This window comes from Gadus morhua, chromosome 18, assembly GCF_902167405.1.
Source record: "Gadus morhua chromosome 18, gadMor3.0, whole genome shotgun sequence".
Lineage (NCBI taxonomy): Eukaryota > Metazoa > Chordata > Actinopteri > Gadiformes > Gadidae > Gadus > Gadus morhua.
In genome coordinates, this window is record NC_044065.1 from 3,229,382 (window position 1) to 3,373,560 (window position 144,179).

A 144,179-nucleotide genomic window follows, 5' to 3' on the forward strand; every position below is an offset into this window, starting at 1 on the left:
GATTTTGGTGAACGCCTAAATCTCTTCCCTCCTTTCCTTGCTTTTTTGCTTCTATATTTCCATTCTACACGGACAGCACACGATTCATCACGGAGAAGATAAGGTACCATTTTCTGAATTCATGTATTCTTCAGATGACTTGTGGTATTCTTACTGTATTAATGTATTCTTACTAAATTAATTTTCCAGTCCAAGTTCAGTGTTTCCAGGTTTGTGGTTTAAAAGAGGCGCTGATTTCAATGAAGGAGTATGGGTCAGAACAACAATAACTAGTTTTAACATGTTGAGCGCGTTTATATACGGATCCTTTGGTACGGGAACCGGACAGAACTGTTTGTTTGTATTGTGGACTTTTATTCTGAAGGGAGGTCACCTTGGTAGGTTGTGGACTTTTATTGTGGAGTTGTATTAGTAATATTGGTTAATGATGGTTTATAACTTTCGGATCTAAAGGGAAATCAATTATTGTCCATAATTAAATGAGCGTCTTAGAAGCCCTTCTTCCGTAATAAAAGTGTTCAGGAAACGCCCCTCAGAAGTTCGTTGGTTATGACATAAAACCGGAAAAACAGGTCGTTCGTGAGACTAGACTCCATAACAACAATTATGGATTTCCGCAGGGACCTTTTTGCGCTTCTTTGCTGAATCAGATGAATCGGTTATTAGAACTGCTTGCGATGGTTTAACATGAGTGAGAATATATGAGTTTATAATTGTAAGCTATAATGTATCATGCAAATGTTAGAATGGGTCTTAAGTTCGCCTCTTAATGCGTGCTGCACGTTCACTTTAGTCTAGCAATGAAATGGGCATTTTGAGGACATAATCTAGGAGGACTCTGGATGCTCGGATTTTCGCACGAAACTCCGATCGAAAACTCGGACCCAACAGTGTTCAAAGCACTTTCCTCCGAGCTAAGGTCCGAACATCATAAAATCACAAGTGGACTGAGACCTACATATTATATAATTTCCTGCAATATTACAACTTGCTCCTAGAAAGTCCATCCGATACTTTGTAGTACTCATAACATTGTGCAGTGTACTGTGCACACCTGTAGCTGTGGCTGAATCAGTTCTGTGGCTGCATAAATAAATAAATTCTGTTGCTAATCATTCTACCACCACTCAACATTTGTACTGATAAATCATACTGTAGCGGCGGCCAAGTAGTAACCTACAGAGTCAGGTTTAGTAACTGTAGCTCTGCGTCCCATACACCGCACGATGGCAGGCTACTTTTATTTAGCACTAACAACGTAGGCCTACTAGGAAACAAGACACCCAACGAACAGACATGTCAAAGTAAGGTTGCGGGAACGATAAACACACATGTTAACATTGAACATCACACAATTACACACAACCAAATAACACCCCGAACCCATTAACCCCACTTAACTTAATAACAAATAAAGGACGCTAAAAGCCCCTTTTGGTCAACATCAACACGAACTACCAGGAGCCACTGCGCGACCCAGTAGGGGTTGCCACAATGCTGATACTGATTCTTTTTCTGACTTTTTCTCAAATCTGCCAATTTTCATCTTCTTTCCCTACTCCCATTTATTTGTGAATATATCTGTTATTTTCGAAAAATTTCCTTCATCGTCCTCCAGTGCTTTTTAATTTTAATTTTTGCCTTCTCTGCATCACCTTCCTCTTTGTACTGTCCACCACTGTCAACACTATGTGTCTACCGTTCCCAGGATAATCTGCACTCTCTACGAGCATGCACCAGAGTTCAATGTTGTCAGACCTGTTACGTCTTTAGCTTTCTGACCAATTACACACCTTGGCTGTGCGACTTGGGGAGGGGCCGCTCATTAGGTGAGTGCTGCATGCAGCGCTCAACTATTGTTCTTCTTAGGTTTTATTCTTTCTTTCTTCCTTTTTCTTATTCTCTGCAAACTTTGGGACCTATCTCCTTCCACATTTTTTTAACTAGAGACCGTACAGATTACCTTGGAATCGCACACTTTTTAAAGGTCCCATGGCTTGCTACTTTATGGATGCTTTAATATAGATATTAGGGGGCCCCTATACAGTATTTGCAGTGGTGCAAAATTGCAGCCACTACGAGCCAGTCGTACATTGAGCTTTCCCCACACGTGCTGTTTCGTTGTCTGTAGCTTTAATGCAAATGAGGAGGAGAGAGGCGGGTCAAGGAGGAGGATGGGGGTGTGGCCCTGGGCAACTTGCTGACAGAGTACCATGTGCTCTGCTTACAGTGGATGTATCGCAATGGTGAGGTCATATTTGTTTATCAAGACGGCAGATGCGTGCGCAGAATGACCGCAAAAATAAAATTTGTTTGACCGGTTGCCATGGTTATCTCCGTGTGGTTAACTTGCAGTTGCGTTGTTAATTAGCGATGTTGTCAGCTTACTGTTACATTAAACTGTAATCAGAAAATATGGTTATATGCTAGACCCTATAGTATCTGTGGTATAAAGGCTGGGACGAATTTCGAATTATAAATATGTACAATTTGGGCCCTATCTTGCATCCGGCGCAATTGACTTTCTCACTGGCGCATGTGTCGTTGCTAGTTTGTAACTGGCGCAGAGCGTTCTTTTCCCTCCTGCGCCACATTCTAAATCAGCACTCCTGAGCTTCCATTTTTTCAAAGGCGAGCAGGATACCTAGTGCTTGTTTCACTGGGGGACAATAGGCAGGCTAGGGGAACTCATATTAATGTTAGAAAACCATAAAGTGATATTTTCATGCCATGGGACCTTCAAGAAATTCCAATTTAAAAATATTATTATTTACAATGAAATTCAATTGGAGGATGCCAAAGCCGTCAGCCCATTCTGACACTTCAACTACTTCAGTACATTTTTAACCGTTAACCTTCGTTCAATCATTTAACAAATCAACACACTTGTATCCTCAATAATATGAAAACAGAATTTCTATATCATTTGTAGATTTCAGAATGACAGTTTAACAGTTTCATTTCATACCAGCTTGCAGTGTTCTAGCGTGTTGCCAGATTAGGCAGTTTGTCTATTGGGACCCCGTTTATATGGCTAGAGGCTAGGTGCTTGCTGCATACTGTATGCGGTTTACTCCCTGCAAAAGCTAAACGCTAACAACAATGCTTTAACTCCCTTTTTCACGTCATATGTTTTGTGTGTTATAAATTCAGTGTTGCAAGATTGGGCAATTGGGCTACTTTTAATCACAGTAGGCTGGAAATGTTAGCATTGGGCGGGTACATACAATCTTAGGGATGCAACGAATTTTCGGCCACCGAAACTTTTCAGCCGAAAATAGCCCAAAAGTGCATTTTCGGTTTTCGGCCGAAATACTTTAATCACCGAAACAACACGGCCGAAACAGAAATTTGTGATGACGAAAACAAAAAGTACGGCCAGCACACGCTTGTCTGGATAAGCGCTAATATGTCTACGGTGTGGACGTTTTTCAATGTTTCTGAGAAAGACCCACGTATAGCGATTTGCAAAAATTGCAATGCCTTGATTTTAATGAAGTTAGTACACAGTCATAGCCATAAATGCAATGGTACTAGGGTTGCCGCGGTGTGGAAATTTTCACACCGAGTAATACACTCGTGTCAACACCGGTATTACAAAGTATAAACGGTATAAACTTTGAAACTAGGTCAACCGCCATCTTCTCCGTCAACTCTCCTCTCACATTCGGTGACAGCGTCTGGCAGCGCGCCAATTCTCGGTGACAGCGTCTTATAACGTTCTATATATAATAGTATGATATAATTTTATACATAATACCACGGCCAAAAGCTCTGTGCGCCTCCGGATGGCCGAAGCGCGGGGAGCTCTCGTAGGGATTGGGCTTCACGGGGTTTGTTTACCGGCGTTGCTATAGTAGTATCTATTAGGTTTTTATTAGGGGTGTAACTATTCATGCGATGCATCGATGAATAGATTGTCCGTCCTACCGATTCAACTAAATCGATCTGCTAAAATAAATAAATAGAATGAATCGCTTTGGCTTCACCAATAATCGATATAAATGCTTTAAATCGTATGAATCGATTATTGTGGTCGATAGGGTTTAAATGTGGTCGATAGGGTTTAAATGTGGTCGATAGGGTTTACATGTTTAAATGTGGTCGATAGGGTTTACATGTTTAAATGTGGTCGATAGTGTTTAAATATGGTCAATAGGGTTTACATGTGGTCGATAGGGTTTACATGTGGTCCATAGTAGTGTTAAATGTTCTTTTCCCTCTCTCTCCACCTCATCCCTCACTCTCCACCTCAAGCTGGTGTGTGGTGAGCGTTCTGGCGCCGATTGGCTGCCGTGCATCAACCAAATGGGTGCTACATACTGGTGGTGGTTAGTGAGGTCCCCCCCCCCCCCCCCTTCACTGTAGGCGTCTTTGAGTGTCTAGAAAAGCGCTAAATAAATTCAATGAATTATTATTATTATTATTATGATTAATGTTCTAAGACTTAGTTTACACGTTTATTTTGTGAAGTGCAGCTCGGTAATCCGTAACTCTGTCATCAGCTTGTCAGCTTGCAAGGAAGTCCCACGAGAGTTTATTTTCTCCCTCACCCTCTACTGGTGCATTTCAAACATGGCTGTTACGACCCCTACTCGATCAGGGGGGAAAAGGGAAGCAACACACACAACCCGGTGGATTGGATTGTAATTAAGGTATTTATTGTAACCCAACAAAGGAACAGAAAGTAACAATCATCAGAAATGGGCCGCTAGGTGCTGTCAAACCAAAGAAACAAATATAACCAAAAGAGAACTCCTTCAAATAAAACGGAGCTACCTGTCTAATTACTAAATGAGAACGGTCCTAAAACAAATCCTAACTGGCTACTCTAGCACAAGGAAAACGGAAATACAAATGATCAGCACCCCTAAACCTAGTGTGGCTAAACAGAGATAAACCTAAATGAGTGCAAATGAACAACGTCAGTACAGTATTCTTACCCTGGCCCAAATCTGGGAACACAAATGTAACCTCTCAACGAATGCGACTACGCGCCTAGAATCTCTACAGGTGTCTGCCGCCGCTTGCAAGACGCGATCACGCTTTTATACGCCTCCACGGCGCCGTCGCTCTCTCGTTGGTTCCGGGGACGGAAGGACCCGCCCACTTGAGCTGCTTTAGGGGAAAAACAGGAGGGGTATCGCATACAGAGGGAGGGGAGACAATGCGGTCGGCTGACGGCCGTAACATTCCCCCCCTTAAAATGGCGGCCACCGCCTATCAAAATACATTTTCTAAACTATAAATAATACCACGTTACTCCTTTTTCTTTATAACCTGGAAAGGGCATCAGCTACCACATTTTCACTCCCCTTTTTGTGTCGAATTTCCAGGCTATAATCCTGCATAGCCAGCGCCCAGCGCATGAGGCGCTGGTTCTGGTTGTACATGCGCATAAGGAACACCAGCGGATTATGGTCTGTATAAACCACTATTGGTAACGAGCTAGACCCGAGGTACACTTCAAAGTGTTGGAGAGCTAACAGCAAGGCAAGTGTTTCCTTCTCGATGGTGGAGTAGTTGACCTGATGGACGTCAAACTTTTTGGAGAAGTAACTCACTGGATGGTCAACCCCCCCTTCATCCTCCTGCAGAAGGACGGCTCCCGCACCCACCGCACTGGCATCCACCTCCAGTTTAAAGGGTGTTGTGAAGTCAGGGGCAGCCAGCACAGGGGCGTGAGTGAGAAGAGACTTTACACTCTCAAATGCGTGGTTACACTCTGCTGTCCAGACGTACTCAACTTTTGGGCTAAGGAGATTGGTTAGTGAATGCACCACTGATGAAAAGTTTCGGCAAAAGCTGCGGTAGTAACCAGCCATGCCGAGGAAACTGCGCAGGGCCTTCCTGTTAGTAGGAACGGGACACGCCGAGATGGCCGAGACCTTAGCCTCAACAGGCCGCACCTGACCTTGGCCCACCCGTCGACCCAGATAAGTGACAGTGGCCTCACCAAAGTCACATTTGGCCAGGTTGAGGGTGAGCTTGGCGCTCCTGAGCCGGGTGAACACTTGTTCCAGGACCTGTACATGCTCCTCCCAAGAGCGAGTGTACACAATAAGGTCATCCAGGTATGCATTGCAGTTTGGCACACCTGACAACACCACATTCACTAAACGCTGGAACGTAGCAGGCGCATTACACATGCCAAACGCCATGACCGTGTACTCGAGGAAGTGATCCGGGGTGACAAATGCGGATATTTTGGACGCTCTCTCTGTTAATGGAACTTGCCAGTATCCTTTTAACAGGTCCAGTTTACTGACAAATTTGGCGGTGCCTAAATTGTCAACACAATCCTCCATCCGCGGCAACGGATAGGAGTCGGGGACAGTGACACCGTTCACCTTGCGGAAGTCTGTGATAAAGCGCGGGGAACCATCTGGTTTAATGCCGACCAGACATGGGGAACTCCACGGACTAGAGCTGGGGCGGGCGAAACCGTGTCGTAGTAAATACTCTGCTTCTTGTTTCATTAGCGCGCGCTTGACAGAGTTGACCCGGTACGCATGCTGCTTAATAGGCCGTGCGTTCTTAACATCGACATCGTGGGACAAAACCGAGGTCTGGGACGGAACATCACCAAAAAGTTCCGGGAACCTACCCACCAATGAAAGTAGGTTCTGTTGTTGGACGGGGGAGAGATGATCTAAGCGAGACGGCAGCTCCTGCAGCATCTCGGAATTAGATAGGCGAGCAGTTTGGGGATCAGCCGAACGGGGAACAAAGCTATCCTCAGGGGCAGGTGCAGCTGCGGTCACCATTAGTGCTGTGCCTGGAGCAACGGGTTCACGGGTGAAATACGCTTTTAGCATATTCACATGACACATTTGCGTTTTCTTACGCCGTTCTGGGGTACTGATAACATAATCAGTATCACTGAGGCGATCTTGGATCTCGTACGGACCGGAGAATTTGGCAGACAACGACGAGCCGGGAACCGGTAACAACGCCAGAACTTTATCCCCGCTATGAAAATTTCGCTGCACGGCGCGCCGATCAAACCTCTTTTTCATGGCACCTTGTGAGGCCGCCAACATCTTCCGGGCAATGGCGTTAGCACCGTGCAGGCGCTCACGAAATTTACTAACGTACTCTAGCACGTTCGTCCCAGACGCGGTTTCTGTGGACAAGAACTTCTCTTGCAGAACTTGCAACGGGCCACGCGGTGTATGACCGAAGACAAGCTGGGCAGGACTGAATCCTAAAGACTCCTGAACGGCTTCACGGGCCGCAAATAATACGAACGGGACTCCCTCATCCCAGTTTTTCTCTTTTTCTATGCAATATTTACGCAGCATCGACTTTAAAGTTTGATGCCACCGTTCTAGTGCGCCCTGCGACTCCGGGTGGTACGCACTAGAAACAGCGTGCTGCACGTTTAATGTTTGGAGCACTTGGTTAAATAGTTTGGATTGAAAATTAGTCCCCTGGTCCGTTTGAACCGTGCGCGGGAGTCCAAATGTGGAGAAGAACTTTGTAAGACCCTTCGCCACCGAGCTAGCAGTAATCTTACGCATGGGGATGGCCTCGGGAAACCGGGTAGCAGCACACATTATCGTCAACAAATATTCGTTACCGCTTTTTGTCCTCGGCAACGGACCAACACAGTCCACTATCACTCGATCAAACGCCTCACCTACCACCGGGATTGGATGTAGGGGAGCCGGTGGTACAACCTGGTTTGGTTTACCAACGAGTTGGCACACGTGACAGCTGCGGCAATATTTCACAACATCACCTTTAATCCCGGGCCAAAAGAAATGTTTTAACAGTAGCTGGTACGTTTTGTTGACCCCCAAATGTCCGGACCAATCACTTTCGTGCGCCACCGATAACACGTGCGTTCTATACTCCGCAGGCACAACTACCTGGGATACCACGCCCCACTCGGCATCAGCGGCTACAGAGGGGGACCATTTGCGCATTAGGAGATCCTCCTCCATGTAATAGGCTATCCGCTCGTCTGCTGCGCTGCTGTTACCCACCACCTTCGAGAAACACTTTTTCAACGCCAGGTCAGCCTTCTGCGCCTCACTTAGGCGAGACCGACTCACTGGGAGAGACGGACGGTCACCGACCGGTGCGTCAGAACCCCCAGGCCCCGCAGCACTGTCATTACGGGTGTCAACCACAGTTTTTTTTTCATCACCATCTGTAAAGCTTGACATGAGCACCGTATCACATAAAGATATCTCATTTTCAAGCATCTTTTCCTTCTGTGTTCTCTTTCGGGCTCGTGCACGAGTAATCACACAGGCTGAATACCGACCGGCTTTTCCCTGATTTACCTTCTCAGACTCGATGCGCTGGGGCGCATTTAACACCTCCAGCGAAGGAGTCACCTTTCCTCCAGCTATGTCGTTACCCATCAGGAAACTAATACCCTCAATAGGCAACTCCGGACAGACAGACACGGGGAAATAGCCGGTGATTAGCTCAGATTGAACAAAAACACGGTGGACGGGTCGGAGCATATACCCCATTTCCACCCCCCGCAACACAGAACCATATCCACATGCCGACTGGTCTGAAAACGGCAGGACGGAGGAGAGGATTACTGACTGCGAACAAGCTGTGTCCCGCAGAATACGCACTGGACGCTTGTTGGCAGGATCACAAGCCAGGGACACCAAACCATCAAAAGTGAAAGGCTTAAAACACTCTTCGAGGGTGTCGCCGTCACTGAAAGTTTGAGGGGAATTTGGTTCTGCCTTTATTAACCCTATTCCTTTAGGAGGAGCAAACTGTGTGTTTCTCCCACTTTCCTTGCCTTTACGAGTTAAACAGTTTGCTATAACGTGTCCAGTTTTGTGACAATAATAACACTCTCTGTCATCCTTCTGGACGCTGTTACTTGTCTGTCCAGAGGCAGAACTCCTCCTCCCATCAGAAACGCCGCCAGTTTGGGGCCCAAACGCAGCTTTGTGCGTGAGCACGTACTCGTCAGCCAGCACGGCTGCACAGGAGAGAGAGGAAACCTTCTGTTCATTTAAATAGACCACAATACGATCGGGCAGACACCTCTTAAACTCCTCAACTAACACCATCTCTCGCAGAGATTTGTAGTCTGCCACCTTACACGACGAACACCACTTATCAAACAAAGTTCCCTTCTCCCTGGCGAACTCAACGTACGTCCGATCCGACGTCTTTCTACAGGCACGAAACTTTTGCCGATATGCTTCCGGTACTAGTTCGTACGCCCGGAGTATGGCTGATTTTACGTGCTCATAACTTAGGCTTTCCTCTACCGGGAGCGCAGCAACAGCATCCTGAGCTTTGCCCTGTATTTTGCACTGCAACATCAACGCCCAAACCTCGCTGGGCCATCGCAGAGCCGAGGCGATGCGTTCAAACGCCGAAAAATACGAGTCGACCTCCACCTCTCTAAATACCGGAACAAGTGCCATATTTTTATTAATATCAAACGTAGGAGCAGACCCCGTTGATAAGGAGGCGGAAGGCTCTGCATCGACCACCACGCCCCTTTTCGTCTGAGACGCCAGTTCCAGCTCGCGGATACGCACAGCTGTCTCTGCCTCTATCTCCAGCCGCTTAATGTCCAGCTTGAGCTGAACCTCTCGGTTCTGAGCTCTTTCCTCGGCCTCAAACCGGAGGCGGGCGAGGCGGACCTTCAGTCTGGCCTCGTGTATAGAGCTTGTGCTCGTTGACGAGAGAGGATCGTACCTGGGCATCGTGACGGGAGTTTTTGGTGGCTCCCCTGCCAGTACCCCTTGCACGCTCTCGCGGCTGTCCTCAGTCGGCCCTGCCGGCACCGGCAGCATGACAAGCTCCCGTTCCAGCAACTCGGCAAGTACCAACCCTTGAAGATCCCTCTTAAGGATCTGCCGGGAATGCCCCACGTTAAAATGGGCTGCGATTTGGAGGAGATCATCCTTCCTACAAATACTGAAGCTTTCATAAGACGGGTCGGCCAAAAACCCACGCAAATCAAACCCCGTCGCCATACACGCAACCAACAATCAAATAATCGTCCCAACTACGCCAAGGGAGATACAACAGATACACAATCCCGGGAACCCTTTAACGGGTAAAAGATCCCGGACGAGCCCCCACATATGTTACGACCCCTACTCGATCAGGGGGGAAAAGGGAAGCAACACACACAACCCGGTGGATTGGATTGTAATTAAGGTATTTATTGTAACCCAACAAAGGAACAGAAAGTAACAATCATCAGAAATGGGCCGCTAGGTGCTGTCAAACCAAAGAAACAAATATAACCAAAAGAGAACTCCTTCAAATAAAACGGAGCTACCTGTCTAATTACTAAATGAGAACGGTCCTAAAACAAATCCTAACTGGCTACTCTAGCACAAGGAAAACGGAAATACAAATGATCAGCACCCCTAAACCTAGTGTGGCTAAACAGAGATAAACCTAAATGAGTGCAAATGAACAACGTCAGTACAGTATTCTTACCCTGGCCCAAATCTGGGAACACAAATGTAACCTCTCAACGAATGCGACTACGCGCCTAGAATCTCTACAGGTGTCTGCCGCCGCTTGCAAGACGCGATCACGCTTTTATACGCCTCCACGGCGCCGTCGCTCTCTCGTTGGTTCCGGGGACGGAAGGACCCGCCCACTTGAGCTGCTTTAGGGGAAAAACAGGAGGGGTATCGCATACAGAGGGAGGGGAGACAATGCGGTCGGCTGACGGCCGTAACAATGGCAGAGAGCGGCAGCGAGATTGTTAATGCACCAGCAAACTTGAAATCCAAAGTGTGGAAGCATTTTGGCTTCGCAAAGAATAATGGTAAAATTGACAAGGGGTGTGTGACGGGGCGCATATCTTCCGTCAATGTTGCCTGTATGTGTTTGTCTTGTTTGACTATGTATTCCGTTACCTTCCTACTGTTTTAAAATCATTTATCAACCATGTCATTTATCATGCGCGCTACGGCAGTTTAATACAATCTTGCAAGTACCATCATTACAATGTTCTGTTTAATACCATTTACCATTAACGTCACCTGTTCTGTTGCAATAACCATTCAAACAAGTATGTTGTTGTCAAATTCCAGGTTTGTTTATTTAGTTTAAAAGTTACATGTTAACACAGCGTAAATGTTTGTCTTATCTGCGTCTCGTCTAGACTTTGTATTAGGGAATGTGTGCCGCGTCAACGGGGTTTAAATTAACGTCATAACTTCCGGGTAAACCGGAAGTGACCCCGAGTTTTTGTAATTATGTTTATTGCAGTTTTTGTATATTTTGGCTATGCCAAAATATAGCAATAATATAAAGGTCCAGTATGCTTAAGTTCGAATTGATGTTTTTGTGACTCTCAAGCCCATTCAGTTTGTTTAGTGAAAAGTATTTTTCTTTTTGTTGATTTTCGTTTTATTTTTATTGCCTTATGGGCCTTAAATTGGGAAAATAAAAGATCCCATCTTTTTCCAAACTTCTCGTCGGGTCCTGAGTGATTTTCCACCTAGTTCAAGACGCTCCAACACATCTACCCATGACAGGGTGTCACATTATTGCATTTTTATTTCACGGATATTGAATTTTGGTTCAAAGTTATCGAATCGTGGTTTACAGAATCGAATCGAATCGTATCGTTCCAAAAAAAAAAAATAGTCCTTGAATCGAATCGCCAACTACTGAAACGAATCGTCTGAAGCCAAAGATTCACACCCCTAGTTTGTATGCTTTTTTTTAATGAAAAAACACCTAAAAAATAAAACAGTGCAAAGACAAACTGCCAAATTCTTTTTTTAATCAAATAGGCCTAAAGATGACGGCGAAACTTTTTTATTACTGGAAAAAAATAATACAAAACTAGAACTGCAAGCAGTTATGCAGGGGTCCAAGCAATGTGCATTTCGCCGGCACAACGCGCCAAGAAATGTGCATTTCGCCGGCACAACGCGGAGCATGTGTTCAAAACGCTACCGTGAACCTGTTGATATGAAGGTTTTGACTGTGGGAGGTTCGGTGTGGGAGACATATCCCCAAACGCGTTTTCAGAACATTCCTTTGGCCAGTTAGGAGATGAACAATTCCCTCGTTTATGGCGGCTCCTAATGGCGAAATTTTGTAGAAGATATACAATTTTCTCGTTTATTGCGTCCCCTAATGGCGAAATTTTCCGAAATTTTTATCAAACGTCATCAAGGCTAGCACCAACCTGTGTGTTAAATTTGGACTCGACCCGATGTCTAATTTTGGATTTCTTTGGATTTTGGATTTTCCACGTCTAATTTTGCTCAAAAACCAATGTTCAAAACGCTACCGTTTCGTCGTCGAAGGTCAGATCAAAAAACTGTCTGACGATTTCTTTGCGTGTGCTGAAGATGTCGTGTGCAAAGTTTGGTGTCGATTGGTCAAGAAATGTGGGAGGAGTAGCGAAAAAACAGTTTAGCGGTTTTCGCGATTTTGCGAAAAAAAATTCGCAAATGGGCGTGGCCTATGCCAAAAGACGCAGCAGACTCCAGTGCATCTGTGGGTATAACGTTTTGGACTGTGGGAGGTTCGGTGTGGGAGTTATAGCCCCAAACAAGTTTTCCTAGGTATAGCGCCACCTAGTGACCGGCATGTCTGGATTTTGTCGTCTGCGTAGTCCGAACAGATCTGGATCTAGTCATGTAATTGGCGTGTGTGCACCATTTACGGTTTGGGCTGTGGTACCACTTTTAGGGGGTAAGTATAAGAAAAATCCCTACAAAAACAATAGGGTTCCAACCTGTTGGCTTGGACCCCTAATAACTCGGTGTTGGCCTCAACTCTGGTAACACCGGTAATACCGTATACCGCGGCAACCCTAAATGGTACTAATAATTGGCATAATAATTTCTTTCGGTGTTTTGGATTTCGGTTTTTGGCCTTGGTTTCCTCATTTTCGGTTTTCGGTTTCGACCAAGAATTTTCATTTCAGTGCATCCCTATACAATTTGCACTGGTTTTAAAGAAAAAACTGGTGGGATTATTCTAATTATTTTTACAAACATCAATTAATACCAATAGACGTGAGGTATTAAGGGGTCGGAGATTTGTACCTGTCCAATATTAATTGGGGGCGAGGGAGGGCCAGCAGACTTGTCACTTAAACCTCAGCGACAGTTGTGAGGAGATTTGATTCATGTATTAGTGGAGCTGGCACCGACTGTTAGGTTGTTGTAAGTTCTACATAAATGGAAGATCATTAAATGCATGACTATTTTAAGGGTTGTTTTATTTTAGCTAATGTGCCAAACATGCAATTTCTGTGGCTGTCTTCCTGCACACGGAGGAAGTGCACGTGTGTGTGTGTGTGTGTGTGTGTGTGTGTGTGTGTGTGTGTGTGTGTGTGTGTGTGTGTGTGTGTGTGTGTGTGTGTGTGTGTGTGTGTGTGTGTGTGTGTGTGTGTGTTATTGTGCTCACCATTGGTATTTTACATGCCTATTTTGTGTGTTGTGTATGAATGTAATCTCATTGTAGACCCATTCTGCTGTCAGTGTGTTTTTTACGCAGACCTTGTGAGGTTTGTGTGTGTGAGGGATAGATGAGATGTTCTTTGTATACCACATAACATCATAGTTAATAATTAGTTTGGCTTTAGATGTGTATTTGTGTATTTACCATTGCAGAAGTATATGATAATCGGTTTTCTGGCAATATACGTTTTTGCTGTTTTTTTTGGGCGATTGGCCGAATTTTGGTCTATAGTTGGTTTGGAAATTGCCAATCCGATCTGGTAACACATGCTATCTACACAAACAATATGCCATGGGAAACCTGAGACTCAAAGGAGTCCAACGCTATAAGACTCATCATTTTTTGAGCTTATTCCGATGAACTAGAAGTGAAGGAAAAGGTCAATAACATACCTTTCCAAGTTAGTACCGCACGCACGCACGCACACACGCACGCACGCACGCACACAGCTATTTTATATTTTATCTCAAATGTATTCAAACCTGATGAGCTATTTATTTAACTCTTGGTGAGGTGCATGTTCACGTTGTTTACTCCATTTAAAATTTCTTTAAGTCTTAAACTATGTGGCTTTACTGAAACATTTTCAACCTCACTTTACACTGCAGGACCCACTGCATGCTCTGCAGGAAACGCATTTTCTAGTTCACTCCCCTCTGCAAATAAAGACTTGGTTGTGATGTTAACAGGTTGTGAGTGCTTGCATGTGTTTGTATGTGGGAGTGAGTGAGAGGCTGCGGGCGCACAGCTCAGGCTGGCCGGATGGCGCATCAAGGAGCTTTTATAAACGCGATATTGTTAGACCGCAGTAATCAGCCCGGCGTCCCCGAAACGTTAACGACCCACCGGGAATTCTCCTGACTCTCCCGATTACCACTCCGCCACTGGAGTGTGATAGAGTGTGTAGCTCTAGACAGAGAGAGTGATAGAGTGTGTAGCTCTAGATAAGATAGAGGGATAGAGTGTGTAGCTCTAGACAGAGAGAGTGATAGAGTGTGTAGCTCTAGATAAGATAGAGTGATTGAGTGTGTAGCTCTAGACAGAGAGATAGAGTGTGCGTTTGTCGGACAGGAGGATAGGAAGTCTTCACTGCAGTTATTTCACGTTCAGTACTTATATGGAATCCACAGAAACAATATATAGTTGTGTTTGTGTCCAGGTCTCCAGTCTACTATGGATGAGGAGAAAGAGGAGGGGGGTCCTACCTCTAAAACCACTCTGTCTGGAGAACGTGGCCGCCAGAGCAAAACTATTTGGTTCGGGAAGAGAGACCAGTCTTTGAGCCCCCCAACTGACTTTGGAGATGCAAGCCCCTCCAGAGACGAAGGGTAAGGATTTGTCAAAGATTATAAAGATACAGCATCCATCAAACATCCATAAATCCTGATTCTTGTTTTTGTAGAAAAGTCCAGCAGGAGAGAGCAGACTGCCCTGGACTCAGCTGGATTCCCAAAACAGTGATAATTTGGTCTTCAAAGATGGAAAACAGTCTATTGGGAAGAGGTGAGAATTTATCAGAGATCATAAAAATAAAGCATCTTTCATAAATCCTGATTCTGGTTTTTCTAGAAGAGTCGAGCATGCGAGAATTGCCATTAGTGTAGACATGGTGATGAGCAGGGCTGTGATCTAAATATAATCATGAAGCTTTTAATTGTCCTTCATATGGAATGAATACTTTATTAACCTTTTCACTTTAGTATGAACTATTCTCATCAAGATAGAATAAAGTATGTGTTTGTGTTTGTGTGTGTGTGTGTGTGTGTGTGTGTGTGTGTGTGTGTGTGTGTGTGTGTGTGTGTGTGTGTGTGTGTGTGTGTGTGTGTCTGTCTCTGTGTGTTTGTGTGTGTGTGCGACCCCAGGTTTCCAGGGCTCAGTCTGTAAGGCAGAATCAAACAGAGCTGATCAAGGTGTGTAAATGAAACAAGACATTTGACTTCAGGTCTCTCAGCGGTGACCTAAGCGGGGGGGAAGTTAACTCGCGATTAATCGCAAAAAAAAATATATTCTAAATATCCCTTGATTTCGTGCTGCTAGCCCTTTAGTGAGATCAGAGAATGTTGAGAAGGACAGTAATAAAACATATTTGGTAAGATGGATATAACAAGAGAGACCCGCAGTGAATTCAACCCGGTCCACTTGACATCGGGTCCTGCATGACAGTGGTAGGCCTACCGTAAAACTTCAATAGCCCAGGCTTATATTTCTTTCAGTCACTGAACTTTCGAAAACTTTCAAAACTCTTTCTCAGCAAAGATGGGAAGTACTATAACATTTATTATTTAAACCAGTATGAATATTCCTACCGTACGTAGGCCTATACACATTACCAGGCTATCGAATAACGCCTACACACACACACACACACACACACACACACGCACACACACACACACACACAGTGGCGGAGTGGTAATCGGAAGAGTCGGTAGAATTCCCGTCGGGCCGTTAACGTGTCGGGGCTGTCGGGCTGATTACTGCGGGATAACAATATTGCGTTTATAAATGTTCCTTGCAGCGCCGTCCGGCAGCCTGAGCTGTGCGCCCGCAATCTCGGACTTAACTGTCAACGTCGCAACCAAGTCGATTTTGTCTAGAGAGGAGTAACTGAGCGGGCCCTCCTGAAGTGGTAAAGCCCAGGTGGGCCTTGAACTGTGATTGGGCAGAAAGACGTAACAGCTTATGACAACATTGAACTCTCGTGCTGGCTCGAACAAAGCGATGTAGATCTGTGAATACTGACCTCCAATGGTGAAAAGGTGCCTGACAAACTTTGGAAACATATTGACCAAAATGTAAAACACCACTGAATGTAAATGAATTTCTCAAGGGAAGCCTTTTTGCAAAAAACAACATTAATGAGAGATGTCATTCATGTACCTCTGACATTCATACATCAATGGTCAATGATAGCAGGCTAAGTATTGGGTATTTAGCACTAGACTAGAGATACCAGTCTATCAATCTATGGGTGGTCAAATGGGTTTTCCAGGCTGGTGGGATGGCTAGGTTGGAGGCCCATTATATTCTTTCATAGGGTCCACAATCTCTAGCGGTGCCCCCTGTGACGACCCTGGTGAGTCTTTGACTCCACCCTTGCCTAGTTCGTAGTCCGTAGGTTCTTGGTTCTTAGTTCGTAGTCCGTAGTCCGTAGGTTCTTAGTTCTTAGTTCTTAGTTCGTAGTCCGTAGTCCGTAGGTTCTTGGTTCTTAGTTCGTAGTCCGTAGTCCGTAGGTTCTTAGTTCTTAGTTCTTAGTTCGTAGTCCGTAGTTCGTAGTCCGTAGGTTCTTAGTTCTTAGTTTGTAGTCCGTAGTAAGTGATTATGTGCATACCTTCACTAATTTCTCTCCTCTCTTGTCTCTATGCCCCTGTCCCTCTTAGATTACTTTTCCAGGCCTGTGCGTGAGGAGTGGTGAGAGTGTGTGTATGGGGGGGTTTCTAGTTGATCCGGTAGGAGTGTTGATGTAACTGGTGTTGGTTGAGGGGATGGGTAGTGCTTATGTGTTTGGGTTTTGTTTTTTTTGAATACCATAAGTGCAGAATCCCACTTAGGTGGGCTTCTGTCTTAAGGGGGGGGATGTGACGACCCTGGTGAGTCTTTGACTCCACCCTTGCTTGGACTCCACCCTTGCTTGGACTCCACCCTTGCTTGGACTCCACCCTTGCTTGGACTCCACCCTTGCTTTGACTCCACCCTGGCTGTTTGGTTTGCCTGTTCTCTCTCTATCTCTCTTAATAGGTGATGCAGTTCAGGTGTGCCTGTGTTGGCAGCAGTTAAAAGCCTGCTTTCACAACAGTCATGGTCGCTCCCTCCTCCCGGCGTGTTGGTTTTCTTTGTCCTTTGTTTGGTTACACACAGACTGACTTTTGCATGACACTTTGGGTTACTTTACATTTAACTGATTTACACCACACTTCTTTATCTTTATTCTATTTAATTATATGTAAAATTATCTTGTTACTATAATAAATTCTTTTATTATTGTAAAACGGCGTGGTCTCCCCCATTTCATGTTGCATTCTAGAGCCAGCATGTGACACCCCGCTTTATGTGAGCATTGACAGCCTCTCTTGTGGTGCTAATAGTCTCCAGGCTTCCCTCTTTAGACAAGCGAAACGTTAATCTAGGACAGATGCTTCTTATGTCCTCAGTTAGTTCAAAGTAAAGTTCTCCTTGATGTTTGTTCTGTTCGAGAGGGCTGAGGAGAACGCACATACTTTTCTAGACAAGGAGCTGAAGAAGCTCTGGAGGGATCTCTTCTCAGATTACCCACAATGCTCAGAGAGTCGGAGGGAAGAGGAGGAGGAGGATGGTAAGAATGAGGAGCAGAGGAAGCGCGCAATAAAGGGAGTGGTAGACATCACAAAGCTCTGCCTGATGGAGATGAACCAGGAGGAACTGGCCGACAAGCTGTTGAGTGGTAAGATACTCATATAGGTTAAATGGTTTGATCCATATATGTAGGGTTATTGTGGGTCTATCAGGTGAATGGTTTGATCCAGATATTTAGGGTCATTGTGGGAGTATCAGGTTGTATGGTTTGATCCAGATATGTACGGTTATTGTGGGGGTATCTAATTAAGTGGTTTGATCCAGATATGTAGGGTGGGGGTATTAGGTTAAAGAATGTTAAACATTATACTGCAGATCAACGGCAGAATAACTCAGTGGGAGAGATGCACCACTATCTTGTTATATCAGGTTAGGAAGTCACTTTCTGCTTATGCTCAACAATGATAATACTAACAGAGTTATAAGATCCATATGAAGTAGGATTTAGAATACTTACTTTGTTACACCAGTCTTATTGCTTGGAAATATGTATAGCATGCGTCTTCTGGTTTGTGATTTAGGAGCTGTTGCTGCCCAGTACAAACATGAACTCAAGTCTCATCTCAAGAAGAAGTTCAAGTGTGTGCTTGAGGGAATCGCAAAAGCAGGAGAGCAAAGACCTCTGAATGAGATCTACACAGAGCTCTTGATCACAGAGAGAGGCAGTGGAGAGGTCAACAAGGAACATGAGGTCAGGCTGATTGAAAAGGCTTCCAGGAAGCCAGCCAATGAGGAAACACCAATTAGTTGTGAAGACATCTTTAAACCCTTACCTGGACAAGATAAACCAATCAGAACAATAATGACAACCGGAGTGGCCGGCATTGGTAAAACTCTCTTAACCCAAAAGTTCACTCTGGACTGGGCTGAAGGCAAAACCAACCAAGACATAGACTTCACATTTCTCCTCACTTTCAGAGAGCTGAATTTACTGAAAGGGAAAGAGCTTAGCTTAGTGGAACTTCTCCATACGTTTTCTGTTGAAACCAAAGAACCAGGAATCTACAGATACGACCATGACCAAGTAGTCTTCATCTTGGATGGTCTGGATGAGTGTCGACTTCCTCTGGACTTCCAGAACAACCCGATCTGGACTGATATCACAGAGCCGACCTCAGTAGACGTGCTGCTGACAAACATCATCAGGAGAGTCCTGCTTCCCTTTGCTCACATCTGGATAACCACACGCCCTGCGGCAGCCAATCAGATCCCTGCTGAGTGTGTTGACATGGTGACAGAGGTGAGAGGGTTCAATGATGCACAGAAGGAGGAGTACTTCAGGAAGAGATTCAGAGAGGGGACACTGGCCAGCACAATCATCTCTCACGTCAAGAAATCTCGAAACCTCCACATCATGTGTCACATCCCAGTCTTCTGTTGGATCACTGCTACAGTTCTGGAGGACTTCTTCAAAACATCCCATAGAGGAGAAGAGGTGCCCAAGACCGTGACTCAGATGTACAGCCACTTCCTGAGGGTTCAGTCCATACAGGCGGACAGGAAGTATCATGGGAAAGCTGAATCTGATAAACACTTGAGTTCGGAGAGCAGGGAGATCATTGTTTCTCTGGGGAAACTGGCTTTTAACCAGCTGGAGAAAGGTCAGCTGATCTTCTACGAGGCAGACTTGGTAGAGTGTGGCATCGATATCAGAGCAGCCTCAGTGTACTCAGGATTGTTCACCCAGATCTTTGAAGAGGAGTGTGGGCTGTCCCAGGATAAGGTGTTCTGCTTTGTCCATCTGAGCATCCAGGAGTTTCTGGTTGCCCTTTATGTCTTTCTGTCCTACATCAACACTGGTGTCAACCTGCTCTCAGAAGAACAGCCAACCTCCAGGGAAGATGAACTCCTCCTCTACCAGAGTGGTGTGGACAAGGCCTTACAGAGTGAGAACGGACACCTGGACTTGTTTCTCCGCTTTCTCCTGGGCCTCTCTCTAGAGATCAATCAGATGCTGCTACAAGGTATTCTGGGACCAAGAGGAAGTACATTACTGGGCAATCAAACTAAAAAAGTTCTGACGGGACAGACAGAAAGAAGGTCACGGAGCAAGACCCAAATCGTCCATTACATTAAGCAGAAGATAGGTGGAGGTCTCTCTCAAGAGAGAAGCATCAATCTGTTCCACTGTCTGAGTGAGCTGGACCAGAGTACCAATGATCTGCAGGATTCAGGAGTGAAGCTGCTCTCTGCTGGAGTAAGGAATTCACATTGTACTTTGGAAACTCTCAGGTCAGTTTTACTCAAAGTGCATCAGTTACACCACAAGGTACCGTTTCAGAAGACTTTGCCTAATGCCCCCTGGTTTGAGAATCACTCCTAAATGACGTCATGCTATGTCAGCTAATGACTCAGTATCTCTGATGACCACATGTATCGGAGTGGTACAATTGGACATATTAGGCAGAAAAAATACGGAGAAAAAAAATCATTTAAAATAGCAGTTTAGCCAAAGGCTTTTCTAAAAATATGGGTTTGTAAGCCTTGTAGAACCACAGTCTGCGGGGCCCTTAGATGGTCAGGGAGAGCATTCCACTGACTTGGTGCAGCTGAGCAGAAGGCGCGGTCGCCCATATTTCGGAGCCTTGTCCTTGGAAGCTGAAGGAGGTTGGCCTGTCCAGAGCGGAGATGGCGTGAGGAGGAATGGGGATTTATGAGTTCTTTGAGGTATAGGGGGGCAGTGCCATGCTGGCACTGGTGAGAAAGAAGGGAGATCTTGAATTCGATCCTGTACTGGACAGGAAGCCTGTGGAGGGTTTTGAGGATGCGTGTGATGTGGTGGTACTTCGGTGTGGAGTTGGGCAGAAGCTACCTTCTCCAACACCGTTGATAGGAAAGGGAGGTTGGAGATGGGGCGGTAGTTGGCAGGTGCTTCAGAGTCAAGGCTGGGCTTTTTGAGTAATGGCTTGATGACAGCAGTTTTCAGAGACGTGGGGACATGGCCGGACCGGAGAGACTGAGTGATTTTGGTGATCATGTGACTAATTGCAGAGGAGTGACTTTTTATCAGGGTTGAGGGAAATGGGTCCAGGTCACAGGTGGAGGGCTTCATCTTCCTTAGGATGTCTTCAACCTCATGCTGAGTGATGTCGGTGAAACAGCAGAGGAGCTGAGTAGTCCCGGACTGAGGATTGGCGGATGTGACTGGAGATGAAGGAGGGGCAGAGGGGCTGGGGAAAAGAGAGGGCGGGGGCGGGGGAGAAGAGAGAGCAGGGTGGCTGGAGAGAGGGGAGCGGATGTTGTCTACTTTCGATTTGAAGAAGTAGATGAAGCTGTTGCACCGCTCCTGCGTGTTGTCTGAGTGTAGGGGGATCTGAGGTTTGAGGAGATGATTTATGGTTGAGAAAAGCTGCTTGGAGTTACCAGGGCTATTAATGATTATGTGGGAGTAGAACCGGGACTGTGTGTCACTGAGGGACTTGTTGTAGGCCTTCTGATGAATCAATAGTCTTAAAGAAGGAAATCTGGAGATTGATAGAGATAGTTGAAGGCCCTACTTAGCTCCGCAGTTCTTCGCTTCGTTAGGTCTGACTCTGTTCACACATAGTTCAGGATCCCTACAAGGCCATCAGGCGACTGCTGAAGGAAGACTGAATGTTCAGTCATCTCCTGTAGCTCACTTCCCTGATCCCTGATAGCAGCGAGGAGAGCCGAGGCGCTAGCATCACTGGACGTACTCCCCTCCAGCGTTGGTCCCATGGCGGCCCTGTGCTGTTCTTTAGCTACACCATGTTTCTCCTGTGAACTAGTTGGATCTTTTAAGCACTTTTAATCTCAGTTCCTAACATGTTCTGTTTATTGCGTGAAGGCTGAATGGCTGTGATCTGTCAGAGAGATGCTGTGAAGCTCTGGCCTCAGTTCTCAGCTCCAACTCCTCTCGTCTGAGAGAGCTGGACCTGAGTAACAATGATCTGAAGGATTCAGGAGTGAAGCTGCTCTCTGCTGGACTGGGGAGTCCACACTGTACACTGGAAACTCTCAGGTCAGTTTTACTCAATGTGCAAACAGTTACATCACAAGATTCAATATCAGAAGACAACTTAAAACAACTACTGCCTCCTGGTTTGGCAATTTTTCCTAAATGACGTCAAACTACATCAGCTAATAACACAGTACCTTTGATGACCACATTTATTTGAGTGGTACCATTAGACATTGCACCTTGTTGTTTGTGTGGCATACGAAAATGAAAAAAAAGTTTAAAAGTAATCCCAAAACTCTCACGCCCCATTCACCTCACGATCCCGAGAGTTGCCTTTATCTTCACACCACACACGAAACATACACCATCTACAACACACCCACGACTCCCTTGGTGGTGGTGCTGCTTCCCCCGAGGCTCCCAGGATCCTTTGCGGCACCCGGACACGGCGACCACGGTCGTGATCACCACAATATAGTTTTCATAGAAACAACTCCACAATTTATTTAATTGTTGCCATGACTGTATAAGTTCTTGGTTATGTTATACTATTTTAAATATATTTTTAAAATTATTTTATCTGCCGAATTTCAATTTAAGACATGAAACAGACAGAACAAAATAAAACGATTGATATCGCAGTTATAATAACATAAAACATTTATCTGTAGGCACACTTATAGCATGTTTTACAATACACACAACACAATATACATACTACTATAAAAGTAATGTTATGATGCAGTATTCAGAAATACAGAACAGCTGTTATTAGTATTATTGTTAGTATCAACATTTTACAACTACATTTTGAAGATCTAATGTATAATAATCATTTCTAAAACTAGCAGAAAAGTTTAATAAAACTTTTGATCATGGTTCCTAACATTTTTTGTTCATTTTGTCTGAAGGCTGATACGCTGTCAGCTGTCAGACAGATGCTGTGAAGCTCTGGCCTCAGTTCTCAGCTCCAACTCCTCTAGTCTGAGAGAGCTGGACCTGAGTACCAATGATCTGAAGGATTCAGGAGTGAAGCTGCTCTCTGCTGGACTGGGGAGTCCACACTGTACACTGGAAACTCTCAGGTCAGGGTTAGGGTTTAATGTGTCTTTTGGGTTTGTTTAATATGTAGGGAGGATCCAGGACTAGGTGGGCTGTAATCTAAAAGAACAGACGACGCGTGTCTAAGATCCCCGACAGATTCAGCATCATTATTAATTTGTAGGCTGTGGTCACCTTGTCAGTGGACCACAGATTGGAGGATGAGAGGCCAGAGGAGGAACAGAACTTTAGCGGACAAGGATTTCAGGGAGATTAAAAAATTGTGTTAGTTTGAAGGGGATTCGTTTATTTTTGCTGTCTTGTTTATGTTTATTCTCGATGACAGAAAGCTGGCCAGCTGATGTGAGGGTGAGGGGTTGCTGTCTGTATGTTATCAATTATACATGTTATGTAACTCTGAGGAGTTGTCATCAGTGTAGACATGGTGATGAGGCTTTAGCCGTGCTGTGATCTGAATATAATGTACACCTCACTACTAGAATAGAAGATGGTTTGATTAATATTCACATCAAGATGAACATCTAAAGGGGTAGTTCGGAATTTTGGACATGGGGCCTGATTCCCAAGTTAGCCTTGGTGTTCTTTATCCTTGAAGACAGTTTTCAACTAATTTCATTCAGTCTTTCTAGTTGCAGAGTTTGCTCATGCTAGGCTAGCGCACGACAACGGGCAATACTAGCCCGCTGATAAAACAGCCTCACCCACTCCACAGTACACCCGAGGCAATTCAACTATAACGCCAGACGGTCGATGTAAATGTCTGTGTTGATAGAATAATGTTAGAAATAAAACCAACCCTGCATTGCATTGCATTTTGAGGGACTTCCTGTGTCTCAGCAGCAGTGTATATGGCTGGTAGTAGGCTACGGCAGCGGCGGACTGATACCTAGGTTAATTTCCGCTGCTGCTGAGAAAGTAGTCCCTCAAAATGCGAGGATTCTTGCAAAGCAAGGTTAGTTTTATGTCAAAAAATATTCTATCAACACAGACATTTACATCCATGGTCTGGCGTTATAATTGATTTGCCTCGGGTGTACTGTGGAGTGGGTAAGACTGTTTTATTAGCAGGCTAGTATTGCCCGTTGCCGTGCGCTAGCCTAGCACGAGCAAACTCTGCAACTAGAAGGACTGAATGAAATGTGTTAAACTGTCTCCAATGATAAAGAACACCAAGGCTAACTTGAGAATCAGGCCCTATGTCCAAAATTCTGAACTACCCCTTTAAAAATGTCATTAATTAATATCACATTAGTTTGGTGTGATTGGTGCTCGTGTGCATTTTGTTGGTCTTGTTTGAGTTATTATTGAGAACCCTGTTTAAGAACATCTTTCACTTCCAAGTGTAGTAAGTTCTGCTGTCTGTTATGCTGTTATCTCCCCACTTCCTCTCCCTGATCTCAGATGGGGCGATACTGCTTTGTTTCAACAAAGTATCAATAAAGTATCATTTAACTATTTTCATCCAGATAGAATAAATAAAGTGTGTGTGTGTGTGTGTGTGTGTGTGTGTGTGTGTGTGTGTGTGTGTGTGTGTGTGTGTGTGTGTGTGTGTGTGTGTGTGTGTGTGTGTGTGTGTGTGTGTGTAGCTTGTCTGGCTGCCTGGTCACACAGGAAGGCTGTGCTTCTCTGGCCTCCGCTCTGAGCTCCAACCCCTCCCATCTGAGAGAGCTGGACCTGAGCTACAATCACCCAGGAGACTCTGGAGCTGCGCTGCTCTCTGCTGGACTGGAGGATCCACGCTGGAGACTGGACACTCTCAGGTATGGAGAGGACTGCTCACCACTCAGGGACAAATCTCCTACAAGGATTCAACCCACTGTTAGAGGAAGGGGTTTAAAAAGGCCGCTGTAACTCATGTTGTGTAGAAAGTGATGAGACAGCAGATGATGAAGGGGAATGTTTCAACATGCTGCGCTCCCTTTGTTTCCCCCCCAGTGTGGAGCACGGTGGAGTGTGCAGGCTGAAAACAGCTCTAAAGAAGTGTAAGTGTCTGTTTGATTCATCACAACACACACTTAATATTGAGATTGTCCATTCACACAGCAGGAGGTGACGTCCGTTCATTCAAATCCTTCTGGGAATGAAGATGATGGTTAAAATCATGTATCTTACGTGTGTAAAAATGTACATATTTACTTTGATTATATCATGACTGATGATTGTTCAACATTAGACATAACACCATAATAATCAGGATACTATTAATCATAATTCCTCTCTACAGTCTATTTTATATTCAAAAAGTAAATTGAATATATTAAATATATTACTTTCAACTAGTAAATTATACTTTTATCTTGTCACTATTATAATAGTACTAATTATTATTTTGTTATAATTCAGGTTATTAAATTAGACATAACACATAATAATCGTAACATGTTTTGAATGATGCATGCATTTCGTCTGTTTATTGCGTTTTTTTGCCGATGCTGTTTATTAAAATATTGATGAAGAAGATGATGATGATAATTAATAACAATGTTTTAACAGCCTAATCATGTCTGTTTCCCCCGTCAGATGCCTGTGAACTCACCCTGGACCCCAACACGGCCAGCAGACGACTCTCTCTGTCTGAGGACAACAGAAAGGCGACGCTGGTTGAAGAGGACCAGTCGTGTCTGGATACCCCAGAGAGATTTGACTACTGGTCCCAGGTGTTGTGTAGAGAGGTTCTGACTGGCCGCTCTTATTGGGAGGTAGAGTGGGAAGGATATTTTTATATCGGAGTGACATACAGAGGAATCAGTAGGAGGGGAGGGGGTATAAACAGCGTGCTTGGACAGAACCAGAAGTCGTGGAGTCTTGGTTGTGTTGATGATGCTTACGGTGCCCGTCACGACGGTGTTCTCATGGTCATGAGCCCCCCCCCCCCTTGCTCTAAAAGAGTAGGAGTGTATCTGGACCGGCCTGCTGGCTCTCTGTCCTTCTACAGAGTGTCCCCAGGTGTAGGAGGGTCCTCAGACACCCTGACGCTTCTCCACACTTACCAGGCCACCTTCACCCAGGAGGACCTCCTCCCTGGGTTTAGGATAACTGAGCCTGGTAACTCAGTGTCTCTGTGTCCATGATAGCCACACACACACACACACACACACACACACACACACACACACACACACACACACACACACACACACACACACACACACACACACACACAGCCACACACACACACACACACACACACACACACACACACACACACACACACACACACACACACACACACAGAAACATAGAGAGAGAAATATATATAAACATACACACATCATTCATGAGTCTATAAACAGATACGCACACACACATACACACACGTATACAGACATAAACACACAGACACATAGACATAAACACACAAACACCTGCACACACACTTTGTTTATGAATCTATCTGCGCACACACATGTACACAAACATAAACGTACCCACACATCGTTCATTAATCTATAAACACACCAACACACACACACACATAAAACCACACACAATCAGACACATGCACACACACATGCACAGTCATATGTACACAGGCATACACATACACAAACAGCAGGTCTGTGTGCAGGTGGTAAGCAGCAGGTAGGTGGACGTTTGAATACATGTGGACCTATGGACGTACCTGTAGTGCAGGTGTCAGCAACCTTTTCAACATGCAGTGCCAGTTTGACATTTTCCCGTTAATGAGTGTGCCTTAAGCAACAATATATTTTAAAAAGGCTGAATTATGACACAGCAACCAAAAACCTTTCCAGAAGAACTGGAATTGTACTATTTCCATATAGTCCACAATCATGCATCAACATTTTAAATATTTTATTGGTTGTTATTAGAGCTGTCAAGCGATTAAAATATTTAATCGTGATTAATCGCATTAATGTCATAGTTAACTCTAATTAATCGCGATTAATCATAAATTATTTTTCTATGCTAAATATCCCTTGATTTTTTTGTCCCATAATTCTTCTCATTTTAATTCTCTTATCAACATGGTGAAGTGCATTGGCTTGCCTTGTGCTAATGATTTTTTATTGATAACAACATTGGCATATACACTGATCAAAACAGGACGATACAAAAAAAGAGCCTATAGTGCAATTAAACGACTGCTTTGAACAAATGTCATTTGAACATAGCAGTCAGGCTACTGCTTCTTTGTTTTGAGCCAAAGAAAAAAAAAAAAAAAAAGTTTTTTTTTTATTTTTTTATAAAATAATTGCGTTAATCGCGCGATAAAAAAATTAACGCCGTTAAATTAGGTTTGCGTTAACGCCGTTAATAACGCGTTTAACTGACAGCTCTAGTTGTTATATTTGCAACAAGGGTTTACAAATTATAACTACATATGTCCCATCTTAAAACACTATTTTCAGAAACTCATTCAAAAAGATATTTGCACTGTGAGAAATGTAAAAAACGAGAATATATGAGAATGCTGGAACCATCCAAATCAATATCTTTAAGACATGTAAAGCTTTGCAAAACCATGTGAAGGCGATGCATACAGGCCACTTGCAAAAATATTTAAATATTTTCTTCTCTATTACTCACAACATAGGTTTAAAAACGATTAATTTATCCCGTTTCAGAACACTACTTCTGTAACTAATTGAAACATATTTACACTGGGAGAAAATGCCCAAAATTGAATCAAGTGCAAAAAGAAATCGTTAGTAATGATTATGCTGCCGCATTGGGCTGTGATTTTTTTTTTAATAATAATAATAAAATAAAAATTAAAAACACACTTTTTTATAAGTGTGCCCATGATTATGCTACCCCGTGGCAGTGCACGTGTGCCTAGGGTTGCCGACCCCTGTAGTGCATCGGGTTGTTGAACAGCAGCTGTTGGTGCTCTGAGGGGTCAACCCGTTCAGTGGAAGTACAACACTTTGTGTTTGATTTAAATACTCCACTGTGCTCCAAATGCTGCGTTTTACTGGGCTTCTGAAAGGTTCTGCATGATAGACCACGAAAGGAGCAGGTTACACAAAAGATTTACTTTCTAATGTAAAATGTATTTTTTCTCTTTATAGCCCATATTAAACATTGCAGGCAATTGTAGCAGTAAATTACAAACACACAGATACAGACACTCTCTCAAAGAGAGGTTCAAGTAAAAAAAAAAAAAGTGTAAAATGTGTTGTAAATGTTGATTGACGGTTATTTTACTACAATATCTTATATATTTTCAACATCGTATTAAAGGGATCTAAAATCAGTTTATATTTTGCCATGCCTGACATGGAACGTGATTTAAAGCAGATTTAACAACATATTCATAAATGATGATAAGGGTTCTATGGGATAGGGTAACAATGTTGTAAATTACTTTAAACGGAAGATCAGTTATTTGTGTTCTGTTGGGAACAACAAGTCAACATGTTCAGTTATTAAAGATGCCTGTTTATGATTTGTAATTGTTCATCAAGCATAATGTTAATAAACAACTCAGTGGATCAACTGAACGTTCTCGTGTGTTCAGATGATTCTTCCCGTTAGTTCAGTTGAAATCCTCCAAGTCTTCCTCCAACAAAACAGTGGATTCTCCATTCACCCCTTCATCAGTGTGGAGGGAGGATATTAGCACACACACACACAACAGTGGAGCCTCCATTCACCCCTCCATAAGTGTAGAGGGAGGATATTACCACACACACAACAGTGGAGCCTCCATTCACCCCTTCATCAGTGTGGAGGGAGGATATTAGCACACACACAACAGTGGAGTCTCCATTCACCCCTTCATCAGTGTGGAGGGAGGACATTACCACACACACAACAGTGGAGCCTCCATTCACCCCTTCATCAGTGTGGAGGGAGGATATTACCAGACACACACAACAGTGGAGTCTCCATTCACCCCTTCATCAGTGTGGAGGGAGGACATTACCACACACAACAGTGGAGTCTCCATTCACCCCTTCATCAGTGTGGAGGGAGGACATTACCACACACACAACAGTGGAGTCTCCATTCACCCCTTCATCAGTGTGGAGGGAGGATATTAGCACACACACAACAGTGGAGTCTGACTTGTTTAATCACATGCATTAAACAAAAAGTAAATAATATGGTGAACTATACACACACGTTCACATGCACACATAAACATACGCACAGACATATTACAGAGTTACAATCATGTTTATTTATTTAATCTAGAGATCTCTGGGAAGTTTCTTCCTTCATGAAACATAGATAATATAACTGGCATCAGAGTTAGTGAGGAGCTTCTACTGCTAACCCTCCAACGTGTTTCAGGACATGGCTTTAACTTATCTAATCTCTTGTTGTTCAAGTTATGTGAGGGCGCACCATCAGTGAGGATGGATTCAACACCAGTGAGACACCAGTGGGACCCCAGTGAGTGACGTTCTGCCATTCTTCCAGAACATGGACTGAGGCCTCCTCAGTGCTGCCCCTGCTGGCCGGACCTCCACACTGCAGTCATGTCCAGTAGAGATGATAGCCCAGAGCAGCTGTTAATTCTGCTGTTGATTCTGCTTTTTTTTGGTTTGTTTGATTATTCTCAATAATTGGCTAAACTTGACAAAGTTCCGTTCTGTACCGTTAATGAACCAATCAATAAAAGGTTGTTTGTGCTATAACCAAGTACGACCACTAGAGGGCAGTGTTTGTCAGTGTGTGTCTTCATTTACACAGAATGAGGAGTTTTGATTGGGTGCAGTTGTGACACTGTTGGCATGGAAACTTAACACCTCTAATGTTGGGAATAATACATTGGATAAAGACGGCTGAAGGAATGAAGGAAACAATTATATGAATCAAACTTTGATACGTCTGTTAATAAACATTTAGAGGGAATCAGAGTATTGTTACTCCTCTCCAGCAAGGTGTGTGTTCACTAGGGGGCGCAGCGCCAAACTCAGGGCTCAGTGAACACCCCCGTTATTTTCCAAAACCCAGGTAGGCCTACCAGCCAGGGTCTTATCAAAATGTGAGTTGAATAGCATAGACAACATATGCCCTCTAGTGGGCATACGTTGACTTTGTATGGAAGTCGCGCCGCCCCGTCGCTTGTGGTGCGAACGCGCCATAACAATTTGTCTATATTTTTAATACGCACAAATTCATATTTTAAAATCGGAAGGGGCGGACTTACGAGCTCTATAAAAGCCCAGTCCCCCCCTTTATAGAGTGGCAAAGTCACGAGAAAATAAATGAGAATGTTAGGCTACATATGTCTCGTATGTGACGTCACGCTTCCTGCGACTGGCGTGGACAAGTCCGACAAATTAATCTCACTATCGGAATAACTGAAACTCGCCACATGCCCCGACTTATGATGGTTTTCACCTCTTTCGATGCTGTTATCCTCCACTTGGAAAATAGCGGTGAAGTGGAGCAGAGAGATCGCCATGTCTGTACCTGAGTGATGGTGATGTATATCATACGCGTCGAGAGAAGCGAAGAGCTGTTAGTTCACAAAGCGGCCTCACACAAAACATTAACAAACTTATTTGTGATAAATTATAGTTTTCTTTGCATGCATAATTATCATTTAAATTCACAAACAACATGTGTAATCCGGGGCATAGCCTATAAAGACTTGGAGCAGAAAATAATTACTTTCTCTGCATTGAAATTCATATTTTACGATCTCATAGTTCCCGTGGGGTCTACCGGAAGGGGTGGACTTACGAGCTCTATACTCTGTATAAAACAGTTTCAGAAAAGAAACAGTAAATCTCTCATTTATAACAGTCGTCGATTACAGTATTATATTGTTTCAGATATCATTTTCAACGCCAACAAGCATCGGATCCATGGATTCTCACGTCCTAAAAGGTTCTGATGTTGGGAATGTACTAATGTGAGGACCTGGTGATGATATACGTCTATGTTATTGCAAATACATCAGCTTTAGGTCGAAAGCACAACGTTAAACCAAGTAGCCACTTTGCAACCACCACTGCCAAACACGCCCACCGGCCAAACAAGCCCATTGCTCGTTGCTATCTTATAATTGTTCCATGGTTGCTATGGTGGCCATCATGGGGGGAAACAATACACAGCGCTCCATTCAATTTGTATAGAATGCAAACAAACTCAATAAAAACGTAACAACAAGACTAGGGGCGCGCTCCAGGGACCTTGAGGGACTGGAGCCGCGCCCGAGTGCCCGCGGCGACTGTCCCGGTGGTCCCACGGAGCACTCAGCGCCGCACAACATTTGACCCAGAGGGTTGGAATAGTAACCTTAAAAATGGATGGGATTTTTGAAGGAGACGTAAGCCTTAACTACGACTTTGTGTTTCCACTGAATTTGAACGAATCAATCAATAGGGCGTGCCTGGACGGCGAGTTCTCCTACAATACGCACACGCTCGAGCTATTGGCGTGTTTGGCAGAGAAATGGGCGTGTTTGGCCGGTGGGCGTGTTTGGCAGTGGTGGCAGGTGGTTTGCCAATTAATGCTGCTATCCATTTTGATGGTAGGCTGGTACGAACGACCAGCTTCAGCGAGAACGTGACGTATTTCCCTTGCTCCAGCCTTCCAGTTTGCTATTTGTGTCAGACGAGTTTAAGAAGAAAACTATTTTGGAAAAAAGAAATAATCCAGTGTATAATGGTTGCCAGCCTTTACAGAAACATTAACATTGCAAGCCTTTTACATTGCAATAATATTTTGCCATTTTCGCCAAAAAAATGTCAACAAGTGCTGTCGTGTTTCTGTCGAGCCACGAGGGGTAGTAGTGGGCTAGTCATCATTAGCAACATAGCCTCTTTGGCAAACCAGCTTGAAAACACAACTTTACATTGAATTTCACGCAAAGCAAGACCATACATTGGTGACCGAATTAAAGCAGCAATGAAATCAGGTGTGTAAGAGGATTTAAAATCGAAATTACAACCCCCAACGTGGTACAAATGCAAAGAAAATACAGCTCAATCCCCATTGACTATGGGCGCAGCCATCTTGTTTGCTAGTTGTACAGATCTGCTCGCTCTACTTTGAAAGCGACGAGATACTACGACCGAAAGGGGGCGTGCCTCAGTGAAATGCCGCAAGAAAGCTGGGAGATTTGCGACTTTACCACTTCGTACATCCAAATGGATAGCAGCATAAGTGGCTCCGGCTGCAGATAGACCCTACTCCGTTAAACGGACCCCCTCGTTCAATTGGATTTCCCTGAGATCTCAGAGTGTGATGCGTGACTGCCCCATATCGGCCCCAACATGTCATCTCTGACCACTCAGGTTTATATGAGGATTGAGTTCAGTGGATCTGGAAGCTGATCGCCACTAGATTAAGGGATGCCGATTATGTTCATAAAATAGGCTAGATCACATCGTGTTAATCGGGTAGACGTTCAATCGTCACAAACACACACACGCGCGCGCGTGAACGCACGCACACGCACACGTTTTTTTACATTTACTGCAATGTACTCAATCCCATTTAGAAGTGATTCTCCCCGCTTGTGGGTTATTATTTGGACATGGTGTGCAACTCTAATGATTCCCAGTAAATGGTACTCCAACACCTAATGTTTATAATCATCTATATTATTATTCCCATGTCCATATTTTCCATCCTTACAGTAATTTTTTAGAAACATTGAGTCCCTTTCCCTTAATGTAATGTGCTGCCATGTCCAAATGATTTCATTATGCATAATTACCCTGTGTTCTAGAGTGCATTTAAAAATAAAAACAGTGACTTTGACTTTGACAGCGCTTGGTGGGGCTATTTCTACCGATATCAGTGAGGCATCCCTTCCCTTTAAAAAATAAATCAATAAAAAGCCCACGCATTCACGACAGCTCCGCAAAGTGGACATTAGAGTTGAAAAAGTAGGATAAGGATCATCACGGGTTACATAGAATTAGAGCATTTATTATTTAAAATTTATCCAAGTGGAATGCAGCAGGTCTGTGTGCCGGTGGTAAGCAGCAGGTAACATCAGTGTCTCTCGTGGTTCATCTCTCAGCCCTCTCTGGGTTCAGCTGGGCTGCTGAGCGTCAGATTAGAGGGGGCCGCTTGGGTCTGGGGGGTCCTCACAGTCACGACGTGCGTCACGACGCACGTCGTTGGTCACTCACGGAGCTCGACCCTATCCAAAGGGGCATGGTATCTCGGCCTTACTGCTATTGAAGGGGGCGTGGCCCCCCCTCGTGTCCAGAGCCAATTAGATTAGATCAATTTTAATGTCCGTTTACACAGAAACGTGTCTTGCATTACACATTCCTTCATTCCTCATAGCAAGACATTAAAACAGCACGTAAAAACATTGACACAACATTGAAGAGTCCAAGAGTCCATTCACACAGATAGGTCCATAAGAGTCATGTGAGATGCATGTGGGATGTATGTGGAGTCTACTTTATTCTTTTCTGTTGGTTGAGCGATGATGCGGAAGGAGGGATAAAAGAGTGTTTGTATTTGTTTCTCCTGCAGCTAGGCATTCTCAAGTGTCTTCCAGATGGCAGTAGCTGATACTCCTTATTTAAAGGTGCCATGACATGCTATTTTATGGATGCTTTAATATAGTATTAGTGGGCCACTAACACAGTATTCAAAGTTCCCGAAATTCAGCCGTGGTGCAGAGTTACAGCCACTCCGAGCCAGTCGCACATTGAGCTTCCCCCAAATACTCAAGCGGGAGACATTCGCCGCCAAAAATCCCTTTCTCCTCCATGTCGTGGTTCATGTTCTTGAGGGAGTCAAAGCCAAAGTTCCTTTCCCCAAATTCATTCTCAACCATGGCTGAGATAACCCCCACTGCGAGTCTCGTTGTAGAAATACCAGAGACGAGAGTCCGACGTGTTATGCGCTATAACACCAAAAGCAGAACGGTTATCTAAATTTCAAGGAAGTGTACAACACTTGCATTACAGTCCTGGAGCTCTATATCTAAATAATATCATATAATTCATAGATATCTATATCATTTAATACATATTATCGTGGCCAAAAGCTGTGTGCGCCTCCAGATGATATTATGAATCACAAACGACTTTGTCGGGTTCTGCGACGTCTCTGGTTCTTCCACTTTCACATCAACCTGAAGTCGACTGAACCGCGCGCTGCCTGCGGCAACCGGCGGCATGTCGCAGTTCATGTACTTCAGCGAGTCAAAGCCAAAGTTCCTTTCCCCCAATTCCTTCTCAACCATGGCTCAGATAACCCCCACAACAGTCTTGTGGAAATACAAGACACGTCAAAGAACCGACAAGAAACACTTGCGTTACAGTGTGTGTATTCACACACACACATGTGGCGCTCGCACGGTCGAGTCTCATTGGCGGGCCAACGTCTCTGGGCGGGCCAGGCAGAGTAAGGGGAGGAGCATGATGACGTTTAGGACGTCATCATGCTTGATGACGTCCTAAACACAGACATTCCAAATCAGCGCACTGGAGCCTCCGTTTTTTCAAAGGCGAGCAGAACAGCCAGTGCTCGTTTTACACCAAACGCAAGTTTTAGCCACTGGGGGACCATAGGCAGGCTAGGGGAACTCATATTTATGTTAGAAAACCTCATAAAGTGAGATTTTCATGTCATGGGACCTTTAAATAAGCCATTGTTTTAAGCCAATCGTGAAAAGGCCGACAGTCGGCAGACTGGATCTGGCCCTCAAATTGTCTTGACCCCGGTGGAGGAGCTGTTAATAAACATGAATTCAGGGCGCCCTGGCATGGAGGGGGTACCTGGAGGTACCTACCTCCTCAGAGAGTCAGGGGCCATACCCCACTGGTTGAATGTAGGTTTTTGTGTTTTTGTGTATTTTAGATTTTTTTTGCCTTCGAAGTAACACATGCAAAACGTCTGCGTTCCACAGCGCATACTATCCCAAATGTTTATTTTTTTGGTAACTGGGTAGAAAACCTAAAAGTGACAATTCATCAACTTCACAGATCAAGATGGATTAGTGCTTGTAATGAAGCCGCCGGCTACGATCGAACATTCTCCAGTGGATGCAAGTCCGTTAGGACTATTTTATACTTTATGTTGTAAATGCCTCTCGGCATAGTACTCAGACAATATTGCTCTTTGTATGATAGGAGGCCGATACAAATCTTGGATGGGTCATCTGAAACGACTGAGATGTGTTCAGCATCTCCAACATTATTGCCTAGATAAAACTACCATTTGCAAAAAACGGAGGGCTACGCAAATAGTCTGGAGTGAACTGAGGCCAGGTCCTCGATTGGTAGTGTTGGCTATGTAAGGCTATTTAAATATATTAAAGATTTGCGCGAGAATCTATATCTCTCCAATCCAGCAAAAAGTCATCCGATATGCCAAGATGTCGAGCCGTGGTCTTATCAATCGCTCCCGGTGGATTGCACGTATAATTTGCACTCCGATATCAGCAGTTCTCTCATCAAATGGGGCATGCCATTGTGAACACATGAAATCTGCGGTGAACGCGGGTTTAAAAACCCAAAACTGGGTTATGTTTCAAACTTAACCTGCGCAAAACCTGCTCCGACCAGGTTTGATTAAGAGCATATGTTTCTATAGTAACTAACATACCGTGATCCTTTTGGAACGGAAAACTTAGGGTTACCGCAAACCCTGGGTTAACTTACCCGGTTATGTGATAAAACCGGGGGCCCGTTTCAGAAAGCAGGTTCAACAAACTCTAAGTTAAAACCTTAACTATAGGTTGACCAACTCTGAGCTGTAAAACTCTGAATTTTCGGTTTCAGAACAGGTGATAACGCTTAGTTCAATCAACTCTGAGTCACGGTAACTCTGAGTGAAGCTCGTGCATGAGGATATAAAAAGCCCTCATCAATGAAACACAGTTAACATGATTCACCATGGCAACAAGTACTAACAAGTACCTCGATCCTCCTACTTCTCCCCAGCGGAGTTGCAAATCTTAATGATTCCATATCATATGCAGAAAGAGAGCATATCTTTTTACTAAAAAGCAATACTATGGCAGCAGCCAAAAAGCAGGAGCTCGCGTGGGAAGAAATAGCTGACCGAGTCAATGCGTGAGTATTTATTTGAGATTTATTTGAGAAGTTTTCTCTTGAATGTTCCACTTATTCAACAATTATATTCCATATGTGTGTTTGTGCGCACAGGTGCAACCCAACAGGCCCCAAACTGACTTGGCAGCAACTAAAAATGATATATAAATGTAGTTCAAACAGGTAAGGTATAATTTAAGTACAAGCAATTGTGATGTTGTTTAGCCTGCCCTCATTAAACAGCATTTAGTGGCTGCATTCAACATGTGATAGATATATTTAAGTAATTAGGGAAATCTGCTAAACAAAGAAAAATCACAACACTGCCAGTATTTAATATTGTCTATATGAAAGCAACACCTAAATGCCTTTTATACATACAAGTCTCCAAATTTGTGTTTTCTGGTTATCTTCAAATTTGACCTCCATTATAGCCAACAGAAAAAAGGCAGAGGCACGCAAAACAGGTGGCGGTCCACCACCACCACCTCTCACAGAGGCTGAAGAGATGGCATCTCTGGGGGGAGCTCATCGGACCCAGCCACGCCCCAGGACACAGAGGCCTACATAAGAGGTAAGTTATTCAAATGAATGGCATGTACATTAATCCTTTTTCTAGTGTTCAGTAATGGCCACCCATTCATCTTAGAAACCACTTGCCACACAGATTTTTTTTCTTGTAGCAGTAGGCTACAGTTCTTTGTATTGGCTGCTGTTGCTTTCAGATATCAATCTATTTAAAATTTTTGATGGGACCTGCACACTATTGTAAAAAAAAAAAAGTAATTAGGTGGGGCACTTTTTTGGGTAATCAACTGTCTAATCTTTATCTTCTACCAGTTACTGATGATGGTGTAATCTGTCTCGTGGAGCCTTCTACCATAACACACCTCCATGCTGTTGTAAGTACTCTTAATATTCCACAGATTTGTCATAATGGGTAATATAACACAAACATTCTGTTTCATTACAGGATGATGATGAAGACACCTTATCAGCTGCCACAGAGAGGGAAGTAATAACTTTGGTTTCAGTTAATTGTTCCACAATACAACTTGCAATTTCTTTCTCTCTAACAGAGCAATGCCGGAAGTTACAATGAGGAAGAAGGTCCATCAACCTCCACAGCACAGCTTACCTCAGTAAGATGTTGTTCAGCGTTGACCCACAACTTACAATGACACTAAGTAGACATGGCACTGTGAAATTCAATGTCATTTATGTTCCTATAGCTCCCTGTGAAACAACTTTACAAAGTATATTTAGAATCCCAACTAAACAAATCACACCTAGAAATGGAGCACATAAGGCTGCAGATCACCAAAACAAAAAAGGAAATACAACTGCTGGACCATCAGTTAAAGGTGGGTGACGTGCCCACAGGGGGATGTTTTTTAATTGACAACTGTACAACATTTGCCCTTCTAGGAAATAAAGAAGACCCCATAAAATGAGGCATATTGTCGTTCTTTAACATTGGGGAGGTGATGGGTCAGTTAGAAATGATTGAAGCATATCATCACTCTAACAGCTCTTCCATCTCGTGCATCAGCAGGGGGGGGTAGGATTAATACCTGGATCACAGGGGGAAAGAGTAGGACATTGTTCTCCTCTAATAGTGGCAATGTTGTGGAGAACCACACATGCCACTATAATGTCACAAGCCCTTTCCGGGGTGACCCTGAGGCTACGAAGGCACTGGAACCGGGCCTTGAGTATCCCGATGGTCATCTCCACTCTGGCTCGTGTCCTGCAGTGAGCCAAGTTGTAGTGTCGCTGTGGGCCAGGGTCAGGGTCAGGGTAAGGGGTCAGCAGATAGCGCTGGCAGGGGTACCCAGTGATGTTGCTAGGTACGCGTCCTGCGTCCCTGACGCATTAAAATCTGAAAGGACGCACTAAACTCACTATCCATGCGTCCCGGGGACGCATCTCATTTTCCCCATGAAAAACGATACATTGTGAACATTAAACAACTCGTGTTTAATCACAGTAACTGGCCAAAGAAACCTTCTTGTGAGCAGATCGGACAAGCGCTGTTTCAACCCTCTGCGCATGTACTCGGCGCAGATGTGATCCCCTGTACAAGGTATCGCGACATGCTAATTTAGCCGCTACCAAAACAACTAGCTCGTCACCGCTGATTTCATTTCAACAATTAAAAATACGAACTTCATAGTAAATAAACCCACGTTTCCACTGCTCGATGCTGTGCTCATTCGTGTCGAATGAGCAAATCAAACAGGATTTTTTTGCAATCCTTCTGATTGAATATATGTACATTTATGACAAAATCGTGAGGACTAGGCTTGTGACACACACACACACACACACACACAAATGTGGCGCTCGCGCGGTAATAGCTCATTGGCGCCACCTAGTGATCATTATGTGCAAATGCACAGCCTCTCATTAAAATGACTTAGGGGTCATTTGACCCCTCTTGCGGCGCTAGGAGTAAGTAAAAATGGCCCGGCGTTTCTAGTGTTAAACATGAACGGTTGAGTACTCCAGCTCTAACCATATCATACCACCATCAAGGAGTTTAACACTATTAATTTAATTTAAGAAATAGAATAATAATAAAAAAGAAACACATTTTTTAAACTGGGGAGTCGGGACCCATTGAATTTCTCAGGGACCCACCCAACTCGCCACCTGTGGGTCCCGGGGACTCACTACATTGAAAACCTATCAACATCACTGGGTACCCTCTGTCTCCGAGTAGATAACCATCAAACTCTCCTATGATAATACAAGATACAGTTTATTGTTTCAGTTGCAATAGGAGGAAACCAAATATTGATCATAGGATGTAACAATATACTGGATATATAAACTCACCACGGGCAAATCTGGCACTCAGTGTAGAAGGTTTATGTCAAAGCTTTATGACATGAATAAATTATTGCTTAGACTGTTACCTGCAATTCTGTGGAACTCTTCTTTGAGAAATCTGCTGGGTCTGTGACTTGGGAACACTACAAACGTGTATAGTAGCCGTTTCAGTGCAAGTGTCACATTTCGAACAACCCTTGGACACATGCTCTGCATCATCCACGTTATACAAAAAACTGCCGTTGGCAAAAAAAACGCAGTGCGATACAAAGAATTTGCTCGGAACTGAGAGCGTGTCCACGTTGTGTCATGTGAACTATGTGAGGGCTGAGAATATTGTTTAGATAAATTATAGATGATGCAGAGAAACGGAAACGCTCAAACAGGTACTCATCAGGGAATGATAAAACATCCAATCGGGGTCTAATAACCCTCTCCCGACGGAGATTTCTGCGGAGTATCTGCGCCTCGACATCAACTGGCTCTTCAATAAAAGGACACGCCATGTCTGCCACTGCTTTCAGTCTGCAGGCTTAAGAGCAGGAGAAACTCAGGGTTAGTTGAAGAAAACCTGCCAGCGAGCAGGTTAGGTTCACGGAGTATGTTGCCAGGGTAACTGACTCAGAGTAAAGCTGATCTGGCTTTGTGAAACTGAAAGAGTTTCCCTCATCTCGGGTTTAACTAAGTCCGAGTTTTCACTAAACCTGCTTTCTGAAACGGACCCCGGCTTTGTGGAATACCCCTCTGGTTTAGGAGCAGAACCGTAATCATGTTCTGTCATCACCACAGAACCTGCGATCTCCTCCATCGGCTCTTCTTCACACGGCAGCGGTTGCTCCAGAGGAAGGGCTTGGTGAACGTCATTGCCTAAGCGAGTTGATCTGCTCTTTTATAAACGGACTCCCCTCTTGGCAGTCCCCACAGTTGTTCCACTGGAAACGGGAGGGAACAGACCCGAACGAGACAACACTAGCCTAGTTGTGATGTGACGCAGTTGTTGTTCAAAGCTCTTCTGTCTGCACCGAGGAGCCAAGCAGCTCAATCTTTACTCTCAGAACCTTTAGAACCGTGTTAATGTTCTGACTCGTTTATAAACACTTCTCTGTGATTTTGCTGAACACCTAAATCTCTTTATTCCCTGCTTTCCTTGCTTTTGTGGTTCTATATTTCCACACTACACGGAAAGCACACGTTTCATCACGGAGAAGATAAGGTAGGCAAACCGTTTCCTGAATACATGTTTTCTTCAGATGACTGGTGTTGTATTCTTACTGTATACATGTATTCTTACGAAATTGATTTGTTTTCAGTCCAAGTTCAGTGTTTCCAGGTTTGTGGTGTAAAAGAGGCGCTGATTTAAATGAAGGAGTATGGGTCAGAACATCAATAACTAGTTTTAACATGTTGAGCGCGTTTATATACGGATTCTCTGGAAAGAGAACCGGACAGAACTGTTTGTTTGTATTGTGACCGCGGTGAATTTAGTTTTAGGTTGGATATTCGACGGATATTCAGTCCAGTTCCAAGCGGGTAAAAGTCAGCCGCAGGTTCGATATTCGCTGGATATTCGGTTTTCATTTACCCCGCAATCAGCTTTATCAACCCAATTGCATTTCATTACGGCTGTAGTTTGTTGAGGACAGCATAGGACACCGTATCAACAAAAATCACAGTGACATGTTGCTCCTATTGATATCTGTGCGAGAAAAGCTCTTAAATCAACGTCCTGGCTGCTGTCAGTTTTAGGGACCGTCTACAAATTACACCCCACAGACTGGTGGCAGAAACTTTTCCATGGAATTGTTTCAGGAAAGAAATCACCACAAATCACTTGAAACATATTTTCTCATTCTGATTGCTGTAGTACTTGCCAATGGGGGGCTTTTACTTACTACGGGTCATTATGTGTTGATATTTTGCATAATAGTGGAACAGGATGAAATTAATAGCTAAAATATTCACCAAAAATCAATAAAAGTACATTTTTTCATTCTGATTGCTGTATTACTTGCCAATGGTTGGCTGTTACTTACTACGGGTCATTATTTGTTGAGATTTTGCATTATAGCGATTGAGGATGCAATTAATAGTTTCAAATATTCACCAAAAATCAATAAAACTAATTTTTTTCATTCTGATTGCTGTATTACTTGCCAATGGTTGGCTGTTACTTACTACGGGTCATTATTTGTTGAAATTTTGCATTATAGCGAATGAGGAGGTAATTAATAGTTTCAAATAAAGTCAAAGTAAAAGCCAACCATTGGCAAGTACTACAGCAATCAGAATGAAAAAAAATAGTTTTATTGATTTTTGGTGAATATTTGAAACTATTAATTGCATCCTCATTCGCTATAATGCAAAATTTCAACAAATAATGACCCGTAGCAAGTAAAAGCCCACCATTGGAAAGTACTACAGCAATCAGAATGAAAAAATGTAGTTTTATTGATTTTTGGGGAATATTTGAAACTATTAATTACATCCTCATTCGCTATAATGCAAAATTTCAACAAATAATGACCCGTAGTAAGTAAAAGACAACCATTGGCAAGTACTACAGCAATCAGAATGCGAAAACGTATTTCCATTGATTTTTGGTGAATATTTGAAACTATCAATTGCATCCTCATTCGCTATAATGCAAAATTTCAACAAATAATGACCCGTAGTAAGTAAAAGCCAACCATCGGCAAGTACTACAGCAATCAGAATGCGAAAATGTATTTCCATTGATTTTTGGTGAATATTTGAAACTATTAATGGCATCCTCATTCGCTATAATGCAAAATGTCAACAAATAATTACCCGTAGTAAGTAAAAGCCAACCATTGGCAAGTACTACAGCAATCAGAATGAAAAAATGTAGTTTTATTGATTTTTGGTGAATATTTAAAACTATTAATTGCATCCTGTTTCACTATTATGTAAAATATGAACAAATACTGACCCGTAGTAAGTAAAAGCCCACCATTGGCAAGTACTACAGCAATCAGAATGAAAAAATGTAGTTTTATTGATTTTTGGTGAATATTTGAAACTATTACTGGCATCCTCATTCGCTATAATGCAAAATTTCAACAAATAATGACCCGTAGTAAGTAAAAGCCCACCATTGGCAAGTACTACAGCAATCAGAATACGAAAACGTATTTCCATTGATTTTTGGTGAATATTTGAAACTTTTAATTGCATCCTCATTCGCTATAATGCAAAATTTCAACAAATAATGACCCGTAGTAAGTAAAAGCCCACCATTGGCAAGTACTACAGCAATCAGAATGCGAAAACGTATTTCCATAGATTTTTGGTGAATATTTGAAACTTTTAATTGCATCCTGTTTCACTATTATGTAAAATATGAACAAATACTGACCCGTAGTAGGTAAAAGCCCACCATTGGCAAGTACTACAGCAATCAGAATGCGAAAATGTATTTACATTGATTTTTGGTGAATATTTGAAAACATTGATTGCATCCTCATTCGCTATAATGCAAAACTTCAACAAATAATGACCCGTAGTAAGTAAAAGCCCACCATTGGCAAGTACTACAGCAATCAGAATGCGAAAATGTATTTACATTGATTTTTGGTGAATATTTGAAACTATTAATTGCATCCTCATTCGCTATAATGCAAAATGTCAACAAATAATGACCCGTAGTAAGTAAAAGCCAACCATTGGCAAGTACCACAGCAATCAGAATGAAAAAATGTAGTTTTATTGATTTTTGGTGAATATTTGAAACTATTAATTGCATCCTCAATCTCTATAATGCAAAATTTCAACAAATAATGACCCGTAGTAAGTAAAAGCCAACCATTGGCAAGTACTACAGCAATCAGAATGAAAAAATGTAGTTTTATTGAGTTTTGGTGAATATTTAAAACTATTAATTGCATCCTGTTTCACTATTATGTAAAATATGAACAAATACTGACCCGTAGTAAGTAAAAGCCCATCATTGGCAAGTACTACAGCAATCAGAATGAGAAAATGTATTTCTATTGATTTTTGGTGAATATTGGAAACTATTAATTGCATCCTCATTCGCTATAATGCAAAATTTCAACAAATAATGACCCGTAGTAAGTAAAAGACAACCATTGGCAAGTACTACAGCAATCAGAATGCGAAAACGTATTTCCATTGATTTTTGGTGAATATTTGAAACTATCAATTGCATCCTCATTCGCTATAATGCAAAATTTCAACAAATAATGACCCGTAGTAAGTAAAAGCCAACCATCGGCAAGTACTACAGCAATCAGAATGCGAAAATGTATTTCCATTGATTTTTGGTGAATATTTGAAACTATTAATGGCATCCTCATTCGCTATAATGCAAAATGTCAACAAATAATTACCCGTAGTAAGTAAAAGCCAACCATTGGCAAGTACTACAGCAATCAGAATGAAAAAATGTAGTTTTATTGATTTTTGGTGAATATTTAAAACTATTAATTGCATCCTGTTTCACTATTATGTAAAATATGAACAAATACTGACCCGTAGTAAGTAAAAGCCCACCATTGGCAAGTACTACAGCAATCAGAATGAAAAAATGTAGTTTTATTGATTTTTGGTGAATATTTGAAACTATTACTGGCATCCTCATTCGCTATAATGCAAAATTTCAACAAATAATGACCCGTAGTAAGTAAAAGCCCACCATTGGCAAGTACTACAGCAATCAGAATACGAAAACGTATTTCCATTGATTTTTGGTGAATATTTGAAACTTTTAATTGCATCCTCATTCGCTATAATGCAAAATTTCAACAAATAATGACCCGTAGTAAGTAAAAGCCCACCATTGGCAAGTACTACAGCAATCAGAATGCGAAAACGTATTTCCATAGATTTTTGGTGAATATTTGAAACTTTTAATTGCATCCTGTTTCACTATTATGTAAAATATGAACAAATACTGACCCGTAGTAGGTAAAAGCCCACCATTGGCAAGTACTACAGCAATCAGAATGCGAAAATGTATTTACATTGATTTTTGGTGAATATTTGAAAACATTGATTGCATCCTCATTCGCTATAATGCAAAACTTCAACAAATAATGACCCGTAGTAAGTAAAAGCCCACCATTGGCAAGTACTACAGCAATCAGAATGCGAAAATGTATTTACATTGATTTTTGGTGAATATTTGAAACTATTAATTGCATCCTCATTCGCTATAATGCAAAATGTCAACAAATAATGACCCGTAGTAAGTAAAAGCCAACCATTGGCAAGTACCACAGCAATCAGAATGAAAAAATGTAGTTTTATTGATTTTTGGTGAATATTTGAAACTATTAATTGCATCCTCAATCTCTATAATGCAAAATTTCAACAAATAATGACCCGTAGTAAGTAAAAGCCAACCATTGGCAAGTACTACAGCAATCAGAATGAAAAAATGTAGTTTTATTGAGTTTTGGTGAATATTTAAAACTATTAATTGCATCCTGTTTCACTATTATGTAAAATATGAACAAATACTGACCCGTAGTAAGTAAAAGCCCATCATTGGCAAGTACTACAGCAATCAGAATGAGAAAATGTATTTCTATTGATTTTTGGTGAATATTGGAAACTATTAATTGCATCCTCATTCGCTATAATGCAAAATGTCAACAAATAATGACCTGTAGTAAATAAAAGACCCCCTACTGGCAAGTACTACAGCAATCAGAATGAGAATATGTGTTTTTATTGATTATTGGTGATTTCTTTCCTGAAACAATTCCATGGTAACGTCTATGTCACTATGTCGTCCGTGGGGTGTAATTTGTGGACGGTCCCTAAAACAGATTGCAGCCGGACCGTGATTACAGCGCTGTTCTTGCACAGATATCGATAGCAACAACTAATTTCGGTGTGATTTTTTTGTCAGTACGCTGTCTTATACTGTCCTCAACATGCTACACCCGTAACATAGTGCAATTTTGTCGATTAAGCCGATTGCTGGATTAATCCGATTGCAAAACTGAATATCCGGCGAATATCCAACCTGCTGCTAACTTTTACCCGCTCCAGTTCCAGCCGCGACTTCACAGAGATTTGCCCGGCAATAGCTGCAGGAGAACGGTTAGCACACCTCGCAGAGCCTCGCGGTGAATCGCTGGAAACTGATTTAGGGACCGTCAATAAATTACTTCACGTAAATATATCAATACAAAATACTTGCAGTATTTTCAATAGCTTCCATGCCATGTGAGCCAGTGACTCCAAACCAGTATCCAATTGTAGAACTAAACCCTGAGAATAGGACACACCCATCTTTATGGTATTTTAGTGCTTTCTCTATTTTATATGAATATTAATAAGCTGGCATTATCATATTTCTTTCAATAGCTTCCATGCCATGTAACCCAGTGACTCTAAACCAATACCAATTGTAGAACTAAACCCTGAGAATAGGACACACAACTTTTTATGGTATTTTAGGGCTTTCTCTATTTTATATGAATATTAATATGCAGGAATTATCATATTTATTTCAATAGCTTCCATGCCATGTGACCTAGTGACTCCAAACCAGTATCCAATTGTAGAACTAAACCCTGAGAATAGGACACACCACTTTTTATGGTATTTTAGTGCTTTCTCTATTTTATATGAATATTAATAAGCAGGCAATATCATATTTCTTTCAATAGCTTCCATGCCATGTCACCCAGGGACTCCAAACCAGTATCCAATTGTAGAACTAAACCCTGAGAATAGGACACACCACTCTTTATGGTATTTTAGTGCTTTCTCTATTTTATATGAATATTAATAAGCAGGAATTATCATATTTCTTTAAATAGCTTCCATGCCATGTGACCCAGTGACTCCAAACCAGTATCCAATTGTAGAACTAAACCCTGAGAATAGGACACACCACTTTTTATGGTATTTTAGTGCCTCCTCGATTTTATATGAATATTAATATGCAGGAATTAGGGCTGGGTGATATATCGAATATATGCGATGTATCGCAAGATGTTCTCCACGGGATGTATAAAATGCCCCTGTCGCGAACATCGAATACAAATAGGCACGTAATGTTACTTTTAACTTTTTTGTGCGTTCACGCGACGGGGCGACAAGATCCCATACAAAGTGAACGTAGAGATGCGTATCGGGCGAATTTTTCGCGAGAGAAAACCGGCGACAAATTTGATTTGTCGCGCTACACTTTCGCCGTGCACAGGCGAGCACGTTCACACGGATTTGTGGCGCGACAAATTCGCTCGAGTTGAAATATTTAAACTTTGACGCAAATTTCGCATGATGACAGCCAATCAGCGTTCAACAGCGTGGCCACTGAGTGACATGTGTAACGTAACAGCCAATCAGCATTCAACCGTCAAACTCGGTGCAGTGCAGTCCGGGGTGAACTGCAGCATTGAGGAGAAAGTGATTGTTGCCGTTTGAGACTCCCGGAGCTCTATATATAATATATAATATAATTGTTTATATAATATCACGGCCAAAAGCTCTGTGCGCCTCCGGATGGCCGTAGCGTGGGGAGCTCATAGGGATTGGGCTTCTCAGGGTTTGTTTACCGGCGTTGCTGTGGTTTCCGGTCTTGTATGTTCCAACGGTTTATTAGGTAGGCCCATCTAATAAATCTCAATAATAATCAATACATTCACTGCCTCTTCCGTGGTCATTACAATATTATGAATAGACGTCGGGTCCTCCGACATCTCTCCCTCTTCCACAAAAGGTAAAGACATGCAATGGTGGTTATCTTGTTGTGGCGCGACAAATTCGACAAAACTTGCACAGCGACAGATTATGATTTGTTGCGCGGCGAAACTTCGGCGACAACGCAAACGTGCGACAAATGTCACGTTTGGTGTGAACGCACTGTGTTCCCTTCTCCGGCCGCAATTTTTGTCAAATAGTCGTAATGTCTGCTTTGTCTGCCTCCGCTCCTTTGACATGTCCGGCCGAGTTAAATTTGCCAGGGATATAAGCCCTAAAATACAAGTCAAAGTGGTGTGTCCTATTCTTAGGGTTTACCATTACAATTAGATACTGGTTTGGAGTCACTGGGTCACATGGCATGGAAGTTATTGAAAGAAATATGATAGTTCCTGCATATTAATATTAATATAAAATAGAGAAAGCACTAAAATACAATACAGAGTGGTGTGTCCTATTCTTAGGGTTTACTTTTACAATTGGATACTGGTTTGGAGTCACTGGGTCACATGGCATGGAAGCTATTGAAAGAAATAGGATAGTTCCTGCATATTAATATTCATATAAAATAGAGAAAGCACTAAAATACAATACAAAGTGGTGTGTCCTATTCTTAGGGTTTATTTCTACAATTGGATACTGGTTTGGAGTCACTGGGTCACATGGCATGGAAGCTATTGAAAAAACTGCAAGTATTTTGCATTGATATATTTACGTGAAGTAATTTATTGACGGTCCCTAAATCAGTTTCCAGCGATTCACCGCGAGGCTCTGCGAGGTGTGCTAACCGTTCTCCTGCAGCTATTGCCGGGCAAATCTCCGTGAAGTCGCGGCTGGAACTGGACTGAATATCCGTCGAATATCCAACCTAAAACTAACTTCACCGCGGTTGTATTGTGGACTTTTATTCTGTAGGAGGTCACCTTGGTAGGTTGTGGACTTTTATTGTGGAGTTGTATTGGTTGCATTGGTTATAATAATTGGTTATAATTGATCCGACAGTTTATAACTGTCGGATCTAAAGGGAAATAAATAATAGTCCATAATTAAATGAACGTGTGTGTGTGTGTGTGTGTGTGTGTGTGTGTGTGTGTGTTCTAGAAGACAGAGTGATTTAGTGTGTAGCTCTAGACAGAGAGTGATAGAGTGTGTGTGATCTAGACAGAGGGAGTGTTGGAGTGTGTAGCTCTTGCCGTGTTCTTTTGGAAAAAGTTTGCCGAGTCAGGATCGCTTTAACTCACTTTATTTGGTAAAGTTTTGAACTAGTCTCTATGAAGCAAAGGAGAGGAATTGTATGGGCACACGTGGAGCGTTCTAGCCCCCTGGGGTCTCATTTATAACCGTTGCGTACGCACAAAACGGGGCTGAAATTGGCGTACGTGACTTTCCACGCTAAGGTTGTTGTGATCTATAAAAAAACTACTTCACGGGAAAATGTGCGCAGCCCTAAGCAAATTCTGACCCATGCGTACGCATGGTTTGGAGGAAAAGGAGAATTGGCGACACAGATGGTGTGGTGGTGAGACAGACAGACAGACAGACAGACAGACAGACAGACAGACAGACAGACAGACAGACACTTGATCCCTTGGGAATGCTCCTTCAGGGAAATTCTAAATTCCAGCAGCGGTAGTACAGACAAGACACATAAACAAGCAAGAAAAACAAGCTAAAATGCAACAAGACATTGTATGAATAAATGAATACATTTTAAAAAGAAGAAGCAGCAGCAGATGTTAGCAGCAATTATTATATCTTATTTGTGTTAATAATGGAGTGAGTAGCAATAAATAAATAAATAGATGCAAGCTCGATCAGTATCCTATTTCTATTTCCCTATATCCACTGTACTGTACTCCTCCTGCTGCCCCTCCCTCCAAGTGCAGAGTTGTGGAGTGTGATGGCACGATGGACAAAGGAGTTCATTAGTCTGTTGGTGCGGCATCTGGGGAGGAGCAGCCTGTCGAACTGAAGTCAGACCGAAGAATTCTAGAGTGAGAAGAACGATTATGTCTCATCATCGCCCTTCATAAATTTAATTTCAACCTGTATCATGCGTTAAATCCTAATCAGAATAATTTAAGTCAACTGCGTTATTCCTCAGTTAGGCTATAACTCCAGAGAATATAAATAAAAAAAAATTCTCTACATTTAATCCCGTCACTATACTGTCCACTGACGGCGCGACTGCATGGAATAAAGCATCTGTAACATAATATTTTTATGTGACACTGTAAACACATAATCAAATGTCAATTAAATCCCAAGTGTGGAAAACCAAGCCACATTCATCACAATCGTTGTCCGTTACTCTTGATGCTTTTCATGATCAGGCATAGTTTTTGGGCGTACGTACACTTTTAGTAACGCCTCGTGCCCACTACCTCCGTCCGTTGACTGATCCCCATTGACTTTGAATGGGGACGGACGCGCAATGCATTGTGGATCCGTCCGTTCCGTTGGAGCCTTTGGCTCCGTCAAAAAGTTAAAAAATGTTTTCGGCAGCGACGGATCCGTCATCCAATCAGATCGCGTATGCAAATTTAAGCACTGTGACGCGACTCGGGCTCTGACGATACTGGAAAGCGGGAAAGCGGGTCATCTTGCATCGCAACAAGCAGGAAGAAGCGGGAAGAACCCGGCGAAGCGATTTGATTGGCTGACGGATGCCTCTGCAAAGACCACACCCCCATCCGTCAGCCACGCCTTCCCACGTCCGTTGACTGACGGTGCAGTGGGCATGTTGCGTAACGATCCCACGCACAGTTTTATAAATGAGACCCCTGGGCTATGTGTTCTGACTTATCTACTGGGCAGGCGTGGACTAAGTTATGTGCTCTGATTGGCTAAGCATGGTGCTGAACTCCCGCCCCCCGGGATACCCGTATGTGTCTATATGCTGTCCCTTGCGGCTATGTGTTGCAACTTGGTTTGTGGCTATGTGCGGGAATTACACTTGTTCTTGTGGCCTTGAGCGTCTGGGTCTCTCGATCATCTTGACCGCTCGTGTCTCTAGAATTGACAAATGATGAATGGCCTCCTGTATGAGCTGGACGCCTCCCTAGGCTCCGGATCCCTCCTTAGCGTGGGAAAGAAGCCTCTTTTAATGGGCAAGGGCATATGTGGCCTGTTGGTATGAATGTGTGAATTATGTTGACATAACATGACATCATGTTAACCAAATACACAAAGATTAAAGATCCAAAACATTCAAAGAAGTCACAGTAACAAGGCCTCTTATGCACCTCTATTAACATCCTGATCCCATCTTCGGTCAAGTTAAATTCCCTCCCGCATGAGTTCACACAGAGAGTCTCAATCTTTAGCACTTTGAGGTCATTAAGTTTATGTAATGTGCGTTATAAATCAAATGTATTATTATTATTATTATGGCCTTATGTTCACGTAATATTTTTTGGCTCAGTGTTTTTAGATAGCTCCAAACATAAATATTTGTTTATTATTATTTTTCTCATACTTATATTGTATGCTTATAACACCGACCCATATTCTAATTGTAGTCTTCTTTATTGCTCCACATGGAACTTTCTAGATGGTTTGTGAACAAGAGGTTGGGGGGGTAAACAGAAGCTGCATAGCTACACACAAAGTAAACATACAACTCAGTACAAATATACCCTTTGGGAGATAGTAAGAGGGAGCGGTAATGAATCAATAGTCAGGCAGGCACATTAGATTACTTGCCTTCAATATAATATAACAGGATATAAATAATGTAGTATATAGGATATAACATGTATTATATTATTGTAACAATCAATTATAATTTAACATAGTTATAATCAAATTAGGTCCAGTTTTGGTCGCCCTAGTTATTATAATGATAATGATAATATTATTAATAATAATAATTGTTTTATGAATATTATTGTCATTAATATTATTGCAATTATCATGATTATCGTTATTTGCATCAGTCAATTACTCAAAGTTAATGGGCAGGGGCATATGTGGCCTGTTGGCATGAATGTGTGAATTATGTTACATGGTAACATTGGTTAATGATGGTTTTAACTGTGGGTCTAAAGGGAAATAAATAATTGTCCATAATTAAATGAACGCAGTAGAAGCATAGTGTGTAAGTGTGTGTGATCTAGAAGACAGAGGGAGTGATGTAGCTCTAGACAGAGAGAGTGATAGAGTGTGTGATCTAGATAGAGGGAGTGTTGGAGTGTGTAGCTCTAGACTCAAGTCTAGAGAGATACACACTCTAACACTCTCTCTGTCTTCTAGATCAGACAAACACTCTATAAATATGCTTCTAACACACTCTATCACACTATGTCTAGAGTCTAGACTGAGGGAGTGATAGTTTGTGTATGTGAGACAGGAGGAGGATAGGAAGTCTTCACTACAGTTATTTCACGTTCAATATGTAGTTGTGTTTGTGTCCAGGTCTCCAGTCTACTATGGATGAGGAGAGAGCGGAGGGGGGTCCTGCCTCTAAAACCATTCCGTCTGGGCAACATGGCCGCCAGAGCAAAGCTAAGAGGTAAGAAGAGGATCTCTCTCTGTCTGTGCCTGTTGTCAATCTCAGAGCTCAGCAGCGATATCATGACTCCATCATTAGTCTGAGTAAAAGCTGTGTGTGTGTTGAAGCCCAGAGCAGCAGGAGAGAGCAGACTCCCCTGGACCCAGCTGTGTCTCCATGAAGAGTGACTGGTCTATGGCTCACCCTCCTGACCTTAAAGATGGACGCCCCTCCAGAGAGGAAGGGTAAGGATTTGTCAAAGATTATGAAACTACGACATCTCTCAGACATCCTTTAATCCTTGTTCTTGTTTTTCTAGAAGAGTCCAGCAGGAGAGAGCAGACTGCCCTGGACCCAGCTGTGTCTCCATGAAGAGTGACCGGTCTATGGATCACCCACCTGACCTTAAAGATGGACGCCCCTCCAGAGAGGAAGGGTAAAAATTGTAAAGATTATAAAGATACAGCATCTATGAAAAATCCCCAAAAATGTTTTTATTAAAAAAGATTGTGTGTGTGTGTGTGTGTGTGTGTGTGTGTGTGTGTGTGTGTGTGTGTGTGTGTGTGTGTGTGTGTGTGTGTGTGTGTGTGTGTGTGTGTGTGTGTGTGTGTTCTCCACAGGCGACCCCAGGAGAGGTCAAAGGTTACCAGTGCTCAGTCTGTACAGCAGCATCAAGCAGAGCTGATCAAGGTGTGTAAATGAAGCAAGACATTTGACTTCAGCTCTAAACAGGGGCACTGTAAGGGGATGGGGGGGTGCAGGTACAATTCCAAGGGCCAATCAGTGACAGGGGCCACTCAGAGAACACTAATATTATTATTAATATTATTATAATAATTAGGGTGCCAAGCAGAAAGGGCGAAGGCAACATATAGTAATTGTTAGTTTTATTATTATTATTATTTATTTTTTTATTATTATTTTTATTATTATTATTCCGCCACGTTTGACATACACAGCCTAAACCACTCGCACGCTTTTTGTGAAACTTGATACAGCTGTAGAGGCTGACTCAAGATTAACAGAGAACAAATATTTCACTGATGGCCCAAAGGTGGCGCTATAGCAACAGTCCAAAAATGCAAACTTTCAAGAACCCCTGACTTTATTTGGATAGATTTACGACTTCCCCAGCCTTTTGACATACGGTCATGAAATTTTGTTTGCCCATCAACAGATCCAAGCCGAGGCTATCGTATGCAAACAAAAATGTTCTTAATTGTCTGCGTCAGGGTCTTAATAGTCTTTCAGGGTCTGAATGGCCTGACAGGGTCTTATTGGTCTGTGTCAGGGTTTTAAGGGCCTGTCAGGGTCTTAATGGTCTGACAGGGTCTAATTGGTCGGCTTAAGGCTTGCCAGCCGTAAAATGCTGCTTGCAGCTTTAATTTATATTATTATCATCTTAATTAAGTTAAAATATTTCAAATTAAGATTGTATCTATTGAAACAGACAAGGAGTTTGTTTCTATATGTTTGGCTAAATGTTCAGAACAGTCTGTATATTTAACCTCTCCCTCTTTATTGCATGGTTCAGTCTTACGTGGATCCAGTTTTCAGCACAGAATCTTCCACTCGGTGCGCTTACAAGCAGAACAGACGGAAAACAGACTGTCAGTAGTTTGACTCGTCGTCGTTGAGGTAGAAGTCCGGGAATCAGAAACAGAAAGCTGAGAGGGATGAAAAGGGCCAACAGTTTGTCACCCAGTTTATCCAAGGAAATTTTTATTCACCTTCCTTTAGTGCCCATTAACACGTAGCTACCTAGTGAATCATAGAATCTTATGGCGAACCGAATATAACCAAACCGCACCGGAGGGTGCGGTTTGGTTTGGTTCGGCCGGATAGGCCGGATGTCGATGTCGGCAGCTACGTTAACATCGTGACATCATAGCAACGCGACACAGTGTAGCCTGCTCAATAAAAACAATGGAAAAGAAGAACGCGACACATTAAACCAAGAACTACCATGGAAGTCATCCAGCAACAGTTCCTGGGGTCTCATTTATAACCATTGCGTACGCACAAAACGGGGCTGAAATTGGAGTGCGTGACTTTCCACGCCAAGGTTGTGATCTATAAAAAAACAACTTGACTGGAAAATGTGCGCAGCCCTAAGCAAACTCAGACCCATGCGTACGCATGGTTTGGAGGAAAAGGAGAATTGGCGACACAGATGATGTGGTGGTGAACTGAAGTCAGACAGAAGAATTGTAGAGTGAGAAGAACGATTATGTTTTATCATCGCCCTTCATAAATTTAATTTCAACCCGTATCATGCGTTAAATCTATGTAATCAGAATGATTTAAGTCAACTGCGTTATTTCTCAGTTATAACTCCAGAAACATCTCTGTAGAATATAAATAAAAAAAATTCTCTATATTTAATCCCGTCACTCCATACTCTCCACTGACGGCGCGACTGCATGGAATAAAGCATCTGTCCAACATGTGTCAATAACATAATATTTTTATGTGACACTGTAAACATATTTTTGCATATGTTTTTCTTTTACTTACCTATTATTTTATTTAATTGTATGACACTGTTTATATGTGAAGCACTTTGAGTCTGCCTTGTGTATGAAAAGTGCTATATAAATAAAGTTGCCTTGCCTTGCCTAAACACATAATCAAATGTCAATTAAATCCCAAGTGTGGAAACCAAGCCACACTCCTCATCACAATCGTTGTCCGTTACTCTTGATGCTTTCATGACAAATCAGGCATTAAAAAGGGGTTATGTTCAAGAACATTTTACGTGGGTGATTACAAACTGATTATCCAAGGTGTTCTCTGTCAGTCTTATTACCGTAACCCTATAAATACAGGGGTGAGCGCCGTGGTAATGCTGCACCATATGGCACTTCTGGCGGACCATGCAAATGGAAGGATTCGGAGGGATAGGGTCTTTACGGACCATAACAATTTATTGGTACATAAAAATATGTACCTTTATGTCAGACCACTTCTTTTTTAATTCTGGGACTGTGCGCTCCGTGCTACTGATAGAGTTCACTGCTGCAGCCACTCACTCTGCTTTTTGTTGTTGGCGATCCCAATCCCGTGACCGCCGAACAAGATTTATAAAGCAAAGATTGCGTACGGTGTGCGTACGCAGGGTTTTATAAATCCGAATATTTTTTGGCGCACGCAAAACTTGGCTTTTGGGCGTACGTACACTTTTAGTAACGATCCCACGCACAGTTTTATAAATGAGACCCCTGGCCTTTATGGTTTTGATATGGCAGTTAATCAACTTAAGACTGAAAGCTTTGTTTGATGAGAGTTTGGAGGCTGAAAAGATAAGGACAAGGGCAGCCGAAAAAAACAATGTTTTGGAGCTCATTCACGATGCAACTGAGAAAAGCCACCCATTGACCAGACAAAGGCGACGACGCATACGGGTAAGAAAAAAGTTATTCACGTGTGTAACAATGTACTTCATCAAACATGCTATTGCTAAAAAACATATTGTCTTGTTTGTCAGTCATAGATTCTCTACAACAGCCTAACCTGCATTGCATTGCAAAACGTTTCCCTTAAACGAGGAGCAATACCATATCTTATAAAGTCCATATTGTCGCGTTGATAAATCGCATTTGTCCAAGTAACTTTAACAATCTGATGAATGAGCGAGTAAAGAGTAGAATATTTCCTAATGAATTGTTGTTGAGTACAGGTATAAAGTAACATGGATAGAAAAGTAAAGCACAACTGCCTCAAACTAACTTCGTTAATCCCACCTCCTTATAAGTAATTATAGTTTCATTAGTCATTACTTATAGCTTCATTACACCTCTGCAACACAAGCAATACATTTGTATGTTAAATTTTGTTTGTTATTTGTCTTTCAGATGCTTCAGCTGTTGCACATTCTTAGCCGCAGGCCAACAATTCAGACTTTCAGCCGAGCCAGTAACTGGTTGGAATCGAGTGTTCCAGAATTCACCAACAGACAGTGGCCGGATAACTTCACGATGTCAGTAGAAACATTCCTGTACCTCTGTAACAAGATGCATTCAGCGCTGCAGAGGCACAAAGTTTTGCCTGTGTGTTCCCCTAAAGGAAAGAGTTGCCATCGCACTGTGGAAGCTGGCAACCAACTCTGAATACAGCAGCATAGGACGTCTTCTCGGTGTGAGCACAACGACTGTTTGTCGATGTTTGCAAGAGTTCCGCGATGCTGCCTGCAAGTTGTTGGCTCCAGAAATGATAGGTTTTCCTGACCAGGAAAAACTCAAAGACATTGCAGTCGACATTGAGCAGAGGAGGGGCCTTCCACAGCGTGTTGGTACCATTGATGGGTCACACATACCCATTACAGTCCCACAGGAGAGCCACGTTGACTACTTCAGTAGAAAAGGATGGCATTCCATCATCCTTCAAGGTGTTGTGGATGGAAAAGGACTGCTTTGGAGAGTGTATGCAGGAATGCCTGGGAGTATGCATGACGCTCGAGATTTGAGACGGTCCACAATTTGGGAATTAGTGGAGCGTGGAAGACTTTTCCCAGCCTGTACCAGGAACATTTCCCGGGTAAATGCGGGTCATTACATTCTGGGGGACTCAAAGCATTCCCTGACACCGGCCTGTTGAGTAAAGAACAACAGCTGTATAATAAAGGAGTCTGCAGGGCACGTTTTGTGGTGGAGAATGCATTTGAAGACTTATGGGGAGGTGGCATTGCCTTTTGAAAAGGAATGATAGCAGCATCGAACTGGCCAAACGATGTTTGTGGCTTGCTGTGCCCTCCATAACCTTTGTCAGAAACATGCAGTGGACTACCAGACGGAATTGAACATTCCTGCAGCTGTGGCAGCAGAGCCTATGGTGCCACTTACACAGGGGGCAGTAGAAGAGGCTAGGGAAGTCAGAGAGGGTGTGATGAGCTATTTGAACAGTTAAATATCAGGCATGAGAATCACTCGCCTTTCGGCGAAATTCGCCGTTTTGAAACCAAAATAGGTGACCTACGTGAATTGTGTTGATTCGATGAGAAAATATTTAGGGGGGCGAGACACAATCACTAGTGCTCAAAGAGTCTCTCAGCGGCAGTGATTGGGTCTCGTCTTCCACTCGTCTGATCTAGCCCCAGAGATTAGGCCCCGTCCACATAGAGCCTAATTTTTTGGTAAAAAACGCATAAGTCTTGTGCGTTTCGGCCGACGGATCCAGCGGATCCGGTGCCCGAAACCGCACTTTTATGAAACCATGTCCCTGGGTGGTTCTAAATATATCTGGACCTATGCGGTTTCGTGTTAGGATTTGTGTGGGTGCCTGATACGCAAACGATGACGTCATCGTCCCCACCAACAGCTGAGCGACGTTAGAGTTGCGTTGAATTTTTTATTTGTATTCTTTTTTTAGCTCTAAATACAGCCCCTTTGTACATTGAATTACTAACTGTACATTAAAAAGTATTTCTGCTCAATTTAAAAGGTTTAATCTCCTCCTCGACTGAATGTTTGTATACAGGGCGCAGGCTGGATGCGCGCAGGTTTGATGCGCTCCACTTTTTTTGAATATTTACTACAGCGTTTCTACAGCTCGCAATGAGTCCGTCTTTACGGAGACATTCCTGAAACGCATCAGAGAAACAGGAAGGGGAAAATATCGTTTTTGCCCCTGTGGACGGGGTCCAAATCTATTTAGATCCACTGCGAAGCTTTACCAGAAGGGTAGGTTTATAAACAGCGCACAGGCTTTATGCGCATGATGGCTCGCCTCTTCTTTCTTTCTTTTGCTGGTGTTCTGTAGCAGAAGCAGCGCCCCTTATGGTCCTGGAATGTGTACTACAGCGTTTCTACAGCTTGATGCGGTTTCGCAATGATTCCGTCTTTACAGAGATATTCCTGAACCGCATAAAACGAAAACTGATAGTTTTCGCCTGTGTGGACGCGGCTTGAACTGCGAACAGGTGCGTGTGCCAAAAGGGACCTGATTGGTTTACAAGCAGTTCGCTTCACTCGTGCTGACCAGAGCAGGATCCAGTCCACCATCAGAATGAGATCTGGTTCTGAGAGTATTACGAACTGTGTCTCAGGAGGGAGTGTTTCAGCTGTAACTAGAGTATCACAAGGACATCCGTTTCCTCTCCCTTTCATTCAGTATTTTGTACATAACAAGATTGATTGTGTTCCTTTTCTATGTTGACCTGAACAGATTTAAAATAATATATCACTATCCCTTGAAAAGTGTTTCATGTTTTGATAATGCTGGAAACCACTGTATTGTGTGATTTAGGATATCCTTGCCAATCAAATGTATTAAAATCTGAATTACATAACATTGTATTGGCTGTCAGTCATGATGGAAGAGTAGACAAGTTAAGTTACAGCATGTCCACCATCTGCATATGCATTAAGCCATATGCATTAAGCCCTTGCCACATTGTGCCTCATATACTGTAAATGTTAGACCCAGTGACAGGCTGGCATGAAATGTCTTTCATAATACTTAGTAAGGAGGCCATAATATTTTTGACTCATGGCTGAATTTAAGTTTCTCCAGCTCTCCCCAGGTTGGCAAAAAATGCATCTCAAAATGCATCAGATTGATGCTTAAAAATATGGAATATTCAATTTTTTCTTCCGGGGGAACATGCCCCCGGATCCCCCTAGGGCCTAGAGGGATAATATCCTTCTCACCTTTTTCCCCCCTGACCCATTTTCATGCCTGAAATATAAATGAAGATTCAAGTTTTTGACCAGTTTGCAGTTTTGTACATGCATATATTTTAAATATAAAAACCTTTGCTGAAATCTGACTCTACATATTTTTTCAAAATATGAGTGGATGCTATATTTCCATGTAGATTACAATTGATGCTATTTAAAAAAAAAGTGAGTTGAGGGTGACTAGTAGGGGTGGGAATCTCTTGGCACCTCACGATTCGATTCCGATTATTAGGTCAACTATTTCGATTCTGAAGCGATTATCGATGCATCTCGATGCAACAATTTTTTTTATGTACATTTCCATGCGTGATTTTCAAAAATATATATATACATCTGGGTTTGCTACTCAGAGTTTGCTAATCACTTCCTACTTTTGTGATGATCATTAAAGATATCAACAGATGAATTAACTTATCTAACATTTCATAAGAGCGAAAGCTTTTGTCACAAATACGACTTTCTATGAACAATGCAATAGTCAATGCAGCTTGCATTATAACACAATATGGAAGCATGCAAAAAATAGGTTTCAGTTTTATTTTCTTTCTAATCTTTCTTTTGTCATTAAAGGAAAAGCTGCTCTTGAATCAGAAGGAGTTCTTGTGTCTGGCTGTGAGTTTACACGCATGCTATGCGTAGGCTGAATCGCAATCGTGTCAAGACAAATCAGATTGGCCAATACACACTGAAGATAAATTCAATGATTTTAAAATGACAAAAAATTATCCCTCTCTGGCGAACAGAATGTTGCAGCAGGCAAAAAAATAAATGAAAAAAGTTCTAATTTTTCTTTTTTTTTATTCAGATTATTAATTTATCTGCATCGAGACAGAATTGTTCGAGCTAGAATCGCGATGCATCGAAGAATCGATTATTTTTCCCACCCCTAGTGACTAGTGGTTTGGAGACTTGACTAAAATCAAATGTGCTACTGCATTAAAAATAACACTGCAATAGGCTGTTATGATGTATTGATTTTACAGCGCAGAACCAGTAATTTATTCCTATATAATACGCGAGTGTGTAAACTCAACTTCAAGGTGACCATCAAATGTGTATATGGAAAATGTATAGAAACCAACTCCTGCTTTAATATTATTTTTTATTTAACAGTAAAAATACAGGAATAATTATTTACAGATTTAAATATTAAAACATTAAAAAAAACTCTTCACACAAAGGAAATAAGGTTCAGAGGCTCAGGCCCTGAATATCTGGATCATGGCACAGGGTCGCGGTGTCCAAACACCTGCACCATCTGGCTGAAGGTTTGGAGGAAGGCTGCATTGAATGCTGCAACTTGCGCCATCTGCTGCCTTGCTCGTTCATCCTTATGCCGTCTAGCATCGATGGAATCCTGTAGGGCCTCCTCTTGAGCGACCCGGAGTCTACGGTCCCTGCCGCCTCTCATCGGATGCCTGCATATCTTGTATGCTCCCTGCAACATCACTGGCCCTACTTCTTTTGGCTGTAACGTACAACAGAAAGGAATAGTGGACATCATACAAATTGTTGATATATGATACTGATATGCAGGTACACAGAATGCATCATTTCACTCTATTTCCAGTAACTCAAATGTGGAAATGTAGGTGTGATTCGATGTAGCTCAACCTTCATCATATAAAGTGAACAACGTGAAAAATGTAATTTTGTAAACAAAATGTGTAGCAACGTGATTGTTAGGACTTACCAAAGGCAAAAGGCAGTGGATAGGTGGGGTTGGTGGTGTTGCAAAGGGCATCAGGCTCCGCTGGGACTGGTGTAGATGTCCTAGATGGTGGCGCTGAACATTCAGTTGGGCTCATACAACGGCTTGACCCCATGTCTTCGTCCTCTTGAAAGGCAGAGTCAGGCACTTCCTGGTAGCGAGGTTCCTCACCTGAAAGTTACACAAATTAAGTCTCAGTCAGGCCAACTGCAACAATAGCTTACTTAACAAATTACTTTAAACAAAAAATGTAATCACCGGAATGGCAAGTAAAAATAGCTGTGGTCTTCTCGTAACCCGCAATCACCATTCGACCAGAAACCAGCTGGAAGACCTTCTCGTACCTCACTGCTCCATCAAGCTCCCTCTGCACGTCTTCCTCGCCAAGAATGCAGACGAAAATCTCCACCTCATTGTTCGCCCAAGCTGACGTTTTACGCGACATGTCCATTGTCGAGAATAATACCTTGCAGCTACTGTTTTTTTTTTTTTTTTTTTTTTTGTCTCCCGTGTGTGACGATTCTAACATTATGTATATTGTGTTATGCGTATTTTAATATATGGGACGATTCTGTCGACCAATCAATGGAGGACATGTGTAGCTCGAACTTTACGGCACCCTTTCAGGCAAAACGATTACGGCTCAGTGCGGTTCAGTCCGGGTCATGCCCACTTTTGGCGGTGGAAACGCCATTTTATAAATAATAGTTATTCCTCAAACATGAAATTCATATATATATATTAGAGCTGTCAAGCGATTAAGATATTTAATCGCGATTAAGATATTTAATTGCGATCAATCACATTAATGTCATAGTTACTGTCCATAGTTGAGGAGAGACCCGCAGTGAATTCAACCCGGTCCACCTGACATCGAGGAGTTACATGACAGTGGTAGACCTACCGTAAAACTTCAATAGCCCAGGCTTTTATTTGTTTCAATCACTGAACTTTCGAACACAACTCTGGCTCAGCAAAGATGGGCAATACTATAACATTTATTATTTAAACCAGTATGAATATTCCTACCATACGGCCTTTACACATTACCAGGCTATCGAATAATGCCTACACACACACACAAACACACGGTTGGCGGACTGGTAATCGGGCGATTCAGGAGAATTCCCGGTGGGTCGTTAACGTTTCAGGGCTGTCGGGCTGATTACTGCAGGATAACAATATTGCTTTTATAAAAGTTACTTGCAGCGCCGTCCGGAAGCCTGAGCTGTGCGCCCGCAACCTAACTCACTCAACAGACTCAGCACTCAAAAACTGTCGACGTCGCAACCAAGTCGATTTTGTCTAGAGGGGAGTAACTGAGCGGCCCCTCCCGAAGTGGTACAGCCCAGGTGGGCCTTGAACTGCGATTGGTCAGAAAGACGTAACCGCTAATGACAACATTGAACTCTTGTTCAGGCTCGAACAGAGTGACACACAAACACACACACACACTTTTAAGGAGTTTTTCAGCCGCTCGTATCCTTGCTTGCCCCAACAAGTTTGTGCGGCATGCTTGTTGTTTTGTTTCCGGTGTAGCTAGATCCGGCATGGTGTTGTAGTTTTTCTAACGTGACTAGTTGTTGCTAGACAGCAGGTGAAAAAACGACAACGTTTGCCAAGCCAAAGGAGCGTTAATCGCATGATAGTCTGGCTGAACGGAAGTGGACAGCGTCTACTGCCTAGTGTCGGATTTCACCGCTACTCCTCCCCTTCCGGTTGCTGGCATTTCCCCCCGGCACTATTTTGCATGGACACCGCTGCTGCTTCCCGGGCTTAGCCCCGCCCTAGACGATTGTGATTGGTTTAAAGAAATAAAAACAGGCCCGCCCAGTTTCCCCACGGAGAGACGGCTCGAGGTAGCGTGGTTCCAGACCATTCTACTTGCTGTAGTTTGGTCTGGCTTTGCGAGACTAATCGCATGATAAAAAAATGAACGCCGTTAAAATTGGTTTTCGTTAACGCCGTTAATAACGCGTTAAACTGACAGCACTAGTATATATATGAGTCAATAAATGAAGGACAAAGTTGGATGAACCGGGAAGTCTGTTTACTGAGGAAGTTTGCAGCAGCAAGGCCTACGCTAGTTTTCTTCTACTTAACTACTATACAGCCAGGGTAGGTCTGTGAATACTGACCCCTAGTGGTGAAAGTAATAGCAGGGTCTGAAGACGGTCTGTGTCTTTTCTGTCACATTTTACTGAGGTGTTTAGAGCAAGTGTGGCTCTATACTGGCGTCTGATAAACTTTGGAAACATATTGACCAAAATGTAAAATTCCACTGAAGTTCTCTGAATCTCTTTTGAGGAAAGCCTTTTTGCCTTAAACAACAGGAATGAGAGATGCCACTCATGTACCTCTGACATTCATGCATCAATGGTCAATGACAGCGGTATTCGGTAATAAGCAATAAGCAATAAGCATCTATCAATCTATGGGTGGTCAAATGGGTTTTCTAGGCTGATGGGATGGCTAGGTTGGAGGCCCATTATATTCTTTCATAGGGTCCACAATCTTTAGTGGTGCCCCTGCTCTACATGAGCATTGAAAGCATCTCTTGTGGTGCTAATAGTCTCCAGGCTTCCCTCTTTAGACCAGCGAGACGTTAATCTAGGACAGATGCTTCTGATGTCGTCAGTTAGTTCAAAGTAAAGTACTCCTTGATTGTTCTTTTCCAGGGGGCGGAGGAGAACGCACATACATTTCTAGACAAGGAGCTAAAGAAGCTCTGGAGGGATCTCTTCTCGGATTACCCACAATGCTCAGAGAGTCAGAGGGAAGAGGAGGAGGATGGTAAGAACGAGGAGCAGAGGAGGCGCGCCATAAAGGGAGTGGTAGACATCACAAAGCTCTGCCTGATAGAGATGAACCAGGATGAACTGGCCGACAAGCTGTGGAGTGGTAAGATACTCATATATAGGTTAAATGGTTTGATCCAGATATGTAGGGTTATTGTTGTGGTATTAGGTGAATGGTTTGATCCAAATATGTTGCGTCATTGTTGGGGTATCAGGTTGAATGGTTTGATCCAGATATGTACGTTATTGTGGGGGCATCAAGTTAAATGGTTTGATCCAGATATGTAGGGTGGGGGTATTAGGTTAAAGAATGTTAAACATTACACTACAGATCAACGGCAGAATAACTCAGTGGAAGAGATGCACCACTATCGTTTTATATGAGGTTAGGAAGTCACTTTCTGCTGATACTCAACAATGATAGCACTACTAACAAAGTTATGAGATCCATATGAAGTAGGATTTAGAATACTTACTTCATTACACCAGTCCTGTATAGCATGTGTCTTCTGGTTTGTGATTTAGGAGATGCTGCTGTCCAGTGCCAACGTAAACTGAAGTCTCATCTGAAGAAGAAGTTCCAGTGTGTGTTTGAGGGAATCGCAAAAGCAGGAGAGCAAAGACCTCTGAATGAGATCTACACAGAGCTCTTGATCACAGAGAGAGGAAGTGGAGAGGTAAACAAGGAACATGAGGTCAGACTGATTGAAAAGGCTTCCAGGAAGCCAGCCAATGAGCAAACACCAATTAGATGTGAAGACATCTTTAAACCCTTACCTGGACGAGATAAACCAATCAGAACAATAATGACAACCGGAGTGGCTGGCATTGGTAAAACCGTCTTAACACACAAGTTCACTCTGGACTGGGCTGAAGGCAAAGCAAACCAAGACATAGACTTCACATTTCTCCTCACTTTCAGAGAGCTGAATTTGCTGAAAGGGAAAGAGTTTACCTTAGTGGAACTTCTGCATCAGTTTTCTGTTGAAACCAAAGAATCAGGAATCTACAGATACGACCATGACCAAGTAGTCTTCATCTTGGATGGTCTGGATGAGTGTCGACTTCCTCTGGACTTCCAGAACAACCCGATCTGGACTGAGATCACAGAGCCGACCTCAGTAGACGTGTTGCTGACAAACATCATCAGGGGAGTCCTGCTTCCCTCTGCTCGCATCTGGATAACCACACGTCCTGCGGCAGCCAATCAGATCCCTGCTGCGTGTGTTGACATGGTGACAGAGGTGAGAGGGTTCAATGACGCACAGAAGGAGGTGTACTTCAGGAAGAGATTCAGAGAGGGGACACTGGCCAGCACAATCATCTCTCACGTCAAGAAATCTCGAAGCCTCCACATCATGTGTCACATCCCAGTTTTCTGTTGGATCACTGCCACAGTTCTGGAGGACTTTTTCAAAACATCCCAGAGAGGAGAAGAGGTGCCCAAGACCGTGACTCAGATGTACAGCCACTTCCTGAGGGTTCAGTCCATACAGGGGGACAGGAAGTATCATGGGAGAGCTGAAACTGATCCACAGTGGAGTTCGGAGAGCAGGGAGATCATTGTTTCTCTGGGGAAACTGGCTTTTAACCAGCTGGAGAAAGGTCAGCTGATCTTCTACGAGGCAGACTTGGCAGAGTGTGGCATCAATATCAGAGCAGCCTCAGTGTACTCAGGAGTGTTCACCCAGATCTTTAAAGAGGAGTGTGGGCTGTCCCAGGATAAGGTGTTCTGCTTTGTCCATCTGAGCATCCAGGAGTTTCTGGCTGCCCTTCATGTCTTTCTGTCCTGCATCAACACTGGTGTCAATCTGCTCTCAGAAGAACAGCCAACCTCCAGGGAAGATGAACTCCTCCTCCTCTACCAGAGTGCTGTGAACAAGTCCTTACAGAGTGAGAACGGACACCTGGACTTGTTTCTCCGCTTCCTCCTGGGCCTCTCTCTAGAGACCAATCAGAAGCTACTACAAGGTCTGCTGGGACCAAGAGGAAGTACATTACTGGGCAATCTCACTAAAAAAGTTCTGCCGGGAAAGACAGGAAGAAGGTCACGGAGCAATACCCAAATAGTCCATTACATCAAGCAGAAGATAGGTGGGGATCTCTCTCAAGAGAGAAGCATCAATCTGTTCCACTGTCTGAATGAGCTGAATGACCGTTCTCTAGTGGAGGAGATCCAACTGTACCTGACATCAGGAAGTATCTCCAGAGAATCTCTCTCCCCTGCTCAGTGGTCAGCTCTGGTCTTCATCTTACTGACATCAGAAGTGGAGCTGGACGTGTTTTACCTGAAGAAATACTCTGCTTCTGAGGAGGGTCTTCTGGGGCTGCTGCCAGTGATCAAAGCCTCCAAAACATCTCTGTAGGTTCACTTATAGGATGTATTACAATATGCACAACACAATATACATAATGCTAGAATATAAAGGTTAAAGTAACATACAAAACATATCGGTAGGCACACTTATAACATGTTTTATGATACACACAAAACAATATACATACTTCTATAAAAGTAATATTATGTTCGTTTTTAATGACTACAACACAGTTATTGGTATTGTTAGTTTCAACATTTTACAACTAATATTTAACAAAAATGTTAAGATCTAATGTCTAATCATTTGTTAAACCATCAGAAAAGTCTTATAAAACATATAATTACGGTTCCCAACATTTTCGGTTTTTTGTGTGAAGGCTAAATGGCTGTTCGCTGTCAGAGAGATGCTGTGAAGCTCTGGCCTCAGTTCTCATCTCCAACTCCTCTAATCTAAGAGAGCTGGACCTGAGTACCAATGATCTGCAGGATTCAGGAGTGAAGCTGCTCTCTACTGGACTAAGGAATTCACATTGTACTTTGGAAACTCTCAGGTCAGTTTTACTCAAAGTGCAACAGTTAAACCACAAGGTTCTGTTTCAGAAGACTTTGATTACTGCCCCCTGGTTTGAGAATCATTCCTAAATGACGTCAAACTATATCAGCTAATAACTCAGTATCTTTGATGACCACATGTATCAGAGTGGTGCAATTGGACATATTACACCTTGTTTATGTGGGATGCGAAAAATTATCCCAAATTTGCCGTTGCAACTTTCCAAATATACTCACAAAATATGATAATAGTGCCTTCCCACAATCCCCTGTTAACAGGACAGTGTTGGTTAAGAAATTAAGTCGCAGTATTTGCATCCATCTAAGGTTATCAGTTTGAATAAATTAAATGTGTGATTTTCATAGGCAGAACTCAACAATTTCTATTTTATGTTGCCTTGACTGTATAAGGTTTTTGTTTTGTTATCGTTTTTTACATATATTCGTTAAATATATTTTATCTTCAGAATTTCAATTTCAAGAATACAGAACAAGGTTAAACAATTTAAGATTTAGAAGTACAGAACAATATGGAGAAATAAAGAGCAACATAATACGGATTGAATATATATAGATGCAGAACATAAAACGATTGATTATGTAGAGATATATAACATGAAGCGATTGAATATGTAGGAATACAGAACAACACAAAACGATTGAATGTGTAGGAAAACCGAGCAACATAAAACGATTGAATATGTAGGAACTCAGAACATAAAACAATTGGATATGTAGGAATACAGGGCAACATAAAACAATTGGATATGTAGGAATACAGGGCAACATAAAACAATTGAATATTTAGAGATGCAGAACCTCAGATAGGTTTCATAGTCCTTGGTTTTGATGCCTGGTAAAGGTGTTTGAAGACGGGAAGGGCAAGTGCCCTTAATGTTTTAGGCTTTTTTAAATGTGCTTAAGCAATATGATGAAAGGTTGAATTATCAGAATCAGAAAGGATTTAATCGCCAAGAAGAGTTTTACACCAACCAGGAATTTGGCTTGGTGAATAAGGTGCATACATACAAGACAATAACAATGAACAATGAACAAACAGCGATACATATATAACACAATATAAACAAGCAGGGACATAAGTGATCAAGGTGAATTATGAAATCAATAGTCTTAACCCAAACTTAACCCATTTCCATTAAGCTTTGTATCGTTAGTAACCCACACATATTTTTGAATGGTCGTGCATCATTCCCTTATTTTCTGGAGAGACTGGAGAGATCCGTATCGATCTCCAACACTTCCTGTTTAAGATGACGCAATATGACGATTTCTGCGTAGAAGTAAATAGGAAGTGTAAGAGGGGAGGATTCTCGTAAGACTACAAGCACTAGTCCCACCCCCCTTTAGGGGGTGGGACCCACTGACGCTACGGACCTATTAGAGCAGTGCCAGTGGGTGGGACTTCACCAGCAGAAACTAACATCCACAGCGTCTGAAGCTAAGCTAACAGAGGCTGTTGATAAAACTGTACTAGGACTAATTCACTGAGTTCTAGTAGGACTAATTCACTGAGTTCACCAACTAATACTCTTCACTAGAAATGCTGTGTGAAATGATTTTCAAGCAGTCTTGTGGTATCAGCTTGGTAGATGGAACAGCGAGGTGTCCGATAGGCGCAGATCTAGATCAGCAGCGGGAGTGGCCAGCGAAGCTGTGCATCGTGGTGCATGGTGGGAGTTGTTGTCTTCAATCCACAAGCGCCAAAAAGTCACTTTCTGCCTTTTCTCGGTCAAGACTTCACCAAAGTAGAATTTTATTTTATTATTCGAATACATATATGACCCAATTTCAATACATATTCATGCCTCCACCGGTGAAATGCTCCTTTAAAGAAGGAAGCCTGGAGATTGATAGAGATAGTTTAAGGCCCTACTTAGCTCTGCAGTCCTCCACTTCGTTAGGTCTGACTCTGTTTACACAGAGTTCAGGATCCCTACAAGGCCATCAGGCGACTGCTGAATCTCCTGTAGCTCACTTCCCTGATCCCTGATAGCAGCGAGGAGAGCCGAGGCGCTAGCATCACTGGACGTACTCCCCTCCAGCGTTGGCCCCATGGCGGCCCTGTGGTGTTCGTTAGCTACACCATGTTTCTCCTGTGAACTAGTTGGATGTTTTAAGCACTTTTAATCTCAGTTTCTAACGTGTTCTGTTTATTGTGTGTGAAGGCTGAAACGCTGTCAGCTGTCAGAGAGATGCTGTGAAGCTCTGGCCTCAGTTCTCAGCCTCAACTCCTCTCGTCTGAGAGAGCTGGACCTGAGTAACAATGATCTGAAGGATTCAGGAGTGAAGCTGCTCTCTGCTGGACTGGGGAGTCCACACTGTACACTGGAAACTCTCAGGTCAGTTTTACTCAATGTGCAAACAGTTAAACCACAATTTTCAATGGTTTGACAATCACTACTAAATGAGGTCAAACTATATCAGCTAATAACTCAGTACCTTTGCTGACCACATTTATTTGAGTGGTACCATGAGACACATTACAACTTGTTGTTTGTGTGGCATGCGAAAATGAAAAAGTTGAAAAGTTATCCCAAAACTCCCGTGCCCCATACATCGCATGACCCCGAGAGTTGCCTTTATTTGCTCACCACACACGAAACATACGGTAACCCTTCCTTTTACAGTCCCCTAATTAATAGGTATTTACCCGGTAAATAAATGGTAAATCATTGTGTATTACTGGGTAATTACCACTGGTAATAAGAAAGTAAATACAAATTGGAATTATTACCAGGTTCTTACCATATTTGTAATAGATATATTCCATTGTCCATGCAGTAAACTGGAACTTGTACCATGTACCTTCTGCAACGTTACTAAGTAAAACATGACAATTTACCCAGTAAGTAAGCTGAAACTGTACTGTAAAAGGAAGCCTTGTTTGTATCCATGTTATTACCAGGCTCTTACCATATAAGTTGTAACTGGTTACTCCCTTTTCCATGCAATCAACACAAACTTGTACCATATATGTTCTGAGCACTTTAATTTTAGTTATAAAACCCCAAACCACTTTTGATGAAAGGCATATTAAAATTAAACAAAACCAAAGGCTTATCTTCCAAACAATGCATATCTCACAAACAGGCACTGAACACTGAAAAAATCGGACATAGAGCCGTCCACATCAACTCAATTTAAAGGTTACTGATTGAGTTTTGATAAAACACATGACGGTGTTATGGCAAGTGACCAAAACGCAGGCTGCTTCAACCTCTACTATTTGAATAAGTGGTGAATGCCAAGCAGCCATCTATCTGCCTATGGGAGCATCTTTGTGGTCATTCGCAAACCAAGGCCTAAAAAAGAAAAAAGTTTGGTTCCTGTTGGTTGTCAGTTGAGGTCATGGGTAGGTAGGGAATTTATTTTATTTTTTTATTTTATTTTATCCAGTGGCAGTGAATGATAGGTAGGTGGTTTTCATTTAAAAACGAGAAAATTCGCTCATCCTTGTACAGAATGAAGAGGTGCTGTACCAAAACGTAATTATAGTTTGCATAAAAAAATTTTTAAAAAAAGTTTTATTTTTATTTTTTATAAAGCTCATAAAATAATTTGGGTCGCACATGTATCGACAGGGTCGGTCGGAAACCGGAACCAAACAAAAAAATGTTTTAGGCCCAATGAGTCCACTCAATGAATGAGAGATGGCTCTTTAGTGTCCTCTCTGTGCAGTTTCCCTGCAGTCTCCACACCTTGGATTTGCAGGCTGACCAAGGCCTGACCAGGTATCTCCAAATCGCCCCTTCCATACTGTAATAAAGTATCAGAAGACAAGAAAATAAACATTAGGACTGTCAATTAATGAACATTTCTAGAACATGTAAAACTCAAAGATTGTTTTGTTTGCCAGTTAAGAAAGGATGCTGGTCCTCTGGCCATTGTGCTGGTCCTTTGGCCATATTTAAAAGAAAAAAAGGCATAACGAATGCGATAAATACAGTTAAAAGGACGGGAGGGGAAAGGCTGTTAGCTCCAGTTAGCGTTTTAGCATCGAGCTAGCGGAGCTTCTATCATTCAAACAACTCAGACATGTTGTTTAAAACCTATAACACTCAACTTATTAAAATATCGGGATTTAATCGGGCTCTGTCCCATAAATACAGTTAATAGGACGGGAAGGGACAGGCTCTGTTAGCCCCGGTTAGCGCGATGCTAAAGAGCAGCTCTAGCCGAGCTTGCTGCCGCAGCAGATACAAGTAATCATCCGGTTTTGGTTACCACTTAATAGGATTTATCAACACAATTGCACTACATTACGGGTGTAGTATGTTGAGGACAGTTTAGGACACCGTATCGAACGAGTGAAGTCTACATTGGTCCTTCGTGAGTGTTTACTGGTGGTCAGGATGGGAGCGTGTCTATGTTCCCCGGGTCCTATGTTCCCCGATATGTATGCGACCAGGGAACATAGGACCCTTTTTCCAAAAAAGGGTCCTATGTTCCCCAGTATGTTACGTTTTCCACCATTACGGCTAAATTCCGGCCGAGATAACCACCATTGCATGTCTTTACCTTTTGTGGAAGAGGGAGAGACGTCGGAGAACCTGACGCAGTCTATTCATACGCCGGTAAACAAACCCCGAGAAGCCCAATCCCTACGAGAGCTCCCCGCGCTACGGCCATCCGGAGGCGCACTGAGCTTTTGGCCGTGATATTATCTATATAATTATCTTATATTATATACCAGGGGTACTCAAGTAGAAATGATGAGGGGCCACAAAAATTTTTTTCAGTGACTCAAGGGGCCGGTCGGTATACGTGTGACTGAGGCCGATATATGCTCTGTTTTAGACGTAACGCGTAAGCACGTAAGTTACATAACCCCCCCTTGCGCGGTAAAATATCCCCCCTTAAGTGCTTAAGTGCGTCAGCCAAAATTCCTGACTATGCGACTAAAACACTACGGCCCTACGCAGCTCGCAAAGACTGTGATTGGCCAGCTAACCACATCCTTTCAGGAGTCTCACATTTCCGGTTTTACAGCATAATAGAGCCATTTTTAAAAGGCCGTGACAGAAGCGAATGAAGAATTTTGAAGAAGGAGAAGAAGAAAACACAAGAACGAATTATGATAATTATAAATATAAACAAGCCAGCGATTTCCACTTCCACGCCCACAGATTCGTTCGTTGCTCCCCCTACTGTTCTGGCGGAGAATCCCCTTGCAACACGCGCAATCCTTAAGGAACCTTAAAGGAACCGTAAATCAAAACTTGTCTAAAACAAGTCCCTTGTGTAAATTACGTGCTTACGTCTCTGCGTCTAAAACGACCCTTAATCGGCCTTGACTGCTGCTGAGATGGACTGTCTGCCTCGAGTTTGGGAGGGCTGGAGCGGTCTGTGGGCTGGAGTGCTATCTGTTTATCGTTGCAACCCCCAGCCTCGTATTGAGATCGCGGCGCGCGGTTTCAAAATAAGAGCGCCCAGCACGATTTTTTTTTTTTTTTTTTTTTATAATTAAAAAAACTTTTCAAAACAGCTCGAGGGCCATTAATAGACACCCCGCGGGCCACAAAAGGCCCGCGGGCCGCTACTTGAGTATGACTGTTATATACTATATAGAGCTCCGGGAGACGCAAACGGCAACAATCACTTTCTCCTCCATGCTGCAGTTCATCCCCGGACTGCACTGCACTGAGTTGGCCGGTTGAACGCTGATTGGCTGTTACGTTACACATGTCACTCAGTGGCCACGCTATTGAAAGCTGATTGGCTGTCATCACGCGAATGTGCGATGACAAGTTTAACATTTTTAAAGATGATAGATTGCGGGGAACATAGGACCCTTTTCCAGAATAAGGGTCCTATGCTCCCCGGCATGTATTGCTACAGGGGAACATAGGACCCTTTTTGGGAAAAATGGGGAACCTAGGTTCCCCGAGCGGGGAACATAGGACCCAGGGAACTTAGGACCCGGGGAACATAGGACCCGGGGAACATAGGGATGACCCCGTCAGGATCTGGCAGATGCAATTCTCCTCTGGGCGCTTTTTTTCTTATTTTTTTAATGCAGCATAACATATGCTACCAGCAGCCCTTGCTCTTCTTCAAAAGGCTGATGCTCAGTACCTCGTTTCCTTTCGTAACCCCTTTACAGTCTGGCATTGTTTGTCTGGTAAACTTTGCTGATGTCAAGACAAGTGTTAAACTGCCAACACTGTTCTTTGTCCTGTGTGTATTAGTATTACATATCTCGAGCCAATACCCTGGTGTTTCGAATGCCGTTTTGCAAAACAAGCCAAAACACAAACTGTGGTTTTCAACTTTTATTGGTCGAATAGGATTTTCAACACCTGACATTCTGATTAACTATAATGCAATATATTTGTGTGATTTATTTCCTGAAACAATTCCATGCCAACTTTTCTGGCACCAGTCTGTGAGTGTAATTTGTAGACAGTCCCTAAAACAGGTTGCAGCCAGAACTTAGATGACGTTGTTGCACAGCTATAGATAGCAACCACATGTCTTTGTGATTTTTCGCGATACGGTGTCCTAAACTGTCCTCAACATACAACAGGGGGCTAACAGAGCCTGTCCCTTCCCATCCTATTAACTATTTATGGGACAGAGCCCGATTAAATCCGGATATTTAATAAGTTGTGTGTTATAGGTTTTAAACAAAATGTCAGAGTTGTTTGAATTGAATGCAATGTTTTATCAAAACAGCATCGGTAACATTTAAATTGAGTTGATGTGGAGGGCTCTTTGTCCGTTTTTGTGTTCAGTGACTGTTTGTGAGATATGCATTGTTTGTAAGATAAGCCTTTCTTTTTGTTTAATTTTAATATGCCTTTCATCAACAGCAGTTTGGGGTTTTATAACTAAAATGAAAGTGCTTAACTACTGGTGACCGACGTTGCAGAACATATATGGTACAAGTTTGTGTTGATTGCATGGAAAAGGGAATAATCTACTACAAATTCTGTGGTAAGAACCTAGTAATACCATGGAAACAAAAAGGCTTCCTTTTTAGAGTACAATTTCAGCTTACTTACTGGGTAAATTGTCATGTTTTACTTAGTAGCGTTGCAGAACTTACATGGTACAAGTTCCAGTTTACTGCATGGACAATGGAATGTATCTATTACAAATTATATGGTAAGAACCTGGTAATACCATGGAAACAAACGAGGCTTCCTTTTACAGTACATCATTAAAATCGGGCTGTTACCAATACAAACCTTGGATAACTACAATTGTAACTTGAATTAATATGTGTTTCTAAGAATTGGTTGCCTAATTTCCTAGGAAGTACACAATAATATCTGAATTATTACCAACCTAAAACAGTTACAACTACACAGTACTTAGGGTGCACTCACACTAGGCCATCTGGCCGTAGCCGTCTGTGTGTGTGTGTGTGTGTGTGTGTGTGTGTGTGTGTGTGTGTGTGTGTGTGTGTGTGGGGCTGTCTGTGTGTGTGTGTGTGTGTGTGTGTGTGGGGCTGTCTGTGTGTGTGTGTGTGTGTGTGTGGGGCTGTCTGTCTGTGTGTGTGTGTGTGTGGGGCTTCTAGCTGGAGTTCTAACAACAATGGACAACAACACAGAGAACACAGTTCGCACTTTGCTGAGTCTGTTGCTTATTTGGATATATGTTTACCGTTTAATGGGAAAGAAGGCTCGTCGCCTTTATTATGTCCGTGGTCGTCGCATGGACTATACGTCATCCAGCTCAGGTTGCGTAGCCGTGCGTGTGCGTGTCGGCTCATTAGCATCTGTACCGTAGCGGCCCGGACCGTAGCAGCACACCTCTCCCAAGTGGCCAAATTGGCCCGGCCTGGCCAGACTGGCCACACTCACACTGGCAGATTTGAGCACGGTTAGGTGTGAAAACGGCCACGGTCACGGCCCCGGCCAGATGGCCTAGTGTGAGTGCACCCTAAGTTGAGTTGATGGGTAATAGTGGAGGTTTTACTTAGTACTTTAGCTGTAATTCCTCTGTATTTACCTTCTTATTACCAGTGGTAATTACCCAGTAATACACCATGATTTACCATATATTTACCGGGTAAATACCTAGTAATTAGGGGAGTGTAAAAGGAAGGGTTACCATACATCCTACTATAAAAGTATTATTATGATACCGTTTTATTTACATATAAATATAAATATAAATAAATATATAAATACATATTTATGATACAGGGGGGGTAGCTTGGGTAGAGGTGTTGCTGCTTTGTCTAGACAGAGACAACGCAGCGATATCAACATGAGTAGTTCTAGCTGGAGAAGGGCATGTACTCATTCTATTGAAGTCTACACAATACTATTGCATAGCCTATTGTTGTTTTTATAATTGCCATTTCACTATTTTCCACAAATTCATACGCTGATGAATAGTGACCTGGTTTTGCGTGCGTGCGTGTGTCTGTTGGGTTATCTGGATTATATAGGATGTAGCAAGCAAGTGATAACCAGATAAGACAGTGAAAACCGCGAGCTGCTGACCATCATGGTAGAGAAGGTGACGCAAGCGCATTAAACCAAGATAGGGAGAGATGATGCGATATACGTGACAGAAGCAGAGGAACTTTCCTTTAAGAGAAGCCGTGACCGAAACGGCTGGCCAGTGTAAAAAAGAAGACGTATGTCGGGAGGCGGTACCAAAGTGGGAATTTAACCCTTTGGGTACCGCATGAGGCGCTTTTCTTTTAGTTTCAACTTGAATATTGGTGGGGACATTTCAGTCGTTATTTGACATTGGTGGGGACACGTCCCCTGGTCCCCACACAAATCGACCCCCTTGTTTGTTAGCATAATATATAACCAGTGTTTGTTATAACGCTGTTTAAAAGAATGGCGTTAGGTAACGCCGTTATTTCAGTAACGGGGTAATCTAACTAATTACTGTTTCCGTCGTTACAACGCCGTTACCGTTATTGTAGCTTAAATGTGGTGCGTTGCTATTAATTGATTGAATTGAACTGCGTAATCCGAACGCACCCCTGGCTCCACACACAAACTGCTCGGGAGGAGACCGGTTGGTAAAAACAACGAGATAAGCGATTATGATAGGCTAGGGCAGGGTCATGTTTCATGGTAGCCAATCCAGTGTTTTTACACACAAGCCAGTGCACGCACGCCGCACACACACACACCAAACTGATTCGATTAAGCAGCAGAAATGGCGAGTCCGGAGCAATCCGATGAAAAGTTGGCATTTTCTGTAGTATTCGGCAGATGTTCCACAGCCTTTGCAACCAAGAAAATTAAAATTCAGTTGGAAGTATATCAGGAACTCTAATGGGCAGTTCAACCATTTAAAAGATCCAAATCCAAAATCCAAATTCCTTGACATGTGGTAACTTATTTTTTTTTTCAGTAATAAAAATAGTTACTTTCCCTGGTAACTAGTTACTTTTATTAGAGTAATTCAGTTACTAACTCAGTTACTTTTTGGAAGTAGTGAGTAACTATAACTACCGTAATTTCTTTTTTAAAGTAATGTTCCCAACACTGTATATAACTAAAATGTGAAGATCCAATGTATAATCATTTGTAAAACTATCAGAAAAGTCTAATCAAACATTTAATCACGGTTCCTAACATTTTTTATTCATTTTGTGTGAAGGCTGAATGGCTGTCAGCTGTCAGAGAGATGCTGTGAAGCTCTGGCCTCAGCTCTCAGCTCCAACTCCTCTAGTCTGAAAGAGCTGGACCTGAGTACCAATGATCTGAAGGATCCAGGAGTGAAGCTGCTCTCTGCTGGACTGGGGAGTCCACACTGTACACTGGAAACTCTCAGGTCAGGGTTAGGGTAAAATGTGTCTCTGGGTTTGTTTAATATGTAGGGAGGATCCAGGACTAGGTGGGCTGTAATCTAAAAGAACAGACGACGCATGTCTAAGCTCCCCTTCAGATTCAGCATCATTATTCATTTGTAGGCTGTGGTCACCTTGTCAGTGGACCACAGATAGGAGGATGAGAGGCCAGAGGAGGAACAGAACTTTAGAGGACGAGGATTTCATGAAGATAAAAACATTGTGTTAATTTAAAGGGGAGTTGTTTATTTTTGCTGTCTTGTTTATTGTTTATGTTTATTCTAGCTGACAGAAAGCTGGCCGATGTGGGGGTCAGGGTTTGCTGTCTGTATGTTATCAACTCTACATGTTATGTAAATCTGAGGAGTTGTCATTAGTGTAGACATGGTGATGAGGCTATAGCCGTGCTGTGATTTGAATATAATGCAAACTCACCACTATAATAGAAGATGGTTTGATTAATATTCACATCAAGATGAACATTTAAAGATGTCATTAATTAACATCACATTAGTTTGGTGTGAGCGGTGCTCGTGTGCAATTTTTTGGTCTTGTTTGAGTTATTATTGAGAACTCTGTTTAAGAAAATCTTTCACTTCCAAGTGTAGTAAGTTCTGCTGTCTGTTATGATGTTATCTTCATTTCCTCTTCCTGATCTCAGATGGAGCGATACTGCTTTGTTTCAGTAAAGTATCAATAAAGTATAATTTAACTATTTTAATTCAGATAGAATAAATAGTGTGTGTGTGTGTGTGTGTGTGTGTGTGTGTGTGTGTGTGTGTGTGTGTGTGTGTGTGTGTGTGTGTGTGTGTGTGTGTGTGTGTGTGTGTAGCTTGTCTGGCTGCCTGGTCACACAGGAAGGCTGTGCTTCTCTGGCCTCCGCTCTGATCTCCAACCCCTCCCATCTGAGAGAGCTGGACCTGAGCTACAATCACCCAGGAGACTCTGGAGCTGCGCTGCTCTCTGCTGGACTGGAGGATCCACGCTGGAGACTGGACAGTCTCAGGTATGGGGAGGACAGCTCACCACTCAGGGACAAAGTCTCCTACAACGATTCAACCCGCTGCTAGATGAAGGGGTTTGAAAAGGCAGCTGTAACTCATGTTGTATAGAAAGTGATGAGACAGCAGATGATGAAGAGGAATGTTTTAACATGCTGCGCTCCCTTTGTTCCCCCCCCCCAGTGTGGAGCACGGTGGAGTGTGCAGGCTGAAACCAGCTGTACAGAAGTGTAAGTGTTTGTATGATTCATCACAACACAAACTTAATATTGAAATCGTCCATCGACACAGCAGGAGGTGACGTCCGTTTATTCAGATCCTTCTGGGAATGAAGATGATGGTTAAAATTATGTATCTTACAGATGTAAAAATTTACATAATTACTTTGATTATATCATGACTGATGATTGTACAAAATTAGACATAACACCATAATAATCAGGATACTATTAATCATAATTACATTCTAAAGTCTATTTTATATTCAAAAAGTAAATTGAATATATTGAATATATTATATTCAACTAAGAAATTATACTATTATCTTGTCGCTATTATAATAATAATAATAATAATTTTGTTATGATTCAGCTAATAACATTAGACATAGCACATAATAATCATAATAACATATTTTGAATGATGCATGTATTTCGTCTTATATTAGACTAGAGCGGTTGATGCTGTTTATTAAAATAATGATGAAGAGGATGATGATGATGATAATTAATAATAATGGTTTAGCAGCCTAATCATGTCTATTTTTCCCGTCAGATGCCTGTGAACTCACCCTGGACCCAAACACAGCCTTCAGAGGACTCTCTCTGTCTGAGGACAACAGAAAGGCGACGCTGGTTGAAGAGAACCAGTCGTATCCGGATCACCCAGAGAGATTTGACTCCCGCTCCCATGTGTTGTGTAGAGAGGCTCTGACTGGCCGCTGTTACTGGGAGGTAGATTGGGAAGGACATGTTGATATAGGAGTGACATACAGAGGAATCGGAAGGAGAGGAGAAGGTAATGACTGCTCGCTTGGAATGAACAACAAGTCCTGGATTCTTGTTTGTAATGGTGCTAGTTACGCTGCCTATCACAACGGTGTTTACACAGTCGTACGTTCCAACTCCCCGGTCTCTAGCAGAGTAGGAGTGTATCTGGACCAGAACTCTGGCACTCTGTCTTTCTACGGAGTGTCCCCAGGTGTAGGAGGGTCCTCAGACACACTGACGCTTCTCCACACTTACCAGGCCACCTTCACCCAGGAGGACCTCCTCCCTGGGTTTAGGTTAGATAAGCCCGGTTACTCAGTGTCTCTGTGTCCATTATAGCCAAACACACCAGACACACAGGAACATAGAAACACACACACAAACACACATGTGGACACAAACATAAAACACAAACACACACACACACATTCATCATTCATGAATCTATGCACACACGCACACACGTATACAGAAATGAACACACACAGATACATATGTACATAGAAATAAACACACAAACACCCGCCTACACACATCGTTTATGAATCTATATAAACACACACACATGTACACAAACATAAACGCACCCACATATCGCCCAATAAGGCGTTTATTCATTGAACTACGGAAAACCTTGTGGGTCTGTGCCCAACGTGAGGAAACCGAAAATTATACTAAGGACTCCGTGAGCCACGGTAAAGTCAAGGTGAGTGTTTCTCCGGCCGGTGTTGTGCCGAACCTCGACCCCCCCGCATATTACAACCCCCCTTCGTGTGAACGCGCATTCGCTTATTGTCAACGCCCCATATTTTCATTTTGTTCGAGGCGCTCTTCCTTTTGTAGTCACTAATTTTGACAAAATTAGTGTTTATATTATATCAGAACATCACAAGTTGAGCAACTTATCACAGAAAGCGATGGCATATTTTAGGTTATAAGTTTTAAGGAGAAAACATCGCAATGGAACCTCCGACGACCCATGTACGCTATAACATTCACGATAATGAACTACGAGAGCACTTAAATACGTAATAGTTTATAAGTAATACATGCATATGCCTAATGTTATTTACTCATATTCATTTTGACCACGTCTTGGTAGCTTTAGAAAGCACAACTGTGACTGATCCAAAACTAAGGAAATCCTTTCCTACAGACTCATTGAGCACAGCCTCGCCATCGGCCTGTGAAGGGTATTGGATATATTCAATATATATTGAATATATCCAATATATATTTTGGATGTATTGAATATATGTACCGTATTTTCCGGACTATAAGTCGCGTTTTTTTTGTAGTTTGGCTTGCCCTGCGACTTATATTTCGAAGCGACTTATATACCAAAATTGTGCGTACATAATCTTCGGCCGCAAGATGGCACCGTCATTCATTAGGCCTACAACTGAACGCTGCAAGCCTACTGCACCACCGAATAAATTATAAATAAACTAGACCGTAGACAAAACAAAAGAGAACACAAAATAAAATGCCGCCAAAAAGAAAAAGCTATAGGCCTACTGCACAATTTAAACTGCAGATTATAAAGTATGCAGCCGAAAACGGCAATCGAGCAACAGAAAGAAAGTTTGGGGTGAGTGAAAAACTTGTCCGGGACTGGCGAAAAGCCGAAGAAACTCTAATTGCGATGAAAAAAACAAAGAAAGCTAACCGGGGGCTGAAAGCCCGATGGCCAGAGCTGGAGGAACGAGTCCACAGATGGGTCATTGAACAGCGTGCTGCTGGCCGGGGCTTATCAACGGTGCAGTTGCGTCTCCATGCCTTCATGTCTTCATTAACTTTTTGGCTTGTTATGTTTATATATAGCCTATATTGCTATTGCAATTTTATTCAGTCTCTCCAGACTAAACGTTCTTGTTTAAATGTTTAAAAATAAATGCGACTTATACACCGATGCGACGTATGTATGTTTTTTTTCCTCGTCATGGAGTATTTTTTGACTGATGCGACTAATACTCGGGAGCGACGTATAGTCCGGAAAATACGGTACTGGATATATTCAATATCCAGCCAATTTAGCCTGCCATATTCATCACCCCCCTCCTATTTCTTGTTTGCAAAGTCTGAGAAACGTATTGACCGTTGAGTGTTGAGTGTTACTCTGAGTGTTGCTCTGGAAGAATTGAGTTGATACATCAAATTAAACACAAAGGCAAACAAAAGGTTAATTGGCTATTACACTATACTAAACTATATTATAGGTTACTTAACTATTCTATAATGTTAATTTGTTTTAGAATGTTCTAAACTACATGTCTTTGTCGTATAGTAATTTTCTATAATTTCACAGACAATGAACTGTATTATGTGTGTCGCAAGGCGACCTCTACTGCCTGTCAAACCAAAGTTGTCCGTGGAAAAGAGGAGGCAAATGCAATTTACGCAGAGTTCCACAGCAGCAGCATCGGAGCGCACCGTGGGCAGCGAAAGACCAGAGATCTGATTATACTAAATGATTGTTTTTCAACACTAGTCCAAATTCAAGCCTTTTCAATTGAGGATCATATACATTTGTGTATTTTAACATTTGAAATACTGCTGTTTTAATAAAGGTGTCACAGTGTGTTCCAACAAGTCAACATGTTCAGTTATTACAGATACCTGTTTATGATTTGTAATTGTTCATCAAGCATAATGTTAAAGGTGCCATGGCATGAAAATCTCACTTTATGAGGTTTTCTAACATAAATGTGAGTTCCCCTAGCCTGCCTGTGGTCCCCCAGTGGCTAAAACTTGTGTTCGGTGTAAAACGAGCACTAGGTGTTCTGCTCGCCTTTGAAAAAACGGAGGCTCAAGCGCGCTGATTTGGAATGTGGTTTTGTATGTCGTCCCCTTACTCTGCCTGGCCCGCCCAGAGAATTTGGCCCGCCAATGAGACACGACCGTGCGAGCGCCACATGTGTGTGTGTGTGTGTGTGTGAATACACGCACTGTAACGCAAGTGTTTCCTGTGGGTTGTATGTACGTCTCTTGTATTTCCACAACGAGACTGTTGTGGGGGTTATCTGAGCCATGGTTCAGAAGGAATTGGGGGAAAGGAACTTTGGCTTTGACTCCCTGAAGGACATGAACTGCGACATGCCGCCGGTTGCCGGGAGGCACCACCGCCGCGAAGCACCACCGCCCGGCAGTGGGCAGTGGGCAGTCGGCAGCAGGCAGCGCGCTGTTCAGTCGACTTCAGATTGATGTGAAAGTGGACAACCAGAGAAGTCGTTTGTGATTCATAATATTGTCTGGAGGCGCACACAGCTTTTGGCCGTGATAATATGTATTATATTATATAGATATCTATGTATTATATGATATTATTTAGATATAGAGCTCCAGGACTGTAACGCAAGTGTTGTACACTTCCTTGTTATTTGGATAACCGTTCTGCTTTTGGTGTTATGGGGCATAACACGTCGGACTCTCGTCTCTGGTATTTCTACAACGAGTTTCGTAGTGGGGGTTATCTCAGCCATGGTTGAGAATGAATTGGGGGAAAGAAACTTTGGCTTTGACTCCCTCAAGCACTTGTACCACGACATGGAGGAGAAAGGGATTGTTGAGCGCGAATGTCTCCCGCTTGAGCCCCGCTTCCTGCTGCCGAGGGACCACCGCCTCGGCGCTGCAGGAGGCGGAGGTGCCTAAGCGCTGCCCGGCAACAATCCCTTTCTCCTCCATGTCGCGGTTCAGTCTACTTCAGATTGATGTGGACGTGGAAGAACCAGGAACGTCGCAGAACCCAACGCTGTCGTTTGAAATTCATAATATCGGCTCACACAGCTTTTGGTCGTGATAATATATATTATATGATATAGATATCTATGTATATGATATTATTTAGGTATACAGCTCCAGGACTCCTGTGTGTTCTAGAATATTTACAGAACACGGCTAAAAGCTGTGTGCGCCTCGCCATTGCGATACATCCACTGTAAACAGAGCGCATGGTACCGTGGCTGCAAGCTGCTCAGGGCCACACCCCCGCCCTCCTCCTTGACCCGCCTCGCTCCTCCTCATTTGCATTATAGCTACAGACACCAAAACAGCGCATTTGGGGGAAGCTCAATGTGCGACTGGCTCGGAGTGGCTGTAACTCTGCACCACGGCTGAATTTTGGGAACGTCTTTGAATACTGTGTTAGTGGCCCACTAATAACTATATTAAAGCATCCATAAAATATCATGTCATGGCACCTTTAATTGATGATTCTTCCTGTTAGTTCAGTTGAAATCCTCCAAGTTTTCTGGAGACATTTCCTCCAACAAAACAGTGGGTCTCCATTCACCCCTTCACCAGTGTGGAGGGAGGATATTAGCACACACACAACAGTGGAGTCTGACTTGTTTAACCACACACATTAAACAAAAAGTAAATAATATGGTGAACTATACACACACGTTCACATACACACATAAACATACGCACACACACATTACAGAGTTACAATTATGTTTATTTATTTAATCTAGAGATCTCTGGGAAGTTTCTTCCTTCATAAAACATAGATAATATAACTGGCATCAGAGTTAGTGAGGAGCTTCTACTGCTAACCCTCCAACGTGTTTCAGGACATGGCTTTAACTTATCTAATCACTTGTTGTTCAAGTTATGTGAGGGCGCACCATCAGTGAGGATGGATTCAACAACAGTGAGACACCAGTGAGACACCAGTGGGACACCAGTGGGACCCCAGTGAGGGACGTTCTGCCATTCTTCCAGAACATGGACTGAGGCCTCCTCAGTGCTGCCCCTGCTGGCCAGACCTCCACACTGCAGTCATGTCCAGTAGAGATGATAGCCCAGAGCAGCGGGCCGCTCCCTCATTCTCCCCCCCCCCCCCCCCCTCTCACTGCTCCTTCAAGGGCCCCTGACTGGGCTCCTAATGGCTGCTGTTGATTCTGCTTTTGTTTGGTTTGTTTGATTATTCTCAATAATCGGCTAAACTTGACAAAGTTCCGTTCTGTACCGTTAATGAACCAATCAATAAAAGGTTGTTTGTGCTATAACCAAGTACGACCACTAGAGGGCAGTGTTTGTCAGTGTGTGTCTTCATTTACACAGAATGAGGAGTTTTGATTGGGTGCAGATGTGACACTGTTGGCATGGAAACTTAACAACTCTAATGTTGGGAATAATTCATTGGATAAAGACGGCTGAAGGATGAAGGAAACAATTATATGAATCAAACTTTGATACGTCTGTTAATAAACATTTAGAGGGAATCAGAGTATTGTTACTCCTCTCCAGCAAGGTGTGTGTTCACTAGGGGGCGCAGCGCCAAACTCAGGGCTCAGTGAACACCCCCGTTATTTTATCAAAACCCAGGTAGGCCTACAAGCCAGGGTCTTATCAAAATGTGAGTTGAATAGCATAGACAACGTATGCCCTCTAGTGGGCATACGTTGACTTTGTATGGAAGTCGCGCCGCCCCGTCGCTTATGGTGCGAACGCGCCATAACAGTTTGTCTATATTTTTAATACGCACAAATTCATATTTTAAAATCGGAAGGGGCGGACTTACGAGCTCTATACAAGCCCAGTCCCCCCCTTTATAGAGTGGCAAAGTCACGAGAAAATAAATGAGAATGTTAGGCTACATATGTCTCGTATGTGACGTCACGCTTCCTGCGACTGGCGTGGACAAGTCCGACAATCTCCCTATCGGAATAACTGAAACTCGCCACATGCCCCGACTTATGATGGTTTTCACCTCTTTCGATGCTGTTATCCTCCACTTGGAAAATAGCGGTGAAGTGGAGCAGAGAGATCGCCATGTCTGTACCTGAGTGATGGTGATGTATATCATACGCGTCGAGAGAAGCGAAGAGCTGTTAGTTCACAAAGCGGCCTCACACAAAACCTAACATTAACAAACTTATTTGTGATAAATTATAGTTTTCTTTGCATGCATAATTATCATTTAAATTCACAAACAACATGTGTAATCCGGGGCATAGCCTATAAAGACTTGGAGCAGATAAGAATTACTTTCTCTGCATTGAAATTCATATTTTACGATCTCATAGTTCCCGTGGGGTCTACCGGAAGGGGTGGACTTACGAGCTCTATACTCTGTATAAAACAGTTTCAGAAAAGAAACAGTAAATCTTTCATTTATTACAGTCGTCGATTACAGTATTATATTGTTTCAGATATCATTTTCAACGCCAACAAGCATCGGATCCATGGATTCTCACGTCCTAAAAGGTTCTGATGTTGGGAATGTACTGATGTGAGGACCTGGTGATGATATACGTCTATGTTATTGCAAATACGTCAGCTTTAGGTCGAAAGCACAACGTTAAACCAAGTAGCCACTTGGCAACCACCACTGCCAAACACGCCCACCGGCCAAACAAGCCCATTGCTCGTTGCTATCTTATAATTGTTCCATGGTTGCTATGGTGGCCATCATGGGGGGAAACAATACACAGCGCTCCATTCAATTTGTATAGAATGCAAACAAACTCAATAAAAACGTAACAACAAGACTAGGGGCGCGCTCCAGGGACCTTGAGGGACTGGAGCCGCGCCCGAGTGCCCGCAGCGACTGTCCCGGTGGTCCCACGGAGCACTCAGCGCCGCACAACATTTGACCCAGAGGGTTGGAATAGTAACCTTAAAAATGGATGGGATTTTTGAAGGAGACGTAAGCCTTAACTACGACTTTGTGTTTCCACTGAATTTGAACGAATCAATCAATAGGGCGTGCCTGGACGGCGAGTACTGTACAGTACGCACACGCTCGAGCTATTGGCGTGTTTGGCAGAGAAATGGCCGTGTTTGGCCGGTGGGCGTGTTTGGCAGTGGTGGCAGGTGGTTTGCCAATTAAGTGGCTCCGGCTGCAGATAGACCCTACTCCGTTAAACGGACCCCCTCGTTCAATTGGATTTCCCTGAGATCTCAGAGTGTGATGCGTGACTGCCCCATATCGGCCCCAACATGTCATCGCTGACCACTCAGGTTTATATGAGGATTGAGTTCAGTGGATCTGGAAGCTGATCGCCACTAGATTAAGGGATGCCGATTATGTTCATAAAATAGGCTAGATCACATCGTGTTAATCGGGTAGATGTTCAATGGTCACAAACACACACACGCGCGCACGCACACGCACACGTTTTTTTACATTTACTCCAATGTACTCAATCCCATTTAGAAGTGATTCTCCACGCTTGTGGGTTATTACGTGGACATGGTATGCAACTTTAATGATTCCCAGTAAATGGTACTCCAACACCTAATGTTTATAATTATCTATATTATTATTCCCATGTCCATATTTTCCATCCTTACAGTAATTTTTTAGAAACATTGAGTCCCTTTCCCTTAATGTAATGTGCTGCCATGTCCAAATGATTTCATTATGCATAATGACCCTGTGTTGTAGAGTGCATTTAAAAATAAAAACAGTGACTTTGACTTTGACAGCGCTTGGTGGGGCTATTTTTACCGATATCAGTGAGGCATCCCTTCCCTTTAAAAAATAAATCAATAAAAAGCCCACGCATTCACGACAGCTCCGCAAAGTGGACATTAGAGTTGAAAAAGTAGGATAAGGATCATCACGAGTTACATAGAATTAGAGCATTTATTATTTAAAATGTATCCAAGTGGAATGCCTCCGTTAAGTGAGTGACCAACGACGTGGAGCTCGACCCTATTCAAAGGGGTGTGGTATCTCGGCCTTACTGCTATCGAAGGGGGCGTGGCCCCCCTCGTGTCCAGAGCCAGGAGAGTTCCGGGGAGATTCAGACGTGTGACGTGGTCCTGTCTACAATTAGATTAGATCAATTTTAATGTCTGTTTACACAGAAACGTGTCTTGCATTACACATTTCTTCATTCCTCATAGCAAGACATTAAAACATTGACACAACATTTAAGAGTCCAAGAGTCCATTCACACAGATAGGTCCATAAGAGTCATGTGAGATGCATGTGGGATGTATGTGGAGTCTACTTTATTCTTTGCTGTTGGTTGAGCGATGATGCGGAAGGAGGGATAAAAGAGTGTTTGTATTTGTTTCTCCTGCAGCTAGGCATTCTCAAGTGTCTTCCAGATGGCAGTAGCTGATACTCCTTATTTAAAGGTGCCATGACATGCTATTTTATGGATGCTTTAATATAGGTATTAGTGGGCCACTAACACAGTATTCAAAGACGTTCCCGAAATTCAGCCGTGGTGCAGAGTTACAGCCACTCCGAGCCAGTCGCACATTGAGCTTCCCCCTAATGCTCAAGCGGGAGACATTCGCCGCCAACAATCCCTTTCTCCTCCATGTCGTGGTTCATGTTCTTGAGGGAGTCAAAGCCAAAGTTCCTTTCCCCAAATTCATTCTCAACCATGGCTGAGATAACCCCCACTACGAGTCTCGTTGTAGAAATACCAGAGACGAGAGTCCGACGTGTTATGCGCCATAACACCAAAAGCAGAACGGTTATCCAAATAACAAGGAAGTGTACAACACTTGCGTTACAGTCCTGGAGCTCTATATCTAAATAATATCATATAATACATAGATATCTATATCATTTAATCTATATTATCGTGGCCAAAAGCTGTGTGCGCCTCCAGACGATATTATGAATCACAAACGTCTCTGGTTCTTCCACTTTCACATCAATCTGAAGTAGACTGAACCGCGCGCTGCCTGCTGCCGACTGCCCACTGCCGGGCGGTGGTGCTTCGCGGCGGTGGTGCCTCAAGGCAACCGGCGGCATGTCGCAGTTCATGTACTTCAAGGAGTCAAAGCCAAAGTTCCTTTCCCCCAATTCCTTCTCAACCATGGCTGAGATAACCCCCACTACAGTCTCGTTGTGGAAATACAAGAGACGTCAAAGAACCCACAGGAAACTTACAGTTACAGTGCGTGTATTCACACACACACACACAGACACACACACACAGACACACACACACGTGGCGCTCGCACGGTCGTGTCTCATTGGCGGGCCAAAGTCTCTGGGCGGGCCAGGCAGAGTAAGGGGAGGAGCTTATATGCTATGTGACGACATACGAAACCACATTCCAAATCAGCGCGCTTGAGCCTCAGTTTTTTTCAAAGGCGAGCAGAACAGCTAGTGCTCGTTTTACACCAAACACAAGTTTTAGCCACTGGGAGACCATAGGCAGGCTAGGGGAACTCATATTTATGTTGGAAAACCTCATAAAGTGAGATTTTCATGCCATGGCACCTTTAAGATGTGAGAGGGGTCCAAAGCAATCTTGTCTGCCATCCTGAGGATGTGCTTATTGCAGCTGTCAAAGAAGTGAACCTCTATGGTTTGGCCCCCCCCCCCCCCCCCCCCAGCAAGGGGGCAGATGATTCTTTCCAGTGACTTCATCAATATGGAGGACAGAGCCACAGGTCGGAAATCATTGCACTCCTTTGGGCATGTTTTCTTTGGAAGCGGGATCACATCTGACGTTTGCCAGGAGGTGGGGACAGTGTGGGTGTCCAGTGTTGGAATATGGGCTGCCACACAGGGGCAAGCTCTTCACTGTACGTCTTCTTTGGTTACGCAATGGCGGATGCTGCAGTTTACGACCGCATTTCCAGGACCCTACATTTTGTAACACGTTTGTATTTCCTTGGCGAATGCATCTCATGGTTCATTTAGGAATGATTAATGAAAACGTGATGAAACACAGTACGTTGCGAACCATATCTAAAACGACCTAAATAAACCCTGACCCTAAGCTTAGCCATCTATAACCGATACTTAAACTTAACTTTTATATTAGGTTACAGATGCATCTCCTACCTAATTCCTAAATGCAACCATCTACAGCTAATACCTGAACTAAACCATCTCTAACTAATACCTGAACTTAAACATTGCTAACCTAATACCTCAACTAACCATCTCTAAACTAATACCTCAACTAACCATCTCTAATACCTAAGCTAACTATCTAACAAGGTAAAATCAGCAATATAGTAAAGTAGACCTTTTAATTAAAAATGTACAAACGTTTTTTTCTTTTGAAAAGTGGTCAAAATAAAAGTGTTTCCGTGGCTTTTTTTTCATTTTCTTTTTTTCCAGTTGTAGTCCCAGGATTTCACCACAGATGATACAAAGTACAGCATTACTTTACCCTTGAAGTCTTCAGCCGCGTTCAAAGTGAAGGCGACATTATTCACATTAAAGATGTGACGCAGTTGCCTGTTAGCTGTGGTTCAAAGCTCTTCCTCATTTGGTCTGTCTGCACTAAAGAGCCCGGCAGCTCAATCTTTACTCTCAGAACCTCTCGAACCGTGTTAATGTTCTGTCTCGCTTCTAAACACTTCTCTGTGATTTTGGTGAACACCTAAATCTCTTTATTCCCTCCTTTCCTTGCTTTTGTGCTTCTATATTTCCATGCTACACGGACAGCACGCGTTTCATCACGGAGAAGATAAGGTACCATTTCCTGAATTCATGTTTTCTTCAGATGACGAGTGGTATTCTTAATATATTAATGTAATCTTACTAATTACATTTGTTTCAAATCCAAGTTCAGTGTTTCCAGGTTTGTGATGTAAAATAGGTGTTGATTTAAATGAAGGAGTATGGGTCAGAACATCAATAACTAGTTTAACTGTGTTGAGCACGTTTATTAGTGGTGGACAGTAACCAAGTACAAGTAATTAGTCACCGTACATAGGTAACATTATTTTGTGAGACTTTATACTTTTACTCAACTACATTTTGTAGAGGAAAATCGTGCTTTTTACTCCACTCACAAAACCTGTCGTTCCTTTCCAAGTTTTCCAAGTGTGTGCGTGTGCGTGTGTGTGTGTGTGTGTGTGTGTGTGTGTGTGTGTGTGTGTGTGTGTGTGTGTGTGTGTGTGTGTGTGTGTGTGTGTGTGTGTGTGTGTGTGTGTGTGTGTGTGTGTGTGTGTGAGCACCTGAGACCCAAAACAACACCCCAAATCCCAGGAAAAGTGTTGTTTTCGTAATATGTCCCCTTTAATATCATCGAATAAACTGAAAATTGCTTGTGCGTAAAATGTTTTTTTAAACAGTAAAGCTTTTTTACTCTAAGGGGGCTCTCAAGGACCTATGTTTGACTAACCCTAAACCCAAGCATGCAGTAATACATGGAAGGTTTAGACCCTCCTCGTGAAGTCTGTGGAACTGTACTGAACAGTCTTCCTTCAAAAGATATTCCCTAATTTATATATATAATATTTATTTAAGTAGATAATCTCATTGAGATCACATTCCCTCGATCACAAGAGACTAGGGTACAGCAGACAGAAAAACAGACATAACTTAATGCAAAGAAAGACGCCCTTTATTTAAAAATGCATATTATTCTGAATAAAAAGGTATGCCGTGTTTAGTTTATTCAATTATATGCATTTCTAAATTATTTGTCTACTAACAAGCCTATGTCTTAGATAAGAAAATCATTGTCATTGTTTACCAGGATTACCAGGAAAACATTTTCAAATATTGATTGATACATTGTGGTAACTGCATGCTGCAAGTAAAAGTGGGAAGTTTGACTTATACTCTTTTCCAACCACTACCTTTATTCAAAGTCAACCCTGTTGTATAAAGAGCTGAGCTAGGACTAAAGAAAAACTATTACTATAATACCTACAATGTTTAAAAAAATATTTTTAAAATATTGCTGCATGGGTTGTGTGCCTTCCACTTCATGCAAACTCTCACATCAATTTCTGCGATTCTGCAATTTTTGACAGCCTTGAAATTGTTTCACTTCTTTATTCACCAGTACGTGTTCCTCATTACTTGGTAAATTGTGTAATAATCCAAAAGGAACCCACAAATGAAGGTTAAGCTTGAGTATCGCAGTATAAATTTACATTTCTGTCCTTTGGATCACAACCACGCACTGTCTCTGTGACTTTCTCACTGCTTCTGACATCTTAGTGCTCTGAAGCTTTTGTCTCTAGAAGCATCATTGGATGTGTGCCTGCCATTTTAATTCATTTATTTTACTTTTATTTTCATGTCAAAATCTAAGTTCCATTTGTCATTCATCCTCACAGAGTTGAGAAAGTTTTTTCATCTGCTTTATTAGATCAAAAGTGATCATGATTAAGCGGCCATTGTTTTGCATATATATATATATATATATATATATATATATATATATATATATATATATATATATATATATATATATATATTAGGGCTGGGGGTAAACGATTATTTATCAAACGATTAATCGGGCGATTATTTAATCGATTAGTCGACTGATCTAATGACTAATTGGATGGTTATCTATTTCTGTTACTCGATTAATAAAAACCATAATGTATCTCAAATAAATACCAAAAAATTATTAATAATATACTTTATTTAACAACAGTTTTGCACAGCAAAAAACCTTCTGCTTTACACAAAATAAAATAAATAAAATAGTTTCACTGTTATACAAAATGAAAGGCCAGCCGTGCTCAAATCTGCCAGTGTGAGTGTGGCCAGTCTGGCCAGGCCAGGCCAATTTGGCCACTTGGGAGAGGTGTGCTGCTACGGTACGGGCCGCTACGGTACAGATGCTAATGAGCCGACACGCGCAGTGGCGCACACGCACGGCTACGCAACCTGAGCTGGATGACGTATAGTCCATGCGACGACCACGGACATAATAAAGGCGACGAGCCTTCTTTCCCATTAAACGGTAAACATATATCCAAATAAGCAACAGACTCAGCAAAGTGCGAACTGTGTTCTCTGTGTTGTTGTCCATTGTTGTTAGAACTCCAGCTAGAAGCCCCACACACACACACACACAGACAGACAGCCCCACACACACACACACACACACACACACACACACACACTGTCCATTGTCCACGAAAATCGTTGACGGAGAAATTTGACGTTGACGAATTTTTGACGTTGACACGTCGACGTCATCGACGCGTCGCTACAGTTCTAATATATATATATATATATAGTTATATGTTGAAAATATATACAGAAAATAGTAGGGAATTGACAGCAAACCTGTTATTAAAGAGGCAGATGGCTCTTGAGAGATTACTCCAAGTTGAACCAACATTCACTTCCAATTAATGTGTATAAGACCACCAAGTGAACTGCACATTTGTCTCTGTATCCCAAAATTGTTAAGCTGTGGTCTTAAAAAAAATCATGGCAGCCCAATAACAATAATTATTGTTCCTATATTACAGTGTAAGAGGCCATACCATTGCAGCTGGTCTAACCCGAGCTCATTCTACTTAGTCCCTGCTGAGTCGTATTATGTCTAACAATAAGTCATATTTTAGTAACTTAAAGTTGGCCATGTATAATCATCTTCTGCAAAGTAACCCCTTTTTCTGAGCATCAATGTGAAAATGAATTGCTGCATGGGTTGTGTGCCCGCCTTGACATTACATCACACACACACACACACACACACACACACACACACACACACACACACACACACACACACACACACACACACACACACACACACACACACACACACACAAAGATCAGCTATTTTATCTCAAATGTATTGAAACCTGAATAGCTATTTGTTACACTGTTGGTGGTGGCGATGTTCACATAGTTAGCTCCAATTAACATTTCTTTACGTCTTAAACTATGTGGCCTTACTAAAACATCTTCAACCTCACAACCCCCCTAGCAGCACCCAACGCAATATCTGCAGGAAAAGCATTTTCTGGTTTACTCCCCTCCCCTCTGCAAACATAGAGTTGGTTGTGAGGTTAACAGGTTGTGAGTGCTTACGTGTGTTAGTATTTGGGAGGCAGTGAGTGAGAGGCTGCGTGCGCACAACTCAGGCTGGCCGGATGGCGCATCACGGAGCTTTTATAAACGCAATGCTGTTAACCCGCAGTAATCAGCCCGGCGTCCCCGAAACGTTAACGACCCACTTCTGACCCAATTCTCCCGACTCTAATAATAATAAATAATACATTTAATTTAGACTCTCCCGATTACCACTCCGCCACTGGAGTGTGATAGAGTGTGTAGCTCTAGATCAGATAGAGTGATAGTGTGTGTATGTCCGACAAGAGGAGGATAGGAAGTCTTCACTCCAGTACTTGCGTTCAGTACTTAAATAGAATCCACAGAAACAATGTATAGTTGTGTTTGTGTCCAAGTCTCCAGTCTACTATGGATGAGGAGAGAGAGGAGGGGGGTCCTGCCTCTAAAACCATTCCGTCTGGGGAACATGGCCGCCAGAGCAAAGCTAAGAGGTAAGAAGAGGATCTCTCTCTGTCTGTGACTGTTGTCCATCTCAGACCTCAGCAGCGATATCATGACTCCATCATTAGTCTGAGTAAAAGCTGTGTGCGTGTTGGAGCCCAGAGCAGCAGGAGAGAGCAGACTCCCCTGAACCAACTGTGTCTCCATGAAGAGTGACGGCTCTATGGATCATCCTCATAACTTTATAGATGGAAATCAGTCTATTGAGAAGGGGTGATGATTTGTCAAAGATTATAAAACTACAGTATCTATCAAATATCCATAAATCCTGATTCTTGTTTTTGTAGAAGAGTGCAGCAGGAGAGAGCAGACTCCCCTGGACCCAGCTGTGTCTCCATGAAGAGTGACTGGTCTATGGATAATCCTCGGAACTTTAAAGATGGAAATCAGTCTACTGAGAAGAGGTGATGATATGTCAAAGATTATAAAACTACAGCATCTATCAAATATCCTGATCCTGACCATATATCCTGATTCTTGTTTTTGTAGAAGAGTGCAGCAGGAGAGAGCAGACTCCCCTGGACCCAGCTGTGTCTCCATGAAGAGTGACAGCTCTATGGACTATCCTCAGAACTTTAAAGATGGAAATCAGTCTATTGAGAAGAGGTGATGATTTGTCAAAGATTATAAAACTACAGCATCTGTCAAATACCCATAAATCCTGATTCTTGTTATTGTAGAAGAGTGCAGAAGGAGAGAGCAGACTCCCCTGGACCCAGCTGTGTCTCCATGAAGAGTGACGCGTCTATGGGAATTCCTTTGAACTTTAAAGATTCACGCCCCTCCAGAAAGGAAGGGTAAGGATTTGTCAAAGATTACTAGGAAAAATCCCCAAAAACGAGTTCATAATTTCTAGAAGAGTCCAGCAAGAGAGAGAAGACTCCCCTGGACCCAGCTGTGTCTCCATAAAGAGTGACTGGTCTAAGGGTCAACCTCCTGACCTTAAAGATCACATGGCATGCTACCTTATGAATGCTTTTATATAGCTGTTAGTAGGCCTCTAATACAGTACTTAATGACGTTCAATAAATTCAGCCTTGGTGCAGGATTACAGCCACTACGAGCCTGTCCCACAATGAGCTTTCCACAAACGTGCCATTTTTTAGAGGCGGGTCAAGGAGGAGGGTGGGGGCCCTGAGCATCTTGCGGCCACGGTACCATGCGCTCTGTTTACAGTGGATGTATCGCAATGGCGAGGCGCACACAGTTTTTGGCTGTGTTCTGTTAATATTGTAGAACACTCCGGGTGCTCCGGCAGGAAACCTGGAGCTCTATATCTAAATAATATCATATTATGCATAGATATCTATATCACATAATATATATTATCACGGCCAAAAGCTGTGTGTGCCTCCAGACGATATTATTATTGGTTCTTCCACATCAATCTGAAGTAGACTGAACCGCCACATGGAGGAGAAAGGGATTGTTGCCCGTGATTGTCTGTTGACAATCATGGGCAACAATCCCTTTCTCCTCCATGTCGCGGTTCATGTTCTTCAGGGTGATTTGGACAGACACCCACATAAAACGTATGCTGGAAAACACATAAAAATGCAGATGATTGAAAGATTCTCTCTCTCTCTTTCTCTCTCTCTCTCTCTCTCTCTCTCTCTCTGTGTCTGTGTCTGTGTCTGTGTCTGTGTCTGTGTCTGTGTGAGTGACATAGGCAACACCTATGCACTTAGCTCAGTGAAATAGATGTAATAGCAAATGTCTTTTACATGAACATACCCTTATAGTCTTTGTTCCACTACAGCAAATTATATAAAATAGTTAACTTTCAGGGAGACTTGGGCCTAACACATTCAGCCAGTTCGAATAGAAGAACAAACCAGAATAGGCCTGTATAGTTAGCAGGATTTGATTCCGCATTCCTACACTTATAAAATGCAATTCAATGTGGAAGTAATGCAAGTATTCAGAATGCAATACTCAGATTGAGTGATGAAACGGAATACGTTACATGTTACATTTTTGGGCATGTATTCTGTATTCTGTAGCTTGATACATTTTAAAAGTAACCTTCCCAACACTGGTAATGACACACACAGACACACACATGTGGCGCCCGCACGGTCATATCTCATTGGCGACATGTGACGACATACAGGGAAAATTCCAAATCAGCGCGTCTGAGCCTTGCTTTATCAAAGGCAGAGCAGGATACCTAGTGCTCGTTTTACACCTAACGCCATTTCTAGTTACCGGGGGACCATAGGGGAACTCATATTAATGTTAGAAAACCTCATGAAGTGAAATTTAAACAAACCAGTAGTTTTATTGACCATTCAGGAAATGTTTGTGTCTTTGGGCTTGTTTAATATGTAGGGAGGTTGAAGGACTAGGTGGGCTGTGATCTAAAATAACGGACGACACGTGTCTAAGATCCCTGTCGGATTCAGCATCATTATTCATGTGTAGGCTGTGGTCACCTTGTCAGTGGACCACAGATGGGGGGATGAGAGGCCAGAGGAGGAACAGAACTTTAGAGGATTTCAGGAAGATTTAAATTCTTTGGCAGTTTGAAGGGGAGTTGTTTATTTTTTGCTGTCTTGTTAACAGCTGATCTGGTATGAGTTAACAGGTTTTTATAGTTGACAGAGCGCTGGGCAGCCGATGTTAGATTTAGGGTTAGGGGTCACTGTCTGTATGTTATGGATGTTATTTGTTATATGTTATGTAACTCTGAGGAGTTTCCATTAGTGTAGACATGGTGATGAGCAGGGCTGTGATCTAAATATAATCATGAAGCTTTTACTTGTCCTTCATAATAAAGGAATACTTTATTGACCTTTTTACTTTAGTATGAGGTATTCTCATCCAGATATAATAATGTGTGTGTGTGTGTGTGTGTGTGTGTGTGTGTGTGTGTGTGTGTGTGTGTGTGTGTGTGTGTGTGTGTGTGTGTGTGTGTGTGTGTGTGTGTGTGTGTGTGTGTGCGCACACGTTCTCTCCACAGGCGATCCCAGGAGAGGTCAAAGGTTTCCAGTGCTCAGTCTGTACTGCAGAATCAAACAGAGCTGATCAAGGTGTGTAAATGAAACAAGACATTTAACTGACAGCACTAATATATATATATATATATATATGAATCAATGAAAAGAGGATTGTTTAATGCAGCAGCAAGGCCTAACGTCATTTCCTTCTACTAAACTACTATGCAGCCAGGGTAGATCTGTGAATACTGACCTCTAGTGGTGAAAAGGTGCCTGACAAACTTTGGGAACATATTGAAAAAAATGTAAAACGCCATTGAATGTCAACGAATTTCTAAAGAAAGCCTTTTTGCAAGGAAGAACAATAATGAGAGATACCACTCATGTACCTCTGACATTCATACATCAATGTCAATAGGCTATGTATTGGGTCATTTCAATTGCGGCATTTAGCAGACGCTTTTATCCAAAGGGACTTACGTCGGTTAATACACATTAACGGCAGAGTCAACCATGCAAGGCGACAGCTCGTCAGGAGCAGTTAGGGTTAAGTACCTTGCTCAGGGACACATCAACACTCTGGGGAGCTGGGGATCGAACTAGCAACCTTTCGGTTACAAGACAACTTGTCTACCTCCTGAGCTAAACCAACTCCATATATTTAGCACTAGGCTACACTAGAGCTACCAGTCTATCAATCTATGGGTGGTCAAATGGGTTTTCCAGGCTGGTGGGATGGCTAGGTTGGAGGCCCATTATATTCTTTCATAGGGTCCGCAATCTCTAGCGGTGCCCCCCCTTTATGTGAGCATTGACAGCCTCTCTTGTGGTGCTAATAGTCTCCAGGCTTCCCTCTTTAGACCAGCGAGACGTTAATCTAGGACAGATGCTTCTGATGTCCTCAGTTGGTTCAAAGTAAAGTTCTCCTTGATGTTTGTTCTGTTCCAGAGGGCTGAGGAGAACGCACATACTTTTCTAGACAAGGAGCTGAAGAAGCTCTGGAGGGATCTCTTCTCAGATTACCCACAATGCTCAGAGAGTCGGAGGGAAGTGGAGGAGGAGGATGGTAAGAACGAGGAGCAGAGGAGGCGCGCCATAGAGGGAGTGGTAGACATCACAAAGCTCTGCCTGATGGAGATGAACCAGGAGGAACTGGCCGACAAGCTGTGGAGTGGTAAGATACTCATATAGGTTAAATGGTTTGATCCAAATATGTAGGGTTATTGTGGGCCATCAGGTTAAATTGATTGATCCATACATGTACGGTTATTGTGGGGGTATCAAATTGAATGGTTTGATACAGATATGTAGGGTGGGGGTATTAGGTTAAAGTATGTTAAACATTATACTGCAGATCAATGTCAGAATTACTCAGTGGAAGAGATGCACTACTATCTTGTTATATCAGGTTAGGAAGTCACTTTCTGCTGATACTAGGGGTGCAACGGATCACAAAACTCACGGTTCGGATCGTGTCACGGTTTTTGAGTCACGGGTCGGATTATTTTCGGATCAACAACAATAAAGATAATAAGACAAATGTGACTTTAAATAAAATCTTAAAATGTGTAAAAACTTAATAAAGTGAAAAATTAGGTAATAATCCTGCTTCCTTTAAAGGAGCATTTCACCGGTGGAGGCATGAATATGTATTGAAATTGGGTCCTATATGTAGTCGAATAATAAAATACAATTCTAATTTGGTGCCGTCTTGACCGAGAAAAGGCAGAAAGTGACTTTTTGGCGCTTGTGGATTGAAGACAATAACACCCACCGTGCACCACGATGCACAGCTTCGCTGGCCACTCCCGCTGATCTAGATCTCCGCCTCCCGTTCCTCTCTCAGCCTCAGCTGCTCGTCGCTATATTGCGGCTCGTAAAGGTAGCCACAAACATCTGATTCGAGCATCAGATCTTCAAAATCCCCATCTTCTATATCAGATCCAGTACCTTCCGCCATTGTACTTCAGTTTTATCAACAGCCTCTGTTAGCTTAGTTTCAGAGGCTGTGGATGTTAATTTCTGCTGGTGAAAACCCACCCACTGGCACTGCTCTAATAGGTCTGTAGCGTCAATGGGTGCTTGTAGTCTTACGAGAATCCTCCCCTCTTACACCTCCTATTTACTTCTACGCAAAAATCGTCATATTGCGTCATCTTAAACAGGAAGTGTTGGAGATCGATACGGATCTCTCCAGTCTCTCCAGAAAATAAGGGAATGATGCACGACCATTCAAAAATATGAGTGTGTTTCCAACGATACAAAGCTTAATGGAAATGGGTGAAGTTTCCCTGTAAGCATAGTCAATATTTAAAAAAATTGCAATCTGAGGCATTATTCCTTCTTCTTTTTAACATGGATAGTAAATAATCCCTAACCCTGGATTTACAATTCAGGATGTCTGCATTGCCTGGGGAGAGTTTAAAGTCTACACTCTCCAAAGGCAATGCAGACATCCTCATCTTTTTTTTTTTCATCAAGTATGGTAGCGAAATACAGTTTCTGTCTTGTTTTATTTGGCACATTGTAAATCCATTGATTTCGGATGGAAGACTCATTGCTCATTGCAAAGGGGGTTGTTTGTAGTCTTTTCGCTCGGTTCTAGTTCTACTGTTGATACGGAGAACCGAGCGAAAAGACTACAACCAAACATAAACATGTCCGGTTACGGTTCCGGTTACCGTTTCAATGGGATTTAGGGAACGCCAAATAAAACACAACAGAAACTGAATTTCGCTACAATACTTGATGATGTTGTTAATACCGGAATTGTCCTTTCAACAAGCGCTGATCAAGTGAACGCACAACTCTATTTTTTATTAGCCGATCCGCGGATCAATTTCGTCCCGAACCGTGAGGGTTGATCCATACGGATCACGGGTAACCCGTGAACCGTTGCACCACTAGCTGATACTCAAAAATGATAGCACTACTAACAAAGTTATAAGATCCATATGAAGTAGGATTTAGAATACTTACTTCATAACACCAGTCCTATTGTTTGGACATATGTATAGCATGCGTCTTCTGGTTTGTGATTTAGGAGCTGTTGCTGCCCAGTACCAACATAAACTCAAGTCTCATCTGAAGAAGAAGTTCCAGTGTGTGCTTGAGGGAATCGCAAAAGCAGGAGAGCAAAGACCTCTGAATGAGATCTACACAGAGCTCTTGATCACAGAGAGAGGCAGTGGAGAGGTCAACAAGGAACATGAGGTCAGACTGATTGAAAAGGCTTCCAGGAAGCCAGCCTATGAGGAAACACCAATTAGATGTGAAGACATCTTTAAACCCTTACCTGGACAAGATAAACCAATCAGAACAATAATGACAACCGGAGTGGCTGGCATTGGTAAAACCGTCTTAACACACAAGTTCACTCTGGACTGGGCTGAAGGCAAATCCAACCGAGACATAGACTTCACATTTCTCCTCACTTTCAGAGAGCTGAATTTACTGAAAGGGAAAGAGTTTAGCTTAGTGGAACTTCTGCATCAGTTTTCTGTTGAAACCAAAGAATCAGGAATCTACAGATACGACCATGACCAAGTAGTCTTCATCTTGGATGGTCTGGATGAGTGTCGACTTACTCTGGACTTCCAGAACAACCCGATCTGGACTGATATCACAGAGCCGACCTCAGTAGACGTGCTGCTGACAAACATCATCAGGGGAGTCCTGCTTCCCTCTGCTCACATCTGGATAACCACACGCCCTGCGGCAGCCAATCAGATCCCTGCTGAGTGTGTTGACATGGTGACAGAGGTGAGAGGGTTCAATGACGCACAGAAGGAGGAGTACTTCAGGAAGAGATTCAGAGAGGGGACACTGGCAAGCAAGATCATCTCTCACATCAAGAAATCTCGAAGCCTCCACATCATGTGTCACATCCCAGTCTTCTGTTGGATCACTGCCACAGTTCTGGAGGACTTCTTCAAAACATCCCAGAGAGGAGAAGAGGTGCCCAAGACCGTGACTCAGATGTACAGCCACTTCCTGAGGGTTCAGTCCATACAGGGGGACAGGAAGTATCATGGGAGAACTAAAACTGATCCACACTGGAGTTCGGAGAGCAGGGAGATCATTGTTTCTCTGGGGAAACTGGCTTTTAACCAGCTGGAGAAAGGTCAGCTGATTTTCTACGAGGCAGACTTGGCAGAGTGTGGCATCGACATCAGAGCAGCCACAGTGTACTCAGGAGTGTTCACCCAGATCTTTAAAGAGGAGTGTGGGCTGTACCAGGATAGGGTGTTCTGCTTTGTCCATCTGAGCATCCAGGAGTTTCTGGCTGCCCTTTATGTCTTTCTGTGCTACATCAACACTGGTGTCAATCTGATCTCAGAAGAACAGCCAACCTCCAGGGAAGAGGAACTCCTCCTCTACAAGAGTGCTGTGAACAAGACCTTACAGAGTGAGAACGGACACCTGGACTTGTTTCTCCGCTTCCTCCTGGGCCTCTCTCTAGAGACCAATCAGATGCTGCTACAAGGTCTTCTGGGACCAGGAGCAAATACATTACTGGGCAATCAAACTAAAAAAGTCCTGCCGGGACTGACAGGAAGAGGGTCACGGAGCAATACCCAAATCGTCCATTACATCAAGCAGAAGATAGGTGGAGATCTCTCTCAAGAGGGAAGCATCAATCTGTTCCACTGTCTGAATGAGCTGAACGACCGTTCTCTAGTGGAGGAGATCCAACAGTACCTGACATTAGGAAGTATCTCAAGAGAATCTCTCTCCTCTGCTCAGTGGTCAGCTCTGGTCTTCATCCTACTGACATCAGAAGAGGAGCTGGACGTGTTTTACCTGAAGAAATACTCTGCTTCTGACGAGGCTGTACTGGGGCTGCTGCCATTGATCAAAGCCTCCAAAACATCTCTGTAGGTTCACTCATAACATGTATTACAATACGCACAACAAAATACACATAATACTAGACTATTAAAGTTCAAATAACCTGCAAAACGTATCTGTAGGCACACTTATATTATGTTTTACGATACACACAAAACAATATACATACTAATATAAAAGTAATATTATGATGACAAAACAACTGTTGATAGGGTGCCAAGCACAAAGTGCCAAGGCAACCTATTGTAATTCATAGTTTCATTATTATTATAATTCCGCCACGTTTTACTTACACAGCCTAAACCGCTCGCACGCTTTTTATGAAACTTACTTTAGCTTTAGAGGCTGACTCAAGATTGAAAGAGAGCAAATAATACACTGATTGGCCTAAAGGTGGCGCCATAGCAACAGTCCAAAAATGCAAATTTTGAACAAACATATCTCATAACCGCTTCGACGAAAAGTCATGAAACTTTGTTAACACAAGCATATCCCCATGCTGAACAAATATAACTCAAGAACCTATGACTTTATTTTGATACATTTATGAATATCTTGAACTTTGTTAAAAACACTAGACATAGACAAACCTTTAGCCCAGCAGTTTTGAACAGGTGAGGCGTGCATCCCCTGGGGGGCGCCAAAGAGCCACATGGGAGGCGAGACACGCAACACGCAAAGCAAAAATACACATCTGTATGAAGCTCTATTGATTGTCCCAAATCACCAGAAGTCAGCATTAAGAGAGGAGACAGGACCCAGCAAAATCGTAGGAAATATGATCCTGAATGCGTTTCTGGTTTTCTGTGGAGAGCGAGTTCCCCCAGATCTCCACAAAGGCTATGAAAGTCCTAATCCCCTTCACCTCCACCTATTTATGTGAGTGCGGGTTTCCCGCACTGACCCTTATTAAAAACAAATATAGATCAGGCTGCAGTTGGAGGGACATATTGTAAGTTGTTTAAATCTGAGGATTTATGTGGCTGAAATCGTTAACAAATTTGCTGAAAATATGTGATTCTGTTCGATCTCATAACATTCCGTTGTCGTTCATTGATCAGAGAGCTGTCCATTGTGCTGATTTTTTTCGATCCATCTCCTTCAAAAGTGCCCTTAAGGCCCAGACACACAGCGCAGATTTCAGCTGTCGGGTGTCGTCGGTAGCTTTGTTTTGTTGACTTGTGGATAGGCCTACTGTTGATTGATAAAAGTAGCCTCAATTAGGCCTGCATGAAGTAGGAAATTATTTGCTTTTGCAAAGAATCGTTTATGAATGCACTTTTAAAAAAGTTGTGGAAATAAAATTTCTTCAAATACAATACCTATTAAAAAATATTTACCTTTGATTAGTTATTGAAAGTCATCATTGCCTGGAACACACAAAGGATGGCAATAACTGAAGAGGCGTGTGTTAGGTCAGGTGGATGGGATTTTTTTTTGTTGGAGGGGGGGGGGGGGGGAGCTCGGCTGCCCTTACCTACTCTAAGGGGAGACTCACATTCACCCAATTTGAAAACCCCTGCTTTAGCCCATATCATCTATGGACCAATGTCTTCATTCTGACATAAAGCAAAGTCTGTACAATAAAGATTGAAGCATCCAGGAGCCATTGACTTCTCAAAAGGGTTTGGTTTAAAACACATAAAGACTTAAATGCTTATATCAACATTAAAATGGACTGCTATGATCTTGAATCTCATACAAAAGTTGTTCAAAATCAAATTCTGAATAAAACAGACTCAACATATTTCCAATTAGGGTGTGGAATCGAAATGGGCGTTGCCTGTGACTAAAATCACCACAGTTCATAGACGGAATGTTTGATTGGAGCGGGACCAAATTAGTGGATGTTGGGGACCAAAGCTCCAACTGTTTAGGTAAAATAAAGTTGATTGACATAACATCATGGCCGCCAGATGCTCAAAATCGTCCAAAAATTAACTTAATGCCAAAAGGCAAGGTTAACTTAAACCAATCATCATACAACTTGGTGCAGTCAAAGGAACATGGGTCAAGAGGAACACCCCCAACTTGTTCGACATCGGGCCATAGGGAGCGGTAAAACAATTAACTGAAAATGCAGCCTCTCCAAATTGCACCCAGATCAGGCGATTCGGGGAATTATATAAATTAACATAGCTGCAGACTTAATGGTCTGACCGGGTCGTCATGGTCTGCGTCAGGGTCTTAATTGTCTGTTAGGGTCTTAATGGTCTGACTGGGTCTTATTGGTCGGCTTTAGGCCTGGCACCCGTAAAATGCTGCTTGCAGCATTAATTAGGGGTCCAAGCCAACAGGTTGGATCCCTATTGTTTTTGTAAGGATTATTATTATTATACTTCCCATCTAGAAGTGGTACCACAGCCCAAACAGTAAATGGTGCACACGCGCCAATTGCATCACTAGATCCGGGTCCGTGAACACTACGCAGAGGACAAAATCCAGACACGCCGGCCACTAGGTGGCGCTATACCAAGGAATACGCGTTTGGGGCTATAACTCCCACACCGAACCTCCCACAGTCAAAAACTTGTACGCACATATTCACTGGAGTCTGCTGCATCTTTTGGCATAGGCCACGCCCATTTGCGTCTAGAATTTTTTTTCGCAAAATCGCGAAAACCGCAAAACTGTTTTTTCCCTACTCCTCCCACATTTCTCGACCAATCAACACCAAACTTTGCACACGACATCTTCAGACGCACACGAAAAGAAATACTCAAACACTTTTTGATCCGACCTTCGATTACGAAACGGTAGCATTTTGAATATTTGTTTATCAGCTACGTTTTACGTTGAAAATCAAAAATCCAGAAAAATACCAAAATTAGACATCGGATCAAGTCCAAATTTTACACACATGTCGGTGTTACCCTTAGTGACGTTCGAAAAAGATTTCGGAAAGTTTCGCCATTAGGGGGCGCAATAAAAGAGGAAATTGTATATCTTCTACAAAATTTCGCCGCAAAAACGCCACACTGACTTCTCGCTACTCCTATCACAGTCAAATCCTTTTTATCCACAGGTTCAGGGTAGCGTTTTGAACACATGCTTCGCGTTGTGCCGGCGAAATGCACATTTCTTGTCGCGTTGTGCCGGGGAAATGCACACTTCTTGGACCCCTGCATAACTGCTTGCAGTTCTAGTTAGTATTGTTGTTAGTATCAACATTTTTCAACTAATATATAACTAACATTTTAAGATCTGATGTGTGATCATTTGTTAAACTATCAGAAAAGTCAATAAAACATTTAATCATGGTTCCCAACATGTTGTTTTTTGTGTGAAGGCTGAATTGCTGTCATCTGTCAAAGAGTTGCTGTAAAGCTCTGGCCTCAGTTCTTCAGCAGACTGCTGAAGGGAGTTTGAATGTTCACAGTCATCTCCTTGAGCTCACTTCCCTGATCCCTGATAGCAGCGAGGAGAGCGGAGGCGCTAGCATCACTGGACGTCCTCCCCTCCAGTGTTGGCCCCATGGTGGCCCTGTGCTGTTCTTTAGCTACACCATGTTTCTCCTGTGAACTTGTTGGATCTTTTAAGCACTTTTAATCTCAGTTGCTAACATGTTCTGTTTATTGTGTGTGCAGGCTGAATGGCTGTGATCTGTCACAGAGATGCTGTGAAGCTCTGGCCTCAGTTCTCAGCTCCAACTCCTCTAGTCTGAGAGAGCTGGACCTGAGTAACAATTATCTGCAGGATTCAGGAGTGAAGCTGCTCTCTACTGGACTGGGGAGTCCACACTGTACACTGGAAACTCTCAGGTCAGTTTTACTCAATGTGCATCAGTTACACCACAAGGTTCCGTTTCAGAAGACTTTACCTACTGCCCCCTGGTTTGTGAATCACTCCTAAATGACGTCAAACTATATCTGCTAATAACTCAGTATCTTTGATGACCACATGTATCCGAGTGGTAAAATTTGACATATGACACCTTGTTTATGTGGGATGCAAAAATGAAAAGTATCCCAAATTTTCCATTGCAACTTTCCAATTATACTCACAAAATATAATAATAGTGCCTTCCCACAATCCCCTGTTAACGGGACAGTGGTAGTTAAGAAATGAAGTCTCAGTATTTGCATCAATCAAAGGTTATCGGTTAGAATAAACTAAATGTATGGTTTTCATAGGAAGAACTCGACAATTTATATTTTTTGTTGCCATGACTGTATAAGGTATTTGTTATGTTATCGTTTTTTACATATATTCTTCAATATATATTTTATCTTCAGAATTTCAATTGAAGACATAAAGTACAGAACAAAGTTAAACAATTTAAGATGTAGAAATACAGAACAATATGGATGAATAACAAGCAACATTATACGATTGAATATAGAGATACAGAACATAAAACGATTGAATATGTAGAGATATATAACATGAAGCGATTTAAATCGTATGAATACAGAACAAGATAAAACGATTGAATGTGTAGGAATACAGAGCAACATAAAACGATTGAATGTGTAGGAATAAAGAACATAAAACAATTGAATATGTAGGAATACAGAGTAACATAAAACAATTGAATATGATGAGTTGCAAAACCTCAGATGGGTTTCATAGTCGTCCTTGATTTTGAAGCCCGGTAAAAGTGTCTGAAGACGGGAATGGCAAGTGCCCTTAGTGTTTTAGGCTTTTTCAAATGCGCTTAAGCAATTTGATGAAAGGTTGAATTATGGAATTGTAGCCTTAAAAAAGGAATACTAGAGATAGTTGAAGGCCCTACTTTGCTTCGCAGTCCTCCGCTTCGTTAGGTCTGACTCTGTTCACACAGAGTTCAGGATCCCTACAAGGCCATCAGGCGACTGCTGAAGGAAGTTTGAATGTTCATTCATCTCCTTGAGCTCACTTCCCTGATCCCTGATAGCAGCGAGGAGAGCGGAGGCGCTAGCATCACTGGACGTCCTCCCCTCCAGTGCTGCCCCATGGCGGCCCTGTGCTGTTCGTTAGCTACACCATGTTTCTCCTGTGAACTTGTTGGATCTTTTAAGCGCTTTAAATCTCAGTTACTAACATGTTCTGTTTGTGTGTGAAGGCTGAATGACTGTCAGCTGTCAGAGAGATGCTGTGAAGCTCTGGCCTCAGTTCTCAGCTCCAACTCCTCTCGTCTGAGAGAGCTGGACCTGAGTAACAATGATCTGAAGGATTCAGGAGTGAAGCTGCTCTCTGCTGGACTGGGGAGTCCACACTGTACACTAGAAACTCTCAGGTCAGTTTTACTCAATGTGCAAACAGTTACATCACAAGGTTCAATATCAGAAGACTTTTTAAACAATCCCTTTCTCCTCCATGTCATGGTTCATGTACTTCAGGGAGTCAAAGCCAAAGGTCCTTTCCCCCAATTCCTTCTCAACCACGGCTGAGATAACCCCAATTACAGTCTTGTTGTGGAAATACCAGAGATGTCAAAGAACCGACGTGTTATGCGCCATAACTCCAAAAGCAGAACGGTTATCCAAATAACAAAGAAGTGTGCAACACTTGTGTTACAGTGTGTGTAAACACACACACACACACACACACGTGGCGCTCGCACGGTCGTAGCTCATTGTCTCATTGGCGGGCCAAATTCTCTGGGCTGGCAAGGCAGAGAAGGGGCAGGTGGGATCTCCCCTTATGAGGACACACAGGGAAAATTCCAAAACCGCGCGTCTGTACTTTGTTTTTTCAAAGGCGGAGCAGAATGCCTAGTGCTCGCTTTACACCCAACGAAATTTCTAGCTACTGGGGGAGCATAGGTATGCTAGGGGAACTGTTAGAGAACCTCAGAATGTGACATTTTCATGCCATGAGATCTTTGCGACATGGAAATACAGAACAACATAATTTAATATGTAGAAATACAGAACAAAATAAAACTATTAAATATAGCAGTTATAATAACATAAAAAAAATGGATCCGTAGGCACACTTATAACATGTCTTACAATACACACAACACAATATACATACTACTATAAAAGTAATAGAAATACAGAACATCTATAGATTATATATCTATAGATCTGGCTAAGTTAGAGAAATCTGTGGCCAGCATGCATGGCGCGCAAGCTAAAAACATCAACTTGTGGTCATCCTTTATCGTTAGTATGTTTGGGGAGTAGCCATGATTTGCTTTCCTTCCTCTACTTCTTTTACATCTGTTATCCTAAATTTCTGACTCAGTCTTAACAACTCTACTGAGCTGTTCAGATGACTGATTTTTTCTAGGTGGGGGGGCAAGACCTGTGTGTGTGTGTGTGAGTGTGAGTGTGTGTGTGTGTGTGTGGGGGGGGGGGGGGGGGGGGGGAGTGCGTGCTGATGAATGTTGTGTGTTCTCATTTGTGTACGTGTAACTGTTTAATGTCAAATGTTGTCTTATTTGTGTTTAGGTCAAATTGTTTTCTATGTCTATCTGTTTGTTGTACAAATCATAAAACAAAAAATTGATCACAAAAAAGAAATACAGAACATCTGTTATTAGTATTATTGTTAGTATCAACATTTTACACCTAATTTATAACTAACATTTGAAGATCTAATCTATCATTTGCAAAACAAATTAGAAAAGTTGAATAAAACATTTAATCACGATTCCTAACATCTTTTGTTTATTTTGTGTGAAGGCTGAATGGCTGTCAGCTGTCAGAGAGATGCTGTGAAGCTCTGGCCTCAGTTATCAGCTCCAACTCCTCTCGTCTGAGAGAGCTGGACCTGTGTACCAATGATCTGCAGGATTCAGGAGTGAAGCTGCTCTCTGCTGGACTGGGGAGTCCACACTGTACACTGGAAACTCTCAGGTCAGGGTTAGGGTTAAATGTGTTTGTTTAATATGTAGAGAAGATCCAGGACTAGGTGGGCTGTGATCTAAAAGAACAGACGACGCGTGACTAAAATCCCTGACAGGTTCAGCATCATAACTCATTTGTAGGCTGTGGTCCCCTTGAAAACCCACTTCCTCTTCCTGATTTCAGATGGAGCAATACTGCTGTGTTTCAATAAAGTATCGATAAAGTATCATTTAACTATATTCATCCAGATAGAATAAATAAACTGTGTGTGTGTGTGTGTGTGTGTGTGTGTGTGTGTGTGTGTGTGTGTGTGTGTGTGTGTGTGTGTGTGTGTGTGTGTGTGTGTGTGTGTGTGTGTGTGTAGGTTGTCTGGCTGCCTGGTGACACAGGAAGGCTGTGCTTCTCTGGCCTCCGCTCTGAGCTCCAACCCCTCCCATCTGAGAGAGCTGGACCTGAGCTACAATCACCCAGGAGACTCAGGAGCTGCGCTGCTCTCTGCTGGACTGGAGGATCCATGCTGGAGACTGGACACTCTCAGGTATGGAGAGGACAGCTCACCACTCAGGGACAAAGTAAGAGACGCCAAGTTTGTTTATTGGCCTGTGGCATGTGCCACCGCGACCACTGACGTACCACGGCATATGCCGTTCAGGAACGGTAACTGCCGTTCCCAACAATGGTATATGACACCAGCACGCCCCGCTTCCTCAGTATAATTTCAAGACAAGTATTGCCGTAAATGTAAAGCTATATATATTTGGTCTTTATTGACACTATATCACAACATAACGCCGTAAATAAAGGGATTTATACGTTTCTGTTGTTAGGATATGTGCGATCTGTTTGTTGTTGCTTTTGAAATGACAGATGCTTTTGAAAACAGCCGGACTTGCTCCGGTGACGGTAGTTAACCTAGCCACCTAAACAGGTCTGACTAATCGATAACAGAGATTTAGAGCTGCTGAGTTCCAATATCCATACTATCCGCACTCATTATACTTAGTTTGAGTACGTAGGGCGTTCCAATTAAGATCAGGGCGAAAAGAAGTGTACTGATAGGACCCGGATGGCGTGTGGATTGATGTACACTTTTCATACTCTACGGCAGCCATCTTAGCTACGTAGCAGAAGAGGCGGAGCCAGGCTGAGCCAACATCGGCGCATTGTCTTTAATAGGTCCATGCATTTTCCACATAGCCTGCATTAATGGAGTCATTTTGTAGTTTTAATAGCTTTTTATAACTACTATGTGTAAGGAGTTCAACGTTCCAAGCGGGATGTTTATTGCGGGGGAGGAGCCGCGGCAGAAGTTGCGAACGTAGTTTCAGGTTAGTGCACCACAGAGTAGTCGATTTGGAACTACACTGACATCTGAAAATCAGCGCACTTAGTGAGTGCGAACAGTGTACTACGTTTAAGTGTACTCATGGAGGTATGGATATCGGAACACGGCACTGCAGAGGCAGGTCCCTATATCTACCAGGGGGTGGAACTGTAGCCTATGGCTAGACAGTCATCCATTTTTCCACTCGTGTTTTATCAAGGTGTCCTAGTAGCGTAGCCTATATATCCTACTGTATGACTGCTTCAGCTCACAACTATTCAATAGGCCAAATATTAAGTTTTGCATTTGTTCTTATTGGTGTTTAACCAAAAAAATTAAGTAGGCTCACAGGTTCCTATCATTTAACTCTGATCCAGTGTCATAAACCTTTCTATACCGACATGATCCGGTGGTATCATGGCATATAGGCCAAACGTTTTTCCGCTGGCAAACCAATTATGTTAATCGGAAGTTCCATTTCCTACTGGAACCACCAGTAGGTTCCAGTAGTTTCCGCTGGCATGCCACTCATGTAAAATGGTATTACCAGTTTAAACTGGCACCTACCGTTTTTCCACTGGCATGCCACTCATGTAAAATGGTAAGTACTAGGTATGTGCATTTCTGGCAAAAATACCATTCAATATTCGCAATCAAGTATTCGAATAATATTCGAAAATCGGTCAATCAAGAACCCCCAAAGCACGCACGCACACACGCATCTCGGATACACGCCCACAAAACGACACAGGGAGAGGCTTGTTGATTTGTCAAAATTATTAAAACATATCTATTTATTTTACTGAACACATCCTGCGCGATGGTGAACTAGACACGTCTTTAGCATATGGCAAAATAAATGTACACCGTGTGTCTTTTTACAAGACAAGCCAAAGACGTTGACGTCGCTTAGCGACCGAGGACTCCGAGGGATCATCAGTCTACGTCACTCCCCGCTCTACGAGCATGTCATGCAGAAAGAGACGAGAGCGACCAGAGCCGCAATCATGTCTTGTTGTGCGGTTGGTTGCACAAAGACTAACAAAACGCAGAAGTTTTACAGGATACCATCAACTCGCACACCATTTAAGGCAAACAGGAGACGTCTTTGGTTACAAGCTATCAGAAGAAGCGAATGGAACGAGCAGATGATTAAAGGCTAGGCTTACTACCGTCACCGGAGCAAGTACGGTGCCGTGTTCCAATATCCATACTTCCATCAGTACACTTAAACGAAGTGCACTATCCGCACTCACTAAGTGCGCTAATTTTCAGATGCCAGTGTTGTTCCAAATCGAATACTCTGTGGTGCACTGACCGGAAATTACGATCACGACTGCCGCCGCGGCTCCTCCCCCGCAATAAACATCCCGCTTGGAACGGTGAACTCTTTACGCCTAGCAGCTATAAAAGACTATAAAAGGACTCTATTAATTTAGGCTACGTGGAAAATGCGCCGACGTTGGCTCAGCCTGGCCCTGCCCTCTTCCGCTAGGTAGCTAAGATGGCTGCCGACTGCCGTTGAGTACGAAAAGTGTACATCGCCATACGCTTCGCGATTTGACCGTTTTGAGTACAACATCCGGGTCCTTTCAGTACACTTATTTTCGCCCAATCTTTATCGGAACGCCCTACGTACTCAAACTTAGGCTAGTAAGTACGGATAGTATTGATATTGGAACACAAAAGCATCTACCAACAGATCTCACATATCCTAACAACAGAACGGACAAGAGAAACGTATAAATCCCTTTATTTACGGCGTTACGTTGTGATATACCAAATATATATAGCTTTACATTTACGGCAATACTTGTCTTGAAATTATACGGAGGAAGCGGGGCGTGCTGGTGTCATATACCATTGTTGGGAACGGCAGTTACCGTTCCTGAACGGCAGTTACCGTTCCTGGACGGAAGTTACCGTTCCACTCGAATGGCAGTTACCGTTCCTGGACGGAAGTTACAGTTCCTGAACGGCATATGCCATGGATGGTATGTCAGTGGCCAATAAACTATCTCGGCTCTACTGGACAAAGTCTCCTACAAGGATTCAACCCACTGCTAGAGGAAGGGGTTTATAAAGGCCGCTGTAACTCATGTTGTGTAGAAAGTGATGAGACAGCAGATGATGAGGGGACTGTTTCAACATGCTGCACTCCCTTTGTTTCCCCCCTAGTGTGGAGCACGGTGGAGTGTGCAGGCTGAAACCAGCTCTAAAGAAGTGTAAGTGTCTTTGATTCATCACAACACACACACTTAATATTGAGATTGTACATTCACACAGCAGGAGGTGACGTCCGTTCATTCAGATCCTTCTGGGAATGAAGAGGATGGTTAAAATCATGTATCTTACGTATGTAAAAATGTACATAATTACTGTGATTATATCATGACTGATGATTGTACAACATTAGACAACACACCATAATAATCAGGATACTATTAATCATAATTCCTCTCTACAGTCTATTTTATATTGAAAAAGTAAATTGAATATATTGAATATATTATAGTTATAGTTATATATATAACTAGTAAATTATACTATTGTCTTGGTGATTTTATAATAATTATTATTATTTTGTTATAATTCAGGTTATTACATTAGACATAGGACATAATAATCATAATCACATGTTTTGAATGATGCATGCATTTTGCCTTAGATTTCAACTAGAGCGGGTGATGCTGTTTATTAAAATAACCATGAAGAGGATGATGATGATGATAATTAATAATAATGGTTTGAGGGTTCCCGCGGATCCTTAAAAAGTCTTAAATTCATAAATCTAAAAATAAGGCCTTAAATAGCATTAAAAAGTTTTAAATCCATCTTTCAAAAGTCTTAAAAATGTTTACACATGGTAAGTATTTTTTGGATGATTGTAATTAGTCTCAAATCTAAAAAATTATATATAAATGAATAGCAGTAATGTCGCGCAATCACGAGAGCGGAACCAACAAAACCTTTGTTTTGCGGCCGTGACTCAGAGCAGATGCACGTCGTTCAGGTGCGCAAGAGGTCTTTTTTTTTTCTGTCCAGAAAGCCTACTGATAATGGAAATATGTTCGAATACATTTTTCCACTAGTGTTGATTGTGTCGTTGGTCTTAAATTTCCTTTCAAATGGCATTAAAAAAGTCTTAAAAAGTCTTAAATTTAACTTTCATTAAGCTGTAGGAACCATGGGTTTTGCAGCCTAATCATGTCTGTTTCTCCCGTCAGATGCCTGTGAACTCACACTGGACCGCAACACGGCCCAAAGACGAGTCTCTCTGTCTGAGGACAACAGAAAGGCAACGCGGGTTGAAAAGGACCAGTTGTATCCGGATCACCCAGAGAGATTTGACCACTGGTCCCAGGTGTTGGGTAGAACTCTGCCTGGCCGCTGTTACTGGGAGGTTGAGTGGGAAGGACGGGTTGATATAGGAGTGGCATACAGAGGAATGACAAGGAGAGGAGCGAGTCGTGACGGCACGCTTGGACAGAGTAACAAGTCCTGGTGTGTTAGTTGTTTTCCTAGTGGTTGCTATGCCCGTCACAACGGTGTTCTTAAAGTCCTACGTTCCGCCCCCTTTTACACTACCAGAGTAGGAGTGTATCTGGACCGGCCCGCTGGCACTCTGTCCTTCTACAGTGTGTCCCCAGGTGTAGGAGGGTCCTCAGACACACTGACACACTTCGGCACCTTCCAGGCCACCTTCACCCAGGAGGACCTCCTCCCTGGGTTTATCTTATTTGGACCTGGTGACTCAGTGTCTCTGTGTCCTGGACTGTCCCCGCCCATTCTGCCGGCCATTTGAATTAGCTCTGCAGAAGAGTCTGGAGAAGAGCGATGCATTTCTTAAACACACAAACACCCGCACACACACATCGTTTATGAATCTATATGCACACGCACACACATGTACACAAACATAAACGCATCCATACATCGTTCATTAATCTATAAACACACACACACACACACATAAAAACACACACACGCACACATGCACAGACATGTACACAGTCATACACATACACACACACACACACATCGTTCATGAATGTAAACACACAGCAGGTCTGTGTGCTGGTGGTAAGCAGCAGGTAACATCAGTGTTTCTCGGTGGTTCATCTCTCAGCCCTCTCTGTGTTCAGCTGGGCTGCTGAGTGTCAGATTAGAGGGGGCCACTTGGGTCTGGGGGGTCCTCACAGTCCTGACGTTGTTGAGGACCAGCTGTTAGGGGGACGTTTGAATACCTGTGGACCCATGGACGTACCTGTAGTGCAGTCATACTCAAGTAGCGGCCCGCGGGGTGTCTATTAATGGCCCTCGAGCTGTTTTGAAAAGTTTTTTTAATTATAAAAAAAAAAATAATAATAATAATCGTGCTGGGCGCTCTTATTTTGAAACCGCGCGCCGCGATCTCAATACGAGGCTGGGGGTTGCAACGATAAACAGATAGCACTCCAGCCCACAGACCGCTCCAGCCCTCCCAAACTCGAGGCAGACAGTCCATCTCAGCAGCAGTCAAGGCCGATTTAGGGTCGTTTTAGACGCAGAGACGTAAGCACGTAATTTACACAAGGGACTTGTTTTAGACAAGTTTTGATTTACGGTTCCTTTAAGGTTCCTTAAGGATTGCGCGTGTTGCAAGGGGATTCTCCGCCAGAACAGTAGGGGGAGCAACGAACGAATCTGTGGGCGTGGAAGTGGAAATCGCTGGCTTGTTTATATTTATAATTATCATAATTCGTTCTTGTGTTTTCTTCTTCTCCTTCTTCAAAATTCTTCATTCGCTTCTGTCACGGCCTTTTAAAAATGGCGCTATTATGCTGTAAAACCGGAAATGTGAGACTCCTGAAAGGATGTGGTTAGCTGGCCAATCACAGTCTTTGCGAGCTGCGTAGGGCCGTAGTGTTTTAGTCGCATAGTCAGGAATTTTGGCCGACGCACTTAAGCACGTAAGGGGGGATATTTTACCGCGCAAGGGGGGGTTATGTATCTTACGTGCTTACGCGTTACGTCTAAAACAGAGCATATATCGGCCTCAGTCACACGTATACCGACCGGCCCCTTGAGTCACTGAAAAAAAAAATTGTGGCCCCTCATCATTTCTACTTGAGTACCCCTGCTGTAGTGCATCGGGTTGTTGAGCAGCAGCTGTTGGTGCTCTGAGGGGTCAACCCGTTCAGTGGAAGTACAACACTTTATGTTTAATTTAAATACTCCACTGTGCTCCAAATGCTGCATTTTATTGGGCTTCTGAAAGGTTCAGCATGACAAACCATGAAAGGAAGATTTTCCTTTGGGTTAAGCAGTTTACACAAAAATTTACTTTAATGTTGATTGACGGTATTTTATCTTACTACAATATTTTATATATTTTCAACATCGTATTAAAGGGATCTAAAATCAGTTTCTATTTTGCCATGCCTGACATGGAACGTGATTTAAAGCAGATTTAACAACATAATCATAAATGATGATAAGGGTTCTATGGGAAAGGGTAACAATGTTGTAAATTCCTTTAAACGGAAGATCGGTTATTTGTGTTCTGTTGGGAACAACAAGTCAACATGTTCAGTTATTAAAGATGCCTGTTTATGATTTGTAATTGTTCATCAAGCATAATGTTAATAAACAACTCAGTGCATCAACTGAACATTCTTGTGTGTTCAGATGATTCTTCCCGTTAGTTCAGTTGAAATCCTCCAAGTCTTCCCCCAACAAAACAGTGGATTCTCCATTCACCCCTTCATCAGTGTGGAGGGAGGATATTAGCACACACACACAACAGTGGAGTCTGACTTGTTTAACCACACGCATTAAACAAAAAGTCAATAATATGGTGAACTATACACACACACGCTCACATACACACGTTAACATACGCGCAGACACATTACAGAGATAGAATTATGTTTATTTATTTAATCTAGAGATCTCTGGGAAGTTTCTTCCTTCATGAAACATAGATAATATAACTGGCATCAGAGTTAGTGAGGAGCTTCTACTGCTAACCCTCCAACGTGTTTCAGGACATGGCTTTAACTTATCTAATCACTTGTTGTTCAAGTTATGTGAGGGCGCACCATCAGTGAGGATGGATTCAACACCAGTGAGACACCAGTGAGACACCAGTGGGACACCAGTGAGACACCAGAGGGACCCCAGTGAGTGACGTTCTGCCATTCTTCCAGAGCAAACAGGACTGAGGCCTCCTCAGTGCTGCCCCTGCTGGCCGGACCTCCACACTGCAGTCATGTCCAGTAGAGATTATAGCCCAGAGCAGCGGGCCACGCCCTCATTCTCATCCCCCCCCACCCACCCCCCCCCCCCGCTCACTGCTCCTTCAGGGGCCCCTGACTGGGCTCCTAATGGCTGCTGTTGATTCTGCTTGTAGTATAATAGTCAACGACTCTCCTGCCCTCTAGTGGGCATACGTTGACTTTGTATGGAAGTCGCGTCACCCCGTCACTTTTGGTGCGAACGCGCCATAACAGTCCCTATATGTTTAATACGCACAAATGTCAATTTTACAGTACCAAATGCTTTGGGTTCAATGTTGGACTGAGCGATATTCTGAATGAATATTTCAAGATGTCATTTAATATTGTGTCCATCTTCAATGAAAATCCAAAATTGGAAAATTAAAGTGCTGACATAATCCACAATTGAGACAAAAATGGCTTCATAGTTTGGCCTCGGTTTATTCTATGATGCAAATACTGCACTCAAGACTTGTTAGTAGAAAACAGTTACCCTGTCAACAACACATCACATTCACACATTACGAAGAACGATTAAATCAGCGTTTTCATTAAAATGTCACAACGTATACAACACTAGATCTGTTTTTCCTTCTCATTTTTCTTTCAAGATAAAAAATAAGTCATACAAAGAAGAAATAACCAAGCACCACAATGCTACAATGCTCTTTTCTTTGAATAATTTACAGTGAATATTAAAAAGAAAATGTGTGTGTGGGGGGGGGGGGAATTCTGGCTACTTCTGCTACTTAAACGATTTCTCATACAATTTGGTGCACAATGAGGTATGAAGGAAATCAAGATGGCAAGCATGCTCGCCCTAACGTTGGGACAATGAGTCACAGGACTTCTCCGAAACATCCAACAGGAGAACAGTTGTTCCTCTAGAGAGCTGGAAGACCGCATTTTAAATACATCAGTTTCCGGTAGGAGTTGCCACAGCAACAGGTTGACACGTCAACAAATGAGCCCTTATGCTCTGGTGTGAAGAACGTAGAATTGGACATACGAGACAATCCAAATCGCATTGAAAATAAATAAGGGTAGAAATCTATAAAGGGCGAATGCAAACCAAAAATGACACAAAACCGCCAATACAATTCCACAGATGGTGTGACGTTGACAAAAGAAACAAATGACAATTGATGAAAGTTAAAAGGTTTTAGCACAGGATTCCTCATGATCAAACGCCGGCCCCATCCCGCCCCGTCACTTGTGGTGATGTCCGCGCGCGTAGTGGCAGGCAAAGTCGTACTTGTCCCTGCACATGGTGCCGCAGATGTTGCACTGGAAGGGGTGCTCGTAGCCATGGCAACCCATGTGTATGGTGTACAGGATGTTATCCGAGAACTGGATGTCACAGTGTTGGCACTTGTGCGAGGCCGCCGGATCCTGGGGCGGGCTGGCGGAGGGGGCCGTCGCCGCCACGCCGGGCTGACTGAGGAGCGCGCGCTCGCCGCCGCCGCCGCCGTCCTCGAACCCGCCCCGCGCCCCCTCCTCCCCCCCCCCGCCGCCCGGGCCGTGGCCCCGGCAGCCGGCCGGGTCGGAGTCCTCCTCCTTGGGGCTGCGGGCCGTCTGCGAGCCGTTGACGGCCACGGCCAGCGGCGGGCCCGACGCCTGCTGGACGAGGATGGGCTTCACGTCGTCCTCGCAGGACAGCCGGTCCAGGGAGCGGGGGCTCTGGGGCCGCTGGGGCAGGGTGGCCAGCTGGCCGGCCAGCGTGGACAGCTGGTCCAGGGGGCTGTCGGCGGAGGGCAGGCCGTTGGCGCCCCGTCCGCCGCCACTACCGCCGCCGCCGCCGCCGCCGCCGCCGCCGCCGTTGCTGCCGCTCTCGTGCGGTTTGACGACGGGCGTGGTCTTGTACTCGCCGCTGACGCCGATGCTCAGGTGGGGCCGCGTGGCGTCGTGCGCCAGACCGCCAGAGTAGTCGGCCCGGGGCCCCAGCAGCGACGGAGGACCGCTGTAGTTGCCGAGCAACCGTCGGCCGAAGCCCAGGGAGGTGGCCCTCTTCTGCAGGACGCTGAGCATCCTCTTGTTGGTGAAGGGCGAGCGCACGCCGCGCATGGGCAGCAGCTTGTGGCGGCGGCGGCGGTGGTGGGAGAGGTTGCTGCGGTCGCTGCAGCAGAAGGCACAGAGGTCGCACTTGTAGGGCTTCTCCCCCGTGTGGGAGCGCATGTGGGCCTCCAGGTGGCGCTCATAGGCCGAGGCGAAGGGGCACAGCTGACACCGATGTGGCTTTTCTCCTGAGGGGGAGAGGAAAGGAAAGCAAGGCTGTGGAATTAGGACAACGCTATGAATACAGGAAGGTTTCAAAGCAGGAACAAAACGATTGTGGGGCCTTAAGTGTAGCCTTCTGGTGTATTGAAACAGTGACAATGGATTTGTTCATGGACATTACCTGTGTGGATACGGATGTGCTCTATTAGACGAGCCATGCCTTTGTTGACATAGTTGCAGTAGCTACACTTGTACTTCCCGTCGGGAGTCCTCTCCAATCCGTCCATTTGTAGTTCCGCCCCATCATCCAGCGACAGGCTGACCTCCACCGACGGGGGGTCCAGGCCGCCCTGGTCGCTGGCTGTGGTAACTGAAAAACACACCCACAAACGATTACGAATGTGTTGACAAAATAGTGTGGTTTTCTAGACTTGTCTGGTCTTAGATCTCCAATCGATTGCCCAGTTCCTCACCAGCCTGGAACGAATCGCCCTGGTTGTTCTCCCCGCAGACGGAGCCGGAGATCATGTTGACATGCTGGGTTTGTTGCGTGAGATATTCCTGAAACTCTTTCACAAAGTCCACAGACTCTGGCTTCAGGTCCTCCATGGTGACTGTTCCTGTTGTCCTAGACCAGTGCTGGGTGGTACGGCTTCAACCTCGACGACTACCAGCGCACGGGCAGTAGACTGCCTGCCGATGGAGACAGACGTGTTGGAAGTCTCTCTTTCTGTATAACATCCTTTATAGTCTGGGTCTAATGCTAAGCCTCAAGACACCACCGCTAACATTGTAGTCCGTGCTAATGTGTTACCTCCAGCCGAGTGGCTAGATCTCTGTTAATACCACAATCTACGTGCTCAACAGATTTAATATCGCCCTAGTCTAGTTCCGAATGTGAAATTAGCTATAAACTTAAAAATACTCCGGTGGCTATTTAAAAATAACAACTTAAACCAGGATTGCATGAAATGGCTAATAGGAGCTAGCCAAGAGCAACAGCCAACTAGAGTGCTTCCGGTTTTCAGCTTTGGCCGAAAACACATAGTCGCTTCCGGTCAAACGTAGCGGGATTCCTGCCTGGCTTTTCCCATAGACACTCCATACAACAGAACAGGCTGTAAATGTATGCAATTATCTGTGTTAATAAGTATATATGCTATATCACATAGACACTGTAACAAAGGATTGGTATATATATTCAAATATATATATATATCTATTTCCCACAGACACTATTCAAGTTATGTATACAGTTTATTTATTCATAACGTTATCTGCGCTATATCTGCTATTTACCATATAAACTACGTAAAATAGGCTGTATATAAACACAGTCTATTTATCAATATGTATATCTGCTATTTCAGATAGAAATTATAAAATATTAGTGTCGAGCCTAATGCAATGTAAGCCATCTACCAGGACGGGGCGCACGTACCACAAACCGTATGTTCTCACTGAATATAAAAAAAGGAGAAGAAGAAGAGGAGAATTTATGTAAACATTTGAAGTTATGTCATCGTCTCTGGTCCGAATTTTGTCGAAGGTGAGTGTACCTTTGTTTAGTTTATAACCACTGTGTTGTTTTTGGATGACGTTGATTTATTTTTGACAGATCTTGCTTTACGTGCGTATGTTTATTGCAAACAGGTTGTCAACACGGACGTCACCTTGTAACCCACAGCTCGTATTGCTTTCAGTCATTGATAGGCTGCGTTACAAACAATAGTAAATACGTTGTTATATCGCATTGGCACTGGCCCAATGGTAGTCAATCGTGATAATTAACCTTAATGCACTTACTTGTGCGTGCAATTGCACCCTTGTGATATATGTAAGCAAAGGGTTTATGCTCAATAGATCTCAATTTGCAGGCAAGCAGGCACCCATGTGTGCCCTGGGCAGCCCTACGGAGCAGGTCCACAGCCTCCCTCCCAGATGTTCCCTCACAGCAACCTCCCGCGGTGTCCTTCGCTCCTCTGCAGACCTTCTCAGAGGAAGAGGGCATGATGCGGGAAGCAGGTGAGGTCAAATGTGGGATAAATGTATTGTTTATGTTTGCCAAACATTCAAAATAGCCATTATTTTAAACTTTTCGCATCGTCTTTGGTCACCACAGTGCAAAAGTATGCCCGGGACTGCATTGCTCCGTATGTCTCGAAGATGGACGAGGAATCAGCCATGGATCCAGCAGTTATTAAATCCCTTTTCGACCAGGGGGTATGTGTTATCCGTTTTGTATTCAAGTCAATTCATTTGTGCTCATCCCAGATTCCTCTAGAGGGCTCACAATGCTTTTGTTTCATCACGTTGGACGTAAACCCCCACAGCTCATGGGTATAGAGATCGATCCGGAGTATGGAGGAACCGGCTCCACCTTCTTCTCGTCCATCCTGGTGATCGAGGAGCTGGCGAAGGTGGACGCGTCGGTGGCCGTGCTGTGTGACATCCAGAACACACTCATCAACACACTGCTAAGCAACCTGGGAACCCCCCAGCAGAAGGAACAGTACCTCTCCCGGCTGTCCACTGATACGGTCAGTAACGCTCAAGTATTCTTACATTTAAGATTTCCCTATTCCCTATAATAATCAATAAACGTCTTCATGGTAAAAAGTAAAAGTTCCATGCGGTTGAATTGTTGACCACAAACGCTACTCTCTGATACAAAAACAGGTGGGCAGCTTCTGCCTCTCTGAGGCGGAGGCGGGCAGCGACGCGTTTGCCCTGAAGACGCGTGCGGAGAAACACAAGGACTACTACGTCATCAACGGGTCCAAGATGTGGATCAGCAATGCAGAGCATGCCGGAGTGTTCCTGGTGATGGCCAACGTGGACCCAGCAGCAGTGAGTGGTTCAAGTTCCACTAGATGTGACACAGGCTGTCGCACCTCATGGTGCGAAATATGGGCGTACCATATAAATGGATCATATGCACCGTAACAATCGAACATCAAAAATGATCAACTTTTTCTGTTGCACCATCTCTTCTGAGTTGTACGGGGGGCTCAACCGACGATGACATCATTGGTCGTGGCGTGTCCTTCTTATTCATTAAGATGTCGTCGCCTCTTTAGACCAATCGGCAGCGTGCTCCTTCTCCCGCTGCAGGGCTACAGGGGCATCACGTGCTTCATGGTGGACCGCGACACGGAGGGGATGGCGATCGGCAAGAAGGAGAACAAGCTGGGCCTCCGCGCCTCCTCCACCTGTCCTCTCAACTTCGACAACGTCAAGGTGCGAGTCGCAGAGTAAAGTCTCACTGTTGAGATCAGTCCGATGACAACATTACAACGTCACTCATGCTGCTGCTTGTTTTCAAGGTGCCAGAGAAAAACATCCTGGGCCAAGTGGGTCACGGTTATAAGTACGCCATCGGGATGCTGAATGAAGGCCGTATTGGGATTGCTGCTCAGGTGAGGAACTGACACACGATCCTGTGGAAGGATTGGTTCGACCCATGATGAGGCTATATGTTGCTTTTGGCTGGATTTCTCCTATTTGAATTGACTTGAGTGGAAAGGTTGCTTGTTTGATCCCCGGCTCCTCCTAAGTGTCGAGGTGTCCCTGAGCAAGACGCCTAACCCTACCTGCTTGCCTTGCTGTCACTTTGCATGGTTGACCGCTAAATGCCCTAAATGTAAATGTAAATTTAATCTTAAAAGGTCCAGAGAATTTAATGGTATCTGGTGAACTTGGTTTGGCAGAAATGAAACATGAAATGCATAAGTATGTTTTGGGTAGTGTGTAATCAGTACCGTTGTGTTTTAGATGCTGGGTGTGGCCCAGGGTTGTTTCGACCACACCATCCCGTACACCCAGCAGAGGATCCAGTTTGGGCAGCGGATCTTTGACTTCCAGGTAAACGATTTCAAACCAATACCCTCACAGTCGCCTGAGGATAACAGCGTCTTTTTTTTCACCAACGTGTTCCTGTACCTTGGGGGTTTGAGCGTGTCTTCATCCAGAGGGTGTGGTTGTGTATTTCAGGGGCTGCAGCACCAAATATCCCACGTTGCGACACAGATCGAAGCGGCCAGGCTACTGACCTACAATGCGGCCCGCCTCAAAGAGGCGGGGAGGCCCTTCATCAAGGAGGCCTGCATGGCCAAATACTTCACCTCCGAGGTGAGGGCTGGGACGTGTGGGCAGCGGTGGAATACATACACGGCGCCATAGTGCCGTGGTTTAACTTAAACTCTTTAACTAAAAGCTTTGTTATTCTTTGTCTTGCAGGTGGCCACTCTGACCACGTCGAAATGCATAGAATGGATGGGTGGGGTTGGTTTCACGAAGGACTACCCCATCGAGAAGTACTACAGAGACTGTAAAATAGGTGAGCACAGAAGGCGACCACTTTGACTTTCCCATGTAACCATTCATCAGACGCTTTCCTTCAAAACGAAATGCAAGGCTGAGAACAAAGCAATAATTTGAACAAATGTGTGCAGCAAGATAAAAGTTTATATATAACAACTGAACAAGCGTGCAGAGCAGCCAGAGAAATCAGTAACATTAAAGGTACTTTTAAACATTTCATTTGGTGGTAGTGTGAACAGGTGACATTTCACATCTCAAAGTGCATAGAAGGCATGTTCTTCTGTATACAAGGGTAGTTTAGCTGTTGGTGCATGAAGCTGATGGAAAAATAAAAGGTATGATTGCTGGTGATTGGCTGTGGGGTGGGGGCGTAGAGGGGGCAGTTCTCCGTGCTCATTGTCTCTCTCCGGCCATGGTGCCCATGTAACCCGACACCACAGGAATGCCCTGCTCTGAACTAGGTTGAACCAGAAGTTGAAGAACAAAGAAGTGTCATTACTAAGGAGTCATGCATGACTCTGCCATTTTGTATCTCTTATTTCCTTATTGGGGATTATCGAAATCCGTTATAAAAAGTTGCTAAATTTTTGCTAAGATTAAGGCGCTATTAGTTAATGTTATGTGTCAAAAATGGCGTAGCCATCCAATCCGCTATTAGTGAGAATATGTTTCAGGATTGACTGCCTTCCTTTGTATGAGCGTTTAGGGGCCTACTCTTTGTAGCCGCATACTGCAGCCAATGAAATCGCTTCCTGCTACAAAGCCAATATGTGGATTTAAATACAAAAGATGACACAAACAACAGGTGACAAAAAGCAATCCTATCATTCCACAATTCTGAAAAAATATATAACGGACGGATTTCTCCTGCTTGTTCCTGCTTGTTATTGCAAAAATTGATCCAGTAGTCGCGTGGTGTGAATTTGCATAACCGCGATCTGATTGGCCGACGGATCCGGCGTTACCTGAATGGTTTAGCATTTCTCAACTTTTTGACGCAGCCCACGGAGCCGAATGGACGGACGGACCCACAATGCATTTCGCGAGCGCGCCGTGCAAAGTCAATGAGGTCCGTCGACGGACGGAGGTAGTGTGAACAAGCCCCTAGACTGCGCCCGTCTCATTTCTGACCAATCAGGGCATCAATTCCCCGATTGGTACAGGGAATCCATCTAGCCTGACAATCACGTGTGTGTGAATTTAGATACTTCTCAATTATGGAGAAAAGTAGGAAGGGAGGGAGCAGAGAATGATTTCTGTTTCAAAATCTTGCTCTGAATTACTGGTACATTGACACCAAAAATCCAAATATTGGAGCGTTGTCTCCCCCCCCACACACACACACACACACACACACACACACACACACACACACACACACACACACACACACACACACTATGCTCATGTGGGTTGCCAGGATAAAGACAATGAAGGAACAGGACACTCAAACGGGTTTCCAGGTTAAAGACAATGAAGGAACAGGACACTCAAACGGGTTTCCAGGTTAAAGACAATGAAGGAACAGGACACTCAAACGGGTTTCCAGGTTAAAGACAATGAAGGAACAGGACACTCAAACGGGTTTCCAGGTTAAAGACAATGTAGGAACAGGTTCGCAAGACGAGCCAAAGCAACCTATATATTTTGAGACTTTCACCATTATTTTATTCTGAACTGTAATTTCAAAGGAGAACATACTTGCTGATGCATTGTTGTCAGAGAAGCCAGTTTTTGACCTGACTTGACCTGTTTCCTTAATCTCTAATAGGTCTTGATAATTTAGTACAGTACATTTCTCACATATAGCTATAACGTTGAGCATGGTAGACCTCACGCCGCGTTCACACTGTACACGTCCGTTGACGGATCTCATTCAATTTGCATGGGGCGCTTTAGAAATGCATTGTCGGTCAATCCGTTCAGTCAGCTCCGTTACCTGCGTGAAAAAGTTGAGAAATGTTCAGCGTCTCAGACCGCAATGGATCCGTAGGCCAATCAGATCGCGTGCCCCATACCTCAGACACGCCCTCCGTCATCCATCGACGGACGTGTACAGTGTGAACGCGGCCTCAGTGGGAATGAACTCCAACCCTCCCACCGTGTGTGTATGGATGATGGCTGGTCTAAGCAGCCTTACCTGGTGGGCTCTGATTGGCCACTGGGGCCAGGTGGGGCTGCACACCTGTTGCAATTTCAGTAATCAGTGTGCACAGGCCACACAAGCCATCGCGATGCTTTAAGGCTACGTTTACACGATGACGGTCTGAACAGAAGACGCAAAAGTGGCGTTGCGTATTCCCTTTTTATTCCGCGTTTAGACAAGCGTTTTCGGGAGGAAATCTGCGTGCATACGGTGACGCAAAAGTGTGTGGAATTCGAATGGGTATGCATGCCAGGCGGCTAGGTGGTGCTATGATACACTATCACACAACACCGCCATGTCTGAGCGCATGCGTAGAATCTTCCTTCTTCTCTTATCCGTGCCGCAAAAACCAAAAAGATCCTTCTCTGTTCAGTAATTCTATCTGTACATTTCATGGAAAGACTCCTCTACGCTTGTTAGAGCTGCCAGAGCAGCTTGAAGGTCCGACGCATGGAAATAATCTGACATGTTTGTTTATTTCCTTGTACTGGCACATGTATGTGACGTAAACGCGTACGCGACGTCAGCAGAACTGAGTAGTGTTTTGCGTCTTGGCAGTGTCGACGGAAACGCTACGGCGGAGTGTATTCAACTTTTGCACTCTGGAGGGTGGTTTCAGATTTATGCGTTTTCATTCCCCAAAAACGCCGTCACCGTCTAAACGAAAGGCACTTCCGATAAAATATTTTGTCGTTTTTACCCGCAAGCGTCCTCGTGTAAATTGGGCCTAAGACTGGATACAACTCAGAATTATAAAGTCTTTTAAATTCCCTAATTTTTTTTCTGCAGTAGTGTTGACGTTTGTCTCCATTTGTGTTGACACCCAGGTACCATTTATGAAGGCACAACCAACATCCAGCTGTCAACCATGGCTAAATACATCGACAAGGAGTATGACCACTGAAGGGCTCCATCTGGATACTGAGAGCCACACACTCCACCGCCTCTACCCTCCAGAACTCTGACTCACTGTCAAGATTGGGCTCTGAATGAATTCTGGTGGAGGCCTCGTCCGCTCTTCTGTATTCAAATGAGTTAACGAAATGGGACTAGCTATCCATGCCACAGGTGAGGTAAAAGGCATGTGAAACACACATACACACTGTATGTGTGTTTCACATGCCTTTTACCCTACCAGTTGTCACTTTGCGTTCAGTTTGGTTTGTTATTTGTCTTTAGCACAGATTGTGCTACAGATTTGCTATGAGGTCACCAAATTCTCAATTCTGATGTCACTGATACAGCCATCCTCTGTTCCAGCTGTTGATGTATATTATTCGGGCTATGATTGGATACGAACAGTGCCTTCACAATATCTACTTCACTCCAAAGCCCTTGTAGTTTTAACTCTAATCGTTGAGTGTGTTTGACGTGTGTAATAGTTAGCTCTTCTGAAAGTAGTTAGCTCATCTATGTAGTTTAACCTTTTGAGTGGATTATAAATAGTGTACAGTACTTGGTTGTAAACATTTAAGGAAGGATTCAACATAATGGTTAAATGGTTTATCTGTAAGCTAGGAAACGAATATTAACAAATATGTTGATATTTTAATAAATGTTCATGACAAGCAGATGACCCTCCTATTCTTTTTTTTTTTATGTTAATGAATCACAAACTCATGTTTATAACTAATGTGTAATTTTTTTAATGTTCAAGTTCACTGACTGATAGGCCATGCCTTCACTTTCCTAAAAAGAGTAAAGTGCAGGTAATAGTATAACTACAGCTACTATAACCACATTTACATCGCCAGACCAATTCGCATCATATGCCCGAGCAAATAAAACGTGAGCTCGCAGATTAGTGTGGTTCCTACTTTATATTGTAGACCAACTAAGACGAAAACCTTGGTTTACCAATAGATGGCAGCATTTCCTTGCCTGACCTCGGGTTTTGAACATAGGTAGTGACTTTACGATGCTGCTGATTGAATTAAGGTAGGCTACATTAACCTGACTGAAAAGCTTTCTAAAGACTTGGGCACATATAATAACGTTAAGTGGCTTTTTAAGATTGTATGTGAAGGTTTGTAACGCTTTTGCAGTAACGTAGGAAATGCTGAAACAAAACATTTATTCGAGCCGATCCCATCGAGGCGGTTTAATGCATGAATCAGAAAATATAAAATAAAATTGTGTCCAATAAATGGTCTCATCCTAAAACATGTATCATCCAAGTCGTTATATTAGAGACGGTCATTCTGATTACGTCTATAGAATAATCATTTGTAGCTTAAGATTTTGGTAGAAGAACACTTATTATCTGACTAGAAACCTGAAAATGACGTTAATAGCGATTCAAAAGGTACCTTGTGACATGCAGATACCGGACTACCGTGAATGTTATATAGTCTATCGTCTGATTGAACAATATTTCAGCATTTGAGAGCCACCTGTTTAATTCTGAGAGAGCAATAGCAGAATAATAGTTGAGAGAGAGAGAGAGAGAGAGAGAGAGAGAGAGAGAGAGAGAGAGAGAGAGAGAGAGAGAGAGAGAGAGAGAGAGAGAGAGAGAGAGAGAGAGAGAGAGAGAGAGAGAGAGAGAGAGAGAGAGAGAGAGAGAGAGAGAGAGATGTATGAGTGACAGGTGATTGTGGGTTGTGCATGGGGTAAAACCATGCGCCATTTGTCTCTTTAATCTAATTGGTTGATTGATGAGTCCATGTTGTTCAGCTGGAAGCCAAAACGTGTATAGGGCCTTTCCTCTGAGTCTATTATGGTCATATCTCCTTCCTGCCTTCGCTCTGTTACATCTCAAATCCTATTTGCCGTCCTACCTGCCCGATGGCAGAGATTTAGCGCATTTAACTTAGGTACCAAGTTTATTTCATCGTTTACAATCGAGCCCCACTTTGACGCATTGATCGCTGCTTTGGATCGCTCCAAACTCTTCGTGCCATTTGACGCGCTTTTTATTTTAATATAGGAAGGACCCATTTTAAACTCTTTCACAGACCACATGTGAACGCGACCCGCGCAGACATCGACACACTACGGTTTGTATTCGTAAAGGACTCTCAATGGTGATGCGGATTGAAGGATGATGGCAGACCCCCGAGCGCAAGAGACGGTGCCGCTGCACTACAAGGAGTCGCCTTTCTCCATCAAGAACCTCCTCAACATCGACAACAAGCCCGCCAAGCCCAGGACGTTCCCGCCACCCTCCAGGGGACTATTCGAAGGGAGTATCTTCTCCCGGATCGGAGACCTAACTTTTCCCCGGTTTGAGTTCCCGTCTCAGCGGGTCGGACTAGCAGCCTCGACCTGGTGGAACCCCTACACCCTGGGCGCCATGGGCCACCTCAGAACCTCAGGTACAGTCAGGAGAATTCTCTATTTATAGGGGATTTGTAAAATATATATATCTATATAAAAAACAATCGAAAAGCAAATCGAACCTATCATCAAGACTGTCATAATCAATCATCATAATAAGGATAGTTTTGTTGTAGTGGTGCATTCCGTTATGTTGCCTTTTATAGTTGCTTTAACTAACAAATGTCTGGCATCCCCAATAATGAAGCATCAATAGCCTGCAGGACAACATGCCTAAAGGTTATGTCTCGGCTTATGATTCATTTAAATGGATCTGCATGGATCTTATTTAATACCTTTCATCCAGGAAGCTATAAAAAAAAAAAAGCTGTCATACTCATCTGAGTATCTTTGTGTCTGACCCCCATGCAGTAGGCCTCTCAGAGAGATGCGGTGTTCGAGACTCGCCGCCGGCCAGGGAGCGACACTCCACGGCTATCCTCCTCCACAAAAGTGAACCTGATCTCAAAGAGGAAGAGGACGACAAAAGCACCACAGAAGACATTGTCCTGGAGGAGAGCGAGACCGAAGACCCCAAACACGACGGCACGCGGGGGGACGACTGGAAGAACCTAGACGATGCCTCGGACAAGAAAGCTTGCCGGAAGAAGAAAACGCGCACCGTGTTCTCCAGGAGCCAGGTGTTCCAGCTGGAGTCCACCTTTGACCTGAAGCGCTACCTGAGCAGCTCCGAGCGGGCCGGATTGGCGGCCTCGCTGCACCTCACAGAGACCCAGGTGAAGATCTGGTTCCAGAACCGGAGGAACAAGTGGAAGAGGCAGCTGGCGGCCGAGCTGGAGGCAGTCAGTCTGAGCCACGCCACGGCCCAGAGGATCGTGCGTGTGCCCATCTTGTACCACGACAACGGAGGCTCCGAGACTGGGAGCTCCGCAGGAAACTCCCCGAGCGGCCAGTCGCTCCTGTCGTTTCCGCACCCGATGTACTATTCCCACCCCATCGTGACGTCCGGCCCCTTGCTCAGGCCCGTCTAGGTCCCGGTGGTTGTTTGTCGCAGTTCTTTTCTTTTTGGAAATTCATAGAAACTTGCAGAGAATTATTTGGTATTATTTGTGGATTTCATGAATATACATTATTATTATTATTATTATCATTATTATTATTATTATTATTATTATTATTATTATTATTATTATTATTATTATTATTATTATTATTCCTATACTATTATTATATTGTGACTTAAAGCCCTATGTTCAAACTGAATGTAAAATTGATATTATAAGGAAATGCTTTGTAAGATAATGCTACATTTCAGTGTGCCTAATCTTATTTGAAGCAGAAGATAATGTTGTTTTACATAGAGTTCCATGTTAATATGTATTTTATAGAAAAAAATGTGTGTCAGTGTTTGGACAGAAATGTGGATATATTTGATACTTTACAATATTGTGCAATATTGTTCGCTTATTGCGCGCATAATTCCATTCTCTCACTCAAATCTCTCTCTCTCACACACACACACACACACACACACACACACACACACACACACACACACACACACACACACACACACACACACACACACACACACACACACACACACACGGACAATCATTTTCATTACGTTCCAAAAAGCTGCAGGTATAAGCCCTATCGCCTAATAGGCCATTAATTTTGAAAGAAATGTTACTGTAATTTATAGCGTACTTTAAGCCATGAAAAAGCCAAATATCAACCACTGTTTGTATGAGTTATTCATGAACATTGTATACTTGTATTGTAGAAATGCTCGCACTTGTTAAATATGGTTCTTTATTTACAGAAAATGTTGGGATTTATATAAAATGAAGGCTTTTCGTCATGATGGAGTTGTGTATTTATTGTCTTAATGGCATTGCTTTCCAAGGATGAGATCCATTAGGCCTATATTGAGCCCTATATCGTTAAAGAAAAGGCTCATGATAATCTTCTGAGTCTCGCCTAAATAAGAAATGCCTACCTATCGGTATATTGCATGCATATATGAAGTCTCAATGATTAAAAAAAAACGAGCAATTTGGATGTATTCATGCGTTATGTGCTAAAAACGTAAAATTCTGTCCTCAATAGATGCTTTTAAGCTTCCCAAGTTAAGGAATCAATAATTAAGAAATCAGAAACAATGCACTTTTATGTTTTAACCCTTATGCTTTTGTTATTGTCGCATATAATAGACAGTCAACCGACTTCGGTTTCTTTGAACGAATAAATGTAGGACCTAACGTAATTACAATTTAGGATGAGCCAACATTTTTCCACCGCATTGACTATTAAGGCCAATAAAGGCAACCATATGCTATCTTTTTCAAAGTTATTTCATGAAATGATTCAAATGATTGAGGGGTAGATGTGAATACTTGTAGGCCTATTTTTTTTTTAGGATAAATTCGGATACTTCTTGGTTATTTGCGTAACATTTAAAGTAGCCGAGGCTAGCCAATAGCTTTTTTATACATAAATAGGCTAGGGATATTGATATTTATTTTTCATTACACATATATTAGGCCACAATCTCCAACCATATGATATATATTCACCAAATAAATCCCAAAATGTCTTATTTATTTATTCGTTAGGCTAAACCTATGTGAGCACGCTTTAACCTAATCCACCAACATGTGTATCGACTGTTACTTGTTCTAAATGCTGTGTTTGGATAGTCCGATTTAAATGTAAGATAGTAATAAGTCAACGTGTGAATAGGCCTATAAAAACAACGCAGTGCATTGACGGGCGGCTAGTGTATGGAGATAATGTTCTGCGCAGAGGCAGCGCGCGACAGGAGAAGAAGAAGAAGGTTGTCTCGTTCTCGCGAGACAACCACAACATAAATCTCATCACGTCACGAAATGTAACCAATCAAACGAAAGCGGGAACCGCGCTCATTCGTCTGCACCAATCAACGCCCTCGCTGGAAGCGCTCTAACCACTTGTGTTGAAAAATCACAGGAAGCTACACGCTAGCCCGTTAGCTTAGTTTAGCTAACTCAATAACGTTGCAGATTAAATACTGCACAAGGACTCGGTTTTCTGTTGTTGCTAACGCGATAAAGGTTTGGATTGCGGTCACAAGAACCCAGAGCGGTGAGTATGTTGTCGTAAATACGACTTTATAACAAATATTAGCTTCAAGTCGGCCATGCCGATGCTAGCAAGCACCGGCGGGGGTACTAACGGTAGGCTGGCTCTGCTCTCTGAATGAACCCAGCCCAGAACTATGTACACATAGCGGGTTATATTCCTACAAAACACAAGATCATATGCACATGATTGTGTTGTGATGGCCCTGTTGAAGCGATTGTCCAACCATTCAACCATCGTAGCAAGCGACACCATCCGTATATAGCGTTTAAATAATACGTTTTTTAGCCAGAGTGATCATTGTTTATTTTGTAATTTAGCCCAGATTACGGACCCTTGCCCTTGAGAGTCGCGGGGATTGTTCCTAAAATAAGATGGGGAACATATATCATTAGATATCGTAACGCATGCAATTATTACTGGTTGCATACGTGATGGGACCGCCGATGATGAAGCCGGCCTCAGTGCTGTATGAGTAGGTTAGACAGAACCAGTGTGTGTGTCAACTCTGAGGGGTGTTATCAGCGGTTGTGTCCAACTTTCGTTTTTCTACTCTGCCCTTAACAGATGACGGGTTGCATTGAGTACAAGCTGAACCAGGGCCCGGAGGACACCATCTCCGCTGTCAAGTTCAGCCCCAGCACGGCCCAGTTCCTCCTGGTGTCTTCGTGGGACTGCACGGTCCGCCTCTACGATGTCGCCGCCAACTCCATGCGGATGAAGTACAAACACTCAGATCCAGTCCTGGACTGTGCATTTTATGTAAGACCTAACCATACAATCTCGCCATGTTAAGTGATCCGGTGTTGGCCCCGTTCCGGTTGGGGAAAGTACGCACTTATCGCGTATTGTATGCCCCGGCACTTAAAAATAGTGCTTAGCCTTGTGTAGCATCTTATCCTAGCTATCTTTGTTGTATACAGGGAATGGCTTGGTTCTATGACCATCCTTACTGTAGCGACGTCGTTTTATTGTTTCTTCCTTCTGACAGATCGACATATTGTAAGTCGCTTCGGTGAAAAGCGTTATCCTTGTGTGCGTTACTGTTGCGTTACATAGACGAGCAACACTGTAATCTAAACTTGTATAAAAACGAATGTGACATGGGAATCGTTTTGCTCAACGCTCTCCCCACTCACCATTTAACTGTAGTCGTGACCGTTGATGTTAATGACAGTTGGTCGACAAATTGACATCAACAATGTTGTTTTACAGGATCCCACACATTCTTGGAGTGGTGGTTTGGATGCACAGTTAAAAACCCACGACCTGAACACAGATCAAGGTAAGTTCGCCACATCCCTTGGCCAAGTGAACGGCAGGCCTAGACCTAGCCCCATATTTCCCTATTCCAACCGGGAACAGTTTGTTATTTAAAGACCGGGACTTTTCCCATAACTCAATCAGCATCTGACTTTTTGTTAGATTTTCGATATATCGATTTCTATTTTGACAATTTGTGTCAAAATTTCTCGTATTTCAGTTGAGATATAGCATTAGCCATGCTCTGCTCTTTTTCGATGCTGGTTAATTTAAGTCCAAAATTGTGCCATCTCCAGTTAACATATAGTACGGTGGTTCCTGTTGATTCATGCTGATACACCTGGCCTGGACACATAGAAGAGTCGGCAGGGGTCATATTTTAAACCAAAGGAACCGTTCATGTATTCAACCGTAACACCCCTAGTCAACGTGCTGCTTTTAAAATGCATTGGACTGCTGAGGTCAAGTGGTCACTGTTCTCACACCGTTCCCCGAACAGATACGATTGTTGGAACTCACGACGCCCCCATCCGCTGTGTGGAGTACTGTCCGGAGGTCAACGTCATGGTAACGGGGAGCTGGGACCGGTCGGTTCGCCTGTGGGACCCGAGAACGCCCTGCAACGCGGGGACCTTCACTCAACCGGAAAAGGTATCGTCTTGAATGAAAGCTCTACAACGCAATCGTTTAGAGAACGTCTGCGCTGGTGCACTGTACAATTCCGACCGCTCTTCCGACGTTGACGGAGCAGTATATGCCTGTAGGGTTTCTTCAAATCAATTTATGTATCCTTATATAATTCATGATCCTATCATGCTTCACCTTTTTTTAATCATAAATCGTAGTCCACCAAAAACGGTAACTAAGGGCAGCTGATATCGCTCGTCAGGGTTTCCCCCGACGATTTAATTTATTCTAAAGCTATTCATGAGCTAATGCCACCTACAGTATCCTTGTGCCTTTATTTTTCTAAAGTGGAAATCTAAGTTACTGTCAGTATTTTTCCATGATGTTTCCTCATCACATTAACTGATTTTATAATTAAGGAGGGTGTAGTAGTAACGTCTAATAAATGTAAAAAAATTAAATAAAAAAAGTATTTGGGGTGACGTTGATCATTTCCAGAAGTGCTTGAATAACAGTCCTCAAAATCCTCCATGGGGACTCACGTCGGGGCTCTGCCATCATCTCTGTGTCCAGGTGTACACGCTGTCGGTGGCCAGGGACAGACTGATCGTAGGAACAGCTGGGCGGAGGGTGCTGGTGTGGGATCTGAGGAACATGGGCTACGTTCTGCAGCGGCGGGAGTCCAGCCTCAAGTACCAGACCCGCTGTATCAGAGCCTTCCCCAACAAACAGGTACATGACCATCCGCTCCCTTTGATATCCCTATGCTAGCAAGGTCTACGTAGGGCCATGGCATCCATCTTGTTTCTAAAGCCTACCCGGGTGGGGGTACTGAATGTGATAAAGAACCAAGGACGGTTGAATGTGTGAGATCCCAATTTGAGTGAAGACGGGACACGATGTTAACAGTTAGGTTCTCTTTGTCACTGTCCAACACCACTTGGTCTTTACTCTGCTTCAGAGACCGATCAAGGAACTTTTAGCAACCTCTTAGCAACCTAACCTAACATAACAAAGCGATTCAAGGCAAAATAATACTTGTGTGTCTACTGTGGAAAGGAAAGGCACACACACACTATGGGTAAAGATATGTCCTGCTCTGAAGAAATTCAACGTGGTTTTCATAATGAGATACTGAGTGAACGCTGACTCTGGATGAGATGCAACATGTTTGTATCTCCCTGGTTGAGTCACTAAACGTTGTACGTCCACTGAACTGTCAAAGTTCACTAAGCGCTGTGTTCCTCGTCTTCAGGGCTTCGCGCTGAGCTCCATCGAGGGTCGCGTGGCGGTGGAGTACCTGGACCCCAGTCCGGAGGTGCAGAAGAAGAAGTACGCCTTCAAGTGCCACCGGCTGAAGGAGAACGGCATCGAGCACGTCTACCCCGTCAACGCCATCTCCTTCCATGGCACCCACAACACCTTCGCCACTGGTACGTCTCAGCCTGGCAGTACTGTGGGGGGTTGAGTTTACGTCCCACCTCTCACCGTGTCAGTACGGCGGGGGGTTTGAGTTGACGGAAACCTCTTTCTTGCAAGTATGCTTCATCATTTCAGTCTCTGTGTACTAGGGTTGTAACGGTACACAAAAGTCACGGTTCGGTGCGTACCTCTGTTTTTAAGTCACGGTACGGTTCATAGTTCAGATTACTATTTATTTATTTATTTATTTATCTATTGAGTAACCCGAGTAGTATACTTGGGCTAAATGGTCCGGGTGGAACTCTGACTTCAAATTTTAAATTCCGCATCACAAAGCAAGCCTTTACATTCGCCATAATAACGCTATGTACGCCACATTCACGTACCGCGGTACACCTCTGTAACCGCACTGAAGTGCCTATACCGTGACGGTTCGGTACAAATTCGTGTACCGTTACACCCCTACTGTGTACCTATGTCAGTTCCAGTATTCAAGTGTTAGTTAATGGTTAATTTCTCATTTGCTACTCGAGGATGTGCTTTGATTGTCCTAAAGCCAACATAGACCCTCCAACCTCGGGTTAGCTAAGACCGCAATGAGTGGCATGATGACAAACCTACCGAATAATTTGTAAGGTCACCTTAAGGGTTACCCACCAGCCGTTTAGAGTACGCTGAGGTTTCCTGGTTCAAGGCCATGTGTCACGGCAGAGGGTCGAGCTCACCCCGAGTCTGTACTCTTCTTTCCCCCCCCCCCCCCCAGGCGGCTCGGACGGCTTCGTGAACATCTGGGACCCGTTGAACAAGAAGCGCCTCTGCCAGTTCCACCGCTACCCCACCAGCATCGCCTCGCTGGCCTTCAGCAACGACGGCAGCCTGCTCGCCATCGCCTCGTCCTACATGCAGGAGCAGGGCGACATCAGCCACCCCGAGGACGCCGTGTTCATCCGGCAGGTCACAGACGCGGAGACTAAGCCCAAGTGAGGCTGACGCTCCCCGAAGTCAGCCTCACTTGGGCTTGGTGTGGATAACAGCCACACTTGATTGGTATGTGGTTCACCGTTAAGCAACGCTGACGCGTTGCTTAACGGTGAACCACAAACCAATCAGGTCTGGCTGTTTTCTAATACAGGAGTACTGCATCATACGCCTTTTTGGGAACGTTCGCATCGTCAGCGACGTTCCGTTGAGAAAAATTGCGGGAAAGTTGGATTTTCTTTTTCCATTTGTACAAATTGTCCTTGTGAGAGTTTAGGTTGATGGGCCCACTTTTGAGCGGGAACGGAGCTGATGTTGGCGTATGAAGCAGTAGCCTCCTCGTATTAGAATATAGAGTGAGCGGAAGGGCCGCAGCATCATGATCTGCACAGGCCCTCTCGCTCTTCCAACAACCAGAACAATTGAAAGACGCGCACACTCCCCGATACACAACCCGACAAACTCCCCCACACACGCGTGCAAGGGGAATAATACTTTACTAGTGTCGGAATATCTGCATTTAGGCTTCTTCTCATACTGAATTATTGTTGTGAATGTTGGTACATTTTGAGTTGAACTTCTCGGCTTGTGCGTGAAGATGTTTATTCATGATGGATGGTTAGCAGACTCCTGCACCAAACTCAGTTTGGTTTTCGTCATACTACCTTTTTCTTTTTTAAACCCAACCGGTCCCACTCAATTTGGGCCTAAATGCATTCAAGTTGAGAGGAAAGCAAAGCGTTGTTTCCTGGTGTTACCACCGTTTGATTTCATGGTTCCTCTGATAATTCCTCCCGCAATGGCTCCCCAACATGCACGCTGAACTCTACTGTTGGTAAGGTTGTTCTGGTCCCCCTCCTTTGGCCACTTTGAAGCTTGTGTGTACAGTTCTCCCCGGTCTCCTGTCCCTCATCTACTCTTGCCTTTCTTCCTGTTTGTAAAATGTTTTAACGTCGACTTTTCTCTTCCACCTGATTTCCCCTAGTCTGATGTCGCTGTCCTTCATGTGCGTGTGTTTTTATTCGTTTCTCCTCCTTTTAACGGAGATAACTGAAGCCTCACGTTGACCCCCGACCCAACGCGGAAAAAAAGGCGCGTTTTCTACGTGATGGATTTATAATAAAATGTGTAAAAAAAGGAAAAACTCGCTCTGCCTATTCTTCAGTCATTCATCACTGCTGTTGGGCTCTGGCTCGAACATGAACATTCGAAGGGGGGGAGGGGAGGGGGGGGATGAGAGGGGAGGGGAGGGGGGAGATGAGAGGAGGGGGGAGATGGGAGGGAGGGGAGGGGTGGATGTGTCCGGGCAGGAGAGAGAGAGGGAGCGTTGTCTTGACGACGTGTTGTGAGAAGGCGATGATCCACCCGTTTCGCCCGGGGCTGCTGTCTCACCCCCCAGACGTTGACCTCATGCTGATAGACATCAGTGTCACTGAACCAGATATTATATTAGGGGGATATTGGAGCGGGCAAAGCCCCACTGAACCGGGATCACAGCCTGTAGCGGGGAAATGTTCCCTTTAAGTAATTACTACAGGGCATTGTTTGCCCCTTTTTTCTCCCTTTTATTGTAGAGGAGAAACTAATCTGTCTTGACTGTAATACCCCCTCATATGTGTGCATACTGGCATAGCATGCATTATTTATTTACTCCTTACGGATAACCCTTTTATTTAGCTGCGTTTCCTTATAAATCATGACTCCCGGTTTGGCTGATTTGTTACTGTGGGGACAGCATTGATAAAACCCAGAGCCTCATTCTTTGTTGGTTTTTTGCAGGGTGTATTATGTGAATGGGGACAGCCAACACAAGACAGCGCCTCGGCAAAAACACTAAGTGGTGCGTTTTTTCTCAGTTCAGATTGTCAATGGTGGCTAATGCAATCTCCAAGCCCTTCAGTAAAAGTAGCGCAGAAGACGGACACGTCAATTATTCTATTTGAGCTCCAATTTTTCTAATGGTTTCTATCTGCCTCTGCAGCATCCTGGAAATGATTTCTTCGTTTGGTTAAATGATGTCACTAATTCCCATGATTGCTGATAATGAGTCAGACTTTGACGTCGGGACTCAGACTCGCAGCTTAATATGAAATGGCATTCATTTTGTAGAGCAATTACGGCCCCGTGCCGCAGACGCAGAGCGGCTGGGGTATACGGTAAATTAACTTGTTTCCTGTCATCTTTGGCTTCCACTAAATTGGAAAATTGAGTTCCTTGAGTGAGCATGAGACCTGCTGGGCCTCTTCCCCCTCCTCTCTGCTACAGATAGCGGTTCATCCTGGAGCGGGGGGGAGGTAAATCATGATGGCTCACCCATTTGTCAGATGCATTTAAACACTTAGGGCTGCGTGTGTGTTTTTGGTTCCGTCTTGCTCACGGCGAGGTGAATGGCGTGGCATGAATGGGATTACACGTGCCTTGTGTTTTGGACGTGTATTCAAGTCATTCTGGAATTGGAAGTATGAATATTCTGGTTAAAATACTCTAAAAGACACCGCCCGACATGTCTCTCGTGTCGGGGCCGTCTCTCGGCTGCGCTTCCCCGCAGACCCGACCGCGGCCGCGCGGCTCGTCTCTGATTTCCAGCCTCAAGAGGTGTTGGAGACGGGTTGGCTCCATGTGAAACCCGCAAACGACCATCGGAGGGGCGTCTCCAGCCGCCACAGCCCTCGTCCCGTTCATCCAAGCCGACCACAAGAGGCTCTCGGGCTCCCTCAGCAGCGCGGCCTCCACCTTCCCAGAGACATCCTATCCGCCTGGGTATTCTTCACGTCGTAATGGAGGAAATGATGGACATGATGGGCAATCGGTTACTATATTGACTCCCGTTTTTTACGTTTTTATCTGGATATTATGTTCTCCCCGTGTCGCTGTCGAGATCAGATGACGATGGCACGGTTCACGTTATGGGTGGGATCTGTACTGAAGTCCTACTGAAAGGAAGATTACTTTATTTCGGATGATGTGGGACATTGTTTGGGTTTGCTGCACATTAAACAGGAACCACAACCAGAAAAGGAATATAAATCAATCAAGGGCGTGTAACAGCGACTCACAAGTTGTAATGACTGATTTTTTTACGTGAATGGGGGGGAAAAAATGAAAGCAAAGTCAGAAGGGAGTAGCAGTGAGACAAATGTAAGCACCGACTCCTGCTCCGTACGCCCACCGCCTGTCTGGGGAATGCTGTTAGAGGTGTAGCCACATTAGCGGCTGATTAGACAGCGAGAGGCTCCAGGCCCTGCTCTGGGTTTCACTTCCCCGACCATCCATCTCCTGGCAGGCAGACAGGCGGCCAGCGGGGGTCTGCCTGTATGCTTGAGGAGGGGGGGGGGGGGGGGGGGTCACCTGGGAAACACAGGATTGTAAATCAAACGTCCAGGCTCAGGTCGGGGTCGTTGGGTTTGGACCGGACCTCGACTGAGGTTTGATTGACGCATGGTCGTGCGGCATATCAAATACCTACTGTGCATCACACAGAGTAGGTATTTTAGATAATTAAATTGCGTTCGCTTTTGAGCCTGATTTGCTAAAAAATCGGATTGAGTAAATTTACTTCTTACTTTGACATTTACTAAGTACCTTGAGTGCAGTGCATTGTAAATGTATCAACAGCTCAGAGAGAATCAACAATAGCGATAGGGAATAAAGTCGTTTGACTGCTATTGTCACCATAATTAATGACGTTAACTACATAGATGAATTATGAATGAATGATGTCTTGTTTGGTATTCAGGTGGGCACATGGTCCAAGTGGCCCCGGTCAATAGCAGCAGCGACCACAAAACACCAGGTTTGGTTTACAACCCTAAGTACTTTCGGTTTGTCGTCGGGAACAATACTTCAAAATGCTCGCTGTCTGTTTCGATGTAAACTAATCTGTTTCTATGTTATTTAAGACTGTGGTCGGGAGTCCTGTTTCCGATCGGGAGGGGAGATGGGGGGGGGGGGGGGGGGGGGCCAAATGACAAGCGGCCCACTTGATTCATAACCTTTTCATTTTCTTCACAGAGCAAACCGACCGGTTCTCAGTGTGACCAGAACCCCCCCCCCCCCCCCCCCCAAATCCCCCTCCATCCCATCGTCCCTAACCCACAAATTCCAATTGACAACACAAGAACAGTTGCATTGTCAACAATTTACCTTCAACGTCTTGAGTGACAGACAGCTTCTTTATATGGTCGTCCAAAACGGGGCGGGGGGTATAGGTCCATGGGGGTGGGGGGTGCTCGGTGCTCAACAGTGACTTGTTATCCCTATTTAAAGTGACAGGCCGAGCGGCCCTTTTGTCTGGCCTTGCGCTCCTGTGTGTAGATATTAGATCCTGCGTGTTATTTAATGGGTTCATGACCACAGGGCTACAGTTTGTCCTTCCTGCAATTAGCGTTCACGGTTAGCCTAGCAGAACTAATGCACCTGTGCGTCTTTGAGGCTCGGGTTGCCTCCGCCGCCGGGCGCCGACGACCAGATCACCGCTGACGACGTTGTCTCCATTTCAGCCTTCTCCACAGGCACTTACTGACCGAATTCCCCGCTCCCCAAGTACACCCATTTAACCTAAACTAGTTTCAGTGACCGGGAGTAAAAGCAGATATGAATACTCCCGGTCAGTTCAAAGCGACTTGTGGTTATCATCAAATAAACGAGATTGCAGTGCATTCATTGTCTGGTCCGCTTCCTAATAACAGATGCTAAACGATGCAGCGCATTACATACAGTCACGGCCTTTAGCAATGGCTTTCTTTTCAGTATCGCATGACTATACGTGATGCCCATGGACTGGATTCAATGGTGCTGTTTGCGTTCATTGACATTTGTGAGGGAGTCAATCACTGGTCACACGGCTCTACGGGACCGGAAACTAAAGACTTTGGGAGCACTACTGGGTGTTGGGGAGCTGGAACACCAGGGACAGCCCTGCCTGGTGGAGGAGGAGCAAAAGGTGTTTTTACGATTAGTTTAATCTGTGGGATGACATTGATTTGCGAAAGATGCCTCTTAATATCATTATTATTGTACGAGTTAAACAAAAAGGTACATTTTATGGGTAAAATGTTAACCGCTTTACATAATGATGTTGATTCTCCTCTTATTTAAAACTACAAATGCCGTAAATTAAAAACCAATAATTGCGGTCATGCTCTTTGTGGTTAGGCCTTTACCAGTGACGATACATTAGGCATTTGTCCTTCACAAAGTGCACTCGGCCAGCAGTGTAATCATCTAACCACACAGCGCAGGACAAGCCTGAACGGAGCAGAAATCAATGCGAACGAACAGAGCCACCGTCATTCACAGCCTTTGATTATCGGTCGTTATTTACATCTCGGGTTCCAATGGGGTGGAATAGAATGTTTCCCCGTCGATTCAACGGCAAGCGAAGTAAACTAATGCGAGCGAAAGCGATCGATGCGTTTACCTAATGGTGTTTATGTGTGTGTGACGTCGGTAACACAGAGGGGCCGGGGGTATATTCATCATCATCCACACATTATGTTATAATTGATGGCCTGTGCCCGGGGCCTCTCCATTTGTTTTCCATGTCTGTGGCAAGCAGCAGACCTCCAGATGGGGGGTGTGTGTGGGGGGGGGTCAGTTCTACAGCCATACTAGGAGCGTTGAACGCAGCCCTCATGTTTATCTATTGATCATCATACCTTGCTTATGGTCTGCCTCCTGTCATTTACTCTTTTTTGAGGAAGGCGCGTTGTGTGCCAGAGGTCAGGGGAATGTGTTATGAAGCTATTTGGGAAAGAGGATGGTTGTTCGTAAGTATAAACTGAAATATTCATTGTATTATGAAGTGAGAACCAGAGAGCGAGGGAGACACACAGATAGGGAGAGGGAGACACACCCAGACAGAGAGAGAGACAGAGGGGGAGGGAGACACACAGAGGGAGAGACAGAGGGGAAGAGGGAGACAGAGAGCGAGAGGGAGACAGAGAGAGAGAGACAGAAAGAGCTACGTCAGTGCCAGTGAAAAGGTAAAATAAAAAAGGTGCTATTCAACAGCCAGGAAAGAAATCCTGTCGGCATCAGTTGATTTTTAGCAAACGGTTTTGCTAGGCTACCGTAAAACGCTCCGAGTTTGTTTCAAGGGAGGGTTAATCAAGTTTCCTTAAAGAACAAACGGGTAACGATTTTATATTGTCTTCATATACTTGGTATCGGATAGTTTAGAGCCTTTCCTTAGTGAAACTGAACACTCGACACCTGCAGACATGAAGCGATCCGCTTGACTGGCAGCGCTAGCTTCTCCTCTACCGCTAAAACGTACGCCTATCTCTTTCAATAGCGCCTCACAGGGAAGGGAGGCACGAAAAGGCCCAGCCCAGGGCCCCTTCTCAGCGGTAATTGGAATGGAGCCTTTCGTGTCTTTCACTTGCATTCTTCCTTTTGTTGCCTCGTAGGTCTCCCTCAAGTAGGCCTACGGTCATTCAGACCCCCTTCCTCGCTGCCAGGGCTCCACATCCAGGGTTGTATTGATGCCTTATTTTAGTTAAAGTACAGAAATTAGGTATATTTTACCCTGTCATCCCCACTACGTCTCCTTGGGTTTCTTTATTAAATAAACATATATTTTTATAGTTTCCTTATTGTGCTTTTTAATAGGCTTCCTTGAAATGGAAAATGTTAAAGAGGGGACAAAAACGTCTCGTTCTATTCCCGCTCTCAACTTAACCAACCGTAGGAATTTAACCACCACCAGCTTGAAATACAGTAGGTTGATGAAATCTCAGAAATGCGTTGTTAATAAATGGTGACGTTCATAACAAACGGTTTGAAAAATACAGAGTAAAGTATGGACATAAACTCCATGAGTGATTTGAGTTACAGGCTTAAAATTATAATTTCAACAAAGATCTTTATAACATAAAAAAACCTTTAAAAAAGCAACTAGAAATGAACAGTGGCGATATACAATAATAACCATATGAGATTGCAAAGCTGTTTTCCCGCAAGTTACATGCATGGCAAGTACCAGACTGAATGCTTCTGCTTCCATATTATTTATGAGGGGGCGCAATCGTCTTTCTCTCTCGGTTTCTCAAGCACACGTGGAAGCACAACATTTACTGTAGAAGGTTAAAGTCGTAGAACAACACAATTTCTCCTCGAGGGCTCTTCAGAGATAGCACAGGCCTGTTCTCTGCGAATCCCATATCTAATTTACCGCCAAGAAGAGCATGTTGACCTTAACCTTTTTCGGAGCATTTAGTGTATGGAGACTATTAAAAGAGAGTGTAGATGTCGCTAATCGGGACGCTTTCTCTTTCATTTACATGCAGTCATTTAGCAGACGTTTTTATCCAAAGGGACTTACTGAGTGCTGCTGAGAATACTCAACAATCAAAAGTAGCAGCGAATAAATTATAAACGCAGCACAAAGGCAGTTTCCTGTGTCGGCTCCACGGAGAGATCTTAGTCTCTGCTGCTTCCAGTCCCGAGTGTCCAGTCTATCAGAGAAAGGTCACACGATGACCTGGCCTTGAAACCCTAGAGCGAGGTGCAGAATGCTCTGCTGTCCAGGGGTCAAAGTTGGACACCTGGCCCCAACAAGGGGGTCATGACCTTCTGTTGTCTCCGCTGACCGGACAAACCACGCAGGGCGACCTTGTCGGCCGATTACTTCCTTACATCCATCCACCCCAGCAGGCCATGGGGGGGGGGAGCTCACCATCAAGCCTAACCTGTTGTTGAGCTGGTCGCTCGGCTTTAGTCTCTGTGGAAACGTGCCTTCATGTTGAAAAAACACAAACGCTGTGTTCCGTGGGGTTTCACTGAACCGGAACCCGATACCCAGCGGGTTCCCGCTCCGACAGAACCCTCATTGATCCCACATCCGGAAGGAGTCGCGCACGGGATCGGTTTACCGTCTTACATTATGTTCTGGTCGGGTCCCCATGAACATTACCGCTCCGATCCCCCGCTTCCCAGTGGCCCAAACATAACCCCACAGAGTCGCCTTTGTCCCCCCCCCCCCCCCCCCAACCGCCATGTCTCCCTTGTTGTCGTTTTAGCCTACAAGCGCACACACCTTTAATAAGACTATCGCTGAGACACAAGATATGTTCAGATAAGGGAGACCTTCATAGGCTTTATCCAGCCAGCAGCCACGTTGGCTCGTTGAGGCCGCGGAAACCTACTAGAATCTTACGGGGGAAACCAGGACGACTCGATGGAAATGTGTTCCAACTGCTGCATGGGTGGGGGAGAGCAACGCGGAACTACAGGTAATGCGTTGGGTTGTCGTGGTTTGCGAAGATTCTATAAGGTTTACCTTCTAGAATGAACATTCGGGAGCGTTCTACATTCTAGAACATTCTAGAAGGTTTACTTTCTAGGATCAACATTCAAAGACTTTCTACATTCTAGTACATTGTAGAAGATTTACCTTCTAGAATGTAGAATCCAACCATCCATATAATGAGTCAAATCGTTGCATTCAATAGTTTTATTTTGAAAGGCAAATAACACAAACTTTCACAAAGTGACTACAATATGTCGGTAAAAAAGGTATATGTCAACAAAATGAAACCAACATGCATGAGAAAACACAATCTAGAGTGGTTACAAAAGTCTCTAACCCTAACCCACTTTGACTTAAATACCCCTGAGCCTTAACCCTTCGCTGTTTAAAAAGAGTGCACCAGGTCGCTGTGATGCGAGGCCACTTCAATAACCAAACCCTGAAGAAAATCCCATTACCCCCTTTATAAAAGACAAGTTGTGGACTGATGGCTCCAGAATGCATTTCCTGAGACCACTCTAATGTAAAGTTTGGGCAATAGTCCATACGTAAACGTATTAGGTGCAATCATACACCTAGATTGTGAGAAAGAGTTGGAGTAAGTCCTCCTGATAAGCAATAACACCACTCAACCCAACAAAGTTATGGCTAAAAGAGTGTTCTCTTGGCCGAAAGTGGCCTTCTGGGAAGAGTAGCCTATGCCTAACCTGCAAACCACTAAAAACACAGAGAATCACCCTGTCCGATGGTCAGATGTGGGGAGTGGTGTTCTCCACAATTGCCAGAGATTGGCACCTCGGGCAAATTTGTAAACAGACATTAGTAAAAAAAACTTGAGGACCCAGAGTATAGCCTAACGATGTTTCAGGTAGAGAGATGCCATGCACACAGATACGCATCCGAACAGAAAGCCTTTTCTATTGGATTAGCAAAATGCTCCGATATCTTGATGGAAATAACTCCATTTTTGCCCACTGCCAGGTACGCTAAACATAACTGCTAGCTGTTAGCACAGCCCAATGCACCGCATAACTGATACAAGAGTGAGTGGCTGAAGCTACCAAGGGGTGCAGCTGTTGATCACTGAGCCAGGGCGCTCTTCAACATGTCCTCATCCCCTCGTTAGGGCCTGGCATATTAATAAAGCACCTCCCGTACCGTTTGAAGGCGTTCTGAACAGATCATCAATCACGGCTCTTTCAACCAATGACTTCCCCTGCTCCTCGTCACATTACAATCCGACACAATTAAGACTTAAAAAAACCCGCTTCCAAACATCGGCTGGCTTCGGCGGCGCAGGCGGAACGACGTAATGGATAACTAACGGCTGGTGTGAAGGGTGTGGGCACGCCCCAAGCATTCAAAACAATCAGAGGCTAATTCGGCTTAATTGCCGCAACGGTCCTCGTTAACATAACACCCGCTGGAGCGCGGAGCGCGGCCGTCCGCCGTGGAGTGCGCGGAACACGTGTGGCGATGGAGTATGTCTCCGCGATTCCGTGTGCGAACAAACACACACAGAACCCTTCATAATCGTCTCAGCGGAGAATAAGGCAAAACCTTCAATGAACATCTACACTCCTGGAGTTCTGAGCCGGGGGGGGGGGCGGGAATAGGCTGGGGTGGGGTTGGGGGGGGGGGGGGGGGTGGCGGTCAGATGCTGAGGATGATGCTGTGGATGGTGCCGGCTGGGATCTTGATCTCGGTGTCCTCTCCGCTGCGTCTGAACAGCACCAGGGTGTCGGAGGGGATGGTGGCGCTGGCGCTCTGGGTCTTGCCCAGCCAGCCACGGGCGCCGCGCTTGTACATCCTCACCGTTACCTGGAGGAGACCGAGAGAGACGGAGAAGATGGAAGGGTGGAGTCAAGACTCAACCAAACAGCACACGGGGCAAGAACTCGAGTTGGATATTTTATTTTCCTTTATTGGTTTGCTGCTGGTTTTTTTGAGGGTTTTATAATTTTTATTGTAGAATGGGTAAGACAGGAAGGTATGGGGGGGGGGGGGGGGGGGACCACGGGCCGGAATCAATCCCCGGTCGCTGTGGTAAGGACTGGGCCTTAATGGTACGCACTTTAAAATGGCCTGGGTTCCCTCCGTCAAAGAGGTCACTGTTCCTGTTTTGATTGGGTCTCAGTCAGGGTCATGACCCCCGACTTGGGACCTCTTGACCCCGTGTCTGGACCCCGACAGACAGCCATGGCCTTCACCTTTGACCTCTGCGTCGACAAGCTGTTGCTTCTGCCCCTGGCTCCCTTCCTTTGTATCGACCGGCTCCCAATCCTCAACGGGCGAACGGCAGGCTGATCGCTGCTGCGGTGTGGTCAACATGACGTGACTGCAACTTGAACGACTCAATGAAAATGTGTTGTGCTTGTCATGTTCGCTACTTTTTAACGGATGTAATTATGAGCCTTCAAATGACTAAAAAAATATATTTAGATTATTGCTCGGAACAGGCTGCATCCGTACACAAATGCTCCCTGCTTTTAAATTCCCAAACTTTGACATTTAATTTAATTGCCCATGTTTTCCTTTTGTTTCCATGACGTGCTTCCATCCCATTATAACGGCTGTAACCAGATTCAGCCGTGAAGGTAATCAAACCACATTCACCGGCGAAGAAAAGTCTCTCTCTCTCTCTCTCTCTCTCTCTCTCTCTCTCTCTCTCTCTCTCTCTCTCTCTCTCTCTCTCTCTCTCTCTCTCTCTCTCTCTCTCTCTCTCTCTCTCTCTCTCTCTCTCTCTCTCTCTCTCTCTCTCTCTCTCTCTCTCTCTCTCTCTCTCTCTCTCTCTCTCTCTCTCTCTCTCTCTCTCTCTCTCTCTCTCTCTCTCTCTCTCTCTCTCTCTCTCTCTCTCTCTCTCTCTCTCTCTCTCTCTCTCGGCCGCATTATTCAGCCGGGATAACAGAACTCGACGCAGACGTCTTTTCACATTTTCCTTAGCCACGGACAATTTTTCAATCTTTATTTCCTCCCCCCAATGTTCTTTCATCTCCGTCCCGCCATAATGCCCCGGCCTTTTAGTTAATGGCCGCGGCGGTCGGGGCCCAGTATATCAGCTCTTGTCCATCTCGGCGCTCATTGTTCCGGCCCAATAGGCCTTTTATTACGGAGACATCAAAAGCCAGATAAGCGCGGGAGGTGGGAGAAAAAGCCCTACTCTGGAGTCGTCCCCTCTTCTCTTTGTCCGCTGTTGAACATGATCATTTTAATAGTGAAAAGGTTTGTGGGCTCTGGGGCCGATGCGAAGTGTGGTGCCTCCCCCACCCTCCCACCCCCAACGATGGATATGATCAAGATGGTAATGCCCCCCCCCCCCCCCCCCCACGGCAACACCTGCACACTCTCGCGGCTAACCTTATTATCCGCAACAAAAGGCTGCTGCAATTTTGCGGCGGGCATCCTTTTAGCGGTAATTATTTAGCGTGTAGACCGAGGGAGTCACAAGGTGAAAGAGAAAGAAAGTGAGAGAGGGAAGAAAAAAAGAAAGAGGAAAAATATAGACAGAATAGCTTTGAGATAATGACCAATAAACAAACCGGAATGCTTCGATATACGTATTTTAAATACTGCCGCTTTGAACGAGACGGGACGGAAT

The 144,179-nt window shown here is 43.6% G+C and overlaps 7 protein-coding genes and 3 long non-coding RNA genes across 11 annotated transcripts in view; 8 read left to right on the forward strand and 2 right to left on the reverse strand.

The window, feature by feature from the left end:
- The first annotated feature begins 15,738 nt into the window (after window positions 1-15,738).
- Window positions 15,739-17,438, forward strand: LOC115530860 (uncharacterized). Its single transcript, XR_003973805.1, has 2 exons — window positions 15,739-16,567; window positions 16,647-17,438. It is a non-coding gene; the product is annotated as an uncharacterized LOC115530860 (long non-coding RNA).
- Window positions 17,439-35,655: 18,217 nt separating this feature from the next.
- LOC115531361 (uncharacterized) lies at window positions 35,656-37,175 on the forward strand. Its single transcript, XR_003973874.1, has 4 exons — window positions 35,656-35,742; window positions 35,836-35,904; window positions 36,156-37,085; window positions 37,150-37,175. It is a non-coding gene; the product is annotated as an uncharacterized LOC115531361 (long non-coding RNA).
- Window positions 37,176-39,094: 1,919 nt separating this feature from the next.
- LOC115531178 (uncharacterized) lies at window positions 39,095-51,297 on the forward strand. The gene is made up of 3 exons (XR_003973849.1): window positions 39,095-39,769; window positions 50,674-50,770; window positions 50,878-51,297. It is a non-coding gene; the product is annotated as an uncharacterized LOC115531178 (long non-coding RNA).
- A 94-nt stretch (window positions 51,298-51,391) lies between these two features.
- LOC115531181 (NLR family CARD domain-containing protein 3) lies at window positions 51,392-79,176 on the forward strand. Its single transcript, XM_030340295.1, has 7 exons — window positions 51,392-51,439; window positions 61,816-62,038; window positions 62,461-64,297; window positions 66,994-67,167; window positions 75,430-75,603; window positions 75,782-75,828; window positions 76,373-79,176. The coding sequence occupies exons 2-7, from the start codon at window positions 62,002-62,004 to the stop codon at window positions 76,924-76,926; spliced, it is 2,823 nt and encodes a 940-aa protein (XP_030196155.1). The 5' UTR covers window positions 51,392-51,439; window positions 61,816-62,001; the 3' UTR covers window positions 76,927-79,176.
- Window positions 79,177-94,878: 15,702 nt separating this feature from the next.
- LOC115531179 (NLR family CARD domain-containing protein 3-like) lies at window positions 94,879-103,578 on the forward strand. The gene is made up of 3 exons (XM_030340294.1): window positions 94,879-94,915; window positions 96,785-98,618; window positions 102,180-103,578. The coding sequence occupies exons 1-3, from the start codon at window positions 94,879-94,881 to the stop codon at window positions 102,442-102,444; spliced, it is 2,136 nt and encodes a 711-aa protein (XP_030196154.1). The 3' UTR covers window positions 102,445-103,578.
- A 9,013-nt stretch (window positions 103,579-112,591) lies between these two features.
- LOC115531186 (zinc finger protein Pegasus) lies at window positions 112,592-116,208 on the reverse strand. The gene is made up of 3 exons (XM_030340303.1): window positions 115,646-116,208; window positions 115,354-115,542; window positions 112,592-115,198 (listed from the first exon to the last, which is right to left on the reverse strand). Exons 1-3 carry the CDS (start codon window positions 115,779-115,781, stop codon window positions 114,165-114,167), a joined length of 1,359 nt encoding a protein of 452 aa, XP_030196163.1. The 5' UTR covers window positions 115,782-116,208; the 3' UTR covers window positions 112,592-114,164.
- Window positions 116,209-116,495: 287 nt separating this feature from the next.
- Window positions 116,496-123,214, forward strand: acadsb (acyl-CoA dehydrogenase short/branched chain). The gene is made up of 11 exons (XM_030340304.1): window positions 116,496-116,721; window positions 117,050-117,197; window positions 117,295-117,395; window positions 117,506-117,712; window positions 117,852-118,022; window positions 118,287-118,412; window positions 118,499-118,591; window positions 118,947-119,036; window positions 119,166-119,303; window positions 119,412-119,511; window positions 122,469-123,214. The coding sequence occupies exons 1-11, from the start codon at window positions 116,689-116,691 to the stop codon at window positions 122,543-122,545; spliced, it is 1,284 nt and encodes a 427-aa protein (XP_030196164.1). The 5' UTR covers window positions 116,496-116,688; the 3' UTR covers window positions 122,546-123,214.
- A 1,019-nt stretch (window positions 123,215-124,233) lies between these two features.
- Window positions 124,234-126,781, forward strand: hmx3b (H6 family homeobox 3b). Its single transcript, XM_030339407.1, has 2 exons — window positions 124,234-124,955; window positions 125,329-126,781. Exons 1-2 carry the CDS (start codon window positions 124,682-124,684, stop codon window positions 125,946-125,948), a joined length of 894 nt encoding a protein of 297 aa, XP_030195267.1. The 5' UTR covers window positions 124,234-124,681; the 3' UTR covers window positions 125,949-126,781.
- Window positions 126,782-127,857: 1,076 nt separating this feature from the next.
- Window positions 127,858-133,477, forward strand: bub3 (BUB3 mitotic checkpoint protein). Its single transcript, XM_030340581.1, has 7 exons — window positions 127,858-128,043; window positions 128,608-128,802; window positions 129,256-129,325; window positions 129,803-129,954; window positions 130,504-130,662; window positions 131,186-131,363; window positions 132,116-133,477. The coding sequence occupies exons 2-7, from the start codon at window positions 128,608-128,610 to the stop codon at window positions 132,334-132,336; spliced, it is 975 nt and encodes a 324-aa protein (XP_030196441.1). The 5' UTR covers window positions 127,858-128,043; the 3' UTR covers window positions 132,337-133,477.
- Window positions 133,478-140,770: 7,293 nt separating this feature from the next.
- Window positions 140,771-144,179, reverse strand: part of LOC115531490 (uncharacterized) — a 16,493-nt gene continuing 13,084 nt past the window's right edge. For both annotated transcript variants that reach the window (XM_030340798.1, XM_030340796.1), the window contains exon 7: window positions 140,771-142,402. In XM_030340798.1, the coding sequence (XP_030196658.1) occupies window positions 142,235-142,402 (168 nt within the window). In that variant the 3' untranslated portion in view covers window positions 140,771-142,234. The remainder of the gene's footprint in view (window positions 142,403-144,179) is intronic.

Bases quoted from the DNA above. Each gene is read 5' to 3' on its own strand.
- LOC115531181 (XM_030340295.1), top strand. From the start codon at position 62,002: ATGAACCAGGATGAACTGGCCGACAAGCTGTGGAGTG. The intron at 62,039-62,460 runs GTAAGATACTCA...TTTGTGATTTAG, and splicing joins GGCCGACAAGCTGTGGAGTG to GAGATGCTGCTGTCCAGTGC. The intron at 64,298-66,993 runs GTAGGTTCACTT...TTGTGTGTGAAG, and splicing joins AAAGCCTCCAAAACATCTCT to GCTGAAACGCTGTCAGCTGT.
- LOC115531179 (XM_030340294.1), top strand. From the start codon at position 94,879: ATGAACCAGGAGGAACTGGCCGACAAGCTGTGGAGTG. The intron at 94,916-96,784 runs GTAAGATACTCA...TTTGTGATTTAG, and splicing joins GGCCGACAAGCTGTGGAGTG to GAGCTGTTGCTGCCCAGTAC. The intron at 98,619-102,179 runs GTAGGTTCACTC...TTGTGTGTGCAG, and splicing joins AAAGCCTCCAAAACATCTCT to GCTGAATGGCTGTGATCTGT.
- LOC115531186 (XM_030340303.1), bottom strand. From the start codon at position 115,781: ATGGAGGACCTGAAGCCAGAGTCTGTGGACTTTGTGAAAGAGTTTCAG. The intron at 115,543-115,645 runs GTGAGGAACTGG...TGTGTTTTTCAG, and splicing joins GGGCGATTCGTTCCAGGCTG to TTACCACAGCCAGCGACCAG. The intron at 115,199-115,353 runs GTAATGTCCATG...TCTCCCCCTCAG, and splicing joins GCACATCCGTATCCACACAG to GAGAAAAGCCACATCGGTGT.
- acadsb (XM_030340304.1), top strand. From the start codon at position 116,689: ATGTCATCGTCTCTGGTCCGAATTTTGTCGAAG. The intron at 116,722-117,049 runs GTGAGTGTACCT...CTCAATTTGCAG, and splicing joins TGGTCCGAATTTTGTCGAAG to GCAAGCAGGCACCCATGTGT. The intron at 117,198-117,294 runs GTGAGGTCAAAT...TGGTCACCACAG, and splicing joins GGGCATGATGCGGGAAGCAG to TGCAAAAGTATGCCCGGGAC.
- hmx3b (XM_030339407.1), top strand. From the start codon at position 124,682: ATGATGGCAGACCCCCGAGCGCAAGAGACGGTGCCGCTGCACTACAAG. The intron at 124,956-125,328 runs GTACAGTCAGGA...ACCCCCATGCAG, and splicing joins GGGCCACCTCAGAACCTCAG to TAGGCCTCTCAGAGAGATGC.
- bub3 (XM_030340581.1), top strand. From the start codon at position 128,608: ATGACGGGTTGCATTGAGTACAAGCTGAACCAGGGCCCGGAGGACACC. The intron at 130,663-131,185 runs GTACATGACCAT...CCTCGTCTTCAG, and splicing joins GAGCCTTCCCCAACAAACAG to GGCTTCGCGCTGAGCTCCAT. The intron at 131,364-132,115 runs GTACGTCTCAGC...CCCCCCCCCCAG, and splicing joins CCACAACACCTTCGCCACTG to GCGGCTCGGACGGCTTCGTG.